The 144,179-nt window shown below is 37.0% G+C and overlaps 2 long non-coding RNA genes and 1 pseudogene across 2 annotated transcripts; 1 reads left to right on the top strand and 2 right to left on the bottom strand.

Moving 5' to 3' along the window:
- Positions 1-59,150: 59,150 nt before the first annotated feature.
- Positions 59,151-80,665, bottom strand: LOC147997973 (uncharacterized). Its single transcript, XR_015647426.1, has 2 exons — positions 80,610-80,665; positions 59,151-61,149 (listed from the first exon to the last, which is right to left on the bottom strand). It is a non-coding gene; the product is annotated as an uncharacterized LOC147997973 (long non-coding RNA).
- On the bottom strand, positions 72,809-72,943 carry LOC147997974 (U2 spliceosomal RNA; annotated as a pseudogene).
- Positions 80,666-87,401: 6,736 nt separating the features above from the next.
- Positions 87,402-99,088, top strand: LOC103694782 (uncharacterized). The gene is made up of 7 exons (XR_015647425.1): positions 87,402-87,612; positions 87,880-88,012; positions 89,473-89,562; positions 93,076-93,254; positions 94,014-94,259; positions 94,346-94,504; positions 98,672-99,088. It is a non-coding gene; the product is annotated as an uncharacterized LOC103694782 (long non-coding RNA).
- The last annotated feature ends 45,091 nt before the right edge of the window (positions 99,089-144,179 follow it).

Genomic DNA, 144,179 nt, shown 5'->3' with positions numbered 1-144,179 from the left:
CCATCCATAAACTTAGTAAAATCAGTATTCAAAAAAAGCAGTAGCCAACATCTAACTAAATGGAGAGAACCTTGAAGCAATACCACGAAAATCAGGGAATAGAAAAGATTTCCCAATCTCCACTTACTTCTTTAATATAGTTCTTGAATTCTTAGCCACAGAAATTAGACAACAAAGGAGACCAAAGGGAATTCAAGAAGTTAAAATATTTCGATGTGTAGATATGATAGTATATTTTAGTGACCCCAATAATTCCACTAGAGAACTCCTTCGACTAATAAACAACATCCGGAACGTTGCTGTATATAAAATTAACTCAAACAAATCAGTTCTCTTCCGTAGATCTACGCCTTCATCTACTTCAAGGATAAAAACCTTGTGAATAAATTAGGGAAATGACAGCTCTCTCATTAAAGACAAATAATAAAAAATTCGCCAGTGTGACTCTAACCAAGCAGGTAAAAGGTCTGTATGACAAGAACTTCATGTCTCTGAATAAAAAAATTGAAGAAGATCTCAGAAGATGGACAGATCTTTCATGCTCATGGATTGGTAGAGTTAATATGGCAGAAATGGCCATCTTGCCAAAACAATCGACATATACACGGTAATCGCCATCAAAATTCCAACTCAATTCTTCATAGAGTTAGAAAGAGCAATTTGAAAATTCATTTGGAATAACACAAACCCCATGATTGAGAAAACTATCCTCAGCAATAAAAGAATTTCTTTGTCAATCACTATCTCTTACCTCAAACTGTATAACAGAACAATAATGATAAAAATTGTATGGTAATGGTGCAGAGTCAGCGAGGTAGATAGAATTGAAGACCCAGAAATGAAGGCACACACCAGTGGCCAATTGTTATTTGACAAAGGAGCCAATACCATCCAATGAAAAAAGCAGAAACAGTGCTGTTTCGACTGGAGATTAGCATGTAGAAGAATGGAAATCAATCATTATTTTTGTTCATTTTTCAGAGCTGTGGACTGAACCCAGGGCCCTGCGTTTCCTAGGCAAGCTCTCTACCACTGAGTTAAATCCCCAATCACTGTACTTATCACCCTGTACAAAGCTCAAGTCAAAGTCGATCAAGGATCTTCACATAAAACCATATAACCTTAAACTAATAGAAGCAACAGTGGTAAAGAATCTCGAACACTTGGCCACTGGGGAAATTTCCTAAACAGAGTACCCATGGTTTATGGTCAAATATTAAGAATCTCCAAATGGGACTTCATTAAATTGTAAAGCTTTGGTAAGGAAAAGGGCACTGTCATTCAGAATAAGGGGCAACCAACAGATTAAGAAAAATATCTTTACTAATTCTTCATCTGATAGAAGGCTAAAATAAATCTGTACAAATACTTAAGAACTTAGAGTCCAGAGAATCAAATAGTCCTTTCAAAAATGGTGTATAAGGTAAACAAAGAATTCCAACTGAGGAATATCAACATCCTTAGTCATCAGGGAAATGAAAATCAAAAAAAAAAAAAAAATCCTAAGATTCCACAGGATGCTAGTCAGAATGGCTAAGATTAAAAAAAAATCAGACGAAACAGAAGTTTGCAAAGATTTGGAGAAATAGGAACACTCCTCCATTGTTGGTGAGATTGCAAGTTGGAAGAACCACTCTGGAAAACAGTCTGGAATTTCCTCAGAAAAGCGAATATGGTACTACCTGACAACACCTCAATACCACTTCTTGGTTATATACACAAAAGATGCCCCAACATATAACAAGGACACATGCTGCTTTATATTGATAGTAACATTTTTTAATAGCCAGAAGCTAACAAGAACCCAGTTGTCCCTTATTGGAAGTGGGTATCAGCCTAAAAGTGTGGAATACCTAAGAAAGGATTCTCAGGTCATATGAAGCCTAAGCAGAAGAAAGACCAAAATGTGGAAAGGAGAACAAAATATTCATGGGAGGAAATACAAGGACAAAGAGTTAAACAGGGACTGAAGAAAGGGTCAACCAGAAACTGCCCAACGTGGGGATCCGTCCCATATGCAGCCACTCTAAGCAGTCACTATTGCTGATGCCAACATGCCCTTGCTGAGAGGAGTCAGATATGGATGTCTCCTGAGAGGCAGTGACAGAACCCTACTGACACTGATGAGGTGGGTTGCAGCTAACCATTTCATTGAACAAGGGGGGATCAATGGACTTTTTAGAGAGTATACTTAATGAAGTATACTCATTATACTCAAGGGGTTTACAAAACACCGAGAACAACAACAATATCAACCAAACAGACCTCATTAGAAATCAAAGGAATTAAAGCACCCATGTGTAGAGTAAACAATGAGGGACCCATGACATCAGCCACATATGTGGCGGAGGAATTCACTGTCTAACACCTTGGGAAGGAAAAGCCCTTAATCCCGTGAAGACTTGTTTCCCCAATGTAGGGTAATGCCAGGGCATTGAAGGTGAAGTGGGTTGGTGGGAATGGGAATATCCTCAGCGATGCCATATATTTGGTGGGGGTTATGGGAGAGGGAGGAAAAGAGATAACATTTGAAATATAAATACATAAATTGGAAAATTAATAAATAAAAATGACATTTTGTCTCATTAAATTAATCATACAGTAAAATATCATTTTCCATTACAGATATTGGCACAAATGTTAGAGTTTGGCATTAATTTCCTTTGGTCTCTTTTGCTGTCTATAGCCAACATGTTCCTTTTTCTTATGACTTATATAAACAAAAATCTATCTTGCAATTTAAAGGAATATAGATTGAAAAAAATATTGATATCATTTGAGAATCAATGATACTAACAATTTTACTATACTTCCCTCTATTAAAAGTTCAACAACTCCTTGAAGAAACTTCAATGGATAATATCAAAATATGTTTAATATAATGGTACATCAAATACATTTTGTTAATAGCCACAAACAAGAAATGTTTCTGATATTTATGCATGATGGTATTTGATTATGGAAGAAACTGAATGATCTTAGGTTTTGAAATAATGTATATAAATCATTTATTTTTAATTTTTCTTGACAGAAAGAAATTGTCAATGAATACATATATACAATGTGGCACACACTGATAATATAAATAGAGCAAATTAAATATATAATTAATGAACCAAAGGTGAGCAATCATGTATAAAAGCAAGATATATCATTGAGTCTACCTACAGTTGGAGTTAAGAGATGATTCATGAATCCATGTATTTCTTCCTAGACACCTAATAAGATAAATTTATTGTTGGAGAATCCTAAAATTGTAATTAGTAGGTTTGATCGAATATACACATTTAAACATTGCATTTGAAGAAATATACATAATGTATTTTCAAGTTTATATGTACAGCATGTACAAAAATTCACTAAGTCCATAAATTATCAATATGAGTCAAGCAATTTTTCTGCTCATATTAAAGTTGAATTATCAAGCATACAAATACATGTAGGTATGTATGTATGTATGTATGTATGTATGTATGTATGTATACACACACAGGCACACACATAAAATACTCCTAAAAATTTCCAACAAATTAGCAAATAATAAATTCAGAGTAAACCCATGAAAAGGGATAAACTAAATTTCCAGAATAATGCTCTCCCAAAAGAATACTTTCTAGCATATAAAACATTGCCTCAGGATTTTTAAGAAAAGGACGTATGTGGCCAATATATGTAATCAGATCCCAATTGAACTTATCACGCAGAATTGAAGTAGAAATTGAAGTGGAGTGGGAAAAATATTAAATAACAGGTTTAACTATACTTTTTCAATTATAAAAAAGAAAAATTTGCGAAATGGTGAAAGGACAAAACAGGTAAGGTTGCTTTCTATTAAGCATTGATATCTAAGTTTAGTGTTTATAGTCTATATAATAGACAGAGAAAAGTAAATCTTACAACTGTAACAAATTTTTCTTGGTTTGTGAATATACCCAGAACCATCAAGACAATAAAAAGGGATAGATGCAGTGGTACAAGTAGTAAAAGACCATTTGTTTATTTATTAGTTATAAATGTATTTTTGTAGCATTTCTTCCCAGGTTTCTGTTGGATATTTTATAAACCCAGACTTTGGTGTGGTCTGTGGTTAAATTTAACTGAACATGGCTGAATATGACAATATAATAGAAATGGATCCTTGGGGCAGAGAATACCTTTGGGATCGACCTGGTTATACTGAAATGGTGGCCGGAGCATGCACAACCAATCAGAAGGTAAGAAACTGTGGATTTGGGTACTGGTCTCTTTATGAGATTTCCCTTTGCAATGTTGGCACAATTGTTCCATGATATCATGAGATTGTGCAGTGAGCTGGTCTTTTCTTTACTCCTGCAACGAATGCAAATATTTGTTATTTTCAGTTCCTTCAGAGATCTTGCTAGGTGACTAGATCAATCAGCAACTCGGGATGAGGGACTTTAGATGTGCAAAATATGTTGTTGGTATTGGATTACTTCTAGGTACTTCTAGGAAAGTAACTTCTTAAGATACGGAATATAATCAGACAAGAGCTTGTTAAAGATGTAGAAAAGCACTGGGTGTGGTTGCACAGGCCTTTACTCTTAGCACTGGGGAGGCAGAAGCAGGTAGAAGAACTCTAAGGTCAAGACCAGCTTGGTCTACAGAGAAAGGGAGAGAGAGGGTTCTGGTACTGCCAGGGATATAAAAGAAACACTGTCTCGAAAAAAGTTCAATTATAAGTTGTGTATTATACAAAGATAAAATCTCCTTTTATTTTAGTAAGATGTTAATAATTTTATCTTGAGTCTAATGCAATATTTTAGTGATAAAATAATGTGAAGGCACTGAAAATGTATGAAAAGATGTTTTCCATAACTATTCTCCTTAAACTACAAGCTGAATTTGTATTAAATAAACCTATGTAAATACACTTTGAAGGCTCTTCTGTGACTAACTAAATGCCTTTACACTGTTAATTAAGAATGGTGGATTTCAGGCCAAGCTTCATAGGTCATCACTAAGGTGTAGATGTATATTAAGCATCAAAATCTAAATTTAAATGTTGCACAATAAAGAATGAGAACCTTTAATTGGTTTTTCTCTAAAGTATACAGCTTCTTTTTGTTGAAGTGAATATCAGATGATTTGAACAAATTTTGTGAGAAATAAGATAAGAAACAGAAGATAAGAAACAGAGAAAGATAAGAAAAAATGTGTGCTAAGGGACAATGAACTGGGAGAGAGAATTCTATGGAACATATAGGACAATAAATTTGACCCCTCTGGTATTGGTTAGCTGGGGACTTCATTATGCATATCTATGTACCTAGAAAAGTTTATTTTTCATCTTAAGATTTTATGGTTGCTCTGAAACATCTGGCTTTTGTATTAAGGACCTACCATATTTACATGATAGTTTTGAAATATTCGTGTTATTATCAAAAGCCGTACTTTGTACATACTTGTTAAGCAACAAAATAGATACGTAACTGCTTGGATTTATGAAAAAAGTTACAATGTTAAATATGAATTTATGTTTCTCACATATACATTCTCTTCATGTACCATGCTTGTTGATGAAACCTTAGCAGATAGGAATGCATAGTAACCATTTTGGTAGGATTTTATTGTATCTTGTTTAACATGTGCATTTCTATTAAAATGCTAACTCATTTCTAAGTCCCTTGATTTAACTGGAAACGTTTTCAATAACACCTAGCCTGTTGTTTAATCATATAAAACGTCTTTGGTTTTTTATTGAATTTTATGCCAGTAACTTCTTAATGTGCTTTATTTTGAAGGTAAATTAAATATATATATATATATATATTTAATTTACATATATATAAATGTGTGTGTGTATGTGTGTGTGTGTATGTGTGTATGTGTGTATATATATATTATATATGTATATATATATATCAAAAGATTTTATAAAAAATTAAATTTTTAGTGGAAATATCACTTGTGATGGACAATTTTACAAACATTCTGTAAATTATTGAATATTCTCCATTTTTAATTAGTATAAAATATAAATATTATGAATACAACAACCTTTATTAACATACACATCTCTAGTTAATATAGCCACAAATATGTTATTATTTTATCTTTGAAAATTTTTTTCTTAGTTTGTCAGTAATAGATATTAACTTCTGTATCTGAGCATTCTCATCGTTATTCATTAAGAAATCTATTGCTGTTTTATTGAGAATAGTGAGGAATGTTCTTTGATAGGTAGATAGGCAAGATTAACACAATATACACAATGGTATTTCATTCACATCTAGGGAAAATAAACTATGATGGTTTCAGGAAAATAGATGTAACTAGAAAGTATACTGAGTAAGGTAACAAAGACTCAGAAAGACAAATTCCATGTGTTCTTTCTCATGTAGATAATAGAATCTCATTTTCATATACTTGTATTTATGTGAAGTTGGGAGTGGTCTGAGTTCATTACACTGGAATGGGTCTCATGAGATTAGAAAGTAGGGTTTTTAACAGTATGGTTTGGAAGTTATTGAACATGTGGGATATGAATGTAGAAGTAAGAATAAAACAGACAGAATAATATAAGTGTTAGGGACATAGTGGGGGTGGGGAAATAGAACTGAGGAAGGGAGGATGAAGTTGAATGTCTACAAATATGACATAAGGCAACCTGTTAATTTATAGTTTAGTTTAAAATAAAATTAAAATTTAAAACTGATACCTTAATTTTTTTATTTTCTTTTTTTTCAGAGTTGGAATAATAACTTAAAGTTTATTGCAATATACATCATGTTTGAGGACAAATGCCAGCAAGTGATATCAAAACAATATATTTATTTTATTTGATCTTAGTCATACTATCCATAATTATTTGTTAAAAGTATCACTTACCTGCCAATTTGGTATCATTTAAAAAATCGCATGAGAGGTAATAATTAATTCTGGTAGTAGATTATTATTATTATAAGAATATCACCTGGTAAAATCTGTGACTTGATGTATGTTTTAAGTTGCTTTTTGCTTAATTTTTGCCCATCCTGACAGTCAGTCATACTGAAGTATAAATTTCAATGTTTAATACTGTTACAGACACAGACAGATAGACCAATGGAACAGAACTGAAGACCCAGAAATGAAACCACACACCTACGGTCACTTGATTTTTGACAAAGGAGCCAAAACCATCAAATGGAAAAAGGATAGCATTTTCAGCAAATGGTGCTGGTTCAACTGGAGGTCAACTTGTGAAAGAAGGCAGATCGATTAATGCTTATCACCCTGTACAAAGCTTAAGTCCAAGTGGATAATGGACCTTCACATCAAACCAGATACAATCAAACTAATAGAAGAAATACTAGGGAAGCATCTGGAACACATGGGCTCTGGAAAAAAATTTCCGGAACAAAAAAACAATGGCTTATGCTCTAAGATCAAGAATCGACAAATGGGATCTCATAAAACTGCAAAGCTTCTGTAAGGCAAAGGACACTGTGGTTAGGACAAAACGGCAACCAACAGATTGGGAAAAGATCGTTACCAATCCTACAACAGATAGAGGGCTTATATTCAAAATATACAAAGAACTCAAGAAGTTCGACTGCAGAGACAAATAACCCTATTAAATAACGGGGTTCAGAGCTAAACAAAGAATTCACAGCTGAGGAATGCAGAATGGCTGAGAAATACCTAAGGAAATGTTCAACATCTTTAGTCATAAGGGAAATGCAAATCAAAACAACCCTGAGATTTCACCTCACACCAGTGAGAATGGCTAAGATCAAAAACTTAGGTGACAGCAAATGCTGGTGAGGATGTGGAGAAAGAGGAACACTCCTCCATTGTTGGTGGGATTGCAGACTGGTATAACCATTCTGGAAATCAGTCTGGAGGTTCCTCAGAAAATTGGACATCGAACTGCCTGAGGATCCAGCAATACCTCTCTTGGGCATATACCCAAAAGACGCACCAACATATAAAAAAGACAGGTGCTCCACTATGTTCATGGCAGCCTTATTTATAATAGCTAGAAGCTGGAAAGAACCCAGATGCCCTTGAACAGAGGAATGGATACAGAAAATGTGGTACATCTACCCAATGGAATATTATTCAGCTATCAAAAACAATGACTTTATGAAATTCATAGGGAAATGGTTGGAACTGGAAAATATCATCCTGAGTGAGGTAACCCAATCACAGAAAAACACACATGGTATGCACTCATTGGTAAGTGGCTATTAGCCCAAATGCTTGTATTACCCTAGATGCCTAGAACAAATAAACTCAAGACAGATGATCAAAATGTGAATGCTTCATCCTTCTTTAAAAGGGGAACAAGAATACCCTTGGCAGGGAAGGGAGAGGCAAAGATTAAAACAGAGACAGAGGGAACACCGATTCAGAGCCTGCCCCACATATGGCCCATACATATACAGTCACCCAATTAGACAAGATGGTTCAGTGTTTTGCTGTTTGTAATTTCCTCTGTATTTGACATATTCTGGCTGTGTCGCTCAGGAGGGATCAATATCAAGTCATTGTCAGCCTGCACTTCTTAGCTTCATCCATCTTATCTAGTTTTGGTGTCTGTATGTGTATAGGCTACATGTGAGCCAGGCTCTGAATGGCAGGTCCTTCAATCGCTGTTATAAACTTTGTCTCCTTATTCCCTCCCATGGGTATTTTGGTTCCCCTTTTAAAGAAAGATTGAAACATCTGCATTTTGGTCATCCTTCTTGAGCTTCATGTGGTCTGTGTATGGCATGATGGGTAATTCAAGCTTTTTGGCTAATATCTGCTTATCAATTAATCCATATCAAGTGTGTTTTTATGTAATTGAGTAACCCAACTCAAGGTGATATATTCTAGTTCCTTCTATATGGCTTGAATTTCATGAAGTCATTGTTTTTAAAGCTGAGTAATATTCCATTTTGTAGATGTACCACATTTCTGTATCCATTCCTCTGTTGAAGGGCATCTGGGTTCATTCCAGTTTCTGACTATTTTAAATAAGGCTGCTGTGAACACAGGCAAATATACTTCTCGGTTGTATGTTGGACCATATTTTGGGTATATGCTCAAGAGAGGTATAGCTGGGTCCTCATTCATGGAATGTCCAATTTTCTGAGGAAACTTCAGTCTGATTTTCTGAAGGGTTGTACAAGTCTGAAATCCCACCAACAATGGAGGAGTGTTCCTCTTTCTCCACATCCTCACCAGCATCTTCTATCTCCTGAGATTTATATCTTAGCCATTCTGACTGGTGTGAGGTGGAATCTCAGATTTGTTTTGATTTGAATTTCCCCAATGACTAAGGGTGGTGAACATTTATTTATGTGTTTTTTGGCCATTTGATAACCTTCATCTGAGAATGTTTGTAACTCACCGTACCCCATTTTTAATTGTGTTTTTTTTCTCTAGAGTCTAACTTCTTAAGTTCTTTGTATATTTTGGATATTACCCACTATCAGATATAGGATTGGTAAAAATGTTTTCCCAATGTTGGTTGCCGTTTTGTCCTAATGGCAAAGTCTTTTGCCTTACAGAACTTTGCTGTTTTATGAGGTCATATTTGTCAATTCTTGATCTTAGAGCATAAGTCATGGGTGTTTTTTTTTTTTCAGGAAATTTTCTCCAGTGCCCATGTGCTGAAGACTCTTCCCCAACATTTCTTCTATTAGTGTAGCACCCACCTTTATCAGCAAGGAAGACGCAACACCGTTGGATTCTTGTCAACAACCTTTATTGCAGGAAAACCTCATTCTTGATAAGGGGGATCCCCGGGATAAAAGGCACTTGCCTTAAATACAAGAAAGGCTGTGGTTGTAAATTTGTCCTCGGGGGATTGTTGGAGTATGAAATACCTTATTAGTGTGAATATCACTCCAGTCTGATAACTGCCGGAGAAATGTAAATACATGCTCATGGTAGGTGTTTATCACTAACCACCACCAGATATCAGATCCATCTTTAGCCACTCCCTACATCTCCCTCTTTTTTGTTTTCTAAAAATGACTCTTCTAGATCTGGGTGTCACATCAATATATGTCATTGTTCCTGTCTTAGGTTGTTCTTCTCCAAGACTCGGCCTTACCCATCCTTGCGTAACCCTATCGCCTCCGGGCCCCTGTCTAAGTTTGGTCTGAGCCTGAGGAAAGCTGTCCATCTCTGGATACAATGACTCACATGACAGTGACAAAATATGATCTCGGGCGAACTCTTAATGTTTTAAAGAGGCCAGCCATATGTTGAGAGACGCACCACTTTCAATGGCAACCATAGCCTGGTAAACAATCCCTTTGAGTCTGGAGTGTTCTAGTTGTAAACCGCAAAAGAGCCATAGACATACTCCACATCCCAAGAGGACAATGGCTCCCCAGGCAAATATGCCAGCCCATTCTTTAAAAAGGAAGAAAGCATTGTTAATCCATGAGGTGAAATCTCTAAATGTGATGGGTTCCATTCTACTGTTGTTAAGGACAGGAATCTGTATCAGCAATTGTCTCGATAATTGCTCTGCTTTCATGGACCAGTTTCCTTTTAGATAATTTAAGAGTTCTTTGTTCTGTTGAGAATTCTGAGAAAATTTAGCTTGTAAAGAGTATTACATGGAAAAATACAATTATGTATCCTAATCAAAGTTGTAATGTTCAGCTTAGCAGAATTATTGCTTGATGTGTCTCCTCTGCCTGAAGAAGCTTCTTGGGTAATTTGACTCAAAGCAGCCAGGATGGTTCCAGTGCCCACAGCACTATTGTTCACAGGATCTAACCAATTTGCCAATGTGGTCCTTCGCAACCATATAAAAGGCTGAGAGGAATTTTTTAAGAGTGAAACATAATGTATGTAACAAAGAAATATTAGTGGCAGTATACTGTTGGGAGAATTCTCCACTTGGCACTATACAAGGAACATCATGCAAACAGGATGTGGAGAAAAAGTTGGCAAAACAGTAGAATTGCTGTGAACTGGGACAAGTACTGGCCAGGATCTGGCAATGGCCCACAGAGTGAGTGAATCAACCAGGATTAACATTTCCACTAGTAATGGTAGGGTTCGTAGTCTCATCTTCACAAATAGCAGGAGGCAGTTTGTGAGTCAAACGTTCAGGCACCCAGATTGGATTGTCTTGATTCTGCGGAAAAATACAAACAGCTCCCCTATATCTCGAAATTATGAGTCTGGGCCACACCATTCACCAGTTAAGACATCCTTCCACTTTACATCTGCATTAGTCATAGGTTTAGTAGCAGCATGGCAATCCGCAGCAGAGCGGCCATGCACATCTAAAATTAATAAATTTAGTGTAAAAAGAGATAAAGACAACTGTTCTCTTGGTGTTCTGCCATAGGCAATTCCCACTTTTTGTTTTTAAAAGACCTCTTAAGGTACAATGTGTTCTTTTCACAATTCTTTTACCTTGGGGATTGTATGGCAATCTAGTAGTATGACTGACCTGCAATGTCTGTCAAAATGTCTGAAAGGACTTTGTAGTATAGGCAGTCCTGTTGTCTGTATTGAGACTATCAGGCTTTCCCCAGGCTGCCCATGCTTCTAAGCAATGACTAATGGCATTATGCGCCTTTTTAACAAGTCATCAGAGTGGCATGTATAATACTGGAACTGGTATCAACAGAAACATGAGCACATTTTAAATTTCCAAATTGAGATATGTGTGTGACATCCATCTGCCAAAGTCTTAACGAGATCAGATCACGAGGGTTAATCCCCACCTGAAGAGGGTGGTGAAACTGAACACAATTCTGGCAACTTAATATCACATCACAAGCTGTAACTCAAGAGATTTTAAATTTTTGTTGAAGAGTGAAAGCAGGAACATGAAACTTTTGATGATATTCTCTAGCAAGATCAAACGGAGCTGTATGAAAAATAAATTCTCTACGAGTACTAGCATCCACCAGGGCGTTATTACTGGCCATGGGACAAGGCAAATTAGTATGAGCTTGAATATGTTGTATGAAAAATTTATTTTTTTCTGACCCAAATCAATTTTTTTTTAATTCTAAAAGAATTTGACATACATTACTAGTCGACATAATTGGCCCTGTAATTTCAAGTGATCACACAGCGTTAACTACATAAGCATAATCAGAAATTATATTAAAAGAATCATGAAATCTTTTAAAAACTTCTAATACAATTTTATATTCTGTAATTTGGGCAGTGTATGGACTGTACTGAATTAATATTGGTTCTTGAGAATCAACCATATAGGCACCTACACCTGTTTTGGAGCCATCTGTATAAATATCTAATGCTCCAGATAAAGGCTCTGTGGCAGTGACCTTAGGAAAAATCACTCGATGTTCAGTAAAAAATTGTAACAAAGTATCACTAGTATAATGATTGTCAAACTTTCCATCAAAACTACAGTGTAATATGGCCCAATCATCTATTTAAGATTTAACACCTAACATAGCAAGCTGTGTAACAGCAGAATCAGAATATCCATGGGACTTATAAGGAGAAATATGACAATAAATCCAAAGATGTGGTCCTTGTTGTCATAGCACTTCTTTAGGCTGACAGAATGTTCTCAGTATACACAAAAAAGATCCTCCTTTTCCTTGTATCTTCTTAGCATTGTCTTTTCTAGTCTTTTTCTATTTTCCTTAAGAATAATCGTGCTTCCTTGGTTAAAGCACAGGCTGAAATAATCTGAGAATGCCATTTTAGGATCCCATAGAGTGGTTGTAAATCTACATTGGGCATTTTAATATGTGGTCGAATCCAATTTATGCTTCCTAGTAATTTTTGAAAGTCATTTAATGTTTATAATTGATCTTTTCGTCAAGTGGCTGTCAAAACAATTGTAACCAGTTCACCTGGGCCTTTTAGGACCTCAGTAGCAGCCCTTTATCAAAACGTCTCAGTGGGCTAAAGGACCATGGAAAAGATAAACATTAATCTTGACCTTGGTCACAGCCTCTAATTGGAGTAAGGTGAAGAGCCAATGTCAAGACTTTCTCCTCTTATCATCTTATATTAAAATCTGTTCTGTCTGGCAAAACAAAGTTACTCACAGTCTGTTGTTGACTTTTTTAAAAACTATTTTAGGGGCTTCTCTGTCCCCCAACCTCGGGCATTTTGACCATAGGGGCAGAAACTGGTTGTTGAGGGAATAGGATCAAAGGCACTCTCCATGTTAATGATGACTAAGGAGAAAAGTAACTTATTGTTGGAGACTGACTCCTCTCTTAGAATAAGGACAGCAGATAAGGCAGGTTCCCTTAAAGAACTTCTCTTAATGAGCACTCTCTTTCTGTGAGCAAATGTTGAAGGTCAGGCCACTAAAGGCAGAAATTTCTTTCTTGTTCTTGTTTTTTTTAGAGTCCTCCCCCACCTCACTCTCAGCCTTTTTGATCATTCCTCTTGTAGCATTTCTTATGTAGCTTGTTTCTTTAATGGTCTTTTCTCCCAAGCAAAATTTAAAGCTTTCCCCACTTTATCTCAGCTGTCCACCATGAGATTCCCAGAGAGCGAGCAACAGTACAATGGCTTAAAACTCACTTAGAAATCTCTCTATAGTGCTTCTTTTTATTCTAAGCCTTGTTCTTTCAAACAGCTCTTGAAGAGCCAGAAAAATTTGTTGTGACTGAGAACCCTCCATGTTCACTGTAGCAGTTCCACAGCTAGTTTCACTCCCCCCTACTGTGTGGCCTGGGAACACAAGCAAAGATAAAACACTATGTTTCAAAAATTAACTTTGGCTATCAACCAACACACCGCTACTAGAGCGGGGTCCATAAAATTAAATTTCCTTTTACTACTCTTATTCCATAGCTGGAGGCCTTATCTGGAGAAATTTTATTTAAGAGCAATTTCTTCCTCAAGGTTCTTTGTCTCTTTTCCTTTTGATTTTAAGCTTATGATGACCAAGAATCTCCTGAAGAGCTGACAGGTGCGGGGTGGAGTGTGAGTTTCCCATGCTCTACAACCTTATGTATGATTGATTACGAGCAGGGCGAGCTGGCATGTTTATTTACACACGATCTTGTGGGTCATCATTAGTGGGCTCTTCCCAGCAAATGCATTGATGCCCTGGACAGTGGCAATTCAAACAGTAGCAACGCCACAACAAAAAAAGTGTAAAAGGCAAAAGTATTAGTCCAACTCACAGAGGATCAATTGGGGAAAACAACATTGCCATGTTTCACAAACCTTTTTGCCTCTAAACCAAGGTTTTCATCATCTCTCCTTACTCCAGAGAACCTTATTGTCACATTCGGTTAATTTTATAGTCCCTATTCCACTGGAACTTGATTGTCCAGTATCCGGGAGCCTTATAGTCCCTTATCCAAGAGCTTTATCGTCCCATCCAGGAACTTACTGATGTCGCAGTCCTGAGGTTGAAAATTTCTGAATCCACACGAGAAAAGATAATTTTCTCCGGTCCCTGTATGGGCCACAAGTTGTAGTGCCAACCTCGAAGACCAGGGAAGACGCAACACCGTTGGATTCTTCACAGAAGCCTTTTTTGAAGGAACACCTCATCCTTGATACGGGGGACCCCGGGAAACAAAGGCACTCGCCTTAAGTACAAGACAGACAGTGGCTGTAAACTTCTCATCTAGGGATTGGTGGAGTATGAGATACCTTATTAACATGCTTATCACCCGGGCCTTGTAAATGCCAGAGGAATGTCAGAGACAGGGCTATAATGGTTGTATACCACAAACGGTCACTAGATGATAGTACCATCTTTAGCCGCTCCCAACACTCCTAAGCTCCTTTCTCATCGGGTTGCCAGTTTCCCTTCTTTCTGCTGGCCCTCCAGTTTCAGTCCTGTTATTCCACCTAATAGAAAATCATGTCCCCTCTCCCCAAACCTTTATCCTTTATTCCTCCTCAGTCTCAACCCCATCTCCGCTTCTGGATTCTTTCTTCTCCCTCCAAATTGGATTGAAATGTTTCCACTTGCACCCTATTTCTTGATGAACTTTGAGTTCTGTAGCCTACGTCTTGAGTATTCTTTACTATTATTGTCTAATTTCTACATATTATTGAGAATATACAATGATTGTTCTTTGGGTGTGAATACCTCACAGAAAGTGATTTTTTTAAACACAAAATGGATAATTCCATCCATTTGCCTACAAAGGTAAGGAAGACACTTCAAAAAACATTAGGTAATTTTCTTACTTACATTTCAAATTTAATTCCCATTCCCAGATTCATGTCCAAAATCCCACATCCGCTCACCTCCCACTCCCCCATATGGTTATAGCCCCACATATTCTTCTTACCACCCCCCATATTTTCCTGCACTGTGTTCAAACTTTGGCAGGACCAAGGGCTTCCCCTTCCACTGGTGCCCCAATAAGACTACTCTTTGAAATATAAACAGTTGGAGCCCAGGGTCAGTCTATATATATTCTCTCAGTAATGAGTTAGTCCCTGGAATCTGCTTGGTTGTCATTTTTGTTCTTCTGGAGGTGCAAGGTACTTCAACTCCTTCCATGCTTTCTCTAATTTTCCCAGTAGGTCCATTTCTAAGTTCAGTTGTTTGATGCTAGCATTGACCTCTTTATTGGACATGCTCTTGATGTTTCTCTCAGTAGAGATTTATATCTGGTCCCTTTCACTACCCGTTTTTAGCTTAACCAATCCTATCTAGTTTTGGTGATATGCATAAATATAGATTATAGATATAGATAGATATACATGCAGATATGGATATATGGATATATATATATATACATACATAAACACACACAGACACACACACACACACACACACACACATATATATATATATATATATATATATATATATATATATATATATATATATATATCCATGTGTGCCATGTGTGCCATGTGTGCCATGTGTGCCAGGCTCTGAGTGGCCATTCCTTGAGTTGCTGCTCTAACATTAGCTTCCATAATCACTCCTATTATATTTTTTCCCTTTTTAAGAAGGAGTGGGAACATCTGCAGTTTGGTGATTCTTCTCAGCATTTTGTGGTCTATTGATTGCACCTTGAGTAATCGAGCTGTTTGGCTAATATATATTTATCAATGAGTACATACCAACTTTGTTTTTCTGTGATTGAGTTTCCTCACTCAGGATGATATTTCTAGTTCATTTCATTTTCCTGTGAATTTCATTAAGTCGTTTTTTACAGCTGAGTAGTATTCCATTGTGTAGATGTACCACATTTTTTAATCCATTCCTCTCTTGAAGGGGATCTTGGTTCTTTCCAGAATCTAGCTATTACAAATATGGCTGCTATCAACACAATGGATCATGTGTCTTTTTTATATGTTGGACCATCTTTGGTTATATGACCAGTAGTAGTATAGCTGGGTCCATAGGTAGTGTAATTTCCAAATTTCTGAGGAACCTGCACACTGATTTCCTGAGTGGTTGTACCAAGATGCAATCCCACCAAAAACAGAGGAGTGTTCCTCTTCACATACACACCAACATCTATTGTCACCTGAGTTTTTTTTTTTAACTTGACCATTCTTACTGGTGTGAGGTGTAATCTCAGTGTAATTTTGATTTGCATTTCCCTGATGACTAAGGATGTCGAACATTACTTTTGGTGCATTTTGACCATTTGATAATCCTCAGCTGAGAATGTTTAGCTTTGTACCCTATTTTTAATAGGGTTATTTGAATCTTTTGTGTATACCTTCTTGAGTTCTTTGTATATTTTGGATATTATCCATCTCTCAGATGTAGGTTTGATACTGACCTTTTCCAATCTGTTGGTTGCTTCTGGTTCTAATGTCAGTGTCTATTGGCAGGAAGGCATTTTCTTAAGTAGTCCTGGATGTTGGGAGGGATTATGGATGGTATCATCCTTGGGCTCATGGTCCTGGATCCATGGTTCAGAAAGCAGGCTGAATAAGCCATGTAACTCACACTAGTAAGCAGCATCCCATCTCTTCTCCCTGCACCAGTTTTTACTGTAGGATCCTGCCCTGCTTAAACTCCCGTCCTGCTGAAACTCCTGTCCTGACTCCCTTTGGTGATAACCAATGATGTGGAAGAATACATCAGATAAACCCTTTCCTCTACAAAAAAGAGATGTTTTTGTGTAGAAGTTTTCATGTATAAAGTGTTAAAGTTGCTTTTAGTGTTCAAAGCAGCACAATTTTGAGTATAGAACAAGGAATTTTTTTTTAATTTTCAATTTTCTTAAACAGTCAAGTGTTTGCCCCCCTCCTTGGCAACCATCCCACAGGTCCTCACTTCACTCCTCTCCATCTCCAGATTTTTCTAAGCTCAGGAAATAAGAACAATGGCACCCTCATTCCTACCAATAAGCATGCCTTTCTTGCAAAAGCTGGCCTAGTATTCAGGTGAGATTAGTTTCTTGTAAACCTTTTCCAATCAGTTTAATGATATGATTTGATAAACAAATAATGAATAGATGAGCACAGTGAGAATTCAATGAATAAATGGCTAATTATTATATATAAACATTTAGTTTTATAATTCTTTTAAGATTTTCGTAAGTTTGCTTTTTTGAGACAAACAATAAAGTAATTGATCCTTTCTTTGTAACTGCAAATTGCATACTGCCAGTAAGAGAAACTGGCTTACAAAATTACCATTGTTGCTTATACCTTGTTAATCTATAACAAGTTTCTTAGTTAGAAATGTCTGTGGGTTCTTCGCAACAATTCATCGTTTTAAATCCAAAATTTATAAACAGTTGATCATGGTGAGATATTGGGGAGATGCATTTTATTACATGTACTCATAATTACACTAGAAGAAAATATAATTAATTACATTTTCATTTTTATACTACTTCATTTTGTAGGAAATTTAAGAAATGCTTGAAATAATAAAGTTTAGAATTATTCCATTCAACAAATAATAGCATGTATGCAAAGTGGTTCAAGTTTTACTTTCTCCACCCTATTTGTCCATGTGTATGCATTTATTAAAAATTGTTACATCCTTTAAAGTTTGTTTCTTCCACCAAGTCTGTAAATGAATCTGTACCTGCTTTACATGCTACCAAACCAAAATCTCCTCCTTGAATCACTGAACCCATTGTCTTACCTAATCTTAGACAAACAGGCATTTATACAAATGATTATTGATGTGGCTTGAACATGCATGAGATCTCAAACACCATGCCTACTCCAATAAGGCTACACCTCCTTATACTGGCTAAGGTCCTATGGGGACCAATTACATTCCAAGCACAGCACATACCTAGCTACATGCATACATATATTCATAGATGACAAGTAAAGGAAGAAGGGAAAAAAAGAGAGAGTGATATTTAGATGATAGTTATTTGGAAACACAACTACATAAGTTCATTCGTACATATTTACATACATACATACATTTATAAATACATACTTATATACAGAGATGATTGATAGATAGACACATAGAAGTGATCATAATCTAGAAATTATTCCCTTTACTTCACATACAAACACACACACACACACACACATACACACACACACACACACACACACACACACACTGAACATAGTTTATTATCCCCAATTAAAACATAAAGGTGGGCATTCAAATTTCAAAGTCTCCTACAAACATCTTCACAAAACACAGAATGTTTATGGATATAGATTTGATAAGTAAACTAGGGTTTCCTTTGTTTCTGTCTGTTTCTAGGTATTGTACCCTAAAAACTTTTTCCCATACTTGTTCATTGCTTCAGTTTTGCTGTGTGTTAAATGATACCTATAATCCAATGTACAGCAATGCTTCAGAAGCTGTTCTTGGTGCTGGAGATATTCAGTCATATACTTTCAGCTCCAAACCACATCTTTTAAAGACACATCAGTAAGAAATGGTCTTCCAAATGACTTCAAATGAAGCTATCACCCAGTGAAAAACGACACATAACTTGAAATAGATTTGGATTTAAAATATGTACTCAAGTGAATATTGGTTAATATGATTTGGTTAATATGATTACATTTGTAAATGACATTTACATAGTGCTACGTGTTTGGAACACTAGGGGAAAAGTTAAGTATACATTGGGATTTCCAAACAGAATAGAAAAATGTGAAATATTTCAGCATCAAGTTGTTGATTTTTAATGCCAGTAGATGACTACCTCAACCCCCAAATTACAAGATATCATCCTCTAAAATTACAAGAAAACAACATCACCAAGAAGACAACAACAATCAAAGTAACCATGTCATCTGTGAAGTCTTCAAAAGAGGTGCAGCAATCTGAACATGGTTCCAAGATGTGGGTTAGTATGTAGTGCTTTGTCAGCCTGGCAAGTTTGTATTCAACCATCCATGTATGGACATGATGTTTGGGACCATTCCAATAATGATGAATAATCTTAAGATGATGAGTACTATTCAAGCATCTTGTTTACCTGAAGACCTCTAACCTGAATGAGGGGATGTTATATTGATGAACAGGACAATGGCCAGAGCCTCTTTGTGCACATTGTGTAAATGGGATGCCTATTTGAGCTAAGTGGGAGTCCTGTGTGGACAAATGGGAAAACTGGAGTCTGTTGAAAAAAGATGCGTGTATAGAGATCCCATGTAATGAGAAAGTAATGTCAGAAGTGCCCTTGTCCAGATATGGAGTTTTAAGATTCCATTAGAGAATGTGGTCACTGTTGATGTCTTTTTATACAGACTGAAAATGTCCCTAACACTAGTCAGAGAATGACTACTGGGGAGAGACGAAAGGGCAAGGAGCAATGGGAAGAAATGAGGCCTGAAGAACCATTAAAGTTACACAAGAATCAGAGTGTCAGAGGGGAAATATGTGAGGGTCTCTTGGGTTGATATTGGAAATCTAAAGACCTTTGTAGAGGGAACCAGCATATTAGGTTGGGTAGAGTTTAAATTTGCATACTCTTTCCTTGACAAGAGTTCAAAGACCCAGCCTACCCTATGCAGTGGAGCACATTCCAACGACTGTCCTTTCAGTCACTAGATCATCATCAGAGACTAGAGCATCTTCCCAATCTAGTGAAAGTGCTACAGTCAGGATGTAGTCTGAGCATTCATAAAAAGTCTGGCTGACAGTCACATTTTGGTTCACCTCCTCAAACATATCTTCCCCTGCTAGGTCTAGGTATGAATGGTGGAGAACTTATCATCTTGTTTTCTTCCTTGATACAGTGAGTTTCTTTTCTGGGATGTACTTGCTAATACTGGGTGATCTAGAGGCTCCTTCTGGAGGATCGAATTATTATAGGTCCTAAAATTTAGAAATCTAGAGGTATGTGTGTTTGTGTGTGTGTCTGTGTGTGTGTGTGTGTGTGTGTGTGTGTGTGTGTGTGTGTAAAAATTATTGTATCAGAGGAGGAAAATACGACTTCCTCCTTGGTCACAAAGGCATATTTGAAGACTGATTAGGAAAAATGAAATCTGAGGGCCATTGAAAATATTCAGAGGTAAAAATAGAAATTACTTTGGTCACAACAGAAGGCCCAATTAAATTGACTATGTAAGATCACTCCTACAAGATAATGTATAGAAGGTCTGAAACCCTTTTGGATTCTGGAGGTCAGTAGAATTTTATTCGAATAGGCAGGGTTGGGATCCTTTGATGAGAAGACAAATATTTGGGGTATAATTATATAGGAAACAGTCAAAAGCCATTTCTGTCAAAAAGGACACTGAGGCTACATAGCAGCAGTCCATAGCAGGAACTTTCTGATTTCTTCCAGTGCCTAGAACTGAACAAAACCAATACCACAGCTCCCTATACCCAATTCCCATGGGGCAGATAGCTGGATCTTCAGAAACACAGAAACTCCTGAGAATACAGAGGAGACAAATACTTTCTGCCTACCTTCTTGAACAAAGAGGAAATCACCTAGTTGCATCTGTACAGCTTGGCACAGGGACCTATGAGAACTCAGCTGAAGGACATTATTGTTGTCTGGCTGTGCTGAGAGTTGAAAACCAGTTGGTATGAGTGCCTGCGCACTTGAAAACAGAGGTAAGATCAACTTTTCTGCGACAAGTAACCTGCCATTTGGACTCAAAGACTAAATGAGAAGATTGAATGTAAGAATAAATAAGTATAAAGGAGAGTGAAAACTCCCAACTTAAAGGGCCAGTAAATATCTTTAAAAAATATTGAAGGAATCTTCCCCAACCTAAAGACAGAGATGCCCAAAATCATACAAGAATCCTATAGAACTCTAAATAGATTTTACCAGAAAAGAAATTCCTCAAATCACATAATATTCAAAACACCAAATGCACAAAATAAAGAAGTTTAAGGGCAGTAATGGAAAAAGGTCAAGTAACATATAAAGTCAGACCTATGAAAATTTCACAAGGTTTCTCACCAGATACTTTGAAAGTCAGAAAATCCTGGAAGATATTCTCTAGACCATAAGAGAACACAAATGCCACTCCTGTCTACTATAGCCAGGAAAATTCTCAATTAACACATATGGAATAATGAAGATATTCCATGACAGAACCAAATTTATAAAATATCTTTCTACAAATCCAGCCCAATGAAGGATAATAGGTAGAAAACTAAAACACAAGGATTGAAACTACACCCTAGAAAAAGGAACAAACTAATCTTGCAATGAAACCAAAAGAAAAGAGACACACAAACATGATTCTACCTCTAACAACAAAAATGAAAGAAGCAACAATCAATATTCCTTAATATCTTTTAACAACAATGGAGTCAATAACCCAATAGAAAGACATAGAATAACTGAATGGATACATAAAGAGGATCCAGCATTTTGTTGTACGTAAAAAATACAACTCACATACAAAGACAGATACTATCTGAAAACAAATTTTGAAGCAAATGGTCTGATAGAAGGAAGCCGGAGTTGCCATTCTACTATGGAATATAATCGACTATCAACCAAAAGTTTTCCAAACTGGTAAGGAAGGAAATTGCATATTTATCAGAAGAAAAACCCACCAATAGGAACTCTCAATCCTAAATATGTATGCTCCAAATACATGGGCACCTGCATTCATAAAAGATACCTTACTAAAGCTCAAAGCACCCACTGCTCCTCACAATAAAATAGTGGGAGATTTCAACACCACATTCTCATCAATGGACAGATCATGGAAACAGAAATTAAAGAGAGACCTAGACAAACTAACAGAAGTCATGAACGAAATGGACTTACAGATTTTTATAGAATATTTCACCCTAAAACAAAAGAATATACCTTCTTCCCAGTACCTCATAGTATTTTCTCCAAAATTGATCATATTACCAGTCACAAAACAGGTCTCAACAAATCCAAGAAGACTGAAATAAGTCCATGCATCCTATGAAACCATGATGGACTAAGGTTGGTCTTCAATATGCACAAAAACATTAGCAAGCCCACACATACCTGGAAGTTGAACAGTGCTCTACTCAAAGATAACTTGTCAAGCAAGAAATAAAGAAAGATTAAAGAATTTTTAGAATTTAATAAAAGTGATGACACAACATACATATGCTGTACTCAACAATAAAATAACTTCTGGGGGAATCACCATTCCTTACTTCCAGCAGTATTACAAGGCAATAGTGATTAAAACAACAACAACAACAACAACAAAAGTATTATTTGTACAGAGCCAGGAATGTTGATAAGTGGAATAGAATTGATGACCCCAAAACAAACACATACATCAATAGTCACTTGATATTTGAAAAAGAAGCTAAAACCATCCAGTGGGAAAAAAAGATAGGATTTTCAACAACTGGAGGGCAGTATGTAGAAGTATGCAAATTGATTCATTTTTATTGCCCTGGAAAAAGCTTAAGTCCAAGTGGATCAAAGACCTCTACATCAAACCGATAAACTGAATCTAATAGAAGAAAAAGTAGAGAAGAGTCTTATTCACATGGGCACTGGGAAAAATTTCCTGAACCAAACACCAGTCAGTGTCTTATACTGTAAGATCAAGTATCAGAAACGGAACTTCATAAAACTGCAAAGGTTCTGTAAGTCAAAGGACAATGTTATTAGGACAAAACAGCAACCAAATTATTGGGAAAAGATCTTTATCAATCATACACCTGATACAGAGCTAATATCCAAATTATACTAAGAACTCAGGAAGTTAGACACAAGAGAGTCAAATAATCCTATGAAAAATGGGGTAAGAGCTAAACAGAGAATTCTCAACTGAGGAATATCAAATAGCTGAGAAGTGTGTCAAGAAATACTCAATATCCTTAGTCATCAAGGAAATAAAAATAAAAACAGTCCTGAGTTTCCACCTCACAACAGTCAGAATGGCTAAGATCAAAAACTCAAGTGACAACATATGGTGGTGAGGCTATAGAGAAAGAGGAACACTCTTCCATTGTTGGAGGGATTGCAAACATGTATGATCACTCTGGAATTCATTCTGAAGTTTCCTGAGAAAATTGGATAGTGCCCTAACTGAAAATTGGATAGGACCCAGCTGTACATGTTCTCTGCATACACCCAAAAGATGGTGCAACATACAACAAAGACACATGCTCCACTATGCATATAGCAGCCTTATTTATAATAGCCCTGAACTGGAAAGAATCCAGATGCTCTTCAGCTGATGAAAGGATACATAAAATGTGATACACCTGTACAATGTACTAGTGCTCCGCTTTAAAAACAGTGAATTCATGAAACTTATAGGCAAATGGATTGACCTAGAAAGTTTCACACTGAATGAGATAACCCAATCACAGGAAAAGACACATAGTATGCACTCTCTGATAAGTGGATTTTAGCCCAAAAGTTCGAATTCTGCAAGACACAATCCACAGACCACATGAAGTTCAAGAAGAATGATCAAAGTGTGGAAGCTTCACTCCTTCTTAAAAGGGGAAACAAAAACATTCACAGAAGGGTATGTGGAGGCAAAGATAGAAGAAGAGCCTGAAGGAACAGCAATTCATGCACCACCTGTGGCCCCTATACATATATACAGTCACCAAAAGTATATAAGATTGATGAAGCTAAGAAGTGCATGCTGACTGGAACTGGATATAGATGTCTCCTGAGAGACACAGCCAGAACAGGTCAAATTCATAGTTGAATGCTAGCAGCGAAACATTAATCTGACAATGGAACACCTGGTGGAGGAATTACAGAAGCGATTGAAAGACCTGAAGGGGCTTGCAACCTCATAGGACAACAATTCCCAACAATGAAAGGTCCCAGGGAGTAAACCCAAAGTATATACAGGGATTGACTCATGGCTGTAGAGGCATATGTAGCAGAGGATGGTCTTTTTGAGCACCAAGGGAAGGAAAAGCACTTACTCCTGCCAAATGTTGACTCCCAGTGTAAGGAAGGCCAGAACGACTAGATGGGTGGATGATGTGGATGGGAACACCATTATCGAAGAAGGGGAGGGAGAGCAGGTAGGTTTCTAATGAACAGGAAACCAGGAAAGGGTATAATTGAAATTTAAATTAAAAAATCCAATAAATGAAAAGAGGATACTCAGATTCCTTTGAATAGGTGGAGGCATATCTAATTTCACTGCGTGCAGAAGAGGAATTGTTGCTGTCCCTCCAGGAACAGGTGATATATCTGTGATGTTCTAAAGTAGAAGGGTAAAATAGGATCTCTCCTGGATTGTATGGAATGTACAGTTTCTCTTCCTCTTATGTCTGGAGCTCTATTGAGCAGAAGTTGAAGGTTCATTGATACCTTGAAAATTATAGAACATTCCAGCCACACACTACTTAATCAACTCCAAACTGGAATCACAATAAAGAATACACATCTGAATGTCTGTGGTAAGCATGTCAACAGAATTAGAATTCTTAGAATTCTTGTACGAGGGTCTAATGCAGTAGTCTTAGGTTCAGTGTCTTATTTAAATATATGTCTATCTACACATTTCTCTGCATGTGAAAGGACATCTCTGTGTAAGGGAACAAAATGAAGACAGTAGTCTGATTTATGCTTGCTTTTAGACTCTATTGAGACCTCAGTCCAGATTTCTCTGAGATCTCTTAGGTCAGAACAGTGTTTCCCAGGACAATAAACTTAGAAGTTTTAGAGAGGAAATGCATTTGGCATATGGGGAATCTGTGGTAATCCCTTGGCCTCCTGGAGTCCTCTTAATTGTGAAAGTCTAAATCTTACTGTGTAAGATGGTGTAGGTAGGGAACTTTCACAGAAGTAGGAATGTTGTGTCAGTCATCAAAAAGGTAATATGCCAGACATCATGGGAAAAAGTTGCTATTGCACCATGGACATCAACCGGATTTCTGAGAAAAAGTGAAAAGGAGATATTCTATAACTGTTTGTTAGAGGGGTAAAATCTCTGGCTATTTTTAAAATAATAAGAAAGACCATTTCATGCTGGAGAAAATGTAAGTACCTTGTGAAGCAGAGGAAGATTCAGTATTGCTTGATCAGCTTCCAATTCTTTTTCAGTATTTAGAATGTCCATATATTTTTGTGGCATTTGAAAGCCCACGCAGCAATTTTTCCATTATTCCTACAGGTTGCATTTTATTCAAACAGTTGTCTTTGGGCTTTGAAGACTTTTGTCCGACAAGAAAAGATCAACGCCCCTTTCTTCCATGGAGGAATGTGTCAGAATACATGTAGCGGGAAAAAGATTGGATGCAATCCTAGACAGTTGGGATATAGCAGGCTCACAAAATCAAGAGAAGAGGTGCTATTGACGGCCACAAGAGAGTGCAGGTATGAGTACCCCTTGGGCAAAAGTAGATATTTCATGCCATTGTGGGCTTTTGGTGAAAGTGTCCTTTCCTATTATACAGAGAAAAAAGGTGAAATACTTGTGGGTAGATGTGGAGTGTTGATACTCCCATAGGGAAAAGGAGAGACACTGAAGGTCTCCTATGAAAGGATGACATTTACAGACCTCTTGGACAGAAGATGTGAATTTTAGAACAACTGGAGCAAAAGGTGTCTTTCTGATGTCCCTCCTAGAGGAAGTTTTGAATGTGAGACACAATTAAGTGTAATTTTTGTGCCATCTTTCATCAAAAATAGCATGTTCAAAATCATTCTCTGTCAAATAGGGTAGCTACTGAGGACCTTCTTGACTGGAGGGGGAGTTTGAGACCCGGGTACCAGAGATGATCTCAGGAATTGTCAGTCTTATACGACAGATATCAGACCCTCTTATATACAGAATGTACATTTGACATATAGTGGACATAAATTGGTGATCTAAAGTAATGATGTTTAAGAGTAGAATATTAAAGAAGACTTAGAATCTGCTCGAAGTCACAAACCTATTTAAGGATAAGGGAATTTTCAAGCCTACCTTGAGCAGGAAAGCTAGGGCTACTTCACATATTCACATCTTCAGTTACACCATGGTAGGCCTGTCAGCAATCCAAGCATTGGTATTATTCATCAGCCATGATTTTCATTCTCTAAGTCCTCTTGAAGCTAATCATCAATGACATAGGTATAAGCATGAAGGATTGTATATAGGACAAATAATGAAAGTTTCACGATATACTAACATAGATCATAATTAGATGAAGTAACTTTGGTTACACCTGTATTTTCTTAGTGGTCATAATGAGATGGACATGATCTACAGCTCCCTATTAGAGGGTTATATTTGAAGCCCGTATGAAAGTTGAGTATGTTCTAAGGACTCTTTAATCTTGGTCCCATTGTGCAAAAAGATAATTCTTAGATCTCAATAGTAAACTCCAGTCATTCTTATAACTGATTTTGGACATAAGGGGATGGTGTAAGGTGTTATTTGTCAAAGAATAAAGGCCTGAAGGCCATTAATCAAAGTGAAGTGCTGATTCAAATTCATCTAAAGGGAATGGGGTTGAGATGGCTAGGAAATAGGTGCAGTTTGAGTAACCTGTGTTCATAACTGCAACTTATGGGGTCATCCTGAACTGCTTTGCTTAACAAGAAAGTGCCTGGCCATTTTTAACCAATTACCAAGATCCAGTCACCTAACTGTGCAGAAGGGAAAATTCTAGCTCACCTTTGTTTGTGGGAAAACAGTATGGTATTCCATAATGTTCTTCCGAATATTCTTCACAGCTTCCATTATCCATATAATTTAGACACTGTTGGGAAGAGTACATGAAGCAGTCAGCATGCTCTTCCATCAGGGTAAGTGATTTTCTGAACTCTGATACTCCTTTGATATATATGATGTATATATATGATGTGTATACATATATATATATATATATATATGATGTATATATGTATACTTGTACATGTGTACATATGGATATATATATATATATATATATATATATATATATATATATATATCCATAAATGAGAGATGGGGACCTTGCATTTCTGACTACCATCTGTAGAGAGATTGCATATATGTTAATTTTAGCTTTCTATACTGTGCCCTCTGATCTACACCAAGAATCTTATGATGTCCCACTGGGAGATTACAATTATGACTGCCTGGCAAACTTGGTCAAGATTGGCACTTAAGTAAAATGAGTTTAAATGAGGTGTAAGATGTCCTTGTAATTAAGTGTTGCTCTTGGGCCTTCCAGAGCTAGAGGCTACAACTGAAACTTCTCACAAGTATAGATGTAATCAATGAGACTTGCCCATAGATGACAAACCTGAGATACCTTTGTGAGCATCATTCCATAGCATATACACCCTTGGCCAGGAATTGGCTGCCTATAGTTTTTGTGGTTGAAGTTCCAATTTTGTACTACATTGAACTGCATGTTAATGAATCTGCTTCTGGCTTCTACAGATGTGTGCCATGAGACCATGGGGCCTCTTTAATGAGAAGTGAAGTGACTTGAGCCAACTTTCAAAAAATCAAAGTTTGGTGGTCTATCCTTTATATGAGTACATGAGAGGACATAGGCAAACAGGGAATGTGTAGAGTAGGATCAGTTGTAGGAGGGAGGTCTGACATTCTGTTCAATGTCTTAGGTAACTGAGGGAAAAAGGAAGCTCTTGACCCCTTTAAGAAAGAGAAAACTTTGAGATCTGATTGTGCAATGGTATGTGTTAGAAAACCTTTGGAGTTCGAGTTGGTATCATGCAACATCCTGTGAAACATGGATGTCATTGTTACCTGATTTGGTGAAGGAAGTTCAGAACAATGCCCTTCAATTTCTACACTTCTTTAGTTGTTAGAAATTTTACATCTTATGTTTAGTTTGGGGACGTTCAGGTAACATCCCAAGCCTTTTTTCAACAGCCTGCATGACTGTCTTTGGCTCTGTAGCTCCTTCAGTTTGTCTTAATATGCCCATATATGGGCAGCAAAAAAGGGTGCACTTGATTTCTAGTGTTTGGATTGAAGAACATAACATGGGAATCAATTAATGATTCTATATATAGGACCTGGGACGTTAAACCGAGTGGATGAACATATTTCCATATCCACCATGATAAAAGGAAAAGCCTTCTATCTCTATTATTTAGAGTATATCCATGTGAGGCAATTCAAATTCTTGAGGGAATTCTTTTGAATAAAAGGTATGGCATACTATTATTTGAAAAAGCATGTCTCATGGCACCTTTTGAATAAAGGAATTTGTGAGTTTCATTTGGTCAAAGACAGTGTGAAGATCCAAGGCCACACGTTTCCGAAGGAGACACATCATCATTCAGGGTAGTTCTCAGGTCCTCTTCAAAGAGGAACGAGTCTAGGAGGTATCTCAGAACAGGAGAGTTCTGAGAAGAGATTATAGAATGGGAAGTTCTGAGAAATACTTTAGCAAAAGAGAAATCCTTAACAATGTGGGGGTCCCTAGTCATATTTTGAACAAAAGAAGTATCCATTTCTCCCATGGTCAGGAGGGGAAAGTTATCGGCTAAATTGAGTCATGGAGGAATGTTCTGAGTCCCTCTCAGTAACTTCTAAGTATGTTCCCTATATGTATACCCTATATATCTTTTAGTCCAGGCAATGGTCACAACAACAGTAAAAGTGGTTAAGGAAGTGGTGATGTTTCTTCAAGGATGTGTTCAGGTACACAGATATGTGAATAAATGATAGGAATGGTGCATATTTTGATGACCTACTTTTAGGCACATGGTATAAGAGTCAATTTAGCTTTGTTTATTCTGTACTAGAATTTAGAAGCAGAGAAATATAAGATACCTTTTGTTGCATATGTGTTGTATGAATACCTTGAATAAAGAGGTTAGTCTTAAGAAAACCTAGTTAATAGGGGTGTTGTGAGTCATAGGCTGAAGGGCAGCTCTATTGATTCTTTAGTTCTACAGCTACTCAAAAATTCCCATAGTGCACAGGGTGTAGGTCTGAAACAATTGATGTGCACTGGGAATAATTTATAGAGCCCTTTCAATAGAATTTGATTTCCCAGGCCCCCATTTGCAGAAGCTGAAGTTCTAAAATCGACTTAGTGGATTGAAGTAGACAATTGGCCCACAATCCTACTGGAAAGACAGGGAATGTTAGATGTTCTTTCATGAAGAATGAGTGGTATAGGGCTCCCTTGGTTTGGCAGCCCTTTAAGGAGAAAAGACAACACCACTTGTTGGGAATAGGAATATAAAAAGGGCCATGTAAGGCTTCAAATAGTTTTAGGTCCCTTTAGCAAAAAGGGTCTAGGGCAATGGTATACTTAGGTGAGTACTGACATGCTCTACAATATAATGAGAAGGAGTAAGTTAACACTAGGTAAAGTGAACCCCATGTAAGAGAGGAAAACTCTAAAGCCCTATTGAAAATTAAGAGGAACTTCCTCAAGCATAGGGTATACAGGTGCCACAGGAAAGGTCCCTGGTACCTTATACAGTGGATAAAGTTACCAGCAGTAATCATAAGTTACAAATTCTCATTCAGAGCTTTATATATTCATATTTTCTGTTAATGCAGGAGAGAAAAGACAGGAACATATTTCTTCTGCCAATGGCTTTGGATAATTGTTGCTAGCTAGGTTAATTCTTCTGGTTTGTTCAGCTGTGCAGATCTAAGCAGAAATGTTGAAATTATTGCCTTTCTATTGATTTGCCTGATGGCAGTTGGCAAGGGTTATATACTCTGATTCTAAACTTCAACTCTGGGACTTCAAACTGGAGTGGAGTAGAGTCCCTGGTTTATAGAAGAAGTAACTTTAGAAAAAATGTCTGATGAGTTAGGTATATGACTACTTTGTTGGAAAGTCAAGGTCCCATTATTCAGAGAGAGCATTTAAGGAGGATAGGGAAGAGCGAGAAGGTCACAGAATCAGTCAGGCAAAAGGTTAAATTGGGAACTGGAAGAAGGCAATCAAGTGCAACTGTTTTCTCAGTCCAGAATAAACATGTGTCTGGGGACTCTGAGGCATGCTTGCCAGAAATTCGTGAATTTGCTCTTACAAATTGGGTGGTAATCTCTGGATTTATGTTTTCCACAAGCTCTTCAGCTGCAGGATAATCATGGACAAAAAAGATGAAACTGCTCCATTTTCAGCGACAAATCTTAAAGGCAGAAATTAGGTTAGAGCTCAGATTTACACTGATATGTCTGAGGACAACATGTCCATGAGGTCTGCCATCCCTTCAAATATTTATGTATGCCTGGCCACCCAGATCAGAAAGGAAACATTAAGAGCTCTTAGAAGAATAGAACTGAGATTCTAGGGATAGAAGTGGATTCTCTGAAGAAACCATTGTCATGGGATATTAATTTAAAGTTTCCTTAAGAAAAATAAACATCTGTATGAGATTTATTTCATTTGCTTCTCTGTATGTTCTTTATCAGAAGAATTTGCATTAAATAACGTTCAACTTTAAGGGTATGTCTAGATTTTCTTATTCAAAGAAAGTGGGATATATTCACATTACTTTATAGAATATGTTTGTCAGGGGCTCTTCATTGCATCACAACTGAACCTCCAGTTTACCTTAAATGGAAGGAGAAACCTGGGAAATATTAGGAAATATATCTTTGGCACAGTCCATAATATCAGGAAGTAGTGTGGGTTTCCTCACCCTAAATTAATATATAAACCTCCTTTGGGCAAACTAGAATGATCTGAAGTAACCTTTCCTTCAGGGATAACATATGATCCCTCCTTAATCAAAGAAAGAATGGATGAGTACTCCTGAGAAAAGAAGAGTTGCTGATGTCCCTGGGACAGGAGAATTGATTACAGTATGCAAATTCTCCTAGTATTGGAGAAAAAATTAAATTACTTTCAATAGTTCAGGAGGTCCTAGCATAGCATCATCTTCTAACTGTACTTCACAGTCTACCATATCCACATCTTTACCTGAATCTGCAAGAGACTGAATATAGATTCCATGATTCATGAATAGGTGAGGGTCTCCTAATCATGATTGCCTCCTAAAAACTATATTCAACCAAAAAGAATTGAGCACCAGGCTGATGATTTCACAACATATCATGTGACTTTACTCAAGGAAGTAGCATAAGATTCCAGGATTTGCTCCCTCCTTTTGGATTTCAGTGTACCTTGCCAAAGGGAGCAATGCTCCTTGGTCCGAGGTAACATATCCCATGGGCCCTCAAGCAGAAGGGATTGTTCTGAGAGACCATTTGGTCAAAAGTGTAACTCTAAGGCGTAGTCATCCTTAGCAGAAAAAAATACCGATGTTTTTGAAAGGAGAAAGGTCTTAACCCTTTTTGAAAGTAGGGGACTATCCCTGTTTACCTTCTATAGAAGACAATGGTCCCAGCACTGCAGGCCCCCACATTTTCAGAGAACTCAAGAAAATTCTTAACTCCGAGGCCTCCACTACAGACTTGACAGCAATCTGAGGTTTCTTCTGAAATATTGTGTCAAGTTACTGGATCTAATACCCATTTCAGTTTACTATAAGTCACACGGGTATGGGTGTGAGGGATATTGACCTTTCTGGTGAGAATCTTAGAAAAGTGGCCTTGGATCCAGGCTGGGATTTTTATTTACTGGCCATGGGACCTCAATCCATTGTTCTTGGAGATTTTTTGTTGGTCAAATTGTGTTGGCTATGGAATAAGGTTTGAGGAACAGATTCTGGTCTTTCTTATTTGAATGGTATACCTGAGTCAGCCATGAACAAAGTGAGAATCTCCTATGGATTCTTTTTCACAAGGATTCAGTCTCAGGTGCACTACAGGAGAGGCTGAATGTTTGATACACACTCCTCAGTCACTAGGTCAATTCTAGAGCTTGTTTCATCAAATGGCCATGTCTCTGACCCCTCCATTGCAGACAGAGGAAGAATAAAGTGTTTTTATTCCAGGACAGTTGACTTCCAGTGTATGTTGTTTTATGGGTATTTTAGTCCTTTGATGTTTAATGATATCAGAAAAAATGATTGGTTTTGTCTATTATTTTTCTTATTTGATGTCAAATTATGTTTCTGTGGCTACCTTCTTTACCTTCTTTTGTGTTTTTCAAAGTAGATTATGTTCTTTCTTTTTCTGGGTGTAGTTTCTGCCTTGTGCTGGAATTTTCCATCTATCATCTTTTGTAAGAATGGAATTGTGTAAAGATTATGTGTAAATTTGCTATTTTCATGGCATATCTTAGAATCTCCATCTATGGTAGTTGAGAGATTTTATAGTATCCTGGGCTGACATTTTTGTCCATTTAGGATCTGTGTGATATATGCCCAGGATCTGCTAGCTTTCATAGTCTATTTTAAGAAGAGTGGAATTCTGATTTGTCTCCCTTTTCATGTTACTCGACCTCTTTCAATTACTGCTTTTAATATTTTTTCTTTGATTTGTGCACTTTATATTTTGACTATTATGTGATGGGAGAAATTTCTTTTCTGGTCCAATTTTTTGGAGTACTTTATTCTTTTCTTATGGTTAAGTTTGACTCTTTCTGTAGGATAGGGAAGATTTCTACTATAATTTTGTTGATATTTAGTCACCCTTCAAAGTGGGAATCTTCAATCTCTTCTGTACCTATTATCCTTACGTTTTATCTTCTCATTTTGTCTGGGATTTTACGGATGTTTTGGGTTATGAGTTTTTTGTTTTGCATTTTTTGACAGTTGTTTCATTGTTTTCTATGGTATCTTCTGCCCCTGAGATTTCTTTTCTGTATTTTAAATTCTGTTGGTTGATGCTTGCGTTTATGACTCCGAATCTCTTTCCCAGGTTTTCTATATCCAGAGTGTCTCTCTTTGTGTGGTTTGTGGTTGTTGTTGTTGTTGTTGTTGTTGTTGTTGTTGTTGTTTCTGTTTCCATTTTTACTTCCTGATGGTTTGTTCAATTCCTTCAGATGCTTGGTTATGATGTCCTTTAATTCTTTAAGGGAGTTTTCTGTTTCCTCTATAAGGGCTTCTACCTCTTCACATCTGGTGTCCTGTATTTCTTTGATGGAATTATTCATGTCCTTCTCAAAATCCTTTAACATCATCATGTTAAGTGATTTGAAGTAGAAACATTTCTTTTTATTTTCTGTTGTGTTGAGGGTATCCTAGCCTTGCGTTGGTGTGAGAACTGTGTTCTGATGATGTCATCTAGCCTTGGTTTATGTTGCTTAGGCTGTTATACTTTCCTCTCGCCATCTTATTATCTCTGGGGTTAGCTGGTTTACTGTGTCTGATAATGGATTGATCCTCCTGTAAGACTGTGTGTCAGCATTCCAGGGAGACTAAATCTCTCCTGAAGCATCTTGTGTACCAAGAGCTGTGGATCAGGATCAGGTACAAGGAATAGATAGAAACCAAATGTATGCTGTAACAGACTGCCCCTCTGTTCCTGGGTTCTGAGGGCTCCAGGACTTTCCCTCTGAGAAATAGTAGTCTCTCTTATACTCTTGAGTGTGTCAGAACTCCTGGAAGTCCAGCCATTTCCTCGTGGGATCTGGGGACAGAGAGCTGAGGTACAGGTTCTGCTCTGGAAACACAGCTTTGGGTCTTCTTGATTTTTAGTATTTCACTGAAAGAGCTCACAAATGAAATTTGACTCTGTGACCAGTAAGTCCCTAGGAGAGATCATCTCTTTGTATCTTCAGATATGGGACCACAAATGAATGGCACCTGCCATTTTTACATGGGTCGTATGAATTAAAATTAGGTATCTCATTCTTCCATATCAAATGTATTCCTACTTGAGATAATTGCTCAGTGAACAAAGCATTGCTGTTGAATCTGAAATAGACTATCGCTGACAAATAAAAAGCCAATGTTTATCTATCGCTGACAAATGTTTAGCCAATGTCATCTATGTCATTGCATTGTAATATATTTATGAACTCACATAATTCATGATGATTTAACCAATGCATTGAATGCATATTCACTAAAGCGAAGAATAGTATAAAGTTTATTTTTTATAACTTACTGAATCGTGCAATAAATAATAAGTCTCCATTATTGTACAAGGTCTATAATAGTGGTATAGATTAGGAATGAATAAAAAGTATTATGAACTTTCTTTTATAAAAATTGCATTATAGTATATGAAAAAAGAAAGAAATGAATGCATAAATCAGTGTTTTGGAGTTGATAGTATGCAAGTAATTGAAGAATCTATTTTAGAAATAAGGTCATGGAGATTGTACTAAGGAAGTGACATTTAAGTTAAATTAGATGACAAATAATTGAACTATATTTTGGGCAAAATCACAGTAAATATAAGATCGATAAAAGGACGAAGACCTTGACATATCCAAAAAGTAAATATGAGAGTAGTTTGTGTTGTTTAAGAGATACAAGAGTGGTCCAAATAAAGCTGAAGCTTAGGCAATGTCACATATGGGAATATAGAAACAATATTAGAGATATAATGTTTATTTACTGAAAATGTCTTAGAAATCATTGAATAGTTTTAAATAACTTAGTTTAACTCACAATGAATATAGGAATGGACTCTGGTTACTTATGTATCATGAGATGATACAGAGAATTATTTGAAGGATGTTTTTGAAGTCTATCTGGAATTAGTGTCAGTGATAATGAAAAAGAGTCATATCAGAGAGCTATGTTGGAAATTGTTGTGGTTGATAGTAGAATGAGGGTGTGGTGGGCAGGAAGAAAAGAAAGCCAATGTCTTTTTTTGAGCAAATGAAAAGATGTTGGTGTTATTTACTCTGATGTGGAATATTTCATGATAAGTGGGTTTAGTGGAATTATTAAGGAATTTATTTTAGATCCATTTACTTGAAGATGCTTGAAAGAACCTCTAACTCACTAGACATTCCTACTTACTGTTCTTTGTTTGGTTTTAAGCCATTACTCAGACCATTATTAGCTGTTGTATAACAAAAAACTTACTTTAATATCTGTATTTTTTTCAAGTTATATCTGGGAGTTCTAATTTAATTAAGAGCAAACCTATGATTATACTACATGCTTATTTAGTATATTCAGACAAATTATTTGCCCATTTACTTACTACAAACATTTTGGAATGCAATTAGAATTTAATCCAAGTTTATGGGTACTGACTCGGCTGTTGATTAGAATTTAATAGGTATGAATGTGAATTTCACAGAAAGAAGTAATTTGCTCAGATTTTGCAAATTTACAAACCCTAGAAGAGTAAAAATATGTAATAAATTCTAGCTCTTCTACTTTTTATCTTTAGTATTTTAGTATTATGATATACATGCAAAAATTCCTAATGCAGATGATTTTAACTATAATATCAACTACTATTAAACATATCAACAGTATTTTACAACTATGAATAATATATGCTTTCAGAAAATTTTCATCAAATGAGCCAGAAATTCTTCATGATTTCAATACAACATGGCCATTGGTAACAGAATAAACCACAAATAAGTAAAGGCAGAAAATGATTTACACATGCACTGTTCTTGGCTTGAAATTTAACAATCATGCGACTTATAAGATAGAGCGTTGAAAGTAGAGTCAATGAGAGGATGAAAAATACTGAGGAAGAGTAGTTAAATTGAATTCTTGCTACATGAAAGGAAACACTGGATCTGCAGGTAAGGTACATTTATAAAATGACCCTCGTCTTCTGCCACTATTTGTTCAATGCTTTGGTATTTGATCCTATATTATGTTCCAAAAAATATCAATGATTCTGCTTATTCTTAATTAAATGAACATGCAGTTCTGCTGATTTAATATTTCATCTTATCTTAATGTTCTTCTGTATCTTTGGATATTAAAATTATAGAGAATTATTTTGACTAGAGTAAAATTTTATTGTTTGTTTATCATATGAGAAAAGAAATTATTAACAAAATATGAATACCTGAAATTTCTAAAAAATGTCAATAGAGGTTTAAACCGTATATTTAAGCTCAACCATTTATACCTTCTCCAAATGAAACTCATTGAAATGTCACTAAACATATAGTACGTAAAGGGAGTGATAAATAGAAATAAATACATCACCTATGCATCCAGAATCATCTATTTTCCCCATGATGAAAGCCAATATTAGGATGAGAAAATGGTGCAGCCACTTTGCAGGATAAATCAGCTTCATTCAAAATGATGATTCAGTTGGAAAGTGATTTGAACTAAGTATAGTTAAGAATAATGTAAATGCCAAAAATTACAATCCCACTAGATGGTTTGTCCTTGTTGGAGGAGGAATGTTGTTAGGGGTAGGCTTTGAAGTTTCAAAGGACAGAAGCTATTTTAATCTAGTTTTCTCCACCTTCCGCTTGTGGTCTGAGAAGTACCTTTTCAGCAACCTCTGCCTGTGTATCTTTGCTCTGATACCATCCATCATTGACTCTGATATTATGGAATATAAGCCCAAAAATTATTTCTTTTATAAAGGAAAGAATAATATAAATGAGTTTAATGTTATGAGAAGCAGACCTCATTTACCTGATATAGTTGCCTTTTACCTTTCTAGCTTGGGCCGTCACACTTCTGCTATGTTGAATGAGACGTCTCCACCTTCTCTATCCTTACGTATTGCAGTTTGTCACTTGGTCCTCAGGACCTCCTTATACCTGTGGTTGTATTTTTGTTCTTGGAAGTTAGAAGGTTTGGAATTTCCTGAATTTGGAGAAGGGTTAAAAGTAAATTGGATGTGAGTGACATACATATAATAACTCTTCTGTGTTAGTCCCTAAATGGGGGTTATTGGAGGATGGGATTACTGAAAGGAAAGCAGAAAGGAAAGGTTCTGCTTTATTTGAAATGTTTTCTTACCTCATTCTGTGCCCCTGTAAAGGACCAGCCTTATCTCTCAGGTTAGCAATGTTCCTGTCACTGTTCCCCTGCCTATCTCTTGCAGCTTATAATTTTAGTTCCTGCTTGCGACTCTAGGTTTCATCTTGACCAGATTTAGCTAACTTTCCAGTGCCCCTGCTCTGAAACATACTCAAGTTCTTTTTCTTTTGTTTTAATTTCAAACTTTTAATGTTTATGTTGGTTTTTGTTTTACCTCTTTTATGGAAGCCTTAGAGGAGAATCATTCAGGAACGTCTGTTTTGATTGGAATGAGAAAATAATGAAAAAAATCTCTTTTTACAATTACAGGAAATTTTCATGTCTACTTTTTTCTCTTACATACACCTGCCATGCTAGTTTATCTCCCTGCCTTGTCCTTAGTTCTTTCCTCCCATTGCTACTTGGATACTGCCTCTTAGGACTTACTGCAGAACTGTAAACACTGGCATACACGATGAAGGTGTTGATTCTTCACGACTTTTCTAAACCTTTTTTCTCCCTTCTCTCCTGAGCTGTTTGAATTAATTTGGATAACTGTACTCAATAGTACAATGCTATAATGCTTGGGCCTTGAAAATATCTGTTATTATTGCCTTGTCATAGTTTTACAGCTCAGGGCTGGGCCTAGTTACACTTTGGAATCTTGGTCCAAGAAGTTTGAAAACTTTAATAAAACCTTGTCAGGAGCTAAAAATACTTTTAAATAATTTCTTAATGCATGAGGCCTATAAAACCCTTTAATAAATCATGGAAAAAGCAGCCTGAGATTCTTTTTTCTGTAAAGTACCTGAAAAACATGAAAGGGAGAAAGGCCACGGCTCGCTCACTCTTGTCATCAGAGTGGATGCTGAAATATGACTTTAGTTTTCCTGCGATTTCTGGTTAGAACATAAAGATGTCTGTGGTAGTTTGCATTAATGGATTGCTTATATTAATTCCCCCTTTTTATATTGTTTTGGTTTTCTGTCTTCATTGTTTCCATTAGGACGATAGTGCCCCACTGTGTGTAGATAAAATGTGGGTTCAGTTGAGCTGTTATTGTTCTGGCACACAAACCAATTTTTGGGAACAAATGTTCACCATTGTATAGTTGATAGTGATTTGAAATTCTTCATTTGTCCTCTCTTTCTTGTAACAACATACCTCATTACGTCTTCTTCAATTAATTGTATTGACCACCCTGTAATACTATTTTGTATCTGTGTGAATGGGAGAAAATATTTCTTTAAAATTTCTGTGGTTTGTGGGTTTATTCTTCCATAAATTATTTCCCAACAGCACATGACCTCAGGCCATTACTGGACATTATTGTATGCTGGGATCATTGGGGGAGGATAGTGTGAAATTCATCACTTTCCTTGGTTTCAGAGATTTTTATTTTTAGTAAGTAATCCATACTATACAAATAGCTAACTAACTCTTGTGTTCCTCTTCTTGTATGGTGGCTGGAGTAAATAAATTTCATGTTTTCATTGATAAACATTAATAAAATCACATTAGGACACAAACATACTTAATGGCAGAAAGTATTCACAAATAAAAATCCATTAAATGGAGATAAAATGTAAACAAAATGAGATAAAAAGATCTATTCAGTAACCACGATATTAAAAATGTCATTATCAAACTACAAATTTCTAAGGTGAGATAATAGTAATATATAGTTCAGTAAAGAGGAAAAACACTAAATACACCGAGTGCCCAAAGAGTTCACTCAAAATGTAGTATATAAATCAAGAATGGAATGGAACTCTCACTCTTGCTACTATATAGGCAAAAGGGGAGGATTACTTCTAGGCTAAACCCAACCTGGATTGCATATTAACAAACTATCAAGAAAGATGATGTTTCAAAAATACCACATAAAGAAAATATCGATAATAAAAAAGATAAAAAAAAGTAAATATTGAACACCAGCCCTAGTCCATGGTAATCTGATAGGATGCATAGTATTATTTCAATATTCTGGTATCTATTGAGACCTGTTTAGAGTCTGAATATATCGGCAAGTTTGGAGAAGTTTCTATGTGGTGCAGAGTAAAAGGTACATTTTTTGTTTTAGGATGAAATGTTCTTTACATATATGTTAAATCCATTTGGATAATAATTTCTGTTATTTTTACCTATCAGTTTAGTTTCAGTTTCCAAAGATGATCCATTGATGAGAGTGGGGTATTGAAGTCTCCCACTATTATTGTGTGGTGGGGCGATATAAGCTTTGAGCTTTATTGATGTTTCTTTATGAATTTAGGTATCCTTCCATTTGAAACATAGTTGTTCAGAATTGATAGTTCGTTTTAGTATTATTTTTGTCTTTGACAAGTATGGTGTCCTTCCTTATCATTTTTGATAACTTTTTGTTGAAAGTCAATTTTATTCGATGTTAGAAAGGCTATTCTGTTTTGTTTCTTGGGACCATTTTCATGGAATTTCTCTCCAGCCTTTTACATTGAGACAGTGACTGTCTATATAAGTAAGGTGAGTTTCCTGTATGAAGCAAAATGTTCGGTCCTCTTTATGTATCCAATCCCTTAGTTTATATCTTTTTATTGGAGAATTAAATCCATTGATGATAAGAGATAGTAAATAAAATGTATTGTTGTTTCCTTTTTTTATTGTAAGAAATGAAATTACATTTTTGTGCCTATCATCTTTTGGGTTTGTTGAACGATTAATTCCATAATATTTCCTAGGGTGTAGTTTCCATCCTTGTGTTGGAAGTTTCCATCTACTATCCTATGTAGGGTTGGATTTGTCGAAAGATGTTTTGTAAATTTGGCTTTGTCATGGAATGTCTTGGTTTCTCCATTCATGGTAATTGAAAGTTTAACCGGATATCCTAGCCTGGAGATCCAGAAATGAATCCAAACACCTATGGTCACTTTATCTTTGACAAAGTTGCTAAAACCATTTAATGGAAAAAAGCCAAAATTTTCAAGAAATGGTGATGGTTCAACCGGAGGTCAGCATTTAGAAAAATCAATTATTTAAATAAACTCACAGGGTGGGAGAACAAATGATCATCTTGTTAAATGCTGACAAAAAATCAAAAGAATCAACACCTCTTCATGTTAAAAGATTTGGTACATATCATAAATTCAAGGTTCATACATAAACATAGTAAAAGCAATATTAAAAAAAACCAGTAGCCAACCTCCAGCTAAATTGAGAGAATGTTGAAGCAATTCAACAAAAATCAGGGAATAAAAAAGGTTGCCCAATCTCCACTTACTTCTTTAATATATTATTGGAAATCTTATTCACATAAATTGGACATAAAAGCAGATCAAAGCGAATTCAAGAGGTCTAAATTTCACAATTTGTACATGATATGATAGTATATTTTAGTGACCCCAAAAATTCAAACAGAGAACTCCATCAGCCAATAAACAACTTCAGTAAAGTGGCTGGATATAAAATTAACTCAAATACATCAGTACCCTTCCTCTACTTCAAGGATAAACAGGTTGTGAAGAAATTAGGGATATGACAACCTTTACATTAATCACAAATAATAAAAAATACCACAGTGTGACTCTAACAAAACAAGTAAAAGGTCTAAATGACAAGAACTTCAAGGCTGTGAAGAAAAAAATAGAAGAAAATCTCAGATTGAAAGATTTTCCATGCTCATGGATTGGTAGAGTTAATATTGCAAAAATGACCAACTTGCCAAAAGTAATCAACATATTGAAAGCAATCACCATCAAAATTCCAACTCAATTCTTCATAGAGTTAGAAAGAGTAATTTGAAAACTCATTTGGAATAACAAAAACCCGATGATAGGGAAAACTATCCTCAAAAATAAAAGAACTTCTTTGGGGATCACCATCCCTTACCTCAAACTTTATAACAGAAAAATAATGGAGTTGGGCATTTGGCTCAGTGGTAGAGCGCTTGCCTTCCAAGCGGAAGGCCCTGGGTTCGGTCCCCAACTCTGAAAAAAAGAAAAAAAAGAGAAAAAAAGAAAAAAGAAAAATAATGATAAAAATTCAATGTTTATGGTACAGAGACAGATACCCAGATCAATGGAAAGATTTGAAGACCCAGAAATGAGGCCACACTCCAGGCACTTGATATTTGACAAAAGAGCCAAACCATCCAATGGAAAAAAGATAGCATTTCCACAAACAGTGCTGTTTTGACTGGAGATTAGCATGTAGAAGAAGGGAAATCAATCAATTCTTAAAACGTGTGCAAATCTCAAGTCAAAGTGGATCAAGAATCTCCACATAAAACCATATCACCTAACACTAATAGAAGAAAAATGCGAAAGAGTCTCAAAAACTTGGTCACTGGTGAAATTTCCTGAATATACAACCAATGGCTTATAGTCTAAGATCAAGATTTGACAATGTTAACTTCATAAAATTGTAAAGCTTTTGTAAGGCAAAGGGCACTGTCATTAGGAAAAAGGAGCAAGCAACCGATTAAGAAAAGATCTTTACCTATCCTACATATGATAGAATGCTAAATTCAATCTATACAAAGACTCAAGGAATTATGTTACAGGGAATCAAATAGTCCTTTCAAAATGGTGTATAGAGCTAAACAATGAATTCTTAACTGTGGAATATCAACATCCTTACCCATCAGGTAAATGGAAAAAAAAAATCCTGAGATTCCACAGCACATCAATCAGTATGGCTAAGATAAAAACAAATTCAGTTGACAAATGATACATAAAAGGATGTGGAGAAAGAGGAAATAAAGTTGGTGGGATTGCAAGCTGGTATAACCACTCTGGAAATCAGTCTGGAATTTTCTAACAAATTTGGTACTACATGAGGATCCTGCAATACCACTTCTTGGGTATATACCCAAAAGATGCTCCAATATATAACAAGGACACATGATGCTATGTGGATAGCAACAATTGATATATATGCCAGAAGCTGAAAAGAATCCAGATGTCCCTCAACAGAGTAATGGATGAAGGAAATGTGGTACATTTACACACCTGAACTTCTAAGTTTTCAAAAACAATGTCTGCATAAGTTTCTTAGGATGGAACTAGAAATTATCATTCTGTGTGAGACAAGAACACAAATATTATAAACTATTTGGAAGTGTGTATCAACCCAAAAGTGTGGAATGCATAAGAAATAATCCACATGTCATAGGAAGCCCAAGTAGAACAAAGTCCAAAATGTGGATGCTACATTCTTTCTAAGAAGGGAGAATAAAATATTCATGGGAGGAAATACAATGATAAAGAGTTAAGCAGGGACTGAAGAAAGGGTCAACCAGAGACTGCCCCACGTGGGGATCCATCCATCATGCAGCCAACCAATCCAGACTTTATTGCTGATGCCAACAAACACTTGCTGATAGAAGTCAGATATGGATGTCTCCTGAGTGGCTCTGACAGATCCCTCCTGATATAGATGAGGATAGTTGCAGCTAACCTCTAGATTAAACAAAAGGGGATTCAATGGAGATTTTAGAGAAAATACTTAATGAGCTTAAGGGAATTGCAAAACCCCAGGAAGGAAAACAATATCAACCAACAAGATCCCACCAGAAATACAGGGGTTTAAACAACCCACTAGTGATTACTGATTGAGGAACCCACGATACCAGCCACATGTGTGGCAGAGAAATGCACTGTCCAGCATGATTGGACGGAAAACCTCTTAATCCTGTGAAGACTTGCTTCCCCAGTGTAGGGTAATGCCAGGGAATTGAGGTTGAAATGGGTGGGTGGGAATGGGAACATCATCAAAGAAGCTGGAGGGGGGTTTATGGGAGAGGGAGGAAGTTCCTGGTTAGACATTTGAACTGAAAATACAGAAAATATTCAGGAAAAATTATTAAATAAAAATGACATTTTGTCTCATTAAATTAATAGTAAAATATCATTTCCCTTTTCTGATATTGGCACAAATATTAAGAGTTTGGCATTAATTCCCTTTGGTTTCTTTTGCTGTCTATAGCCAATATGTCCCTTTTTGTTATGACTTATTTAAACAAAAGTGTATTTTACAATTTAAAGCAATATAAAATGAAAAAATACTGATATCATTAGTGATTCAAAGATACTAACAACTTTATTATATTTCCCTTTACTTAAAGTTAGACAACTCCTTGAAGAAACTCTAATGGAAAATATCAAAATATGTTTATAGGAATGGTACATCAAATACTTTTTGTTAATAGCCTCAAACAGGAAATGGTTCTGATGTTCTTAGATTTTGTAATAATGTATATAAATCATTAATTCTTAATGTTTGTTGACAGAAGGAAGTTATCAACGAATACATATATACAATGTGGCACACATTCCTAATATAAATAGAGCAAATTAAATATATAATTTATGAACTAAAGGTGAGCGATTATGTACAAAAGTAAGATATATCATTGATTCTACCTACAGTTGGAATTAAGATATGATTCATGCATCCATGTATTTCTTTCTAGACATCTAATGAGATAAAATTAGTGTGGACTAAGCTAAAACTGCAATTAGCAGGTTTGATCTAATATACATATTTAAAAATTCCTTCTGAAAAAATAAACAGAAAATATTTTAAATGTTATATATGCAGCATATACAAAAATTCACTTTGTCCATATACTATCAATATCACTCCAGCAACTTTCTCTGGTCTTATTAGATTTGAATTATCAAATATAGATATGTATGTATGTATGTATGTATGTATGTATGTATGTATGTATATATGTATGTATGTATGTATACACACACAGGCACACGCACACACACACACAAACAAACACACACAATACTTCTAAAATTTTAAAACAAATTAGTAAATAATAGTCATTCAGAGAAAACTAATGAAAAAGGATGAACTAAATTTCCAGTATAATATCCTCCCAAAAGTATACTTTCTAGCATATAAAACTTTGCCTTATAATTTTTACAAAAATATGTATGGGACCAATATATGAAATCAGACCCCATTTAGACTTATCACTCAGAATTGAAGGAGAAATTGAAATGGAGTGGGAAAATATTAAGGAACAAGATTTAGCTATACAGTTTCACTTATAAAAAAAATCTGAGAAACAGTGAAATAACACAACTTGTAAATTTGCTTTCTATTAAGCATTGATATCTAAGTTTAGTCTTCAGAGTCTATATAATAGATAGAACTAAATCTCACATGTTATTTCCTGGCTTAATTACAATTTTCCTGGCTTGTGAATATACACAGAACCAATGAATACAATGAAAATGGAGAGATGTTGTGTTAAAAAAGTAAAAGACATTTTGTTTATTTACTTGGTATAAATTTATTTTTGTAGCATTTCTTCCCAAGTTTCTGTTGGGTATTTTATAAATCCTCACTTTGGTGTGGTCTGTGATTAAATTTAACTGAACATGACTGAATATGTCAATATAGTAGAAATGGATCCTTGGGGCAGAGATTACCTTTGTGTTAAACCTGGTTAAAATGAAATGGTGGTCACAGTGTGCACAACCATATAGAAGGTAAGAAACTGTGGCTTTGGGTACAGAGTCATTATAAGATTTCACTTTGTAGTGTTGGAAGAATTGCTCCGTGATATCATGATATTGTGCAGTGAACAGGCTTTTTCTTTATTCCTGTAATGAAAGCAAAAATAGTTGTTTTCAGTTCCTTCCGAGAGCTTGCTAGGTGACTAGTTCATTCAGGATCTCGGGAAGAGGGACTTAGATGTGCAAAATATATTTTTGGTATTGGATTTCTTCTAGGTACTTTAGGGAACTAACTTCATAAGATTTGGAATATAATCAGACAAGAGCTTGTTAAAGATATAGAAAAGCAAGGGGTGTGGTGCCACAGGCCTTTAATCTTATCACTGGGGAACAGAAGCAGCCAGAACTCTAAGTTCGAGGAACGTTTGGTCTACAAAGAGAGAAAGAGAGATATACAGAAACAGAGAGAGAGAGAGAGAGAGAGAGAGAGAGAGAGAGAGAGAGAGAGAGAGAGAGAGAGTGTGTGTGTGTGAGTTCTGGTACTGCCAGGGATATAAAAGAAACACTGTCTCAAAAATGTTCAATAATAAGATCTGTTTTATACAAAGAAAAAAATTCTCATTTTATTTTAGTAAGATGATAATAATATTATGTTATCTTGTTTCTAATGAAATGTCTTAGCTATAAAATAAATGTGAAGGCACCGAAAATGTATTAAAAGATGTTTTCCATCACTATTCCCCTTAAACTATAAGCTGAATTTGTATTAAATAAACCTATGTAAATACACTTTGAATACTTTTCTGTGATAATTAAAGACTTTTACATTGTGAATTAAGAATTGTGTATTTCAGGGTAATCTTGAAAGGTCATCACTAAGGTGTAGATGTATATTAAGCATACAAAATCTAATCTAAAATGTTGGACAAAAAATAATGAGAACCTTTAATTGGTTTTCCTCTAAAGTATACAGCTTCTTTTTGTTGGAGTGAATAACAGATGATTTGAACAAATTTGTGAGAAATACAACCTGCTCTGAGAAGATAAGAAACAGAGAAAGATAAGGAAAAAGTGTGCTAAGGAACAATGAATTGGGACAGAGAATTCTATGGAATATATAGGACAATAAATTTTACCCCTCTGGTATTGGTTAGCTGGGGACTTCATTATGCATATCTATGTACCTAGAAAAATTTTCTTTTTCATCTTAAGATTTTATAGTTGAAACCTCTGGCTTTTGTACTAAAGTCTTAGCATGTTTACATGATAGATTTGAAATATTACTGTTATTATCAAAAGCCATATTTTGTACATACTTTTTAAGCAATAAAATAGATACGTGTCTGCTTGGGTTAATGAAGAAAGTTACAATGTTAAATATGAATTTATATTTCCATGTATACATTCTCTTCATTTACCATGCTTGTTGAAGAAACCTTAGCAGATAGGAATGCATTGTAACCATCTTGCTAGAGTTTCAGGATTTTATTGTATCTTGTTTGACATGTGCATTTCTATTAAAATGCTAACTCCTTTCTAAGTCTTTTAATTTAACTGGAGAGGTTTTCAATAACTCCTAGTCTGCTGTTTATTCATATAACATGTCTTTGGTTTTGTTATTGAATTTTATGCCAGTAATTTCTTAATGTTCTTTATTTTGAAGGTAAATTAAATATATATATATATATATATACATATATCAAAATATTTTATAAAAAATTAAATTTTAGTGGAAATAATCACTTAATGATGGAAATTTTACAAACATTTTATAAATTATTATATATTCTCCATTTTTAATTAGTATAAAATATTATGAATACAATAACCTTTTTCCACATACACATCTGTAGTTAATATAAACACAAATATGTTATTATTTTTATATTTAAATTTTTTTCTTAGTTTGTCAGTAATAAATCTTGACTTCTGTATCTGAGCTTTCTCATTGTTATTCATAAAGAAATCTATTGCTTTTTTATTGAGAATAGTAAGAAATATTCATTGACAGGTAGATAGGCAAGATTAACACAATATACACAATGGTATTTCATTCACCACTAGGAAAACTAAAATATGATGGTTTCAGGAAAAAAGATGAAACTAGAAAATATATCGAGTAAGGTAACAAAGACTCAGAAAGGCAAATACCATGTGTTCTTTCTCATTTTCATAGACTATATTTTTGTGAAGCTGTTAGTGGTTTGAGTTCATTAAACTGGAATGGGTCTCATGAAATTAGAAAGTAGGGCTTTAATCATTATGGGTTGGACGATTTTGAACATGAGGGATATGAACGTAAAGTAAGAATAACACAAACAGAATAGTGCAAGTGTTAGGGACATAGAGGAGGTGGGGGAAAAGTACTGAGGAAGGAAGTATGAAGTTGAATGTCTACAGACATGACATAAGGCAACCTGTTATTTTATAGCCTAGGTTAAAATAAATATTAAAATGTAAAACTGATAACTTAATTTTTTCTTTTCATTTTTTTCGGAGCTTGGATAATACCTTAATGTTTATTGCAATATACATCAGGTTTGAGGAAAAATGCCAGCAAGTGATATCAAAAAAATATATTTATCTTATTTGGTCTTAGTCATACCATCCATAATTATTTGTTAAAAACATCGTTTACCTGCCAAATTTGATATCATTTAAAAAATCACCTGTGAGGTAATAATTACATATGGCAGTAGACTATTATTGTTATAAAAATATCAACTGGTAAAATTTGTGATTTGATCTATGTTTAAGTTGCTTTTTGCTTAATTTTTGCCCGTCATGACATTCACTCATACTGAAGTATAATTTTCAATGTTGATGTACTACTATAAAAATGTGATTCTGCAGGGTTGTTGAAATTGCTCAATTATAAGTTCATAATATCCATAAATTACAGGGTACCCTCCATAAAGCTCATAGATCTAAAGAAGATAAACAAGAAGAAAGGCTCAAGTGCAGATGCTTGACTCTCATTTAGAATTTGGAATAAAAGAGTCTTGGAGGTAGATTGAGGGAAGGAACTGGGTGAGAGAAGGAATGGTGAAGAGAATGGATTATGTGTGGGAAGGGACAGGAGATATGGCCAGATAGTCATGAGAAGGAAATGAAATCTTGAACTTATGGAGATGAGGAGGTAGGGGGAATCTCCAGGATGAGAAAGAGTCCTGGGATGATGGAGGTACCCACGAATCAATGGGCGTGACCTAAGCTGTGACTTATATTGGTGATATGGAATATACCTCTATATTCCCATGATACCTTCATTAAACGAGTTTACCTTTTCACTGTTCACAATATTCATGTTACAAAATTCGATAAATAACATATATAGACACTAGACCTTTATGTAACCATAAAAGAGCACAATTATATCATTGGCACGGATATTGATCAAGCTAAATATTATTGTCCCAATTAAAAAAAAAACTGTGAGGACGAATTCCATAATTTTATGAAAGTAGGCAACTACTGTTTGTTTGACTTTGAAGCCTATACTGTAGAAAGAAAGTCAGATATCATGTTATAAACAAAGTTTTCCCATGTCTCAGATGGCTGTATAGAGGATCCTCCTACTCCTGTTTTACTAAATAGCCATGTTGCCAAACTGTTTTCCAATTCTTAGTTTTTGTTCATAGATTAGAGCTTTAATGAGCTGTGGTCAGAGAAATGTATATGTATACTGTGCAGAAATTAGTGCAGATTTGTGTAACTGGTATAAGTGCTAAGACCGTGAGAAGAAGAATGCTGAGCATAAGGCACAGGAAACATTTCAAAAAAGGAGAAGGCAGAACGTGAGGAGTGGGAGGATGCAATAGTGACTTCTGTACATGACACAATTATTGGACCTATGATCTCATTTCAGCTACACTCTTATGCACAAGTCCTGCACACAATTAAGACAACAAGATTATGGAACATCCCAGTAGGCAGTACTCAGTGAACAAATGGATTACAAAGAAAAGAAAAAAAGCAAAATACAAAGAAGATGAAACTGGAAAGGAAATGTATCTGGAGAGAGTAGAACCATGTTAAGTATTGCTGTGATCATGGTACATTTTACATACATGTATGAAGAATAAAAATTCTAAAATAAGAAAAAAATTCTGAAAATCTATTAAGGGTTTTTATATCCTATGGAAGTCAATTTTCCCCTAAAAGTAGTGTAGAGTATCCTAACTTTTGGTAAGTTGCAGGAAAGTCAGTGAAGAAACGTAGTTACATTAGTTCAGAGCGTGCTGTCTAATTCATACAATTAAATTGATTTATTTCTATGGTTATGGTAAGAGTTTCATGTGAATATATATATACATATATATATATATATATATATATATATATATACATATATATATATATATATATATATATATATATATATTTCTCATTTCAAAGTTTGCTTTCTCTTCTTTTGGTTTGTGGGCTATGGATGAGCTTAAACCTCTTCCTTCCCAACATAGATTATTTTTCACAGTCGATACTATACCCACTAAAGATAGGAAAAACACTGAAAAAAGTATGGTCTTTGTTTTATATCAAAAAAAGTTCTTTTTTGACTTCTTCATCATCATCTTCATAATTATCACCACCACCACAACCACCACCACCATCTTCAACACCATCATCACCATCATCATCTAATTTACATGAAATTGAATTTGGAAATTTGTTACACCAAAGAATAAAATGAAAAGTATTCTGCTTGAAGCAGAGATATTGATGAACACTAGGTCCTGGGCAGTCATTTTAGTGTTATAAAGGCATTGCCAACGTTGTTTCAGATGATAGATTGAAATGCTAGTGCCCTGTACAACAAGGTTTGAGAGTCCTTTAGTGAGAGAATTGTCTTTTACAGCAAGGCCTTCATTAAAAAATTTTGATTTCAACCATCTACCAACAAAGTGAAATTGTCCCAGAAATAAAATATTGCCTCTCCAGAAACAGCTTTTATCCAATAATACACATCTACTTCTCTTTCTTAATTGTCATGTTGATATGGGCTTAGGATACAATGTATTCTGATTTGTTAATTGTATTTTCATATTATTTGGAATAATTGTTAAAATTTCAAAGGAACATACCTATCCATGATTGTATCCCATAAAACTTTTACTTTGATCTTGAAGTGTTTCATGAAAACTGAAGTATCAAAAATATATATCTTCCCATTCAAAACTTGTAACATACATCATATGAAACTCCCACTGAACCTCAATGGATTGATGTCTTTGAAAGCATAAAGACCCTCCTACTGCATTATTGCAACTCTGAAGAAGCTTCATTCCCATAGTCGCAGTTCCAGGATGGCTGTAACAAATCACTTTCTATTCGTTGGACTGTGTTTAAAATATTTTCATTAACTTTTGATATGAAACTAGTTAGGATTTTGAGAAAAGGAAGCAGAAAGGCCCTATAAAGTATGTTTTTAAAATTATTTTCTTAAAATTAGACTTTTTCATGAAATATATTTGGATTATTGTGTCATTTCCCTCTATTTCTCCCCTTCTTCTATACCACTCCTGCCACCTGTATCTACTCCTTCTGACTCTCACTAGAAAACAGTCATCTAAGTGATAAAAATAACATAAATGCTAATGAACTGTAGTAGAACAAAACAAGCAGAGAGAAAAGACTCAATAAAAAGCACAAGAATCAGATACAGACACAGAGACCCAGACTTCCATTCACACACTCAGGAATTCCACAGAAACATTAAACCAGGAATAAATATATACACAAAACATCCAGAGTAACAATTAATAGATAAATAAACAAATAACAAAAGGAAGAAGAAATTATGAAGAAAAAGTCCTGACCCATTAGGAGACAAGGATCCTCCAAATATAATGTTGAGTTCCCTTGATGCTTTATGCGCAGTCTACTCTTAAAATTAGTTTGTGTACCCAGTGAGATTCTCTTGGAGAAAATTAAGTTTCATTTTCAAATGATTACCCATTGGAGATAGCTTCTGGTTTAGAGATAAGATGATGTGCAGGGCTTGGCTTCTTTCAAGGGCTAATAAATATGTAAGGAGATCTGTGAGGAGCTTTCTTCTGAGCATCATTCAGGTGTGACACTCAAGAAGTCACAATCTATCAGAACAGACCCTAAATAATATTGACTCTGCCTATTCAAAGTAATTAAGGACAGTGCTGGAGAACAGAAAATGATGTAGCCATGGGTGTCTTACCAGTTGTTAAGCTTCATGTCCATGTTCACAGAAGAGGCTCAGGTTAAATCCAGGGGGTCATGAAGCAAAAAGATAAAATATGTGCATGTGCTATAGGGATTTGGTCTAAAGAGTGTATGTTGGATGGGGCAGATAGGAGATTGGGAGTATAGAGGGCTTCCATACATGTGTTGTGCATGTATGGAATTGTCAAAGAATAACTTGCTTTCTTAAAACTTCCAAATGTAACCACTAAGAACAGTTTGACAGACATTCTTTCAAATCTGATCTAATCGTTTTTAAAATTGGGTCACATTGTGTAGCTCAAATTGATCTAGAACTCCCAGTGTTCTGTCTCCTGTCTCCCCTCTTGTTGTAGCAGGTTTACTCTAATTAACAAAATTATAAAATATGTGTAAATCATCTGTTTATGAAGTTTAATTACATAATGAAATATTCTGTCATTTGTTTTTCATTTAACAATAAATCTTGAATACATGTGCATGGGGAATTTCTTCATGGAACATCATAACTTTAATAAATGTTAGTATGCTCATTTGTTTAAATAATAACATAATTGTGGCATTCAGATTATTTTTATTTTCATTAACTAAAGTTTGCTACAGAAAATCAGCATGCACTCTGACTCAGGTACTGTCCTCAGTGGTGATTATTTACATTATATTTTGTATAAATTACAAAACACTTTGTTGGAATGATATCAAGTCTGTTAAGCAATGTAATACTTGTATAAATACTGCCAAATTTCCATCTCAGAAGACTATAATAAACACATATTGCTATCAATTTTATGTGAAAGAACCCATAATATATCATTCAAAATTAAATGATATATATATATATATTAAAACGGTATCAGTCTCTGATTCCTGTCAGTTCAGTTGTTGGATTAGGGGAAGGATTGACAAAGTTGAAGCAGAGGGCAAACTCTATAGGAAGTCCAGCAGTCTCAATTAATCCGGACCACTGAGATCTCCCAGACATTGAGCCACCAACCAGGCAGCATACACAAGGTGCTCTGAAGCCCTGACACATGTATAGCAGAGGACTGCCTGGTTTGGCCTAATCCTTGATAGACTTGAGGCCGGAGGTGGTATGGTGTTTGGCAGGGTCTGGGGAGCATCCTCTTCGAGTCAGGAGAGGAAGAGGTGGAATGGGATGAGGAACTGTGGGAGGGAATATGGCACAATGCCAGGAATGTAAATAAATAAAATAATGTTTAAAATAGTTTCACTCATGGATTCAAATGCTAGTTTCTTTTTAACATCTACATTGCAATTCAGTCGTTAAGTTTAGCGTTTTTGCTTACTGAACTGTGTAAGCATTAATCCTTAATTTACTCCTCATACTATTTGCAATTTTCTCCATTCTTATTACTTTGTACCAATAGTGTTTCCATACGTAGAATGCTTAGTATTCATAATATGTGCAGAAAATTCATTCATGAATATTTTATATTTTAATGATCTCTTATGTGTGAATGTCTATGTATAGATTTGTGCACATTAACCCAGGCAATTGGGGAGACCAGGAGATGTCAGATACCCTGGAGTTACTTTTCAGCTGGTTGCAAGTGGCTTCATGGGTGTTCTAAACTGAACGTGTTTGCTCTAAAGAGTAGTAAGTGCTCTTAAACACTAAGCTAATACTCCAGTACTTATTCCATAATAAAATCAACCTATTTATCATTTTCTCATGTATTTCAGGGTATCTTTGAATTTGAGACATTCTAGGTGCTGAGACCACATTCAGGCATTATTTTTTCCAGTTTTCTTTCCTTTATCATCATAAGATATGTTGGATTAAATATGTTAATATTATGCAGTAAATCTTTCAAATTTTTACTTATAGAACCTTGGGTAATTATCTGTTTCTTTCCTCTGCAATGACTATACTAATGTTACAGTATGCAGGTCTCTTTTTCTTTACACAGTGTATCTCATGTGTTTTTGCTTTCATATAGAAAGAAGTAAAGGCCTTTTAGTTTTCTTTTGAATAGTTAATGTACTAAGAAAATGTGTTGAATCTTCCTGGTTGCTGCCACCACAGAGAGCTCATAGGCAGCACCCCATGAGCAAACTTGAGCCTCTGGACCACAGGTAAGACCAACTTTTCTGCTGCAAGCAACCTGCCTGTTAAACTCAGGACACACAGAGGCAAAATTCCTCTAGGACCAGGCACTTCTGGTACTTAGCGGGGGAAGTCCCAAACCTGCGGATCTGTGCCCGCAGCAGCTCTCAGTTCCAAAACCCCGTGGGAGAGAGACTTCACCGCCTGGTCAGGTGGGCACTCCTGAGGCTGCAGAGCAGAAGAGACCACCAACACTGCCCACCCATGCTCACATCCCTGGCCAAAGAGGAAACTGTATATGGCCTCTGAGTTCTTGTAGAGGAGGGCCCAGGAGCATCAGGTCCACTGCATCTGAGACACCACCATAACCTGAAGGGATCGATCAGATTAAACAGTTCTCTGCACACAAATCCCGTGGGATGGAGAGCAAAACCTTCAGAGAGGCAGATATGCCTGGGAAACCAGAAGAGACTGCACTCTGCACACATCTCTGTCACACGAGGAAAACACCAAACTCCATCTGGAACCCGGGTGCATGGAAGGTCCTGGAAAGGGTGTCACAGATCATCCTGGTTGTTGCGGCCACGAAGAGCTCATGAGCAACAGCCCAGGAGCAAACTTGAGCCTCAGAACCACAGGTAAGACCAACTTTTCTGCTGCAAGTGACCTGCCTGGTGAACTCAAGACACAGGCCCTCAGGAACGGCTGAAGATCTATAGATAGGAAAAACTGCACGCCCAAAATCAGAACACTCTGTCCCCATAACTGGATGAAAGAAAACAGGAAAACAGGTCTACAGCACTCCTGACACACAGGCTTACAGGACAGTCTAGCCACTGTCAGAAATAGCAGAAAAAAGTAACGCTAGAAATAATATGATGGCAAGAGGCAAGAGCAGGAACCCAAGCAACAGAAACCAAGACTATATGGTATCATCGGAGCCAAATTCCCCCACAAAAGCAAACACAGAATATCCAAACACACCAGAAAAGTAAGACCTAGTATCAAAATCATATCTGATCAATTTTGGAGGACTTCAAGAAAGACGTGAAGAACTCCCTTAGAAAACATGTAGAAAATCATAGAGAGGAATCGCAAAATCCCTGAAAGAATTCCAGGAAATCATAAATAAACAAGTAGAAGCCCATAGAGAGGAGTCACAAAAATCCCTGAAAGAATTCCAGAAAAACACAATCAAACAGTTGAAGGAATTAAAAATGGATATAGAAGCAATCAAGAAAGAACACATGGAAACAACCCTGGATATAGAAAAACCAAAAGAAGAGACAAGGAGCTGTAGATATGTGCTTCACGAACAGAATACAAGAAATGGAAGAAAGAATCTCAGGAGCAGAAGATTCCATAGAAATCATCGACTCAACTGTCAAAGATAATATAAAACGGAAAAAGCTACTGGTCCAAAACATACAGGAAATCCAGAAGGTCAAACCTAAGGATAGTATATATAGGAGAGAGTGAAGACTCCCAGCTCAAAGGACCAGTAAATATCTTCAACAAAATCATAGAAGAAAAATTCCCTAACCTAAAAAAAGAGATACCCAAAATCATACAAGAATCCTACAGAATTCCAAGTAGATTGGACCAGAAAAGAAACACCTCCTGTCACATAATAGTCAAAACCCCAAATGCACAAAATAAAGAAAGAATATTAAACACAGTAAGGGAAAAAGCTCAATTATCATATAAAGATAGACCTATCAGAATCACACCAGACTTTTTGCCAAAAAATATGAAAGGCTGAAGATCCTGGACAGATGTCATACAAAACATAAGAGAAGGCAAAAGCCAGCCCAGGTTACAGTATCCTGCAAAACTCTCAATTAACATAGATGGAGAAATCAAGGTATTCCATGACAAAAACAAATTTACACAATATCCTTCTACAAATACAGCACTAAAAAGGATAATAAATGGTAAAGGCCAACATAAGGAGGGAAGCTATACCCTAGTAGAAGCAAGAAACTAATCATCTTGGCAATAAAACAAAGAGAAGAAAAGCACACAAACATAATCTCATATCCAAATATGAATGTAACAGGAAGCAATAATCACTATTCCTTAATATCTCTCAACATCAATGGCCTCAACTCCACAAAAAAAACATAGACTAACAAACTGGATACACAACGAGGACCCTGCATTCTGCTGCCTACAGGAAACACACCTCAGAGACAAAGACAGACACTACCTCAGAGTGAAAGGCTGGAAAACAACTTTCCAAGCAAATGGTCGGAAGACACAAGCTGGAGTAGCCATTCTAATATCAAATAAAATCAGGTTTCAACTAAAAGTCATCAAAAAAGATAAGGAAGGACACTTCATATTCATCAAAGGAAAAATCCACAAGATGAACTCTCAATCCTAAATATCTATGCCCCAAATACAAGGGCACCTACATACGTAAAAGAAACCTTACTAAAGCTCAAAACACACATTGCACCTCACACAATAATAGTGGGAGATTTCAACACCCCACTCTCATCAATGGACAGATCATGGAAACAGAAATTAAACAATGATGTCGACAGACTAAGAGAAGTCATGAGCCAAGTGGACTTAACATTCTATCCTAAAGCAAAAGGATATACGTTCTTCTCAGCTCTTCATGGTATTTTCTCCAAAATTGACCATATATTTGGTAAAAAAACGGGCCTCAACACGTACAGAAAGATAGAATTAATCCCATGCGTGCTATGAGACCACCATGGCCTAAAATTTGTCTTCAATAAGAATAAGGGAAGAATGACCACATATATGTGGAAATTGAACAAGGTTCTACTCAATGATAACCTATTCAAGGAAGAAATAAAAAAATAAATTAAAGACTTTTTAGAATTTAATGAAAATGAAGTACAACATACCCAAACTTATGGGACACAATGAAAGCTGTGCTAAGAGGAACACTTATAGCTCTGAGTGCCTGCAGAAAGAAACAGGAAAGAGCAAATGTCAGCAGCTTGACAGTACACATAAAAGCTCTAGAAGAAAAGGAAGCAAATACACCCAGGAGGAATAGAAGGCTGGAAATAATCAAACTCAGAGCTGAAATCAACCAAGTAGAAACAAAAAGGACCATAGAAAGAATCAACAGAACCAAAAGTTGTTTCTTTGAGAAAATCAACAAGATAGATAATCCCTTATCCAGACTAACGAGAGGATACAGAGAGTGTGTCCAAATTAACAAAATCAGATATGAAAAGGGAGACATAACTACAGATTCAGAGGATATTCAAATAATCATCAGATCTTAGTATAAAAGCCTATATTCAACAAAACTTGAAAATCTGCAGGAAATGGACAATTTCCTAGAAAGATACTAGGTACCGAAGTTTAATCAGCAACAGATAACCCAGTTAAACAACCCCATAACTCCTAAGGAAATAGAAGCAGTCATTAAAGGTCTCCCAACCAAAAAGAGCCCAGGTCCAGACGGGTTTAGTGAAGAATTCTTTCAGACCTTCATAGAAGACCTCATACCAATATTATCCAAATTATTCCACAAAATTGAAACAGATGGAGCACTACCGAATTCCTTCTATGAAGCCACAATTACTCTTATACCTAAACCACACAAAGACCCAACAAAGAAAGTGCACTTCAGACCAATTTCCCTTATGAATATCAACGCAAAAATACTCAATAAAATTCTGGCAAACCGAATCCAAGAGCACATCAAAACAATCATCCACCATGATCAAGTAGGCTTCATCCCAGGCATGCAGGGATGGTTTAATATACAGAAAAACATCAACGTGAACCATTATATAAACAAACTGAAAGAAAAAAAAACACATGGTCATTTCATTAGATGCTGAGAAAGCATTTGACAAAATTCAACACCCCTTCATGATAAAAATCCTCGAAAGATTAGGAATTAAAGGCCCATACCTAAACATAGTAAAAGCCATATACAGCAAACCAGTTGCTAACATTAAACTAAATGGAGAGAAATTTGAAGCAATCCCATTAAAATCAGGGACTAGACAAGGTTGTCCACTCTCTCCCTACTTATTCCATATAGTTCTTGAAGTTCTAGCCAGAGCAATCAGACAACAAAAGGAGGTCAAGGGGATAAAGATCGGAAAAGAAGAAGTCAAAATATCACTATTTGCAGATGATATGATAGTATATTTAAGTGATCTGTACAATAAGAACTTCAAGACACGGAAGAAAGAAATTGAAGAAGACCTCAGAAGACGGAAAGATCTCCCATGCTCATGGATTGTCAGGATTAATATAGTAAAAGCGATCTAAAGATACAATGCAATCCCAATCAAAATACCAATCCAATTCTTCTAAGAGTTAGACAGAACAATATGCAAATTCATCTGGAATAACAAAAAACCCAGTATAGCTAAAACTATCCTCAACAATAAAACGAGTTCAGGGTGAATCATTATCCCTGAACTCAAGCAGTATTACAGTGCAATTGTGATAAAAATTGCATGGTATTGGTACAGAGACAGACGGATAAACCAATGGAACAGAAATGAAGACCCAGAAATGAACCCACACACCTACGGTAACTTGATTTTTGATAAAGGAGCCAAAACCGTCCAATGGAAACAAGATAGCATTTTCAGAAAATGGTGCTGGATCAACTGGAGGTCAACATGTAGAAGAATGCAGATCGATCCATGCTTATCACCCTGTACAAAGCTTAAGTCCAAGTGGATCAAGGACCTCGACATCAAACCAGACACACTCAAACTAAAAGAAGCAAAACTAGGGAACCATCTGTAACACATGGACACTGGAAAAAATTTCCTGAATAAAACACCATTGGCTTATGCTCTAGGATCAAGAATCGACAAATGGGATCTCATAAAACTGAAAAGCTTCTGTAAGGCAAAGGACACTGTGGTTAGGACAAAACAGCAACAAACAGATTGGGAAAGATCTTTACCAAACCTACAACAGATAGAGGGCTTATATCCAAAATATACCAAGAACTCAAGAAGTTAGACTGCAGGGAGACAAATAATCCTATTAAGAAATGGGGTTCAGTGCTAAATAAAGAATTCACAGCTGAGGAATGCAGAATGGCTGAGAAACACCTAAAAAATATTCAACATCTTTAGTCATAAGGGAATTGCATATCAAAACAACCATGAGAATTCACCTCACAACAGTGAGAATGGCTAAGATCAAAAACTCAGATGGCAGCAGATGCTGGCGAGGATGTGGAGAAAGAGGAACACTCCTCCATTGTTGGTGGGATTGCAGACTGGTACGATCATTCTGGAAATCAGTCTGGAGGTTCATCAGAAAATTGGACATTGAACTGCCTGAGGATCCAGCTATACTTCTCTTGGGCATATACCCAAAAGATGCCCCAATATATAAAAAAGACAAGTGCTCCACTATGTTCATCGCAGCCTTATTTATAATAGCCAGAAGCTGTAAGTACCCAGATGCCCTTCAACAGAGGAATGGATACAGAAAATATGGTACATCTACACAATTCAATATTACTCAGCTATCAAAAACAATGACTTTATGAAATTCGTAGGCAAGTGGATGGAACTGGAAAATATCATCCTGAGTGAGGTAACCCAATCCCAGAGAAACACACATGGTATGCACTCATTGTTAAGAGGCTATTAGCCCAAATGCTTGAATTGCCCTAGATGTCTAGAACAAATGAAACTCAAGACGAATGATCAAAATGTGAATGCTTCACTCGTTTTAAAGGGGAACAAGAATACCCTTGGCAGGGAATAGAGAAGAAAAATTAAAACAGACACAGAAGGAACACCCATTAAGAGCCTGCCCCACATGTGGCTCATACATATGCAGCCACTCAATTAGACAAGATGGATGAAGCAAAGAAGTGCAGACCGACAGGAGCCGGATGCCGATCGCTCCTGAGAGATACAGCCAGAATACAGCAAATACAGAGGAGAATGCCAGCAGCAAACCACTGACTGAGAATAGGACCCCCGTTGAAGGAATCAGAGAAAGAACTGGAAGAGCTTGCAGGGCCTAGAGTCCCCATATGTACAACAATGCCAAGCAACCAGAGCTTCCAGGGACTAATCCACTACCTAAAGATTATACATGGACTTTCCCTGGACGCTGACCTCATATGTAGCAATGAATATCCTAGTAAGAGCACCAGTGGAATGGGAAGCAATGGATCCTGCTAAGACTGAACGCCCAGTGAACTAGATTGTTGGGGGAAGGGAGACAATGTGGGGAGGATGAGGTGGGGAACACCCATAAGGATGGGGGGGAGGGGGATGTTTGCCTGGAAACCGGGAAAGGGAATAACACTCGAAATGTATATAAGAAATACAATAGTTAATAAAAAAAAGATAAACATCGATATTCAAAATAATAATAGTAATAATAATAATAATAATAATAATAATAATAATTAATAATAATAATAATGGAATAATCCCCTCAAGGGATATCAGACTAAGGAAAGCAAATGTTGAGACATGTTTTTCAAGGTTTATTGTATCCATTTAAGCAATTTTCACTAGGACAGGCTCCTCATACATGAAAATCACTCAACCTGTCTTGGTTTCACAGACAGAATTGAGAACCAGTGTGGTCTTTTCTTAGGACAAGAGAAAGATTCGCCAACCTTTTAAAAAGAAAAGCAATCCAGACAGTCTGTATGTGAGGACAGTTAGCTTGTGCATGACTAACACACACACAAACACACACACACACACACACACACACAAACAAACAAAAACACAGAGATTCACATATACACAAAGAAACACACAGAGAGACACAGACAGATAGACAACAGACAGACACACACACAGAGACATACACACATACACACAGAGAGACACACACAGACAAAAACACATACAAACATTCACATACATAAAAATACACACACAGAGAAACACACAGACACACACATACATACACATAAACACATATACACACCCACATACACACAGAGAGACACACAGACACACACACACATACAAACACTCACACACAAAGAAATACACACACAGACACACAGACAGACAGACAGACAGACACACACACACACACACACACACACACACACACACACACACATCTCTGATGTATGCTTTCTAGAGTGACCAGGTGCAAAAGGATGAAGTAGCCCCAGGAACCAGTTGGTCAACGGAATATTGGTCTCCCTGCAAGTGAGTTGGGCGTTTCTCCAAGGTATTCAGTGTCACAACTCTGTTACAAGGTATTCAGGGACCTGCTGTGTGCATATATTTAACTCAGGTTGAACAAACGCTACACAAACCTTGGCGGGCGGGAAGGAGTTTTCGGGTGCATTTTTATCCACGTATCCACGGAGGCTTAAGGTACGAGGAAGACCTCATTTGGTTGAGCTTTTATAATCTCTGTACCAGCATCGGTCTGCTGTTCAGGGATCTCCATTTGACCTCCTCAGAAACCGACTCCACTGAATGTGCCCCATCCCCAACCCTGAGGTCCCACTTGGTTGATTTCAAAAGATTGAAGGTTCGGACTCTGCGTTGTCTACCAGATTAAATCCTCGGGAGGATGCCCTCTAGATGCCATGAATAACCAGTGCATCCATCGAGTTTATGCATTAACCCGTATGTCCCCTAATTCTGGCCGGTTCTCTTTGCTCCGCGCTATCCCTCCGTCTTCCCTGCTGACCCTCTGCTCCTGTCCTCAGTCGTCCGCACTCACCCACAGAATCTGTTCCAGTTTTCCTTTCAGAGAGGTTGATGCTTTTCCCCTCACAAGCCTTCTCCTTTCCTTTGTCCTCTCTCCATTTGTGGATTGTAGATAGAATATGATTTATCTCACAGCCGATACCATGCATAGGTAAACGCCTGCCATTTTTGTGTTTCTAGGTCTCAGTTCACTCTTGGGCTGATTTTGTTTTTCTAGTTTCATCTATTTTCTCTTAAGCTTCATGATGTCATACCCTCATCCCTATGATATCATTCCCCCACCCCCATGATGTCATGCCCTACCCGCACGATGTCATGCCCCACTCCATGATGTCATTCCACAGTCCCCGTGATGTCATGCCTGCCCCCCTTGCTAGAATGGTTGTACCAATTCACCAGGTAACATTCTGAATGCTGCCCTGATACCACACTCCTCCAGGCTCCCACCATTTACATTCCCTCCTTCTATCTTCTCCCCTTTTTCTCTGAGAGAGAGGGGGTCCCCTCTCGGTGCAACCCCTCCCGGCACATGAAGTCTCTGCAGCACTAGATTCATCGTCTCCCACCAGGTCCTGAAAACGCATCCCGGGTAGGATCCACAGACAGGCGATAGGTTTAGTGTACCAACGGGAAGACCATTGAGCTCCTCTGCCTCTCTCAGTCCTTCCCTCAGCTCTTCAGTGGGACTCACTGAGCTCCATCCGATATTTGGCCCTGCGCTTCTGCTTCTGTGTCAGTCGGCTCCTGATGGAGTCTTGCAGAGGACAATAATGCTACTCTCCTGTCTGCAAACATAAGAAAGGACCATTAATAGTGTCAGGGTTCGCCTTTTGCCCATAGGATAAGTCTCACATCCGGCCACTCATCCTTTGGACATTCCCTCATTTCCTCTTCCATGTCTGTCCCTGTGTCGGCTATAGAAATGACAATTTCTAGGTCTAAATGTTTGGGGTGGGTTTGTGGCCTTATCCTTCAACCTTAGGCCTCCGTGGCTTCGGAAAGTGAACATTTCAGTATCCGTATCCCCACTGCTACGAGTCTCAGCTAAAGTCACCTTCAGTGGATGCCGGTGAAACTTAATCCATCACAGATTGCAGGAAATCATAGAGATAGCACCCACCCTGGACAGTCACTGATTTCAGTTTATTCTCTTGGCCCTCTGTAACTCTTGCCCGTCTCTCCCAAGAAATAATTCTCAAGCCCCATTTCCTGTGCCATCCTCTCAGCCACACAATCCTTTCCTTCCATCTGCCTCCTCTCATTATTTTATTCATCCTTCTGAGTGAAATTCAAGCATTTTCTTAGGCCTCTCATCTTGTTTAGCCTCTTTGGTTCCATAGATTGCAGTGTGTGAATTCTGTACATTATGGGTAATACCCTCTATTAAGAGAATATGTACAAGTTATTTTGTATCTCAGTTATCCCATTCAGGACAATACTCTCTCATTCAATCTACTTGATTGAAGCTTCACAATGTCCTTATTTTTCATACCTGCATTCTGTTTCATTGTGTAAATGAACAAACCATTTCTTGGTTGAGGAGCATCTGGGTTATTTCTAATTTCTGCTCATTAAGAAGAACGAAGCTAGGAACCTGATGGAGCACATGTCCTAGTGGTATGGCAGAAATCTTTTCTGATATGAGGCCAGAAGTAGTGTATCTGAGTCTTTAGGAAGAATATTCCGCATTTTATCTGAATCCACTGGAGATATATTTAATGTCATTATACGGATTTGACCTTCCCCCAGCAAATATTATTTGTATTCTGATATTTATCTGTTCCTCAAAGGGGGTTGCCCTGACTAGACCTCTATCAAGGACTCTGGTGATTGCATATGAACTTTCTTCCCATTTTTTTTATTAACTTGAGTGTTTCTTATTTACATTTCGAGTGTTATTCCCTTTCCTGGTTTCTGGGCAAACATCCCCCTAATCCCTCCCGCTCCAATACTTTATGGCTGTTCCCCTCCCCATCCTCCCCACCATTGCCACCCTACCCACAACAATCTAGTATACTGTGGATTCAGTCTTAGCAGGACAAATGGCTTCCACTTCCACTGGTGATATTACTAGAATATTCATTGCTACCTATGACAGCACAGTCCAAGGTCAGTCCATGTATAGTCCTTAGGTAGTGACTTAGTCCCTGGAAGCTCTTGTTGCTTGGCATTGTTGTGGATAAGGGGTCTTGAGCTCCTTCAACCTCTTCGAGTTCTTTTTCCGATTCCTTCAACGGGGGTCCCGTTCTCAATTCAGTGGTTTGCTGCTGGCATTCGCCACTGTATTTGCTGTATTCTGGCTGTGTCTCTCAGGAGCCATCTAATCTGGCTCCTGTTGCCCTGCACTTCTTTGCTTCATCCATCTTGTCTAAATGGGTGGCTGTATATGTATGGGCCACATGTGGGGCAGGCTCTGAATGGGTGTTCCTTCTATGTCTGTTTTAATCTTTGCCTCTCTATTCCCTGCCAAGGGTATTCTTGTTCCCCTTATAAAGAAAGAGTGAAGCATTCACATTTTGATCATCCATCTTGAGTTTCATTTGTTCTAGGCATTTAGGGCAATTCAAACATTTGGGCTAATAACCACATATCAATGCTTGCATACCATGTGTGTTTTTCTGTGATTGGGTTACCTCAATATGGAAGATATTTTCCAGGTCCAACCATTTGTCTATGAATTTCATAAAGGCATTGCTTTTGATAGGTGAGTAATATTCCATTGTGTAGATGTACCACATTCTCTGTACCCATTCCTCTGTTGAAGGGCATCTGGGTTCTTTCGGCTTCTGGCCTGGCTATTATAAATAAGGTTGCCATGAACACAGTGGAGCACATGTCTTTGTTATATGTAGGGACATCTTTTGGGTATATGCCCAAGAGAGGTATAGCTGGATCCTCAGGCAGTTCAATATCCAATTTTCTGAGGAACCTCCAGACTGATTTCCATAATGGTTTTACCAGTATGCAATCCCACCACAAATGGAGGAGTGTTCCTCTTTCTCCCCATCCTTGCCAGCATCTGCTGTCACCTGAGTTTTTGATCTTAGCCATTCTCACTGGTGTGAGGTGAAATCTCAGGGTTGTTTTGATTTGCATTTCCCTTATGACTAAAGATGTTGAACATTTCCTTAGGTGTTTCTCAGCCATTCTGCATTCCTCAGCTGTGAATTCTTTGTTTAGCTCTGAACCCCATTTTTTAATAGGGTTATTTGTCTCCCTGCGGTCTAACTTCTTGAGTTCTTTGTATATTTTGGATATAAGCCCTCTATCTCTTATAGGATTGGTAAAGATCTTTTCCCAATCTGTTGGTTGCCGTTTTGTCCTAACCACAGTGTCCTTTGCCTTAGAGAAACTTTGCAGTTTTATGAGATCCCATTTGTCGATTCTTGATCTTAGAGCATAAGCCATTAGTGTTTTGTTCAGGAAATTTCATCCACTGCCCATGTGTTCCAGACGCTTCCCTAGTTTTTCTTCTATTAGTTTGAGTGTATGTGGTTTGATGTGGAGGTCCTTTATCCAGTTGGACGTATGCTTTGTACAGGGTGATAAGAATAGATCGATTTGCAATCTTCTACATGCTGTCAATAAATGCTGGAGCCTATTACTGAGCGCCAGCAGGGAAAGTTCGTCCTGGAGGGTTGAGGGTGGCATTAGATAGAGAGTCAGAAGAGGGTAAGAGAGTGGTTGGGGATTTAGCTCAGTGGTAGAGCACTTGCCAAGCAAGAGGAAGGCCCTGGGTTCGGTCCTCAGTTCCGAAAAAAAAATCGATTGTAAGAGAGATATAGTATTGTTACTATATAATAATTTAATATACTAACATAATATATTAATATTAATTACATTTTATAATGATTTAAATATATAATTTGCTATATTAAATAATATATTTTAATTATATATTATCATAATGTTGATATATCACAATTTAATATGTTAATATAATATATTAATATTAATTAGATTATTATGTTAGTTTATGACAATTTAATAGATTAATTTATTATAAGAATGTAATATTTTATAAATGTATATATACACACAGATATATATATATATACTTATATATGTATACACACACACATATATATATATACATACATATATACACACATATATATACACATACATATATATATACACACACACATATATACACACATATGTATAATATATATAACATATATATATACATATATTTTATATATAATGCATTATATGCAACTTCAACAAAGTTAATACCAAGTGGAGCTCACAAATTAATTTGAAATGCTGAGGGTAGAATATATTTTTACAGTTCAGTTTGCTTATATGGTGGATCACTTTGTTCGATTTTCATAGACTGAACCATTCCTGCAGCCTCAGGAGGAAGCCTACTATATGGCACTGGATGGAGGATTCATATGTCCTTAATTTTTGTTTTCTATGATTTTACCTAGTATTTTTTCCACCAATGTTGTTAAGGGATATTCGTCTGAAATTCTTTCTTTTTGAGTCGCTTTGTGATTTAGGTGTCAGGGCAACTGTGGTGTCATGGAATAAGTTTGGCGATTTTCCTCCTGTTTCTGTTTTTTGGAGTAGGTTGCGAATTCTTTGAAAATCTGGTAGGAGTCTGCACTCAAACAATCTTGCCTTGGGGCTCGTTCATTGTGAAACTTTTAATTATTATTTGTGTCTCTTTAGGTGTTGTAGAGTTATTTACATAGTTTATCTTACCTCAGTTTACCTGTGGTGAGTCTTATCCATCTACACAATCATCCATTTCGTTCAGAGCTTCTAAGTGTGTAAAGAGCAGGTTTTCGTAGTGAGACCTAAGGATTGTGTGACTTTCATCTGTGCTCTGTGCTGCATTTGCACATTCCTCTTAGCACTGCTTTCCTTATGTTCCTTAAGTTTGGAGACTATATGCCATCATTTCCATTGAATTCTAGGAACAGTTTTTTTTTTCAAGTTTTCTCTGAACTAGTGGTTCTTCAGTTGGAAGCTATTGAATTTCCATGAGTGTATAGGCTTTCTGTTATTGTTGAAGTCCAGTTTAAATCCATGGCATTCTGAGAAGATCCAATTGTTAGCACAGTATTTTTGTATCTGCTGTGGCTTTTTTCCATGAGGGAGAACATGATCAGTTTAGGATAAGTCTCCATGAGGTACTGAAAAGAAAGTGTGTAATTTTGTGTTCATGTGAAATATTCTGTAGATATCAGTGAGGTCAGGTTAATTGAAGCCAGTGTCAGTTACATCTTCTCTTTTTATTGTTTTCTTTTTAGTTTCTGTCTCAATGACCTGCCCTTGGTGAGAGTGGGACATTGATGTCACCCACTATTAATGTGTGAGTTTCTATATATTTAAGCTTCAGCAATATTTTTTTCACTGTTGTTGCTACTTTTGTCTTTGGGATATAGACATCCATAATTGAGATGCCATTTTGGTGGATTTTTCCTCTGATGGATATGAAGTGTCCTTCCCCTTCTCTTTTGATTACGCTTCGAAGAAAGTCTGATTTGCTGGATGTTAGAATGGCTACACCATCTTGTTTCTTGCGTCCATTTGCTTGGAAAACATTTTCAAACCCTTTAGTCTGAGGTTGTGTCTATCTCAGATGCTGGATTATGTTTCTTGAGTGCAACAGAAGGATGGATCCTGTTTTTAAATCCATTGTGTTAGCCTGGTTCCTTTTACTGTTGTGTAGAGACCATTAATGCTTAAAGGTTTTAATGAGAAGTCATCTATAGTTCATGCTATTTTGATGTTGCAGGAGCAGGGTTTTATTGCTTGCATGTTTTTTGGTTTTTGTTTTTTCGATTGGGATGTTTCAGTGTGTATGTGAGTATTATATCTGTTCTGTAGGGTGCATTTTTTTTGTTTGCATGTTTTTGTTTTTTGGGGGAGCTGTTAGAGTATGCATGTGAATATGAGATCCCTTCTGTAGGTTATGCTGTGCAATTATTAATTTCTAGTGGGAGGCAGGGATGGTTCAATTTGGGAAATTCATCAATATAATCCACTATATAATGAAACTAAAAGAAAAAAAATCACATAATCTCATTAGATGCTGAAAAATCTTGCAAAAATATTCCAACCCCCCTTCATGTTAAAAGATGAGAGCGATCAGGGATACCAATCCTAAGCAGAAACATAATAGAAGCAGTGGACAGCAAGCCGGTACCCAACATCAACCTAAATGGAAAGAAACGTAAAGCAATTCAATTAAAGTCAAAGACAATGTAAGGCTGCCCACTCTCCCTACTCAATCTAGTATTTGAAATTCTATCCAGAGTAAAAGAATGGTTCAAATTTGGTTCTGACATGTAATATTTCCAAGGCCTGTGAAGGAGGAATTGCACAGAGCTTTAGAACTCTGAGGGTATGGCCCAGTCTTCAGCACAGCCTTGTTGGACCTTGGTGAATCATGAAGCCAACGAGTATTTCATGCAGAGTTTCACTCAGTTATTGCACTCATATCTCTCTTAATCTAAGAAGTGCATGAAATCTTCATGTAGCTTCCCACCACTGAGAGGGCAGCGCCATTAGCATTTGCAATAACAGTGGTTTGGTATTTTTGGGATTGCCTCTGGGGCAGACAAGTGCTTCCATCATTGCCAGAGGAAATGTAGAATGACCAGCGACGACAACCACCCTTATTGCAGCCTTATTTATAATAGCCAGAAACTGGAAAGAACCCAGATGCCCTTCAACAGAGGAATGGATACAGAAAATGTGGTACATCTACACAATGGAATATTACTCAGCTATCAAAAACAACGACTTTATGAAATTCGTAGGCAAATGGCTGGAACTGGAAAATATCATCCTGAGTGAGCTAAACCAAACACAGAAAGACATACATGGTATGCACTCATTGATAAGTGGCTATTAGCCCAAATCCTTGAATTACCCTAAATGCCTAGAACAAATGAAACTCAAAACAGATGATCAAAATGTGAATGGTTCACTCCTTCTTTAAAAGGGGAACAAGAATACCCTTGGCAGGGAAGAGAGAGGCAAAGATTAAAACAGATACTGAAGGAACACCCATTCAGAGCCTGCCCCACATGTGGCCCATACATATACAGCCACCCAATTAGACAAGATGGATGAAGCAAAGAAGTGCAGGCCAACAGGAATTGGATGTAGATCTCTCCTGAGAGACACAGCCAGAATACAGCAAACACAGAGGCGAATGCCAGCAGCAAACCACTGAACTGAGAATAGGACCCCCATTGAAGGAATCAGAGAAAGGACTGGAAGAGCTTGAAGGGGCTCGAGACCCCATATGAACAACAATGCCAAGCAACCAGAGCTTCCAGGGACTAAGCCACTACCTAAAGACTATACATGGACTGACCCTGGACTCTGACCTCATAGGTAGCAATGAATATCCTAGTAAGAGCACCAGTGGAAGGGGAAGCCCTGGGTCCTGCTAAGACTGAACCCCCAGTGAACTAGACTGTTTGGGGGAGGGGGACAATGGGGGGAGGGTGGGGAGGGGAACACCGATAAGAAAGGGGAGGGGAGAGGGGGATGTTTGCCCGGAAACTGGGAAAGGGAATAACACTCGAAATGTATATAAGAAATACTCAAGTTAATAAAAGAAAAAAAAAAGCGTTTGGAAAAATAAAATTGTTCGTGAAGCTGGCTAAGATGTTTTCTTTACTGACTCTGATGTAAAAAAAAAGAAAAAAAAAACAAAAAACAAAAAACAAAAAAAAAACAGCTTATGGAACAATTTGAAGGTCGGACAGGCTGGGACCTTTTAAGGTCAGTGATCAAGAACAATGGCAACACAGGCTAATGGTGTGATTGTCACAAAGACTGGACTGTTGATGACTGATTTCTGACCAATTTTACCCTCAGCTTCCTGATAGGATTTAAAAAGGATTGCCAATCACAGATGTGCATTCTGATCATTTAAAGCAGATATGACATTTTTATACAGATGTTTAGATTTTTTTTAAAGATTCTTTTTTTTTTCTTTTCTTTTTCTTTTTTTTTTCGGAGCTGGGGACCGAACCCAGGGCCTTACGCTTGCTAGACAAGCGCTCTACCACTGAGCTAAATCTCCAACCCCGTTTTTTAAAGATTCTTATAAAAGTACTTTTAAAGATAAATAATACAATACTTAATCATTTCTCTGTAAATTCAAATTGCTTAATTGTGAAGTTACATTGGCCTTGCAAGTAATTTGTTTTCTTTAGGTGCCCTATGTAATATTTATTCTAATACAGTACTGGGTATCACATTTTTCAGCACTAAGTAAGTGAAAAAAAACTAGAACATGATCAGATTTGTGTAATACAATATTCAATAAATTAATGGTCTATAGGGAAAATACTGCCTGTTGGGAAAAAAAGAAAACCTAGAAAATTGAACTGTATGTCACAGGAATGAACCTGGGAATAAAAATATATAGAAGAATCTCCTATACTTTATGTTCCTTAATCATTTCTACCCATGCGAAGCCCCTGACTAACTGTCTCCATTCAGAGCATGCAATCATTAATGAAGACAAGAGAAGTCTCTAGATTTAGAGAGATGTAGTACGTAAAGGTTTCCACTATGTCACAAGAGACTCTTCTGTAAAAGGCATTCTTGAATCTGGTCAATGTAAGGAAAGCTGTCCAGCAGGTAGGCCATGGCAGTTCTCAGTGACATCATCATTAGGCCCTCCCTGAAAAATCTCTTGTAACCTGGAGAGCCCTAGCTCCTTCTGTGAGGTCACAAGTGTTGTTGTGACAGCACCTGCCTCTCAGCCATTCCTTCAGTACCTCTAGGGTTTACAAATTGGCCTTTAATTCAGAGTAATCAACCATTTTTGAGGGAAATCAAAGATGATGAAGAGATCAGAGATGGAGAGAAGGAAGATGCCCTTCTGTCTTGGAATAAAAAAGGAAGAAATATGTGGTCCATTGAAGAGCTCAGTTGGTCCTGGGTAGGGGTTTAGTGGGGTCCCTGAAGAGACAGCCTTGATCTGAGCCTTCCACATATGGGAATCAGGAGATGGGAGCCTCACAGAAGCATCTGGACTGGTCTGTTCATATGGTTCCTGGAAGTCAGAGAGTTTATATCACTCATTTCTTTTTCCAAAAGCCAAGTGTTGGGAAGGCACAGTTGTTTCCTGAGAGCCCATGGCCTTTATTCTTTTTGTCAAGAAGAAAACCTTTTAAGGAAGAAGGGATGGAGAAGTATTTTGTCCTCAGCTTAGAGTAAACTCCTCCAGGCTTTGGATCCCTATAGTGCAGTTTGAGTCTGACACTGATATCTGGGAGAGAGAAGTGCTTCTAGTTGAGATTTCATCATCTCAGTCTTTCACTAGTATTACTTTGACTACCATTCCCTGGCAGTGACCCTTTAGATTTCTTAGTCAATAGGTGAGATTAGTTAGCAGTTTCTTTTCTTTTATTTCTTCCATTTTTTCATTTTTAGCAAATTTTATTGCTTATTTAATTAGATATTTCTATATTTACAGTTCAAATGTTATTTTCTTTCTAAGTTTCCTGTCAATAAGAGCCCTAACTAATTCCCTTCCCCTTCTTTTATAACCTCCCTTACTGCACCTTGACATTCCCTTGAACTGGGAGTCAAGCCTGGGAAGGAGCGCGGGCTTCTCCTTCCATTAGTGCCCAACAGGGTCATCCTCTGTTACATATGCAGTTGGAGCCTTACGTCTGTCCATGCACAGAATGTTGGCTTAGTACCAGAAATCTCTGGTTCTTTGGCATTGTTTTTCTTATGGAGTTGAAAGCCCCTCAGTTCTGTTTGGAGTGATGCCCTTGACGCCCTCCATTTTGATGTTATTATTATGCTTATAATTTAATATGACTATTTTCATGGATACTACACAGCCAGCTGCAATATACTAATACACATATGGTGGTCAAGAAAAATAACATTTTAAAGGTGTCCTGCTGATTAATAATATGACAAACCTGTGACATTTCTGTTATTATGTCAACACCAGATGATTCCCTGACCACACCAATATTGTATCTTTGGCCTGAGTAAATATTTATTACTTCTCCCCTCCCTCTGTTACCCTTTTTATTTTATAAATTCAGCCTTGGAAGAAAGTAAAATTGTAGACTTGATCAGACTCTTATCTTAACGTCCTTCTTTGAGACCCTTCCAATTCTATTCCAGGCAACCTCAGACCTCTAACTTACAAATGGCACCCAAGGTGTGGTTCTTTGAATGTGTCCTGGAGGAGAAAGCCATTCCCTGTGAATAGGCTGGTCTGTTTTCTTTGTTTGTGGAAGCCTTTGTTCCCCCTTTGAGATTTTCTCCCACCCCTACCCACTCCCAGTTCTTTTGCTGAGTGATGGGGCAAGCATTGTATAGTCATCTTTTGTGACAGGACTCAGGGAGTCACTCAGAACACAAAGAATACGGTTAAAATTTTAAAAAAAAACTTAGATTTTGTAAAAATATTTGTCCATAGTTCACCCAGGAGGAAACAATTGATTCAAAAGATAGTACAGGGTCAGTGATTGTTTAATGGATGGGCTAAGCCTTTTTCTGAAGTCTACCTTCTGTAATGAATAAAAGTTGTGTGCTTTTTGGGTACAAGGTTGACTCTCCTTGTGTGGATGAGCAACCACACTTATGTGGATTAAAAACCTTATACACTCACGCTACTGCAGCGGTCACTTTGTCAATCTGTGCTCCATGGTTGCGCTCCAGAAGTGGTCCACTATGTGGTCTTACAACATTTTGGTGCATCACAGGGAACTGTTCTTCCTCCAAACCACAATTGACGAAGAGATCTGAGGTAAGCAAGAGCAAATCTGTGTTTTGTGTTCTGTGTTATTTTCTGTTTTGTCTCTGTATCATGTTTTGTCTTTATTTCATGTTGACTTGTGTTCTCCGCCTCTGCTCTGATGGGTTTGAGTCCACACTGGATAAGGTTTAGAGTCCACTTGGTGGTCACTATTGCTCCTGTAAGGGGCTTATGGCTGTGACAGGTCGACTTGCTAGTTGTCACAGGCCATAGGCCCTGGAGGATACTCTAGGAGGAGAAAGGAATCTAGAGGACACTCTAGAATCCCATTGGGAGGTGTGATCAATTGGTTTGCCTCATTCCAGAAGCAGCTAAGGTTAAGATGCATTTTCAGCCAGGTACTGAAGGTCACAGGCATCTGTGGAATTCGCTTATAGAATGTGTTTTCTTGTTCTTGTTTGTCTAGTTTGTTTTCCTTGGTATTGTTGAGTGTCTTTTTTGAGTTTTGTTTCATTTTTGGACTTGGACTGATGATAGTGTTTGAAATCATGGAACTGTTTGCTTTGTTTCTCAAGAAGTTTTACTTGGTCCTCTTGGTGCTTAACTTGGAAATAATTTGCTTGAGAGAATTTTTTTTCTGCCAGGGATCCTGACTTATCTGCTGGCCCTATTGCAAGTGAGGAGTTGGAATTAGCATTAATTCACCTTCCTTGTTAGTCCTCATTGACATAGACAGTGCCTATGATCCTATCCCCGCAGCAGTCAGTTCTTCCCCCTATGGTCAAAATGCTCCAGGTTGGGGGTCAGGGTAGTCCTTAAAATAGTTTCAGAAAGTGTCTGCAGCAGACTGCAAAGAACTTTGTTGTGCCAGACAAAACAGGCTTTTCTCTAGGATGACAAGAGGAGAAACTCTTAGCACTGGCTCTTCAGCTTACTCCAACTTGAGGCTGTGGTCAAGGGCAGGATCAATGTTTTCTTTTCAGTGGCCCTCTAATTCAGTGAGGCTGCTTGGTGAAGGGCTACTACTGCAGTCCTGGGAGGTCTATTCTTCTATTAAAGATCACCACTCTAGTGTTAGTAATCTATTTATTGGTTGTAAGAGGCAGGAAACCCAATGCAATTGTGACCCCTGCGTTAGGATTGGCAGCAGAAAGAGTCCTTAAAACCAATTGCCTCTAACTATAGCATACTCTCTGATACATGAGGCTTCAGTCGCATAACACCCCTCAGGGCTAGCCCCCCTTCAATACTCAAATGCTATTTTCTCCTGGTCTTTTGTCGCAAGGTCATCAGGCATGTCTAACAGCCTGGAAGTAACTTTCTCTCTAAAGCAGATGAACCATGCAATTATTTTATCACCCATTTGTCATATAGCACTCAGGTCCTAACCATCTCTCCGTCCTTTTGCTATTAATTCTTACTGGAAGCCTAGTGTCCTTCAGAGGCTGGGTCTCTTGAGAGGCAGAGCCACTGAGCTAACTCTAAGGAGCTGAGCTGAGCAGATAATAATCTAAGTCCAGAGAGAAAGCCGGTAACAAACCAGTTGCCCCTCTGCTCTCCTTTTTGTTTCACATGCACAAAGCTTGCTCTCGATTACGTGCTGACCTTTACACCCAAGAAAGCTGGCTCATTTAGCTGAGCGACTGAATGCTATTTGTCACCTGATCTGGTTGTTCCACTTGCTCTCAACAGCCCACCCTCTAGCATTCTTGCCTGGCCTGTACCGCTGTTCTTAAGAATTATAAAACCTAAGACACTGTGTTCTTTGACTTAAAATATATCCTATCCTCCTAATATGCATGTCCTAGATTCACGTTCTGAAGGTCCTAATTCTACACTTGATCTTAGCCAAAAGGCTGAGAAGCGATTGAAGGTCCTAATTCTAAAACAAGGGAATGGTGTATCCCCCTAAATATTAATTTTACCTCCACTGTCTGAACCAGGATTGGACAGATGGATATACTTGGGGTCTTCGGATGTTTTAATCAGGTCCGGATATGGAGATTATATTTACTATAAAAGTGTTAAAAGAGACAGTGTATTCCTACAGCCCCTGAATGTGTGAGTACACATTCAGGAATATATATATATATATATATATATATATATATATATATATATATATATATATATATTATGTACCCTCTCAAGGAATGTTGAAAAAAATTTAATACAATATTCATTCAATTGAAGGTCTGTAGGGAAAATATTTGCCTTTGAGAAAAAGAGAAAACTTGGGAAATTGAAGTGTATCGCACAGGAATGTACTGGGAATAAAATTATTATCCATAGGAATCTCCTCAACTCCATGTTCCTAGATCTTTTCTACCCATGCCAAGCCCCTGACTAACTTTCTCCATTCAGAACATATAACCACTAATGAAACCAATAGAAATGCTTAACTTAAGAGAGATGTAGTACGTAAAGGTTTCCACTCTGTCTCAGGAGACACTCATGGAAAGGGCACCCTTGAATTTGGTCAATGTAAGGAAAGCTGTTCAGCCAGTAGGCCATGCCAGTTCTCAGTGGCATCATCATTAGGACCTGACTGACAATTCTTGTTTCCTGGAGAGCCCTAGCTTCGTCTGGGATGTAACTAGTGTTTTCCTGACAACAACAGCCTCTCGGATATTCCTTCATTACCTGTAGGGTTTACTAATTGGCCTCTAATTCTGAGTAAATAGCCATTTGGGAGAGAGAAGAAAGAGCGTAAAGAGAACAGAGATGGGGAGAAGGAAGCTGGCCATGTGTATTTGTATAAAAAAGAGAAAAATACTTTGTTGATTGGAAAGCTCAGTGAGTCCTGGTTAGGGGTTCACTGTGTTTGCTGAAGAGATAGCCTTTATCTGAGCCTTCAACATATGGGGATTAGAAGCTGAGAGTCTCCCAGAAGCATCTGGACATCCCTGCTTGTTATAGTTCCTGGAAGTCAGAGAGTTTATATCATTAATGCGTTATTCCAAAGCCAGGTGTTGGAAAGGGCCCAGTTGTCTTCCTGAGAGCTCATGGCTTAGATTCTTTTTTCTCAGAAGAGAAAGGTGCTAAGGAAGAAGTGAAAGACAAGTATTCTTTACTAATCCTACAACTGATAGAGAGCCTATATCCAAAATATATATGAACACATGAAGTTAGACTGCAGGAGACAAATAACCCTATTGAAAAATGGGGTTCAGAGCAAAACAGAGAATTCACAGCTGAAGAATTTAGAATGGCAGAGAAACACTTAAAAAATGTTCATCATCTATAGTCGAAAGGGAAATGCAAATCAAAACAATCCTGAGATTTCACTTCACACCAGTGAGAATGGCTAAGATCAAAAACTCAGGTGATAGGTGATGCTGGCTAGGATGTGGAGAAAGAGGAAAAATCCTCCATTGTTGATGGGATTGCAGACTGGTACAACCATTCTGGAAATCAGTCTAGAGGTTCCTCAGAAAACTGGACTTTGAGTCATCTGAAGTTCCAGGTAAACTTCTCTTGGGCATATACCAAAAAGATGCCCCAACATATAAAAAGGCACATGCTCCACTATGTTTATAGCAGCCTTATTTATAATAGCCAGAAGCTGGAAAGAGCCCAGATGATCTTCAACAGAGCAATGGATACAAAAAATATGCTACATCTACACAATGGAGTGTCATTAAGAGATACCAAGTTAATAACAATGGAGAAAAGAAAACTTTACTGGCTCTTTATCTGACGTATGCATCATATGTGTAAGACACAAAATACATTATTCTTCAGAAAGAAAGTAATGCAATTATATATGCTATATATTTGAATTAATGCTTAAAATAATGGCACAGTATTTATCAAAAATTACATGAAAAATATAAAACCCACAAATCAGTGGTGAAGTACAAATAGAAATGACAGTGTTTGTATAGTGTTGCTGAAATAAAGAACCCTGGTATATGTTTGTTGGGTCTAAAATTTAATATAGCTACTAAAGAAATTAATATAAAACTGAAAACTGAAATTATTTGTGATTCAATAGTACCACTGATGGAATATGTACCTGAAGGAATCTGTCTAATCCAGTTAAAACACCATGTATTTCTTTACCTTCTCCCTGTTCACAATATCCATGTTAAAAATTGGAAAAATAAATTATACAAGCACTACACCTTTATTTAACCCTCAAAAGAGCAAAATTATATCACTGGCATGGACATTGATGAAACTAGATATAATTGTGCCAGTTCAAAATTCAGAAGTATGAAGACAATTATCTAAATCTTATGAAAGTGGCCAACTGCTGTTTGATTGACTTTGAAGCCTCTTCTATAGAATGAAAGTCAGATATCATAATATAAACATGTTCACATTTTTCCCATGGCTCACTTGACCATAGAGAGGATTTTCCTATTCCTGTTTTGCTAAATGGCCATGTTGTCAAACTGCCTTCCAATTCTGATTGTTTTTGTCCATACATTACTGCTTTTAGGAGTTGTGGTCTGAGAAATGTATAGGTGTACTCTGCAGTAATTACTATAGTTCTGTGTAACTGGTATAAGTGCTGAGACCATGAGAAGAAGAAAGCTGAGCATAAGGTTGGGGAAACATTGCAGAAAAGGAGAAGGCAGAACTTGAGGAGCGAGAGTATGCAATCGTGACATCTAGACATGACACAGTTATTGGAACTCTGGACTCACTGCATCTACAGTTGTATGGACAAGTCCTGTAAACAATTAACACAATGAATTAGGAAAGATCCCAGCAGGCAGTACTCAGTGAACCAATGGATTATAAAAAAATAAAACAGGAAAATATAAAGAACATGAAGCTGGAAAGGGAATGTATCCAGATAGAGTAGAACCAAGGTAAGGATCAGTGTGATCAAGGTACATGGTATACGTGTGTGAAGAATAAATATAAATTCTAAAATAAGAAAAAAAGTTCTGAAAATATATTAAGGATTTTTATATCCTATGGAAGTCATTTTTTCCCAAAAAGTAGAATAGAGTATCCTAACTTTTTGTAAGTTGCAGAAAATTCAGTGAAAAAAAATGTAGTTACATTGGTTCAGTGGATGCTGTCTGCATTATGGAAATATCAAACTGAGGCTCATTAATCTGTACAGTTAACTTATATCACCTGGTCAAATAAAATAAAATTATACATTGTGTAATGATCCACCAAAACCAAACTGCACACTGTGGATATGTATGCAAATCGTAAAATGTCCTGTTCTTAACCTCAACCATTTTACTTTTTGAAACTCTGAATACTTATGAATATAAAAGTTCTAACCTGATACTCAGCATATATTATGGTGTCTTTGTGACTTTTATGGTAAGACTTTTAGGGTTGCACATTGCCATCAATTATGTCATTCATTTTTAAAATCCTAGGACAACAAGATCTAAAATCCTTTGGCTTTGGTCCTGACAGCCAGGGATTACACTCTGTACATGATCACTTTATATTAATTAGCTAAACTCTAGAAGGCAATTAGTTGCCTCACAAAATTAAATTGATTCATTGCTATGGTTATGATAAGTGTTTTCTTGTCAGAATAGATATAAATTTCTCATGAAAAAATTTGCATTCTCTTCTGGTGTTTTGTGAGGTATTGATGAGCTTAAACCTCTTCCTTCCCAACCTAGAACTTACAATAGATTATTAATCACTGTTGAACCTAGACACACTAAAGATAGGAAAAACACTGAAAATAGTATGGGCTTTGTTCACTGTTCCAAAATATCGTTTTTGACTTCTTCATCATCTTCACCACCACCACCACCACTACCACCACCACCACTACCACCAACACTACCACCACCACCACCACCACCACCACTATCAACATCATCATCACCATCATCATCTAATTTACATGAAATTGAATTTGGAATTTTTTTACAACAAAGAATTAAATGAGAAGTATTCTGCCAGAAGAAGAGATATTGATGAACACTAAGTCCTGTACAGTCATTTTAATGTTATAAAGATATTGCCAAAGTTGCTTCAGATGATTGATTGAAATGCTAGTGCTCTATACAACAGGGTTTGAGAGTCCGTTCGTGATAGATTGGTCTTTTACAGTAAGACCTTCATTATCAGCCTTTGATTTAACCCATCTACCAATGAAGTGAAATTGTCCCAGAAATAAAATAGTGCCTCTCCAGAAACAGCTTTTATCCACTGATACACATCTACTTCTATATCTTAATTGCCGTGTTGATATGGGCTTAGGATATAATATATTCTGATTTATTAATGGTATTTTAGTATTATTTGGGTTAATTGTGAAATTTTCAAAGTAACATACCTATTCCATGATTGCATCCCATAAAACTTTTAATTTGATCTTGAAGAGTTTCATGAAAAATGAAGTATCAAAAATGTATATCTTCCCATTGAAAATTTGTAACATCCATCATGTGAAACTTCCACTGAACCTCAGTAGATTGATGTCTCTGAAAGCACTTAAAATTTCTCCTACTGCATTATTGTAACTCTAAAGAAGCTTCACACTCATAGTGGCAGTTCCAGATTGGCTGTAAACAAATCATTTTCTGTGCCTTGGAAAGGGTTTAAAATGTTTTATTAACTTTTGATATGAAACTAGTTAGGACTTTGATAAAAGTGGGCAGACAGGCCCTAGAAAGTATGTTTTTAAAATTCTTTTCTTTAAATTAGACTTTTTCATGCAATATATTTGAATTATGATTTCCCTTTCCTCTATTCCCCTCTTGTTCTATCCCTCTCCTGTCATCTGTATCTACATTATTCTGACTCTCAGTAGAACACAAACAGTCATCTAAGGAATAAAAATAAAATGAAAGTTAATGAACTGTAGTAGAATAAAACAAGCAGATGTAAAAGAGCCAATACAAGGTTCAAGAATCACATATAATTATATTCACACACTCAGGAATTCAATGAGAACATAAAACCAGAAAAAAATATATACACAAAACGTATGGAGTAAAAATTAATAGATAAATAAACAAATAACAATAGGAAAAAGACATTCTGAAGAAAAATTACTGACCCATTATGAGACAAGGATCCTTCAAAGATGATGTTCAGTTCCCTTAGTGTTTTATATGCAGTCTCCTCTTATTTTTTAAGATATATATATATATATATATATATATATATATAGTAATTTATATATATATATATGTATATATATTTATACATATCATAATATGTATATATTATTATCGAGTATTTCTTATTTACATTTCGAGTGTTATTCCCTTTCCCGGTTTATGGGCCAAAATCCACCTAACCAATCCCCCTCCCCTTCTTTATGGGTGTTCCTTCAACGTGGGTCCTATTCTCACTTGAGTGGTTCACTGCTGGCATACGCCTCTGTGTTTGCTGTATTCTGGCTGTGTCATTCAGGAGAGATCTACATCCGGCTCCTGTCGGTCTGCACTTCTTTGCTTCATCCATCTTGTCTAATTGGGTGGCTGTATATGTATGGGCCTCATGTGGGACAGGCTCTGAATGGGTGTTCCTTCTATGTCTGTTTTAATCTTTGCCTCTCTATTACTTGCCAAGGTTATTCTTGGTCCACTTTTAAAGGAGTGAAGCATTCATATTTTGATCATCCGTCCTGAGTTTCAATTCTTCTAGGCATATGGGGTAATTCAAGCATTTGGGCTCATAGCCACTTATGAATGAGTGCATACTATGTGTGTTTTTCTGTGATTGGGTTAGCTCACTCAGGATGATATTTTCCACTTCCATCCATTTGCCTATGAATTTCATAAAATCATTGTTTTTGATAGCTGAGTAATATTCCATTGTGTAGATGTACCACATTTTCTGTATCCATCCCTCTGTTGAAGGGCATCTGGGTCCTTTCCTGCTTCTGGCTATTACAAATAAGGCTGATATGAACATAGTGGAGCACGTGTCTTTTTTATATGTTGGGGCATCTTTTGTGTATATGCCCAAGAGAGGTACAGCTGGGTCCTCAAGTAATTCAATCTTCAATTTTCTGAGGAACCTCCAGACTGATTTCCAGAATGATTTTACCAGTCTGCAATCCCACCGAAAATGGAGGAGTGTTCCTCTTTCTCCACATCCTAGCCAGCATTTACTGTCACCTGAGATTATCTTAGCCATTCTCACTGGGGTGAAGTGAAATCTCAAGGTTGTTTTGATTTGCATTTCCCTTATGACTAAACATGTTGAATATTCCATTAGGTGTTTCTCAGCCATTCGGCATTCTTCGACTGTAAATTGTTTGGCTCTGAACCCAATTTTTAAATAGGGCTATTTGTCTCCCTGTGGTCGAAATTCTTGAGTTCTTTGTATATTTTGGATATAAGCCATCCATCTGTTGAAGGATTGGTACAGATCTTTTCCCAATCAGTTGGTTGCTTTTTTTCCTAACCACAGTGTCCTTTGCCTTGCAGAACTTTTGCAGTTTCATGAGATCCCATTTGTTGATTCTTGATCTTAAAGCATAAGCCATTGGTGTTTCAGGAAATTTTCTGCAGTGCCCATGTGTACCAGATAGCATGTATTTCTTAGCATTATCAATCTTATCTATTTTTGGTGTCTGAGATATATATATATTGTAGGGGTTGGGGGTTTAGCTCAGTGGTAGAGCGCTTGCCTAATAAGCACCAGGCCCTGGGTTCTGACCCCAGCTCTGTAAAAGAAAAAGAAAAGAAAAGAAAAAAAAGGAAAATGTACACACACACACACACACACACACACACACACACACACATACTTTTGGTGTCTCCTACAGTTATGATGTTAGGTGGAATTTTGACATGATTTATGGGATTCTAGGTCAAGAATGTTGAGTCCACAAATGACAATGCCAAATAGGCTCCCTCCTGTTCTTATGAAACTCTTGAAGGTGAGGATTCTCTGGACATCAAGCGATTTCTCTCCCTGCACATCCTCCTGAATCTTATGTTTGGCCTGAAGAAAGAATCAGGGTAATATGTTTAAAACCCTCAAGTCTGTCCCTGGGAACTCAGGAATTTAGATATTAGAGTACTGATACCTAATGGGACTACAGAACCACAATCTGTAGTTCATGTTGTCCTTTGCTCTACTGATGTCTCGTAATTTTGGGATAAAATAAGCATTTGGGAGTTTATCATTTGAAGTAGGTACACAATATTTAAAGTGTTATACTCACTCTACAGCTGGGCCCTCTTTGTTGCCAAAATCAGTGCAAAAAATGAATTGGAAAATACAATTTTGAGTGCACAAACAGGAATATATACAAAGTCCCCTATAAAAGAATGTACGATAAGAAAATATAATACAATATTCTGTCAAATGAAGTTCTATAGGGCAAATTGTGTCCTTTAGGAAACAGAGAAAAATTGCACTGTATGTCACAGGATTTGAACTGGGAATAATATCCAGAAGTATCTCCTCTACTCTATGTGTCTAGATCATTTCTACCCCTGCCAAGCCCCTGACTAACTTTCTCCGTTCAGAGTATGTAACCACTAATGAAGCAAAGAGATGTCTCTAGGTTCAGAGAGATGTAGTATGTTAAGGATTCCACTTTGTCACAGGGGAAACTCCTGTAAATCTCACCTTGAATCTGGTCAATGTAAGGAAAACTGTTCAGCAGGTAGGCCACGGCATTTCTCAGTGACATCATCAGTTGGCCCTCCCTGCAAAATCTCTTGTATACTGGAGAGCCCTAGCTTCTTCTGTGATGTCACAAGTGTTGTCCTGACTGCAGTTGCCTCTCAGATATTACTTTAGTACCTCTAGGGGTTGCTAATGGGACCCTAATTCAGAGTAAACAGCCATTTGAGGTACAACATAGAGGAAAAAGAAATCAGAAATGGGGAGAAAGAAGATGGTCTTCTGTCTTGGCTTAAGAAAAAAGGATAAATACATGGTCGTTGGGAAAACTCATTGAGTCCTTGGTTAGGGTTGAGTTGGATATCTGAAGAGATAGCCTTGATTTGAGCCTTCTACATATGGGAATCAGGAGCTGGGAGCCTCTCAGAAGCATCCGGACTTCCCTGTTTTTATCGCTCTTGGAAGTCAGAGAGTTTATATCATTAATTTCTTTATCCCAAAACCAAGCGTTGGAAAGGGCACAGTTGTTTTCCTGAGAGCTCATGGCCTTTATTGTTTTTGTACAAAAGAAAAAGGTCCTAAGGAAGATAGGATGGACAATATCCTGTCTTTAGCTCAGTGTAAATGCTTTGGATACCTATAGTGGAGTTTGTGTCTGACACTGATATCTGGGAGAGAGAAGTGCTTTTCGTTGAGATTTCATCATCTCTGTCTTTCCACTAGTATTACTCTGAACACCACTTTAGATTTCCAAGTCAATAGGTGTGATTAGTAGTCAGCTTTATTTTCTTTTATATCTTTCTTTTTTATTTTATTTTAGCAAATTTTAGTGCTTTTTTAAACTGGATGTTTCTATATTTACATTTAAATATCATTTCTTTTTTTGTTTCCCGCCCAGAAGATCCTACTTATTCACTATCCCTTCTTCTCTAACCACACTTTCTGCCCCTTGACATTCCCTTGAACATGCTCTTCTTAGCTTCATCAATCTTATCTAGTTTGGCGGCTCATATACGTATATACATATATGCATTTTGGGTTATTTGAGCATTTGGGCCAATATCCACTTTTGGTGATTGCAAACCATGTGTGTTTTTTCTCTTATTGGGTTGCCTCACTCAGGATGACATTTTCTAGTTCATTCCATTTGTCTATGAATTACTTGAAATAATTGTTTTTGATAGCTTGAGTAGTAAACAATTCTATAGATGTGCCACATTTTATGTATCCATTGCACATATATGTCATCTGGCTTCTATCCAGCTAATGGGTATTATAAATAAGGCTGCTAAGAACATAATTGAGAATGTGTCCTTGTTGTATGTTGAAGCATCTTTTCCGTATATGCTCAGGAATAGGTATGCCTGAGTCCTCTGTTACTGCAATGTCCAATTTTCTGAGGAACCTGCAGATTGAATTCCAGAGTGGTTTTACCAGTTTGTAATCCCACCAAAAAAGAAGGAGTGTTCCTCTTTCTCCACATCCTTATCAGCATTTGCTGTCTCCTCAGTTTTTTATTTGAGCCAATCTGACTTGTGTGAGGTGGCATCACAAGGATGTTTTCATTTACATTTCCTTGATGACTAAGTATGTTGAACATTCAGTTAGGTGCTTCTCAGATATTTGATTTTCCTCATTGAGAAATCTTTGTTTAGTGCTGTACCACAATTTTAATAGGGTTATTTGTGTCTCTGAAGTCGAATTCTTGAGTTCTTTGTATGGATTGAATTATAGCACTGTATGAGGTGTAGGGTTGGTATAGACCTTTGCCCAAACTGTTGGTTGCTGTTTTGTCCCAATGACAGGGTTCTTTGGCAGGCAGTTTTCTACTACAGTGAAGAACTCGCAGTTAGTGAACTAGAATTGGGACTGGCTCTTCCTGACTTCCCTACTCATCCTGAACAGTAATTGGGGAAACTAAAAAACCATGTTCTACTCCTACAAGTCATGTCTACCTACAGTCATGTGTCTAGAGAGATCTATCATTGATTCTGGGCATCAGCCCAGTAAATGTATGCTGATGGAGTTTGAATTTTTCATCCTTGGTTCTGTAACTACAGGCTGTCGTGTTCTGAAGCCAAGATACACACTGTGCAGCTGTGAATAGGCCTGAGGAGGCTGACTCCTTGGATTTCTGAAGCATTGTTAATGATCCAGAGGAAATTAGCACCCCCTGCTCAACAGAGCTCTGGAAATGCTCACATTCTTGCTTCATCTCTATAGGAAGCTAGGTCAAAAGTTCACCTATCAGGTATGTTCTTAATCTCCTTCAGTGTGCCAGCATTGGAGTGAAATGAAATATTATGCAGGAGAAGTGTGGGAAATACCTGAACTCCTCCATTAGATCTCAGAGAGATGAGCTATTTGCATTCAATTGACTGTGTATGTTCCTGGTCTTTGCCTTTGACCATGCAGATTTATTGTGTCATACTTCATTGTTCATGTGGCCAAGTTGTGGGGAAAAGCCTACTCACAATTTTTTCCCACCATCCTTCATAGGGTAATAGATTTCAGTGCAACACTTCGTTCTAGATTAACTGACCTAATTTTTCTTCAATAAGTACATCTCTATTATACCAAACCGTGTGTATGTGGGGTGTGTGTGTGTGTGTGTGTGTGTGTGTGCGTGTGTTTCTGTTTGTGTGCTTAAATGGTTAGTTTGCATGCAAGATTACATAAACCTTGTCACGGAAAAGAGTCTTTGTAAGAAATCTGCAAATAGTGGATGGGACAGAATCCAAATGTTCTTCCACAACAACGTGGCATTCTAGGAAGTGTAGCATAATCTGCTATACGAGAATACACTTGACAGTAAAACTTGTAGGAAATGCCATGGCATGTCTACATTATCACTGTTAACTGTGACACTGGTTCTCTTGGCTTTTTGTCCAGAAATGAGGGCTCTGAAGACAAGTTGCATTCTATGGCGCTGTGTATTGGCTTGAGGAGGCTGTCAACTCGGTCACATGACACATGTGAAAGGAATGAGAAGACAGTAGCAGGCCATTGTGACACTGCCCTCCCAATCGAAACATGGAAGTGTTGACAATCACAGAGTGGGAGTCTTATGTCTGAACTTTGACACCCAGCTAAGCAAAGTCTAACCTGTCTGTTCACTTACAGAGTACTATCCACAAAGAAGGGTAAGCTAAGATGAAGCACTTATGAAAACAGTTACTGTCCCTTGTGTGCTGGTGAACCTTGTGTACAGGATATGTGGAAGACCATTCAACCTCTTGAGAAATGGGAGATCAGAGTAATGAGAGTCAGACAGAGCGGACAATTCTGTGTTTGATTTACTGGGCCAACATAACTACATTTTCCATGTAAGGATTTGCTCATAGAAATCTAATGTCTCATACAGGTAAAGACAAAGCTGTATGAAGCCTCAATAATATAACTGGCTCCAGGCTTCTTTCTTTTCTTTTTTTTTTTTTTTCTTTTTTTTTTTTTTTAGCTGGGGACCGAACACAGGGCCTTGCGCTCTACCACTGAGCTAAATCCCCAAGCCCTTAGGCTTCTTTCTTAGTTACTAGGATTTACAGGCAGTCCTTCATACCTTGCTTCTAGGTTCAAAAATTATTTTTAGCTTCATATAAACAAGGCATAGTATTCTCTCTGTATGTGTGTTTCTCTGTCTCTCTGTTTCATCTCTCTTTCTCTGCCTGTCTGCCTCTCTGTCCTATTTTTCCTATTTCCTAAAACAGTCTTTACTAATGGTAACATATTTCATGCCAGTTTATGCACTTTCTTATCTCATAAACCCCAGTGGGATGTAAACTTGTTGTTCTCTGGAGAACCACGATTAGAAATAGAGTTGACATTCAAATCTACTAGACTAAAACTTTAAGAACTGAGAAGATGTAAAATATTCAACAATTCCCAACAAACCTAGGGCCCAATAAGCGTATATGGAAAGTAAATTTTCAAAGATACAAGAAAAGCATGGCAGGCTGACCATGGCCTGGCTTCTCTTTGCTGGGACTGCCAGCATCAGGATAAAGGTAACATGGGGATTTAATAAACATATATAGTTTAAGAATACTTAGTCTCTACCCTTAATTTACCATTCCCTGTCTGTATGTTTCTAATGGATGTTGTCCAGAAATGTAGTATTGACACCCTTTCAAGAGTATATAAGTTGCCACTTTTTGACTTTTTATCCCTGGTTGAAGCTCCTTACCAAAGATCTACAACATCTTTTTTTCCTGTGAATGCTGCTTTGTTTTGTGTGTGTGTGTGTGTGTGTGTGTGTGTGTGAGTGTGTTTGTGTCTCTGTCTGTCTGCCTGTCTGCCTGTCTTTCTCTCTTTATCTCTGTCTGTTTCCTCCACATGATTCCTCTCTATACTTCAGCTTGACTTCCTAATTGCTCATTCCAAGGTTGGCCCATCATGCTTTCTGTGAGTGTTTGGTTTTGATGACTCAAATTCTACCCATAGACAGAACTGTGAACATCTGATCACATCACTAACACCCTCATGGATAAAATAAGTTATTTTTGAGGCTCTGAGGGAAGTTTTTATCAGAATTTATGTAAGTTTTCTTTATGTTTTACTCCCCCATACAAACTGCACTACAATGTGGATCTTACCCAAGTCTTAGCCTAATTGTATTTATTCATGCACCTGGCCTACTGGGAAGGCAGCATTCCAACTCTACAATATTAATTATCAGGACCAATAGATGAGGAAATTGAAGAAATTAGACATTTAGCTATAGAAGATGTCCCCTGAGATGGATTAACTGGGTGGATCATTGCTTCACTGACAATCATCCTGACCTAAGTTGTCAGCTTTTGTCATTTTGTTTGTGCTACATAAGGTGGGGAGGAACCACTTCTGGGCTGTGTTTGAAAATTGAGTCTTCAGTATTCATGCATGAAGGTGGGAAAATTTTCAATAAATCAGTGATATGTCTGGGTTAGAACAGTGAGTGATGGAAAGTCTTCCCTTGTGTCTCAGGAAAAGCTACTGGAAAGGGCAAATTTGCTTGTTGATTTGGAGAAGATCTAGTTAATGTGTAGTTATATGCTGTTGAAGGGGAAACTCTTATGGATATTCTAATGTATGCTGGAATTTCCATGGTATTCTCTGTGATGTCACTAATGTTATGGAAACAGAAACTGCCCTTGTGGCATTTAGTTAGTGCTTAGGTTTAACAACAGACATTGTTTCAGAGTGATTAAGCTATTAACCTAGAAAACAGAGAGCATGGAGAGAACAGAGAGAGGAAGAAGAAATTGGGATTTCTTTCTTGTTATAAAAGTGCAAAAAATGATCTGGTGGAAAGCAGAGAGAGTAAGCCCTGGGCTTATACTGGGGAGGTTCCTGGAGGAGGTGGTCTAGGCTCCTGCCTTCTAGGAGTGGGATTTTTGATCTGAAGCCTCTGGATTCCTAAAGAACAAATCCAGAGACAAGAATATCTAATGAATGTGTGCAGAGACAAGAATACCTAATGAATGTTTGGCAGAGAGCAGTTGGACTAGTATGAGCTCCTTAATTTCATTCTGAGTGAGAAAGAATAATAATAATAACATTAACTTTCATCTTCAGAGGATTCCTGTACATGTCATTGAAATTTTTTGACAAAAACTGAGAGGGCTATTCCCATGGACATGTATCAAGGTCTCTGAATATTTGTCTTGAAATTACATGATTAAGGCTTTTGGTCCGGACCACTATGGACTCCAGGACTTATCTGCATCACATCAGATACGAACTGAAAATTTCCTCCATTTCTTCATGTCTTGGTTTAGCCTGTTTAGGGCCAGGGGGACTACAGAAGTGAGTGAGGCATATGTCTACCAATCATCGTTAGTAGCAAAAAGTAGCTAGTAGATCCCACTTGAAGAGAGTTTTCCTCCTATTTCAGTGCTTCCAAGTGTCTGTAGATTTTCCCTTTCATCCTGCTTCATTGGGGGACTCAGCATATTCTCTCCTGTACCTGGGCCATTACTATGCATGTTCTCTTGTGTTTATCAAGAGGATCTGCTGGGAAGGCACAATCCCAACCTTCGACCATCAGTGAGCAAGTTCAACAGATTAAGAAGATGGAGAAACTGATTATTGAGCTCCAGAAGATGACCTGTTAGTTCGGTAAACTCTCAGGTATACTGAGCCATTGTACCAACAGGATTTGAACAAAAGATATCCATTATGCCCAGTTTTTTGTTGAAGGTCTTGACCTCCCTTTGTTAACCCTAGTTTTCTCACATCACAAGAAACAGCATCTCCAATGTCCCCATGCATAATTTAATTTTATCATGTGCCTCTCAGTGGTAGAATATGAAGACAGGATAGGAGTGTGGTGGGAAGCTTTTTCATTACTCAGAATAGCAGAAGCTGTGGTTTGAATAGCAGTCTTGAGATATGGCAAGTAGTTTGTGAGCTCTTGTCATGGATTTAAATAGACATGGAATGCATTTCCTGTCCTAAGAGGAACAAAGAAAGCTGGTCAGCAACAGTAGCACAGTAACTTAGACTTAGGTAGGTAAAGTTTTATTTATTAATTTTTATTTATTTATTTATTTTAAAGATTTATTTTATTTGCTTAATATGAGAATATTATAGTTGTCAAACACACCAAAAGAGGACATCAGATTCCATTATAGACGGTTGTATGCCACAATGTGTTTACTGAGAACTGCACTCAGGACCTCTGGAAAAACAGTCAGTGCTCTTAAATGCTGAATCAGCTTACCAGCCTAAAGTACTTTTGATAATAATAATAATAATAATAATAATAATAATAATAATAATAATAATAATAATGCTCTTCCCCCTCCTCTGTCTCAAGAAGTACTAACAATAAAGAAGACAACATCATAGCTGCCCTTCCCTCAGCACTAAAAGAGAGAAAAGTTTTACTTTGTCTTGGTTATGAAGATTTTTCTTGTTGACTGGGCTCATAGCTCAGTCCTGAAGCCAGGTGCCATTTCCCTGAAAATGGGAACCCCTTTTGGAGGAATCTGCTTACCTTGGAGGAAATAGGAAACAGTGAGCAAGGGTAAGATGTGGGTCCACCACTTTATCCCTTGTTGAGAACAAAGTCTCCTCTTCACAGCCTGGGCACCAGGTAAGCAGGGTAAGCAGGCATTGCTAACAAGTCAATCCAGGTGGGTAAACGTTTGTCTATTAGGTATACGGGGGGGGGCATTTCATTGACTAAGCTGAATGTATATCCTGTCCACTATGTTCTAAACCCATTCAGGAAAGTTTTGTGGATTTTGTCTACCCTGTGACCAAATTAGTGTGTTTTACATTCGGTGTGCAGTTTCTTCACTGATATGAACCTTGAGAGAATGGAGGGAGCCAAGCAAAGCCACAGACAACATCATTCTACATTCTAGAAGATCAAGGCCTTCTCATAAAAAAAAAATCCTTGTAGATGTGAATTCAGCAGTGAGGTAAATTGTAACCAACCTCTGGTCATGCAGCTGATATCTGGTACACAGGCCTGTTGACTAACTATTCTGTTGGGGAAAGAAAGCATCAAAAATTAGCATGAGATAAAAAAAAACTTAAAAATGAGTCAGATCTCTGTCACCTAGCAGTAAGTGGTCCCGGTGAGGGTCACAAATAACATGAAGGGTATTGTGTTGAGCAAGAGTTACTCTGCTGGAGTCCTCAGATGTACTTGAAAATCTGTCATGTAGTCTTGGTTTCTGTTGTTTTGGTTCCTGCGCTTGCCTCTCGCCATCAGATTATCTCTAGTGTTACTTTGTTCTGCTATTTCTGACAGTGGCTAGAGTGTCCTATAAGCCTGTGTGTCAGGGGTCCTGTAGACCTGTTTTCCTGTTTTCTTTCAGTCAGTTATCGGGACAGAGTGTTCTGCTTTCGGGGGTGTAGCTTTTACTATCTATAGGTCTTCAGCTGTTCCTGTGGGCCTGTGTCTTGAGTTCACCAGGCAGGTTGCTTGGAGCTGTAAGGTTTGTCTTACCTGAGGTCCCAAGGCTCATGTTTGCTCGTGGGGTGTTGCTTATGAGCTCTTCGCAGCGGCAGCAATCAGGAAGATCTGTGCCACCCTTTCTGGCAGCTTTCGTGCACCAGGGTTCCAGATGGAGTTTGGTGTTTTCCTCTGAAGTCAGAGATGTGGGCCGTGTGTAGACTCTTCTGGTTTCCCAGGCGTGTATGCCTCTCTGAAGGTTTTGCTCTCCCTCACATGGAATTTGGGTGCAGAAAACTGTTAATCCAGTCAGTCTCTTCATGGTCCGGCAGTGTCTCAGATGCAGCGGATTACCTGCTCCTGTGCCCTTATCCAAGGGAACCCATAGAATGTATTCAGTATCCGCTTGGTCCAGGGATGTGGGCAGGGGTGGAGAGTGTTGGTGGTCCTTTCTGCTCTGCAGTCTCAGGAGTGCACACCAGTTTCAGTGGTGAGCTTTCTCTCACAGAGGGTTTGGGAGCAGTGAGTTGGAGGCAGGGAGCATGAGATTGGGACTCCCGCTCTCATTCCCCATTTCTGATATTAGCATAAATATTAGAGTTTGGCATTAATTTCTTTGGTCTCTTTTGCTGTCTATAGCCAATATGTCCCATTTTTATGACTTATTTAAACAAAACTGTATTTTACAATTTAAAGGAATATAGAATGAAAAAATACTGACATTATTTGTGATTCAAAGATACTAACAATTTTACTATATTTCCCTTTACTAAAAGTTAGACAACTTCTTGAAGAAACTCTGAGAGATAATATCAAAATAGGTTTATAGGAACGGTATATCAAATACTTTTAATTAATAGCGTCAATCAGGAAATGGTTTTAATATTTATGCATTATGGTAGTTGATAATGGAGGTAACTGAATGTTCTTAGATTTTGTAATAATGTATATAAATCATTAATTCTTAATGTTTGTTGACAGGAGGAAGTTATCAAAGAATACATATATACAATTTGGCACACGTTTCTAATATAAATAGAGCAAATTAAATATATAATTTATGACCTAAAGGTGAGCAAAAGAAAAATATATCATTGATTCTACCTACAGTCGGAGTTAAGATATGATTCATGAATCCATTTATTTATTTCTAGACATCTAATAAGATAATATTAGTGTGAAAAAAGCTGAAACTGCAATTAGCAGGTTTGATCTAGTATACATATTTAAAAGTTGATTTTGAAAAAATACACAGAAAATGTTTTCAAGGTTATATATACAGCATATACAAAAATTAACTGCATCCATAAATTATCAATATCATTCAAGCAACTTTCTCTGGTCTTATTAGATTTGAATTATTAAATATACATATATATATGCATGTATGTATACACACACAGGCACACTCACACACACACACATACAAACAAACACACACAATACTTCTAAAAATTTAAAACAAATTAATAAATAATAGTCATTCAGAGATAACTAATGAAAAAGGATGAACTAAATTTACAGTATAATGTACTCCCTATAGTGTACTTTCTAGCATATAAAACTTTGCCTTATAATTTTTAGAAAAATTCGTATGGGCCCAATATATGTAATCATATCCCACTGTGACTTATTACTCAGAATTAAAGTAGAAATTGAAATGGAATGGAAAAAATATTAAATAACAAGATTTAGCTATACTTTTTCAATTATACAAAAATATCTGAGAAACAGTGAAATGACACAACATGTAAAATTGCTTTCTATTAAGCATTGATATCTAAGTTTAGTCTTCATAGTCTATATAATAGAGAGAACTAAATCTCATAAGTTGTTTCCTGATTTAAATACAATTTTCTTGGGTTGTGAATATACACAGAACCAATCAAAACAATGAAAATGGATAGACGCTGTGTTAAAACAAATATAAAACATTTTGTTTATTTGTTAGGCATGAATTTATTTTTGTAGCATTTCTTCCCAGGTTTCTGTAGGGTATTTTATAAATCCTAACTTTGGGGTGGTCGGTGGTTAAATTTAACTGAACATGGCTGAATATGACAATATAATAGAAATGGATCCTTGAAGCAGAGAATACCTTTGGGATCAACCTGGTTATAATGAAATGGTGGTCACAGTGTGCAAAACCAAACACAAGGTAAGAAACAGTGGCTTCAGGTACAGAGCTCTTTCTGAGATTTCACTTGGAAATTTCACATGGAAAAATTGTTCCATGATATCATGTGATTGTGCAGTGAGAAGGCCTTTTATGTATTCCTGTAAAGAAAGCAAATATTTGTTGTTTTCAGTTCCTTCAGAGAGCTTGGTAGGTGACTAGATCAATCAGCAACTCGGGATGAGGGACTTAGATGTACAATATATATTTTTGGTATTGGATTTCTTCTAGGTACTTCTAGGAAAGTGACTTCATAAGATATGGAATATAATCAGACAAGAGCTTGTTAAAGATGTAGAAAGCACTGGTTGTGGTGGCACAGGTCTTTACTCTTAGCACTGGGGAGGCAGAAGCAGGCAGATCTCTAAGTTCAAGGCCAGCTTGGTCTACAGAAAAAGGGAGAGAGAGGGTTCTGGTACTGCCAGGGATATAAAAGAAACACTGTCTCAAAAAAGTTCAAATATAAGTTTTATATTATACAAAGAAAAAAATCTCATTTTAGTTTAGTAAGATGTTAATAATTTTATCTTGACTGTAATGCAATATTTTAGCTATAAAATAATGTGAAGGCACTGAAAATGTATGAAAAGATGTTTTCCAACACTATTGTCCTTAAACTACAAGCTGAATTTTTATTAAATACACCCATGTAAATATATTTGAAGGTTTTTCTGTGATTAGATAAAGGGCTTTTACATTGCAAATTAAGAATCGTGGATTTCAGGCAAATCTTGAAAGGTTATAACTAAGGTGTAGATGAATATTAAGCATGACAAATCTAATCTAAAATGTTGCACTATAAAGAGTGAGAAGCTTTATTTGGCTTTCCTCTAAAGTATACAGATTCTTTTTGTTGGAGTGAAGATCAGATGATTTGAACAAATTTTGTGAGAAATACCACCTCTTCTGAGAAGATAAGAAACAGAAAGATAAGGAAGAAAGTGTGCTAAGGGACAATGAACTAGGAGAGAGTATTCTATGGAATATATAAAACAGTAAATTTGACCCCTCTGGTATTGGTTAGCTGTTGACTTCATTATGTATATTTGTGTACCTAGAAAATTTTTCTTTTTCATCTTAAGATTTTATGGTTGCTCTGAAACCTCTGGATTTTGTATTAAGGTCTTAGCATATTTACATGATAGTTTTGAAATATTAGTGTTATTATCAAAAGCCGTACTTTGTACATACGTTTTAAGCAACACAATAGATACGTGTCTTCTTGGGTTTATGAAGAAAGTTACAATGTTAAATAGAATTTATATTTCTCATGTATACATTCTCTTCATGTACCATGCTTGTTGATGAAACCTTAGCAGTTAGGAATGCATTGTAACCATCTTGCTAGAGTTTCAGTATTTTATTGTATCTTGTTTGACATGTGCATTTTTATTAAAATGTTAACTCTTTTCTAAGTCTCTTAATTTAACTGGAGAGGATTTCAATAACTCCTAGTCTGTTGTTTATTCATATAACAAGTCTTTGGTTTTGTTATTGAATTTTATTCCAGTAACTTCTTAATGTGCTTTATTTTGAAGGTAAATTATATATATATATGTATATATATATACATACACATATATATATATCAAAATATTTTATAAAACGATTAAATTTTTAGTGGAACTATCACTTACTGATGGACAATTTTACAAACATTCTCTAAATTATTGAATATTCTCAATTTAATTAGTATTAAAATATTATAAATAAAACAACCTTTATTAACATACACATCTCTAGTTAATATAGCCACAAATATGTTATTATTTTTATCTTTGAAACTTTTTTCTTAGTTTGACAGTAATAAATCTTGAATTCAGTATCTGAGCTTTCTAATCATTATTCTTAAAGAAATCTATTGCTGTTTTATTGAGAATAGTAAAGAATGTTCATTAATATGTAAAAGGCAAGATTAACACAATATACACAATGGTGTTTCATTCACCCCTAGGAAAACTAAACTATGATGGTTTCAGGAAAATAGATGTAACAAGAAAATATATCAAGTAAGGTAACAAAGACTGAAAAAGGCAAATACCATGTGTTTTTTTCTCATGTAGATAATAGAATCTCATTTTCATATACTATATTTATGTGAAGCTGTTAGTGGTTTGAGTTCATTAAACTGGAATGGGTCTCATGAAATTAGAATGTAGGGTTTTAAACAGTATGGTTTGGAAGTTATTGAACATGTGGGATATGAATGTAGAAGTAAGAATGACACAGACAGAATAGTGCAAGTGTTAGGGACAGAGTGGGGGTGGGGAAAAGTACTGAGGAAGGGAGGATGAAGTTGAATGTCTACAAACATGACATAAGGCAACCTGTTACTTTATAGGTTAGGTTAAAATGAATATTAAATTTTAAAACTGATACCTAATTTTTTTTCTTTTCTTTTTGCTCAGAGCTGGGATAATACCTTAATGTTTAATGCAATATACATCATGTTTGAGGAAAAATGCCAGCAAGTTATATAAAAACAATATATTTATCTTATTTGCTCTGAGTCATACTATCCATAATTATTTGGTCAAAACATCACTTATCTGCCAAAGTTGGTATCATTTAAAAAATCGCCTGTGAGGTAAATTACTTATGGTAGTAGAATATTATTATTATAAAAATATCAACTGGTAAAATCTATGATTTGATCTACGTTTTAAAATGATTTTTGCTTAATTTTTGCCCCTCCTGACATTCACTCACACTAAACTATAATTTTCAATGTTGATAGACTACTAAAAAATATGATTCTGCAGGGTTATTGAAATTGCTCAATTATAAGTTCATATTATCCATAAACTACAGGATACCCTCTGCAAAGCTCAGAGATCCAAAGAAAATAAACTAGAAGTAAGGCCCAAGTGTAGACTCTCACTTATAATGGGGAATAAATTCGTCTTGGAGGGAGATTGAGGGAAGGAACTGGATGGGAGAAGGAAGGGAGAAGAGAATGGTTTATGTGTGGGAAGACCCAGAAGATATGGCAAGATAGTCATGAGAAGGAAAGGAAATCTTAAACTTACTGAGATGAGGACGTAGGGGAAATTTCCAGGATGAGAAAGAGTCCTGGGTTAGGGTAGGTACCAACGAATCAATGGGGGTGACCTAAGTTGTGACTCACTTTGGTGATATGGAACATGAAGAGGTCAACTCCTGTAGACAGGAAGGACCACCACTGGAGGATTAAAGACACAAGTACACCCACAAAGCATTCTATGCAAAATTTGTCAAGTATAAAAGAAAATCAGGGACTGAGTGAATTGCCAGTGCAAATTGAGATCCATTCCATGGGTAAGCACTAATTCATGACATTATTAATGTTGTTCTGTTTCACTTGCAGATAGGACCATGTTGTACTGAGAGACCCCACCCAACAGCTGAGTCAGGCTGATAGAGACACCTACAGCCAAGCAGTGAATGGAGCTTGAGGAAAGTTTTTTGGCACAAAAGGCAATAGGAACTGCACAGGAAGGCCAACAGTGTCAACTAACCTAAAACCCGGGGAACTCTTAGAGCCTGAGGCCCCAACCGAAGATCATGCACAGGGTGGTCCTAGATCCCTAGTGGATATGGGGCAGACATGTAGGTAAATCTTCATGTGGCTTCCTGAAAAACTGGAGTGGGGGATGTCCTGAAAATTGTAGCCTGACTGAGGAATTTGTTCCCAAACAGGGTTACGTTGTCTGGCTGCAATTCGAGAGGGTGTGCCTAATTCCGAAGAGACTCGATGTTTCAGAGTTGGGGCCATAACTAGGCATGTCATCATCTTAGGAGAGAAGAGGATTGGGACAGAGACTCTGTGAGGAAGTGACAAGCGAGGGGCAGCGTTTGGTATGGAAATTTAAAAAAAAAAAATTAATTACTAAATTTGCTATATCTTTAACAGTAATCTCCTAGATTATAGTCTCACTGTAGATAAATAATGTGCTCTAAATCCAATCTATTTGTGGACTTCTACTTGGATAGCTGTTTAGCTTCTCTCTCCTTACTACAAGAGGTCGTAAATAGGGGTCTGGGAATGCAATTTTCTTCAGAAGACAGGCATAGATGTACCATAAATAAGGACAGTAATCAAATAAAATATAACTGAGTATTGAGGATTGAGCTAGAGTAGTAAACATAAAAGTCATTTCCCATTTAATAACATGCTTTTTATCATGAACAAATACAGGAACAGAGGATTACATTTTCCTCTCCTTCAACTTACCATAGATATTTTTTTTTGGTTCTTTTTTTCGGAGCTGGGGACCGAACCCAGGGCCTTGCGCTTCCTAGGTAAGCGCTCTACCACTGAGCTAAATCCCCAGCCCCACCATAGATATTTTTAGATTATATATATATATAATATATATATATATATATATATATATATATATATATATATATATTCTTGGACAGCACTTGAAACTCAGTAGAAGAAACAGTGCAATGATGATGGAATTTACCTTATCATAAAAGAAGGTGTTTTCCAACTCTTTATCTGACATAGGGATCATATCCATAGCATAAGACCAAATATACCTTATTCTTCAGAAATATGTTACATACTTGAAAAATGCTTAAAATAATTGCACAATAATTATCAAAATGTACGTGAAAAATACTAAACCCACCAATCATTGGTGAAGTATACATACAATTGACAATGTTTATACTGTGTTGCTGGAAAAATATACTCTGGTATTCAGTTGCTCGGAGTGAATTTTAAAATAGCTACTATAGAAGTCGATATAGAAAATAAAAACTGAAATCACTTGTGATTCAATTGTACCACTGAAGGAATATGTACCTGAAGGAATCTACTTATATAGTACTGTGATACCTTCATTAATTGAGTTTATCTTTTCACTGTTCACAATATCCATGTTACAAAATTGGATAAATAACATATATAGACACTAGACCTGTATGTAGCCATAACAAAAGCAAAACTACATCACTGGCACAGATATTGATGAAGTTAGATATCATTGTCCCAATTGATAAAAACAAAACTGTGAGGAAAAATGACTTAATCTTATGAAAGTAGGCAACTACTGTTTGTTTGACTTTGAAGCCTCTTCTATAGAAGGAAAGTCAGATGTCATGTTATAAACATGGTCAAAGTATTCCCATGTCTCAGAAGGTTGTAGTGAGTTTCATATGGCTCCTGTTTTGCTAAATGGCCATGTTGTCAAACTGTCTTCCAATTTTTATTGTTTTTGTCCATAGATTACAGGATTCATGAGCTGTGGAGAGAAATGTATAGGTGTACTGTGCAGCAATTAATGGAGTTATGTGTAACTGGTATAAGTGCTAAGACTGATAGAAGAAGAAAGCTGAGCATAAGGCTGGGGAAACATTGTAGAAAAGGAGAAGGCAGAATGTGAGGAGTGGGAAGATGCAATCGTGACTTCTAGACATGACACAGTTATTGGACCTATAGCCTCAAATCAGCTACAATCTTATGAACACGTCCTGCACATGATTAAGACAACAAGATTAGGGAATATCCCAGTAGGCAGTACTCAGTAAACAAATGGATTACAAAGAAAGAAAAAAGGAAAGTACGAAGACGATGAAACTGGAAAGAAATGTATCTGGAGAGAGTAGAACCATGTTAAGGATAGGTGTGATCATGATGCATTGTAGATACATGTATGAAGAATACATAAAAATTCTGAAATATGAAAAATATCTGAAAATCAAGTAAGGATTTTTATATCCTATGGAAGTCATTTTTCCCCTAATAGTAGTATAGAGTATCCTAACTTTTGGTAAGTTGCAGAAAAGTCAGTGAAAAAACGTAGTTACATTGGTTCATTGCATGCTGTCTGCATTATGGAAATATCAAACTGAGGCTTATTAATCTGTACAGTTAACTTATATCACCTGTTCAAATAAAATCAAATGAAACACTGTGTAATGATCCACCAATTGTTTCATAGGTAATAGGTTGCCTCGTAGGTTTGGGACAAAACTACATGAGACCCAATTCTAAACACCCACAAGGAGTTGATAAATTCTTGGTCATCTTCCATACCACAGTGACATCCATGCTGAACCCCATCATCTATAGGTTAATGAACCCAGAATGAAAGCAGCACTGAAAAGAACTCTGGGTCTGAAGAAAGATCTGATAAAAAATAGGTAATTAAGGATCCCAAAGTGCTCTTTCTAAAAGGTACAAAGTCTATGAAAGAAAGAAACCAAAACCACTGTGCTCTTTCTTGCTGTCTTCAAACAAACTTTAAGAAACATAACTTTGTTTTAGAGTGTTCTCTTTATTCACCACCATGCTTAATCGTAAACAATTGTAAAGTATGCTTGCTTCTAAATTACTTTAGTAGATTAGTCCAGTACTTATACGTTTTCATCTGGGCAGAGTTTCAACCACACACTAATGTCTCAGGGGCCTTGAAAATTCCCTGTATCAATTCTTAGATATTTGGAAATATTCCAGAAATTGTTTGTAAATGTTCTAAGCTCGTTATGCTACAATTCCATATTCCTCAGTACATGTAAATTCATTGCATTGAACTGGAACTGCTAAGTAGTCATCAGGACAGTGAATTGTTAGCCTTTGCTTTGTGTACCATTTGGTCAGTCCTTACTTCAGTTCTGGGCACCCAGGTTCTATGATTTTGGAAAAGGAGTAGTCTTTCCTCCACTTTTTGATTTCTAGTTTTTTTTTTTTTTTCGGAGCTGGGGACCGAACCCAGGGCCTTGCGCTTCCTAGGCAAGCACTCTACCACTGAGCTAAATCCCCAACCCCCACTTTTTGATTTCTAATAGGGCGGTGGAAAAGAATTTCAGCCAGGTGATTCTCAACATTAATATCATAGTTTCAGATAAACACACACACACACACACACACACACACACATACACACGCACGCACGCACGCACACACACAAGCATGCATACACACATTATACAGGAATTGATGTTGGTTTACAAGTGACAGAATACAAATATAAAAGTCATCTAGTGTCAGATAATTAGATTCAGGTTGCTATTCAACAAGAAAATAAATAATGTAAAATTAGAATCTTGAGTCTTTATGAGTATAATGAAACAAAAATAAATATCCATTTAAGTGTGCTGAAAATATGGAAGACATTAAAAAATTACCATGACACTAAAACTACAGAATTGTTTTACGCATGAGTCACCAAAACAGAAGGACAATTATTATATTCTCCTCGGATTCATTGTTCTGAGTCTACTTACATGCAGTAAGGACAACTCAGATCAAAATGTTTTTATAAAAAATGACCGAGATGCTGAAAAAAATGCCTAAAGTATTGAAGAGACACAGAGTCTTTCCATAGGCATTAAGTAATTCTCCTATAACTTCTATTACTTTAAAAGGAAATACAAAAAAAATACATTAAAATATTTTAACTATGAAAGGAAAATAATTTAAAATAATTTCATTGCTCCGCAATTGCGTGTTGTTAACATGACATGCATCCTCCTAATGTTTAACTGCATTAAGCAAAGCAAGAAACACGTTTTGGTATCTGTGTCAAGTACATGTAATCTCAATCTAAAAGAGAAAAACCAATGGCCAAATCCAAATTCAGAGACATTCTAGCAGAGTAATTATTTATCTTCAAAGGTGTGGTCACAGAAGATAAAAATAGTAATGAATTATCACAGAAAAGAATGACGTAAGATATGAAATAACTAAATATCAACTGGATTTCTGGATTGGATACAGGCATAGAAAGTGTACAGTTCTAGAAACTTTGTTGTTATGATTTGGACAACCTACAGTGGTACTTTTAACAGTTTTTTTTTTTTTTAATTTTCTGATTTTTAAGAATTAGTAATTAGATTGATTAAAGTATCTAAAATTCAGGAATTAGGTTACGATATAAAATCATACTGTTTCCTATCAAATAAATCTGATTTTCCTGTATAGTTTGAATTCTGCTTTATTTTTTGTATTTATATATTTTATTAATTTATTTATGTCTCAAATGCTGTTGTCCTTCTTGTTTTCCCCCACAGAGTCCCTTACCCCAAATTCCATACCTTTCTGATTTCTTCTTTCAAAAAGTCAAAATAACAGTAGTTAAATGGCATGTATAGTCCCTGAATAGCTGTTCATTTGGTCACGCATTTCAAAAACCTACAACATTGAGAGTGCAGACATCGGGAAATAGCTTCAAAAATGATCTTCAAAAATTAAATATTCTCCAGCTATCAGCTACCAGCTATCAGCTTGACAAAACTGGAAGAATGCCAGAACAAGAATATACTTGTTCATATATACATAGAGAAAAATGATCAGACAAGACGGAAAACAGATCACAACTTACCTGGATTCAAAAGAAGAGATCCTCAGTTCCTGTAATGTATTCTGCATGAGTTTACAGAGTTTATGGGTTAATGACTGAAAATAAACACCTACAAAATCCAACAATAAACTATCCACTAACTGCAATATTTATAAGAGCTAAACAAATAGGTCGAAAGTATATTTTTTCAGCTATATATGAGTATACTAATGTTTATTAATTTGGATATTAATAAAATTTAAATTTTATCACTGCATTTTTTTCTTGCAAATTTATAAATAAATAGATTTTAAGTGACTCAGGTGATTGTTAACTTTTTCTGGCTTTGATTGTATTATGGATCAATACAATGTTTATTTGACTGTGATTATCACTTTGAATATTCACATAAATCAAATTATGTCAACCAGGAACTGCTTTGTACTTTTTGTTGTACATATGTAAGTGTTTTACGTGCTTGTCTACGTGTGCAACACATGCATGCCTAGTGCCCAGGAGGTTGAAGGGGGTGTGAGATTCTGTGATGCTGAAATTACAGCCACCTGTGAGCTGTCACATGGGAGCTGGCGATTGTCCCCGGGTTCTCTGGAAGAAGGGATAATGCTATAAATCACCAAATCATTTCTTCATCTTCAGAAAACGCCATTTTTTGGAAATATAGTGCCTACGCAGACGTGTCTTCTTCATAGACCACTGTTTTCCAAAATGTGATAATTTAATATTAACACACACAACTGCTTCTTACCTTCATATACATATACTCACACAGACAACACATACACACACACACACACACACACACACACACACACAACTGCTTTTTTCATTCAAGTAGACTTAGTTATTTTCATAGTTATTTGTTTATTTATTCACTTTACATGCTGCACACTACCCTGCTCCAGTTCACACTTCTCACAATCTTTCTCCCAGCCCTTTCACTTCTGAGGAGTTTCTGATCCCACAGGGTTATCCACTCATGATACATATCCCGTCTCTGTGATGCTAATCGCATCCTCTGCTACTGAGTCCAGACAATGCAGCCAATATGGATAGGGGTGGGGAGGTAGAGGTCATATCCAGAAAGAGGCATAGAGCTGGGGTAAGAGAGATTCCCAAGAATCATTGGGTGTTTCCTTAGCTGAGACTCACAGCCTCAGTGATATGAACCTGAAGAGCCCTCCTCCTGTAGCCAGAGAGCAACCAAAATGGAGTGATAGAGACACCAACTTTTGACCCAAAATTTATTCTGACCACAGGAAATGCAGGGTCCATGTATAGAGCAGAGAGTGAGGAATGGTGAACCAATGGTTAGTACAGATTAAGATGTCCCCCATTGATCAGCACCGATCCCTGACACTATTAATGACACTCTGTTTTGCTTGCAGACAGGAGTCTACCCTGGCTTCCCCCTGAGAGACTCCACTAAGACGCTCACTCAGACAGACACAGAAACCCAGTAGTCCAACAAGGGGTGGAGCTTGGGGAATCTGATTGAAGAACAGAATGAAAATGATTATGGCCTCTAAGGATATAGCACTCCACAGGCTTTGTCTTCATGCGGATATCGTAAAATTAGAATTGGGCTTTCCCAAAACCTGTTATCTGTAGATGGGATATGTGTTTCTTTATAATTCATTTATTTATTTACTCACTTTATATCCCAAAATCGGTGCTGCAACTTCATGGGATTCCAACACCTTTAAACACCGGGGGCACCTTTAAAAAGACAAAGCTACACATTTGCTACCTATGTCCTGGGGGCTCAGGTTCAGTCCACGTTCACTCTCTGATAGGTGGTTCAGTCTTTGGCAAACTCCAAGAGTCGTTGTGAATTGTCTCTATTGGTCTTCCTGTGGAGTCCCTCATATCATCTGGGCCTTGATTCTTCACCTTTTTTTTTTTCAGAAGACTTCCCAAGCTCCATTTAAAGTTTGGTGGTGAATATTTACACTTGTTTCTCTCAGCTGTTGGGTGGAATCACTCAGAGAACAGTTATGCTAGGAATATGTCTGCAAGCACAATAGAGTATCTTTACTAGTGTTAGAGATTGGTGCTTGCCCATGGGGTAGGTCTCAATATGCGCTAACCATTAGTTGGACATTCCTCCCATGTCTGCTCTATCTATCTTTGTCTCTGAAGGTCTTGTAGGCTGTGTTCATTTTAGATTGAAGGTTTTATGGGTGGGTTTTTGTCCTTGTCACATCACTGTGAGTCATGCCTGGGTACATAAGTGGCCAATTAAGGATGCTTCTCAGATATTTGATATACCTCAGTTGAGAAATCTTTGTTTAGTTCTGTACCACAATTTTAATAGGGTTATTTGTCTCTCTTAAGCGTAATTTCTTGAGTTCTTTGTACGTATTAGGTAATAGCCCTCTGTCAGATGTAGGACTGGTATATACTTTTTCCCAATCTGTTTCCTGCGGTTTTGTCCTAATGACAGTGTCTTTGGCAGGCAACTTTCTACTATATTGAAGAAATATCAATTACTGAAATCGACAATTAACTGGCTCCTTCCTGACTTCTGTATATGTCTTGAACAGTAATTGGTGGAACCAAACAACCATGTTCTATTCCTACAAGGCATGTCTATCTACACTCATAGGTCTAGAGAGACTTAGCAGTGATCCTGGTCATTTGCATATCAACTGTATGCTCCTGGAGTTTGTAGTTTTCACCCTGGGTTCTGTAACTACAGGCTAAGATGTTCTGAAGCCAAATTACTCACTCTGCAGCTGTGAATATGCGTGAGGAGGCTGATGGCTTGGTTTTCTGAAGCATAGCTGAGGGAGCCAGAGGAAATCAGAAGTCCCTGCTCAACTGATCTCTGGGAATGCTGACATTCTGGCTTCATCTCTTCATATGTTCTTGAATATCCTTTGGTATTCTAGCTTTGGACTGGAATGAAATACTATGCAGGAGAAGTGTGGGAAACACCTGAACTCTTCCATTAGAGAGCAGCGAGATGAGCTCTATTTGCATTCAATTGACTGTGTATGTTTCTGGTCTTTGTTTGACCATTCAGTTCTGATGTCTCATACTTCATTGTTCATGTGTCTAAATTGTGGGGAAAGCACACCTCACAATTTTTTCCAATCCTCCATCCTAATGTTTTAGATATTAGTGCAACCCTTCAGATTATATATTCTAGATCCACTTTCCTAATTTTTTTCAACATGAACATCTCTATTATCCCTGCACACTGTGTGTGTGTATGTCTGTGTATCTGTGTTTATCTGTGTATCTGTTGTGCATATGTGTGTGTGTGTGTGTGATTTTGTGTCCTTAAATGGTTAGTTTGTATTCAAGTTTACAGAAACCTTGTCACTGAAAGATGTCTATGTAAGTAATCTATAAAATGTGGATGGGGCATAATCCAAATGTTCGCCCACAACATGTCCTTCTAGAAAGAGTAGCATAATCTGCAATAAAATAATATGCTTAACAAAGAAGTGAAGGCTGACAGGACCTGGATGTAGATCTCTCCTGAGAGACACAGCCAGAATATATCAAATACATAGGCGAATGCCAGCAGCAAAACACTGAACTGAGAACGGGACCCCAGTTGAAAGAGTCAGAGACAGGACTGGAAGAGCTTTAAGGGGCTTGAGACCCCATATGAACAACAATGCCAAGAAAGCAGAGCTTCCAGGGACTAAGCCACTACCCAAAGATTATACGTGGACTGACCCTGGGCTCCAACCTCATAGGGAGCAATGAATATCCTAGTAAGAGCAGCAGAGAAAGGGGATGCCCTTTTCCTGCTAACACTGAACCCCCAGTGAACCTGATTGTAGGGGGCAAAGGTGGTCCTGGGGGAGGAGGATGGGGATGGGAACACCCATATACAATGGGGTTAGGGGTTAGAGGGCTGGTTTAGGGGGATGTTTTCCAGGAAACCGGGTAAGGGAATAACGATTGAAATGAAAGTAAGAAATATTCAAGTTAATAAAGGAAAAAAAAGAATACACTTCAAAACAAAACTTGGAGGAAAGACCCTGACATGTCTACATTATAACTGTGAAGTGTGACATTTTTTTTTGTCTTCTGTGGTCAGACATGTTGCCTTTGAAGCCAAGCTGCATCCTGTGGATCTGTAAATAAGATGAGAGAGACTTTCAACTCGGTCACATGAAGCATGTGAAATGAGTGACAAGACAGTTGCAGCCATAGTGACACTGCCATCCCTATGGATATATGGAAGTGTTGACAATCACAGAGTGGGATTCTCATGTCAGAACTTTGACACCCAGCTAGGTAAGTATAAACTGTCAGTTCACTTCCTGAGTACCATCCACAAGCCAAGGGTAGGCTCAGATGAAGTACTGTTGAGGATAGGTACTGTTCCTTGTGAGCTGCATCTGAGGGTATGTGGAAGACCATTCAGCCTCTTGTGACATGGGAGATCAGAGTAATGAGAAACAGACAGCGAGGACAATTCTGTGTTATTGTTTATTTTTCTTAAGGGGCACCATAACTACGTTTTCCAGGCTAAGGATTTGCTCATTGAAATCGATGTCTCACATTGGTAAAGGCCAAGCTGTATGAACCCTCAATATCAAAACTGGCTCCAAGGTTCTTTCTTACTTACTGGGATTTACAGGCAGTCCTTCATACCTTGTCTTCTAGATTCACAAATTCTTTTCTGGCTTCATTTACATAAGGCATATTCTTTTATTCTCTCTCTGTTTGTGTCTCTCTGCCTTTCTGTCATATATTTTTCCTCTATCCTAAACAGTCTTTACTAATGATAACATATTTCATGCCAGTTTATGCACTTCCTTACATCATAAACCCCTGTGTGATCTGAACTTGGTGTCCTCTGGAGAACCACAATTAGAAATAGAGTTGACATACAACTCTACTAGACTAGAACTTAAACAACTGTGAAGATGCAGAATATTCAACAACTGCCAACAAGCCTAGGGCCCAATAAGAATGCATGGAAAATAAAATTTCAGAGATCCAAGAAATGCATGGCAGGCTGACTATGGGCTGGCTTCTCTTTGCTGGGACTGCCAGCAACAGGAGAAAGGTAACATGGGGCTTTAATAAAAATGTATAGTTTAATAATACCTAGACTCTACCCTTACTTTACCATTTGCTGTCTGTATGTTTCTAGTGGATGTTTTCCAGAGGTATAGTAGTGATACCCTTCCAAGAGTATAGATGTAGTCTCATGTGGCACCCAACAGAAGAATTTGACTTTTCTTCCCTGGTTGTAGCTTCTTTTTAGGTGATCTACAACATCTTTGTGCCCATGACTGATGATTTGTTTTGCTGTGTGTGTGTGTGTGTGTGTGTGTGTGTGTGTGTGTGTGTGTGTCCGTCCATCTGTCTGTCCGTCTTTGTCTCTGTCTGTCTGTTTCCTCCACCTGATACCTCTCCATAGAACAGCATGACTTCATAATTGCTCATTCCAAGGTTGACCCATCATGCTTTCGCTTACTGTTTTTGAGGTCTCATATTGCACTTATGTTAACCTGTAGCCTGACCCGTGAACTGCTGCTCACATCATAAACAGACCCATGGACAAAACGTTTTTTTTTTTGAGGCTCTGAGCAATTTGAGGCTCTGAGGCTCCGAATTTATGCAATTATTCCTTATTTTTTACTCCCCCACCCAAACTCTACTTCTCTGTGGATATTTCCCAAGTCTTTGCTTACTTGTACTTATCTATGTACCTGCTCTAAAAAGAAGGCATAATCCCAACCCTCCACAATTATTTATTAGGAACAACAGATGAGGAAATTTGAGAAAAATGATCATTTAACTCCAGAAGATGTCCTCTTAGAGGGATTAACTCTGTAGAATCGTTGCATCAACGACATTCATCCTGACCTAAGTACTCAACTTTCTTTCTTCCTTATCATTTTCTGACTGTAACATAAGAACAATTTCTTGGCTTTTTTGAAAATTTCGTCTTCAATATTTGTACATGAAGGTGGAAAGGATTTCAAGAAATCAGTCATATCTCCATTTTTGAATGGAGAGTGATTGAAAGTCTTCCCTTGTGTCTCAGGCAAAGGTACTGGAAAGGGCAACTTGGCTTATTGATTAGGAGTAGAGCTAGTGAATGTGAGGTTATGTGCTGTTGAAGGGGACACTCCTCTGGATACACTACTGTGTGCCTGAAATTCCATGGTATTCTCTGACATGTCACTAGTGTTATGGAAACAGAAGCTGCCCATTTGGTATTTAGTTAGTGCTTATTGGTTTACACACAGACATGTTTTTTTCAGGATTATCAAGTTATTTACAGGGAAAACAGAGTGCATGAAATATGAGAGAAAGAGAGAGACGGAACTGTAATTATGACATCTTTCTTGTTATAAAAGTGCAAAGGAAATAATCTGATGTAAAGCAGACAGAGTAAGCCCGGAGTCATTGCTGGGGAGCTTCCTGGAGAAGCTGTGCTTGGGTCAGACCTTCTAGGAGAAGGACTTAAGGCCTGATACCTCTGGATAATTTAAGAAGGGACAAAGAGTCAAGAATATCTGATGAATGTTTGGCAGACTGTAGGAATTGACATGCATGCTGTTGGTTTGCTATGAGTTCCTTAATTTAACTCTGAATGAGGAAGATATCCAATAGGAGCCACATAGGTAAAGTTTCGACTCTCAGAGTAGAGTGTAGGATTCATCTTCAGAGGATTCTTGGCCATGTCATTGACCTGCTGTAACATGTAGGGATACTCCCCTGGACATGTATCAAGATCTCAGACTCATTTTTCTTGAACATAAATGATTATGGCTTGGTGGTCCTAAGCACTATGGACTACAGAACTTACCTGCATATGTCTAGCAATCATGGTTGGAGACAGGAGAGTATCTAATAGTTCCAACATGAAAAGACCTTTCTTACTCTTTCAATGCTTCAAAGTGTCTATAGATTTCCCCTTTCTTAATGCTTTGTTGGGGGACTCAGCATGGTCTCTCCTGTGACTGGGCCGTTAATATGCATGTTCCCCTGTGTTTATCCACAGGGTGAGCTGGGAAGGCATAATGCCAACCTCTACCACCAATGAGCAAGTACAGCAGCTTAAGTTGGAGAAACTTACTATTCAGCTCGAGAAGAAAACCTGTTAGTTGGGTAAACTTCCAGGAATACTGACCCATTGCATCATCAGAATTTCAACAAAGATAGTCATTATACCCAGTCATTCATTGACAGTCTTGATGTCTCTGTGTTAACCACAGTATTCTCACATCAGAAAAAAACTGCAACTCCAAGGTCTTCAATGCAAAGACTAATTTTTCTGATGTGCCTCTAAAAGCAGAACTTGAAGGTAAGATAGGAGTGTAATGGGCAGCTATTTCATTTCTCAGGAAAGCAGAAGCTGTGTTTGAATAACAGTTAAGATATGGCAAGCATTTTGAGAGCTCTCATCCTGCATTTTAATAGATAGAGAATGCATTTTCTGTTCTCAGAGGAACACAGAAAGCTGGTCAGCTACAGAAGCACAGTAACTTAGACTTAGATAAGTAAACTTTTGTTTTTTATTTATTTAAAGATTTATTTTATTTGATTTTTATGAGTATACTGTACCTGTCAGACACAGGGAGAGGACATCAGATAACACTATAGATAGTTGGATGCCACGATGTGTATACTTGGAATTGAACTCATGACCTTCGGAAAGACAGGCAGTGCTCTTAAATGCTGAATAATCTTCCCAACCTAATTTTCTTGTTCTTGTTCTTGTTCTTGTTCTTGTTCTTGTTCTTGTTCTTGTTCTTCTTCTTGTTCTTGTTCTTCTTCTTCTTCTTCTTCTTCTTCTTCTTCTTCTTCTTCTTCTTCTTCTTCTTCTTCTTCTTCTTCTTCCTCTTCTTCCTCTTCTTCCTCTTCTTCCTCTTCTTCCTCTTCTTCTCCCTCTTCTTCTCCCTCTTCTTCTTCTTCTTCTTCTTCTTCTTCTTCTTCTTCTTCTTCTTCTTCTTCTTCTTCTTCTTCTTCTTCTTCTTCTTCTCCTTCTCCTTCTTCTTCTTCTTCTCCTTCCTCCTCCTCCTCCTCTTATTATTATTATTATTATTATTATTATTATTATTATTATTATTATTATTAAGCAACCCTAAATAGATCAAAACTAACCCTCCTCCAATGCTCTTCCTCCTTCCCAGTCTCAAGAAGAACTTACAATAAAGAAAGTCACCATAATATCTGCCCCTCAACCTCAGCACTAAATAAAGAAAAATTTTAATTTTTCTTAGCTATGGAGATTTTCTTGTTGACTGGTCTCATAGCTTCAGAGTGGAAGTCAGGGATACTATGGACAGTGGAGATCCTTTTGGATGAAGCTGCTTACCTTGGAGGAACTGGGAAACAGTGAGCAAGCATAAGATGTTGATCCACCACCTGATACCTTGCTGAGAACAAAGTCCCCTCTTCATAGCCTGGGAACTGGGTAATCTGGGTAAGCAGGCATAGCTAAAAAGTCAATCCAGTTGTGTAAACGTTTGTCCATATACAAGGTATAAAGGGAGAGCATTTAATTGACTAAGTTGAATATAAACCCTGTACACTATGTTCTTATCACATGCAAGGAAACTTTGGTGGATTTTGTCTATCCTGGGGTCCACAAAGACCGCTTCTCAATCTCATTGCCATTTCATCCCTGATATGTCCCTTAAGAGAACCTAGGGAGGCAGAAAGCCACAGTCAACAAAATTCTACATTGTAGAGATCAAGGGCTTCTCATAAGAAACACTTCCTTGTAGCTGTGAATTCAGCAGAGAGGCAAATTCCAACCAATGCTTGATAATGCAGCTGATATCTGGTATAAAGGCTCATTGATTAACTATTCTATTTGAGAATGAAATCAAAAAGAGACTTAAATCTCAGTCAGAACTCTGATACATAGCAATAAGTGTTCCTAGTTAGGGTCACAAATAACATGAAGGGTATTTGTTTGAGCTAGAGTTACTCTGCTGGAGTCCTCAGATTTCATATTTACTTGAAATTCTGTCACAGCAAACTATATTGATATCATACACTAGTCCAGAGAGACCATACGCGAAAGTATATAATTCCTTCTGAAATACAGTGTTGAAAATACTGTACATGACACATTTGTATGTGAGGCTAAAATTCTAAAATTAATGTTCTACATAGATAAAAGCATTCACTCAATCCTTATCTTAGTAACTTGTTTTTTTGTTTGTTTGTTTGTTTGTTTTTTGTTTGTTTGTTTTTTCGTTTGAAAATTGCTGAGTATTCTTCAGGTCCACACCTGAACTGAACTGACTCTTCCTCAGACTGTATACATAGTGGACATGTGAGTAGTAATTGACATTTTTAGCCAGGTGGGTCTCACCATGGATCTTTTTGTGCATGAATAAGCATGCATAGACATATTTTAGCTAAGGGATTCTTGTAGTAGCCTAAATATTACAAGTTCCCTCTGCTGTAAATAATTTTCTTTTACACAGTGAAGGAAGGTGTATCAATGTCTGTGTATCAAATGTTGTAGATATTACACCATCTGTAGATGATAGTATATCAAGAAGAATCCCTTAGGATTACACAGATTGATCTAGAAACTCCCACACGATTCTAATCCAGGACAAGTAATCACTTGGCTTGGAAATTTACAATATTATAGTGCTTTGGAGCTATGTGGAGTGTTGATATATAATGAGAAACCACTTAAAAAGCAAATGCATATGTACAAGATGCTATTCAAAAATTGTCCAGAGGCAGTTTGGCAACCTATATTCAGTACAAAGAGATTGATTCTTCACTTCATAGATTCTGATCAGATCAATTGAGTATTGAGAAAACTATATGAGAACTCACTTGTATATCACGTGACTGTACAACTAGGTAGTCACAACAAACATAACATTCTGAAGCATAGCCAGAAGTTGAAAACAATGGACAGAGTGCATTTAGCTGACGAGGTCTGACCGTGAAACTCAAATTTCTAAAATACCACTTAGGTTTGAATTATATAACAGTAAATACTTAATGAGTTTTGGGGCAAAATTGTAATCTAAAGACTCCAAAAATTATTTATCAATCAGCTCTTAATCCCTATGGAGAGATTAATGGTAGATATAATTAATTAAATCTGTATCCCAGTGGTATAAATAATTTCTGCAATTTGAAGTGATTTGTTATGTTAAAGAGACATGCAAAACAAAGGAGGTCATGTTATCTTTGACCACATTTGTTCTCTATCATGTAGCACGAGTTACTGTGGAATGACCTAGACACACACATGGACATATGCTACAATTAATTGACTTGATCTGTGGTGTGTTTGGTATGCTTCATTTATCCAAGGAATAAAGTATATATTGCACAAGTAATTTAAACCCAATATCAATGAAAAGAATTCAGAATTCCTCTTGTGAATTCCATCAAAAACGGGTTAATCAAAAAAGGAAAAATGAGTTACATATTCACGTTAATCGGAATGTTAGTTCTCTAAACTGTGTATCTGTATCATCAGTTTAGTGTAAGCATCTGGTGAACCAGACTGTCCATATTTTGACAAGCGCAAGTGTACTTATGTATTGCTGAAGGATTCAGTCAGGAACAGGAATATCAAATGTGAAGAGACAGGGAAGAGAACGACAATGAAGGGAAGGTAGTATATACGGCTAAAATTGAAAGACATTTGAGGCATTGAAATGAAACCTAATGGAGTAGAAGACAAAATATTTCTTTATAATTTTTATCAAGTAACTAAATATTTGCTATAGTTACAAGGGCAGAAGATAAAATATTGAATGGGTTTATCTAAGTGAAATTCAAACAATAAGGAAGTCACAACAATTATGGATTTCAACTTTAAGTAAACCCACTTTACAAATAATGACTGTATAGTCATTAAGGAGAGAGATGTGAGCATCTCTGTTGGAAAAATACATATCTTATCTTATAAACATTAGAAGTGTAAAATGATCTTTGTATTTGTTTACATTTCAAAGTCATTTCCCAAACTGGTCTTTTTTTCTTGAATCCCCCAAGTCTTTCTGATGCTCTTTGTTTCTATCATGGTGCTCCTCCCTCTACATGCCCACTTCCACTTTAGCCATCTAACATCCCCCTTCTCTGGGATATGATGTTTCCATTAGACCAATTGCCTTCCTTTCCAGAGATGGCAGATGAGGCAGTTGTCTCCTCCATATGCTTTGCTATCTGTATAGCAGTATCCATGTACTGGCCAAGTATACTCTTGTTGGTAAATTCCCTGAGACTCTGAAAGGTAAACTTAATTGATACTGTTGTTTTTTCATATTTGTTTCCAATACCCTTAAGATCCTTTAGGCATTCGATTAGCTCATCTTATGTGGCTGTCAGTTTCTGTCAAATGTTTAGCTGTATCAGCATCTGTCTCAGTCAGGTGATGGCAGAACCCCTCAGAGAACAGACATATTAGGGTCTTCTCTGCAAGCACATCTTGACATCAGGAATAGTGCGAGGACTTAAGGTCTGTGGATGAAATGATTCTTATGGTGGTATAGTCTCTGAAGGGCCTTTCTTCATTCTCTGCTCTTTTTTTTTACATTTTTTAGGTCTTAGATATTTATAGGTTAAAAATTGTGAGCTGCATGGGCAGCCCCATCCCTTCACTAGGGTCATGTCTAGCTACAAAAGGCAGACTCTAGTGTTTCTATCGCTTTGCTGCTTGGTATTTAAACTACTATCATCCAAGTAGCTGTATTGGAGCCCTTTGCATTCCTGAAATCTGGGATTTTCCTGGAGAAACACAAGTTCAGCACCCACCATTGATGATTACCCACCAATAATCCACTTTTTCTCTGGATTTCTCTCTTGTCTCTTTTCATTGTTTCTACTCCCACCTTTTCCATCCTTCTCTACCTATAGCTAGGTCCCTCCTTCCCTCTGACTTCTAAGTTTGTTGCAAGCATCCACAATTGGATTCCTTTCATTTTACACTCCATTATGATAAAGGATTTGAATAGTGTGTATTCTGAACTTTGTTGCTAACATCCAATTGTCCCTCAGTACATCCCATGATATGACCTTTTCGATCTCTGTTACTTCACTTTTCCAGTTACATAACTGTGCAGACAGTGGTCTTGGTGTCCTCATTTTTAATATCTGAGTAGTGTTCCTTTGTTTTATTATAGCATTCTTTATTTATTACTCAGTGGAGATGGCATGTATCACGATTGGTTCCATCATTTGACTAATATGAGTAAGACTGCTTTGATCATGTTCAAACACAGGCCCTTGTTGTATGTGGATCAAGTTTGTGTATATGTGTTGAAGTGAGTGGTAAAGCTGGGTCTTCAGGTAAAGCTATTTGCAGTTTTCTCTGAACCTCCACATTGTTATCCAAAGTGGATATACAGATACCAATCCCACCAGCAATGGAGAAGTGTTCCACTTTGCCTACATCATAGCCCACTCTGCTAATGCACTACTTGTTTTATCTTAGTCATTTTGATTGGTGTAATATAGAATCTCTGGTTCATTTTGATTTGCTTTTATCTCATATCTATGGATGGTGAACAATTCTTGATATGTTCCTCAGTTATTGAGATACTTCAGCTGAGAATTCTTGGTTTAGCTCTCTAGCCCGTTTTAAAAGTTTGGATATTTGGTTGTCTGTGGCAGTAAGGAAGGGGGTGTCAATGTGGATGGGACATCCAGTATAAAACGGGAGTTGGAGAAGTTAGGGGTGATGGAGAGAAACCTAGGAAAGATAAAAACATTTGAAATGCAAATGAGAAATACCGTATTTAATGAAAATGGAAAAAAAGAATAAACATAGACTTCTAAAATCTTACTGTTGAATAAATATAGCTTTTGAGATTTTAAAACATTTATTTCCTATGGAAATTAAAATTGTATGGGCACATGGAATACAAGTGCTCAGCACTATATTAGGTAGTTATGGAGCCTGAGAATTAAACTCATGTGTTCTATAACTATCTTTAGAATATTTTAGGAACCTATTTTAATTATTTCTACAACTTATCAGAGCCTGGCACTTTTTTATTTTATATGTCCAATTGTTTTTACAAAGATACATAAAACTTACTTAATCTTTTCACAAATGTTGTCACATATATTTCAGCACTGACTCAATATGAATTAGGGTGGATATTATAAGGTATTATTAACCTACTGTTTTCATATAAAAGTAAATTCGGTACCTATTTCTTTACTGAATCTTTTTACTTGTTTTACTCTAGGAAACATCAAAATATACATTTGTACCCCATTAACATTTACTTGAAAATATTATTTTCATTGATGGTAATATGGCCCAGATGCAGTGGAAAATGGGAGAAATGTGAGGACTTCTGAGAAGCAGAAGGTCTCTTCTTTGTTAAGCTTTGCATATACCAAAATCAGAGAAGGTGAGTGACTGATACTGATATGTAAAAATGAAGTAATTCCAAATGGTGTATGTATTGTGAAAATGATAAGCATGATTCATATTTAAGATTTTTTAATATTTAAAGGAAAAAAGTTATTTCAGATTCCTTTTAATGGATGTACTTCTGAGGAGATTATTGGATCTTAGTAACCAATGCCCGCAAATATCATACCCTGCTCTGCTTATTATTTTAAATTAATAATAACTGGTGTAGCTAAATGCTGAAAGAAGATTCATCCTGTCTGCTTAAAGATTGGATATGCAAAAGATGAAAAGGGTTATCTTTGTTTCCTTATAGATTTTTATTTAGTTAAATGAATGTTTTCAAAAACAGATATTAAAGAATATAGTCAAACCTGAATAGATTTTTGTCACAGGTTTTTGTTAGTGTTCTCACTCTGTGTAATTTCACTATAGGGTCAAGCAATATTGTTAGTATATATGAGTCATTCATCACATTAAATCATCCACTAACCTTCAGCATGTTCAAATTGCCAACATCCACTTTGAAACCTGTACCAACCTTTAACTTTATTTCCTTTTCTGCTCTATTACAACTTGATGCCATTTTTTTCTAGTATTTAATATGGATTTATAAATAAACCTGCTTATGTAGCCCGCTCAGAATCACTTGTAAATATTCTTCAACAACTTTCACTCAATATGAAAGTTCAGGTCATTTACACTTTTTGTTTACAATTGCATGAAGCACTTCCCTGCACGAGGTCTTCTGCTACATCTCTGCTTTCTCTTCCAGAAGTGTTCTTCCAATGATTCTTGTCACATAGCCAGGTTTCTGTTTTAGGTCTGAGTAGAACTAGCACTTTTTAACAAGTTTGTTTTCTTGTCTAAAGTTTCAATGGAGCAAACTCATGGTAGATAATTTTTAGGGGAAAAATAGAACATTTTATTTTCTCCAATAAAGAGCAACTATAAAATGGTTGATGTAGAAAATGGTACTGAAAACTGAGAAGGGGATAGTGATCACATTTGTGACAGAAAATTAATAGTTATTATTATGAGAACAATGTTAGTAAAGATAAAAATGATTCATCGTGATTAATTTTCATGAGAGCACATGAGGATTTGTTAGAGACTTATATGTAGTGATAGGATTTGAGGTAGAATGCAGAGCAGGGTGGAAAGTGACTGAAGATTTTAACTTGGAAACAAACTATGATGTTTTGCATTTAAGTAAGAAAGAAAAAATGATGGGAGCATTTGACAAATTAATGTAAAGGAAGTTAAGTATTTAATGTCTATTAATTACTGGAGACGAATTTTCAAATAGACATTTTATTTTAAATATTATGGCTGATAAATCTCCCTTCAGGTATTAAAATATGAACATAATTCACATTTAAAATTTTGCTTCATATAAGAAGATATTTTCACATTTTAATAAATACTAGTTATTTCATGATGGATGATTCTGTGTATGTGATATTTGTCTACTTTTCACCTGTGATCTTTCATCTTTGTAACTATGTATGTATGTATGTATGTATGTATGTATGTATGTATCTAGTTATCTATCTATATATCTATCTATTGCTCTGATATATCACATATAGCAATATATTTGTTATATTTTCTACCTTACATAGGTCTAGTATCCTGAAATTATATCACATGCTGGAAAAAATATTAGATAGTCACATGCAAAAACATATAAAGTGATATTACTAAATTAAATCTTTGTGTGCTTATGAAATAGATGAGGAAATTTAATAGTTTAATAATTAACCACCTACATTGAATCTATTTTCTGAACTGTGATTTTAAAATGAATCAAATGTATAAAGCAGGTTTTAAAATTCTTCAGTACTAATGTATTTAGAAATAAAGTTTCATAAAATTAGAAAATAGAGTGCATTTGTATGTTACATATTTATATGTATATACATGTACATATACACATACAAACAAATATATATTTACATATACATATATATATATGTTTAATTGTGTCCACATACACATATAAATGCATATACACATACACACATATATAAAGATATATACATATATTCATATGTACACATACACATATAAACATACATATATATATATACATATATATATATATATATATATATATATACATACATACATACATGCTTTTTCAAAGTAAAAACTATGCTTTTAAAATAATTAGCCTAGGCATGACGTATATGGTTTAGCTAAAGAAGAGAAAAATTATGTTACTGCTAAATGACTGTCTGCGTACTCAATTTTGCCTGTTTAACATGATGATTGTTTTAGCGATCTGACTTCCATAAACTTGGGGATTGATAGGATGTCCTTTGCTTCTCTAATTCACACATACACTTTCTACAAAAATAAGTGATTCCTTATTATGTTTCCAGTACATATCTAGAGAATAGATTTATAAAAATAAATTTGTAGTTTCTGCTTCCTTTCAAGGGCTTTACCATCTAATGAGGATATAATCAAATATCATTATTTATTAAGTATATAATCTGCACAAATTTTTTTCTTCCTATTATATCATTTTTCTCCTCCAAAAATTCATTTAGTTATGAGTACACTTCTTTTTTTAAATACCAGAAACAACAGTGTGAATAAGTCCTTTTTAAAATAAGATAGTAATGGAGTTAAAATTCAAGTTCACATAATACATTGCTCCAAGTCATTTTAAAAAATGTATTATACTTGCTGCCTTGAGTCACCAAGTTCAATAAATTATAATTATTTTGTTAGTAAATTTTTTAACAAAATAAAATCTAAGGGAAATATATTAATAAGATACAATTAGAAATTGTTTTTCCACTCACATATTCCCTTCTATATCTCTACATTTAACATAGAACTAGAGGATTGCGGATTTAGCTCAGTGGTAGAATGCTTGCCTAGCAATCACAAGGCCCTGGGTATGGTTCTCAGTTCCGGAAAAAAAATAACCATATAACTAGAAAAAAATTAAAACCTCTACCACTACTTCCCACCACCCAGGGGTCATTGGAATGGAATTTTATAGATGAAAATTGAAAAAAAATGAAGGTATGTGACCCTGCTAGTAGATGCTTGAAAAAACATGTATACTTAGGTTGAGGTTCTACAATATAAACCTGACTTATCCCTACAACTAGATGGCGTGTTTTTTTGGCCAAACAGAAGAGGAAAATTAACAGATGAGCTCCAGGTCTTACACACATTATTTTGTATATTTGCTTACCCTCGTAGTTTTGGTAATTATCATCTTAACCAAAGACAGCATCAGGCTTACATATTCAAAAGCACCTTGTGTAACCTTTTGTTAATTAACTGTATTCTATTTCATACAAGAGTAAAAATAAGTAACTGCTCTTAAGGTGGTTTTAAGAGTTTGCAGTACCATTACAGCTCATAGCTTGTAAGTGTTTTTAAACTTTTTATATAAGAAACATGGTCAAGGGATCTACACTGTCTTAATTTTTCTCATCTGATCACATATTGGATTACCCATTTCAACATTAGCTGCAATAGCTATAAATGATTGGAATAGTCTCTATCCCTCTGAGGAGAAAATCATGTACAGCAATACTCAGCTACAGTAATATATTTGTAGCAGTAGCAAAAGTTTCCAACATCTTATATTTTTCCAAGGGAAAGTTGACTATACAGACTATGGCAAACAAATATAGCAGCAGCTGGAATGTTATTGTATCTTGAGTCTCTGCTGATCTTCAATTCCCTGAGACCGGCACAGCATTGAACTTCTGTCTGTCCAGGCTACTGACAGAAGCCTGGCTGTTCTACTAGGTTGTGCAACTGCTGCTATTTCCTGTTCGTCATGACAACTCTACAAAACTGGACTACTAGTGTATTCGTGAAATATTTGCTAATGGAACGAGCTGCCTCTGCCAACCTGTGAACTGAAATTCTGCTTTCCAGACAACACAGATGGGAGCTGCTCCAATGAACCTTGCTAAACAGGGCCACCACCCCCACCTCACAATGCCCCCCATCCTTTCTTTTACCTCAGGTGGGATGAGGGCTACAAAGAACTTGAAAGCTTTTAAGAGTCATCATCAAACATAGATATTTGGAAAAAATAAAATTTTAGTTTAAATTTAAATTGCTGCCTATGGTGAAGGGGAACCGACTGAGAAAACTACTTTGCTTACTGTTTGTTACTCTATAACAAATTGCTTAATTATGAAGTTATGTTGACCATGAGAGAAATTTGTTTTCTTTATGTGTACTATGTAATATTTTTTTCTCATACAGTATTGGGTATCACTTTTTTCAGCATGAAGCACGAGAAGAAACTAGAACATGATCACATTTGCAATTTTACATGGCTTGAAAGATTTCACTAGGATATAAAAGCTACTTGCTGGTTTGCGGTGGTTTGCCCTGAAGATATCTGTATTTTGATGCTAATTCCACTGTCCCAAGGACAGCTGCCTAGTCATGAACTCAGAACTCAGGTGACTTCCCCAGAACCACCTTCCCATTGAATTTGTAAAGTACAGGTGAGGGGCAGGTACAGGATAGAAGGAGGCTTGTCATTGGAGGAAGGATGGGCAGAGAGATGTTTGAAGGGAGATGAGGAGACTAGAGGATAAAAGAGAGACAGGAAGAGGAGAGGGTGAGAAGCCATGGAAGGTGAAGTCAAGATTCTGCTCTGGGTATTTACAGGTTGTTATTAATGTTCTTAAGGGATGGATTGTAAAGTGCTTTGTATGTTTACGTGGGCAACTATATCTTATTAATTGGGTCAAAATTATTGTGTTGTGTGTACTTTTATGTCAGGGTTAGAGGATAGGAAAGTGTGTGGCGGCAAGAGACACTGGGCTGCCAAGGAATGGGGATGTGTTTTCGCAAAGATATCTACCAGATATCATGGGAAAATATGGGGCCAGTGCTAGTTGGGTAAAAGACAACTTTTACTTCTTTTCCTTTCTGTTTTTACAACAACAGATGGTGAACCAAGGTGATGATCAAGAATCCACTAGCAATCCTTAGAGTTGATCGAAAGTTTTATTTTCTAAGTAAGTGGACACATGGCCATGTTAAGTCATGTGGTAACTAAAGGGCAGGAAATCAAACAAAGAAATGGAGAAGCAGCCTGTGCTGACAGGCTGTGTGATAAGTAAGGGTAGCTCAGAGAGTTAAGAGATTAAAGCTGCTTTTTAAAGAAAGACGTTTAGGAAGTCTTTCAGGATACTCATATTCTTTTTAACGTGGGCTCCAAGTGATATTTGGGTTGAAATCCTAGCTACACAAGTACTTCTTTATGAGATGTATTATTAAAAAGTGATAAAAGTTGGTTTTAGAAAGAAGAGTGTAGAGACATTTCCTGAATCAGGAGGGGATTTTCATCCATAGTTTGAAACTTAGATAAGGAAAAAATTAATCACTACCTCTAAGTTGAGAGTTGTGATAAATGTTTGTAACACGAGGCAGAATGATTGCAGGAATATATTGTAAAAGTTATTAAGGTTAAAAATTTCTGTGACCCCGGGTAGAGAGCTTAACTGATGGATATATTTTGGACTAAAGCCCTGAGTTTTAAGTGGCATATTAATTTTAGAATTGATAGAAGGTGTTTAAATTTGTCTTAAGGAGAGTAAAAAGACTACCTGAATCACGTGGTGATTTTCTTCTATTATTTGAAACCTAGGGAAAAATTGGTCAATAGCTTCAAGTAGCGAGTTGTGATAAATGTCTGTAACACCGGGGAGAGTGAATGGAGACATATATTGTAGAAGTTATTAAGGGTAAAGAAAAATATGTGGCTCCGGATAGAATGCTTACAAAGAGTGAGATATTTTGTGCAAAAGTCCTGATTTGATGTGTTGCTTATTGATATTAGGATTGATAGAAGGTATTTAGGTTGTTTTATGAATTACCCCACTAAAGGCCATATGGCTCATTGATGCCAGCTAGCTAGGGTTTGTGGTTACTTTTGATATATACAACAATAGGAAGCTCATATTCTCTTAACGTTGGCTCCACGTGAACTTTGGGTTAGTTTCCTGATATCACAGAGTACAAAAGATGATCTGGCTCATTGTTTACCTTACTTACTTTTTTAAAGATTATTTAATCTTCATGATGGGTGTGACTTTGAGTTTTTTGGTTACATTATTACTATAGGAGAGAGTGCAAGATACAAGCTTTTCTGGTTTCAGACTAAGTAACACAGTATTTTGGGAGAAAGATTTTGTCTTTGTATTTTTAAAAAAGTGTGATTAGGCTCTGGAAACCTCACAGAGTCACAGTGATTTAATAGAGGTAGACCGACTGAAAAATTTATTCTGGATAATCAATCAAAAAGATATCTCAATTCTAAACCTTTGTCTTGAGAGTTGTATTTTGCAAAGTCTACCTACTTGGAATCCTGGTCTCAAGGACTTTTAACTGGGTCCAGTAAGGACACATCAGATACATAATTTGCTTCATTCTCCATACCCCCTACCCCCAAGGATATATCAATGCCCATGTCCAGCTTGAAGAACTTATGGAGTCATCGCCCCAATTCCTTGGATTTTGGGAGGGCTAAAAGTGGTTATTCTAAAGTTGTTTTCATGAGGGATTTAAAAATGGTTATAATTTAACAGGGAGGAATTAGCTAGATTGAATAGTGCAGTCATAATCTCCTTTGGTAACTAAGCTTAAATCATTGTTTTGGTATAGAACTTATTTGTCAAAAACGTTTAAGAGTACACGGTTTAGAGCCAGTCCTTCTATTGTTGTCATTACAAACTTCTCAGTTGATTACAACTGTGAGTTAAGGTTCAAATAAAGTCATGGCTCTGAGTTTGTAAGTGTATTTTCAAGATAAAATTTAGGAAATGGAGACAAAACTACAGATTGTCTTATATAAATAGATGGTTTTCAAAAATGTCAGAAATCCACAAAATTTGAGATTTACACTTTTAAATCTTTTGTTGAGACATATATGCTCCTAACAGTTCCCCTTGGTGGATTTAATTAAGAAGTAGAACATCTCTACCTCCAGATGAGGCAATGGTTTGTGGCTTGACAGCCACTGGACAAAACTGCCTGATTCATCTGCAGACTAAGACTGTCCAGGAAAGGACAAATTGAGCAGAATAGTTGACTGATAAATGCTGCCAAGACAGGGTGATCAGCCCTGCAAAATCTGCATTTCCAGAGTCTCTCAGTTGATTTTGGGCCAGAAGGCTGAAGACTTGTGTTCACATGTTGCAAACAGGGGACTGTGCTAGTGGAGATTTGTCTCTACAACCTGTCAGTTCAAGATGCTCTGTTAGGCTTCCTATGTGTATAGATATATTTTCGTTCTGAGATTTCTGATGAGGTAGAAGACTTATTATAGTCTCAAAGCTTATCAGGCTGTATAACTCTGAATATACATATTTTATTTGATAGTTATCAGATGGTATAAAAGCTAGCCAAGATATAATGTAGATTTTAAGCCTTTCTTAAGCTGGAATGTAGAACTAAATGTTTTGTCTAACTGATATGTTGATTGACTGGGTTTTGAGTATATCATATGCTTTATAAATTGGAGAATAGTAATAATTGCACTCAATTTATGTATAAGTGAAATGGCTTTTTAGCTGGACAAAAAGTGGGACATGTTGTTGTGGTTTGCCCTGAAGTTATCTGTATTTTGGTGCTAATTCCACTGCCCCAAGGACAGCTTCCTAGTCATGTACTCAGAACTCAGGTGACTTCACCAGAACAAACTACTCATTGAATTTGTAAAGTACAGGTGAGGGTAAAATACAGGATAGAAGGAAACCTGTCATTTGAGGAGAAGGAAGGATGGGCAGGAGAGAAGTTTGAAGGAAGAGGAGGAGTTAGATGAAAAAGGAGAGACAAGAAGAGGAGAGGGTGAGAAGCCATGGCAGGTGACCTTGAGATTTTGCTCTGTCCATTTACAGGTTGTTATTAATTTTCCTAAGGAATGGATGATACTGGGCTTTGTATGTTTAAGTGGGCAAATATATCTTATCAACTGGTTCAAAGATTAATGTGTTGTGTGTTCTATTATGAGGGGGTTTGAATGTAGGAATGTGTGTGAAAGAAAGAGAAAATGGGTCGCTGAGGAGTGGGGATGGATTTCCGCCAAGATATCTAGCATATATCATGAGACACTATGGTGTCAGAGCTAGCAGCTGAAAAGCAACTTTACTTTATTTTTTTATATTTTTACAACAACACATTCACTTCTATATTTGACATGCTCTAGCTGTGTCTCTCAAGAAAGATCCATGTCCTGTTCCTGGATACATGCACTTCCTGGCTTCATCATTCTTATGTCATTTTGGAGACTGAGATATATCTATATCTATATCTATATCTATACCTATATCTATCTATATCTATATCTATATCTATATCTATATCTATATCTATATCTATATCTATATCTATATCTATATCTATATCTATATCTATATCTATATTTATATCTATATCTATTTCTATATCTATTTCTATTTCTATATCACCTATATATCTATATCTATATCTATATCTATATCTATATCTATATCTATATCTATATCTATATCTATCTATATCATCTATATCTTTATCTATATCTTTATCTATATCATTATCTTTATCTCTATCTATACCTATACCTATACCTATACCTATCTCTCTCTCTCTCTATATATATATATATATATATATACATATATATATATATATGTATATATATATATATATATATATATATATATATATATATCCTTTTGGTGTCTCCTACAGTTATGAGGTTATGTGGAATTTTATCATGGATTCTGCGCAACTAGGTCAAGATTGTAGAATCCACAAATGATGAGGCCAAATGGACTTCCTCCTGTTTTAACAAAACTATTGAAGTTGAGGTTTCCCTGGACCTCAAGCCATTCCTCTCAATGCACATCCTCTTGAATCTTATGTTTTCTTGAAGAATTACTGAAATACATCCAAAGCCCACAACTCTCGACCTGGGAACACAGGAATGTAGATATTAGAGGTCTGATATATTATGCGACTGTAGAACCACGTTCTATATTCCATGTTGTCATTTGCTTTACTGATGTCTGGTAATATTTCGATTAAATGAGGGTTTGGGGTTTATCATATGAAGTACATACACAATATTTCCACTGTTATACTCACTCTATAGCTTGGCCCACTTTGTTGCCAATATTATTGAAAAAAATTGAATTGGAAAACAGATTTTTGAGTACACATTCAGGAATATATATAAACTCCTCTATTAAAGAATGTACATTAAGAAAATATAATAAAATATTCACTCAATAAAGGTCTGTACAGAGAATGCTACGGGTCTTTGGGAAACAGAGAACAGCTAGGAAATTGGACTGGATGTCACAGGAATGGTCCAGGGAATAAAAATATTAAGCAGAAGTATTTCCTCAACTCCTCAACTTTCCTCAACTTACTAGATCTTTTCTACCCATGCCAAGCCTCTAACTTTTTCCATTCAGAGAATGAAACCACTACTGAAGCAAAGAGAAGCTGTAGAGAGATCTAGTATGTAAAGGTTTCCACTGTGTCACAGGTGACTTTCCTGGAAAGAGGACCCTTGAATCTGGTCAATGTAAGGAAAGCTGTTCAGCAGCTAGGCCATGGCAGATCTCAGTAACATCAGCATTAGGACCTCTCTGAAAAATCTCTTGTAACCTGGAGAGCCCAAGCTTCTTCTGTGATGTCACAAGTGTTGTGCTGACAACATCTGAATCTTGGATATTCCTTCAGTACCTCTAGGGTTTCCTAATTGGCCTTCAATTCAGAATAAAGAGACATTATGGAGGGAGAAAAAAGAGGATAAAGAGATCAGAGATGGAAAGAAGGAAACTGGCCTTCTGTCTTGATATATATATATATATATATATATATATATATATATGTAATACTTGGTCCCAGGGAAAGCTCCATGTTTCCTGGGTAGTCGTTGGGGGGGGTTCATTGAAGAAATAGCCTTGATCTGAGCCTTACACATATGGGAATCAAGAGCTGGGAGCCCCTCAGAAGCATCTGGATTCCTGCATGTTATCGTTCCTAGAAGTCAGAGAGTTTATATCATTAATTTCTTCATCCCGAAAGCCATATTTTGGGAAGGACACAGTTGTTTTCCTGAGAGCTCATGGCTTTTATTCTTTTTTTCCAGACAAAAAAAAAGGTCTCAAGAGAGAAGGGTAAACCAAGTAATGTTTCAGAGTAGACTACTCCATGCTTTGGATTCTTGTATTGCAGTTTGTGTCTGACAGTGATATCTGGGAGATAGAATTGCTTCTAGTTGAGACTTCATCATCTCAGTCTTTTCACTAGTAGTAATCTGAGTAACATTCCCTGTGAGTGACCCTTTAAATTTCTGAGTTCAATAGGTGTGAATAGGTGGCAGATTTCTTTTCTTTAATTTTTTCATTTTTTAAATTTTTTTAGCAATTTTTTTCCTTTTTTTCAATTTGATATTTCTCTATTTACAAATCAAATGTTATTTCTTTTCCCAATTTTCTGCACATAAGGTCCCTAATCTGTCCCTCTCCCCAATTCTACAACATCCCTTACTGCTCCTTGACATTCCCTTGTACTGGGATTCAAACCCAGGGAGGATGAAGGGATTCTCCTTCCCTTGATGCACAACAAGGCTATCCTTTGCTACATATGCAGTTGGAGCCATGGGTCTGTTCATTTACAGTCTTGGAATATTGGTTTAGACCCAGAAAGCTCTGGTTCATAGGCATTGTTGTTCTTATGGGGTTGAAAACCACTTCAGCTCTTGTAATCTTTTCTCAAAATATACCAACAAGAGGTCTGCTTTCAGTTCACTGGTTTTCCACTACCATTCACTTCTCTACTTGACAGATTCTTCCTTGGTCTCTCAGGGAAGATCTATATCAGCTTCCTTGCAGAATCCACTGCTTAGCTTTATCAATCTTAACTAGTTTTGGTGGCTGTTAAATATACATTTGCTGGCTCTTACAGCTGGTTAGGTGCAATTTTAACATGAATTCTGTGCAACTAGGTCAAGATTGTAGAATCTACAAATGAATATGCCCAATAGACTCCCTCCTGTTCACATGAACCTATTGGTTTTGAGGTTTTACTGGACCTGAAGCCATTCCTCTCACTGCCCACCCTCCTGAATCTTATGTTTGGCCTGAAGAAAGAATTATGGTAAAACATCTAAAACTCTCAAGTCAGGGACTGGGAACACAGCAAGGTAGATATTTGAGAACTGATATCTAATGGGACTACAGAACCACATTCTATACTCCATGATGTCCTTTGCATTACTGATGTCTGGTAATTTTTGGATAGAATAAGGATTAGAGAGTTTATCCTTTGAAGTAGGTACATAATATTTAAACTATTATAATCTAAAGCTGAGCCCCCTTTGTTACAAAAATCATTTCAACAATTGGAGTTGGAAAACAGAAGTTTTGAGTACACATTCAGGAATATATTTATAAATTACCCTATCAAGGAATGTAAAATAAGAAAATGTAATACAAAATTCATTTAATTAAATGTCTGTAGGGAAAATACTGCCCTGTGCAAAACAGAGAAAACCTAGGAAATTGAACAGTATGTGAGAGGAATGGAATTGTGAAAAAAAATGATTATCCAGAAGAATGTCCTTCACCCCATGTTCCTAGATCTTTTCTCTGTGCGCCCAGTGCCTGACTTTCTACATTTATAGCATGTATACACTAAGGAAGCAAGAAGTAGTTTCTACCTTTAGGGAGATGTAGTATGTAAAGGTGTCCATTGTGTTACTAATTCTACATGGGTGATCCCCTTCCCATCCTGTCCCGCGCTGTCCCTCGCCAGCAAGAATACACAGGGACACACGAATCCTTGCTGCAGCTAAACGTTTATTGAATCTTAAGGAGAGACCCCGCGTGCCAGCATGGCGCTGCTTATATATACCCTAGCGTGGCGCATCCACCCCTGATTGGTTGCTTACCCATGATCTCATTAGGCATGCCCCAGAGTGGGCAAAGACCTGGCACAAAAGGCACTCTTGTACATGCGCACACAGTTAACTTCCTGAAAGGAAGTCAGCTTGTGCGGCTGAGGCCAGCGCCATCTTGTAATGGCGAGCTATTCTGGCCTTCCACGTGGTGCGCAGTGGAAGCCAGCATGATCTTGTGGTGGCGAATGTTATTGTGGCCCTCTACATCTCCCTCTTATTATTTTATAAATTAATAACAATAAATTATTGTCTAGGCTGGTCTAGGTCCCTGCAGTTACGTCCATCTGCTATGGCTCCTGTCTTAGGTCGTTCCTCTATGTCACAGCCTTATCGAAGGGTAACCCTATCGCCACCGGGCCCTGTGTACTGTGCATGAGAAAAGTTGCCCGTCTCTGGATACAACAGTGCTGTATGACAGTAATTGTCAATGACCTAGGGCAAATTCTAAAAAGAGGCAGCCAGAAGATGAGTTAGTGGGGGAATCATGATCACCCTATCACATGCAATGAGGAAACCTCAGCGATGTGGAAGGGCTGATCAAAGAATCATTGAGTCTCTCTCATCCCAGTGCAATGGATCCACAGATCCGTGGGGTGCAAATGCAGAGAACTCAGATACAGTCTAATTTCTGAAGATAGATAACCAAATTTCAGGGGAGGCCCCTTGTTCAATAGCCACAAGTGCTTGAGTGATAACGGCCTTGTCACGTTTCTGTTGAGATCTGAGTTTGCAAACCACCCATAGCATGAACACTAATCCACAGCATAGGGCTGCACCAAACAGAGCCACTCCCAATAAGTAGTGGGCACTTCATTTGGTTCACCTCAGCTGTTACCACCAAGGGCCGTAGTCAAGCCTCTCCTATAATAAAATTTTAGAATTCCCAATTGTTAGTAACTACTACAGAAAGTTCACCCACTGTGCTTGTCTAACAATAGATTGGGGAAGGATAATTCAAAACATGCAGACACATTGTCTGCAGCAGTAATGGCTGCTACAATAGCAGTGAAAGTGTCAAGATCTTTTCCAGGACAGTTCAGGATCTGTGGAACAACCAGCAGGCAATGGAACCATGTCTGAGATCTGTATAACCAGGACAGATTTCCCCAGTCCACAGCAGCTTCATGAAGGTGGCATTCCTGTGAAGCTATAGTCTGCAAAATGACAATACCAGTTAAGGCAGCAAGAGTCACCAGGGAAATGAGGGGGGGCAGCAACAGCTGTAGTCCAGTCTTCTTCAGCAAGCAGCAGTGCACAGAGGGTCAGAGAACAGGCCACATTGGGACGGGACACACATGGCGTTAACACTAAGTGCAGCAATGGAAAAATCTCTATGATGACAAAAGATGAGGGGGAATCTTCCATCTTCCTCTTAAGGGCACAGGAATGACTTCAGGGACCCGAACCAGGAGAGCTGAATCTCCATGCTCCCAGAAGCAGCAAGTCTCACCAGCCACTCAGGCATCTGGCACACTCTTGTAGCATCCTATAGAAAAAAACACAAAGATTCCCTCTTCCCCATATAAAATGTCTGGACAGGATCATGCCAATATGTGGATCTTTTTGTATCACCTAGTCAGAATTATGCCTAGTTGTTGAGTGTCATAAACTTTGCCATCCAAATTTTAAAATTGAAATAAAAGGAGCATTATTTAGCATAAAGTGAAAACTCCCCCTTTTTATTTATTAAAATATAGTAAAGATATTATTTATTAAGGTAAGTCCTCGAGGATTAAATTGAGGACACGGAGCACTTGTATTTATAAATTGACTTGTATACCAAATTATTGTCTCGAGCATTATTGTTTGGGATATATAAAGAATGAGATTTTTTAACTAACTGTTCTTATGTAAGGCCTATAATCTGTCTTGTATCATTGTCCTCCCTTGCTAAAGGGTCCAGGCAATCCGGTTTGAGTTCTTAAATGTTCTGTAAAGGAGCAGTACTTAGTGTTCTTATCCACTAAGTCATCTCTCTAGCCCCTCACAAACTTTATTTACCTAAACATAAGCATTAATTAGAAATGTCAAATCTTGTAAATATTGTCCAATTTTACTCTTATTAGAAATCTCTGAGCTGGCAGGGCGAGGCTGAGAAGTTAAAGTAGGCAAATGGAGTCTTCCTCTTTTTATATCAACTCTATTACCATTTTCAAAGTTAGGAATGAGTCTAAGGTTTAATTCAGTTGTCTGAGCCAGAGCACTGAAAGGACAGTGAGTTGTCAGACATTCACACTGAAATCACTCATTGATTTTAAGTAGAAAACCTGTCTCTAATAAAACATTAAGTAATTGAAATCAATTGTAAAACACAAGCCACACATTGGCTATCAGTATGTGAATTCAAAGCTTGATTTAAAAACAGTGGCTAAACCATGGAAATTAATAATCTGTGTAGAAACAACAAAAACTCAAGAGAGTAAAGGAGTTATCCAATCATATATGTAGCCTTTTCATTCGATGAACAACCTATAAATACTGTAAGCCCATTTCCTATGGGTTGCATGTACAAATATACAGTAAATACAAAAGCATGTAAAGAGTACATTTATCAATTTTGTCTGAAAAAATTGTATATGTAATAGGCCAAATATCAGAATTTTGTAATCACCAATTCAATTGCTGTTTGGAATAATGTATGTTTTACCAGGTTTCTTTGTAAAATACTTCTATGACTCTAGCCTACAATTCTGTATTAACAGAACTGAAGCTTTATCTCTAATGTGGATAACAAAGACCTAAGTCCTCTGGCAAGGTGAGGTACTTAGCCAATTAACATATCCTTAGAAGCTTAAAATTAGTTTTAAATATTCTTTTCTGGAGTAGTGTGTCAGCTACTCCCCAAATATTAAAGCTCATTTTGAGAGCAGAATTTGTAGTAAAAATTTCTATATACACTGAAAGATTCAAAGTTCCAACTTCTTACATTGAAGAAGCAACAAAATTACATAATATAAAGCTGTTAGCCATTCTTAGTGATATCACTTTAAGGGCTCTCTAAAATTATAAGCAAGCTCACGAAATGAAAACTCACAATCACCAGTACGTAAATAAATTGCATAAAAACAATCCTCTAAATCTATCTTGAAATGGCAGTTGGAGAGAGCAAACAGGCTGTAATGCTCTCACAAGTTCTAAAACCTCATCAATCCTTTGTACATCCTGTAACAATCTCTACCTCTTTGATTTTTTCTTAATTACAAATAAGTTTGAGTTAGTCAATGTAACACTGGCAATCCTTAATCACAATCTTTAAGTTCTCCTTGTAACACCAGAACCCTAAATTCTTTTAGAAGCCTGGTTTCTAGAATAAGAATTCCATAAAAATATTATCTCAATTTTGACCTGTTTCCCTAGATTGGCTCATGACACATGTTGTTAAGAATGAGGCTATCCAAATTACCGTCTTTATGTCAACTTTCTGTTATCAATATTATACCTTTTAACCATAACCAATAACTTGAAAGCCAATAGTCCATAACCAAGACATGTAGAGCATATTTATACATTTAAAACCAATGAGAAACAAAATTGAAGTGGCTACACATATCTTTAATATTTAGACCAAGCACCATTTTTACCTTTTTAGCTATGATTTTAAGAGAAGCACCTTGTCACCTGTTGGGTCAAATAATAAGTCATGGATTTTTCTAAGAGAAACAGCTATCAGATTTGTACCAAAGAAGCTAAGGAGATGCTGGCGCCTTTAAGATCAGCTCGTGTAGACGCTTAGCTCCTGGGCAGCTTCTTCAGCTGACCTTAGCTCCTGGCTGCAGGTACAGGGCTCTAAAGGCCTGATTGAAACTGCTTTTTATTCATTTGTTCCTTTTTTGAAACGTGTTAAAAACAAATCAAGATGTGACCGACCAGCAGATAAAGTTTTTACCATTTTTTCTTTTGAACATGAAACATAAAACATTTAAGCAACAAGAAACAAAAACCACAGACATAAACTGACATTTAGGGACATCTTCGTGCACTGAGGACAGACAATAGACAAAGAGGGAAAAAACCAGATGGTGTCAGCAGAGAGGTAGTGTTTGCTCTTTTCCACCACTTTCACGGTGACGATCCACTCCAGTGGATTTGATATGGACTATGGATTGTCTCAATTCCTGGACTAGTCCATCAATGTGTTGAAACCCAATTCCTGTAAGATACTGAGATATATTACGGGGTATCTGAGCAGCACAACTGACATTCACAAATGTTATGGAACTGAAACACAGTCCAGAATAATTCCACTCACAACCCAATTACATTAACTCCATCAAGCTGTGCATGGGCATTGAGATGTCCTTTTGTTTGATTCTCCTGAATAAATTTTCAGGCGGTCTACCTCTATCAAATCTGATCAGTATGACTCTGTGAAGCTTCCAGAGCCTAATCACACCTTTTTGAAGCTCAAAGACAAAATTTTTCTCCCCAAATACTGTGTTCCTTTTATCTCCTCCCATTTTCTCCTCCGTGGTGTTTTATTCACAATCCCTCGCCTCCGCATTGGAGGGGACTGTCTGCTTGTTATCCTTTTTTCTTGAGCTCTTTAATTTTTTTATCCCATCCTGTTTCTGACATGCCGCCTTACCCCTCCCCCAGCATTCTCCACTTTGCTGTTACAGCTGGGCAGCTCCCATGTGAACTCTGACGCCATCTTGCAGTAGCTAGAAACTCAAAGGCCAATAGAGAAAGCCCGAGTGCTGACAAAATGATAATGAAAACTTCTGCCACATCTAGCAGGGGAGTGAAGTGGAGCAGGTCAAGGCTAAGCATTGTCTCTCAGGGTCTTACCTTTTAAACACTACAGTTCTGGATTACTTCCGCAGACGGAAGACCCCCTCTTGGCGCCTTGGTGATGGAGGTGACTTTTCTCCCGGGTTTCTGGCACCAGATGTCCCGCGTGACCTCTCGCCACCAAGAATACGCAGGAACACACGAATCCTTGCTGCAGCTAAACGTTTATTAAATCTTAAGGAGAGGCCCTGCACGCCAGCATGTCGCGGCTTATGTACACCCTAGTGTGGCGCATCACACCTGATTGATTGCTTACCCATGACCTCATTAGGCATGCCCCGGAGTGGGCAAAGACCTGGCACGAAGGCACTCTTGCACATGCGCACACAGTTAACTTCCTGAAAGGAAGTCGGCTGGTGCGGCGGAGGCCAGCGCCATCTTGAAATGGAGAAAGCTATCCTGGCCTTACACGTGGGGTGCAGTGGAAGCCATCGCCATCTTGTGGTGGCAAATGTTATTGTGGCCCTCTACACCATCCTCCTGCCCCCCCAACAATCATGTTCACTAGGGATTCAGTCTTAAAAGGACCAAAGGATTCCCCTTCCACTGGTGCTCTTATTAGTCTATTCATTGCTACCTATGTGGTTGTAGCCCAGGGTCAGTCCATCTATAGTCTTTGGGTAGTGGCTTAGTCCCTGAAAGCCTTGGTTGGTTGGCATTGATGTACATATGGGGTCTTGAGACCCATCAAACTCTTCCTTTCATTTTTCTGATTCTTAGAACGCAGGTCCCATTCTCAGAACAGTTGTTTCCTACTGGCATTCGCCTGTGTATTTGCTGTATTCTGACTGTGCCTCTCAGTAGAGATTTACATGTTTTAACTGTCAGCCTGCACTTCTTTGCTTCATCGATCCTTTCTAACTGGATGGCTGTATATGTATGGGCCCCATGTGGGGCAGGCTCTGAATGGATGTTCCTTCTGCTTCTCATTTCATCTTTGCCTCCCTATTCCCTGCCAAGGGTATTCTTGTTCCCCTTTTAAAGAAGGAGTGAAGCATTCACATTTGGATGATACTTCTTGACTTTCATGTGTTTCTGTGCTTCTAGGATAATTTGAGCATTTAGGCTAATAACCCACTTATCAATGAATGCATACCGTGTGTGTTTTTCTGTGATTGAGGTATATCACTCAGGATGATATTTTCTAGTTCGATCAATTTGCCTACGAATTTCATAAAGTCATTGTTTTTGATAGCTGTGTAATATGCCATTGTGTAGATGTACCACATTTTCTGTATCCATTCCTCTGTTGAAGGGCATGTGGGTTCTTTCTAGCTTCAGGCAAGTATAAATAAGGCTGCTATAAACAGGATGGATTAAGTGTCTTTTTTATATGTTTGGGCATTTTTTAGTAAATGCCCAAGAGAGGTATAGCTGGCTCCTCAGGTAGTTCAATGTCCAATTTTCTGAGGAACCTCCAGACTGATTTCCAGAATGGTTGTACCAGTCTGCAATCCCACCAACAATGGAGGAGTATTCCTCTTTCTACACATCCTTGTCAGGATTTGCTCTCACCTGAGATTTTGATCTTAGCCATTCTGACTGGTGTGAGGTGAAATCTCAGGGTCGTTTTGATTTATATTTCCCTTATGACTAAATATGTTGAACATTTCTCTAGGTGTTTCTCAGCCATTCAGCATTCCTCAGCTGTGAATTCATTGCTTGGCTCTTAACCCGACTTTATATTAAGGCTATTTGTCTCCCTGCGGTCTAACTGCTTGAGTCCTTTGTATATTTTGGATATAAGGCCTTTATTTGTTGTAGGATTGATAAATATCTTTTCCCAATCTGTTGGTTGCCGTTTTCTCCTAACCACAGTATCCTTTGCCTTACAGAAGCTTTTCAGTTTTACGAGATTCCATTTGTTGATTCTTGATATTAGAGCATAGGCCTTGGTGTTTCAGGAAATTTTCTCCAGTGCCCTTGTTTTCCAGACAGCATGCACTTCTTAGCATCATCAATCTTATCTAGCTTTGGTGTCTGAAAAATATATACAAAATGTATACACACACACACACACACACACACACACACACACACACACACACATTTTAGTGGCTCCTACAGCTTGGATGTTAGGTGGAATTTTAACATGGTTTCTGGGAAACTAGGTCAAGAATGTTGAATCCACAAATGACAATGCCAAATAGACTACCATCTGTTCTTATGAAACTATTGAAGTTGAGGTTTATCTTGACCTCAAGCGATTTCTCTCCCTGCCCATCGTCCTGAATCTTACGTTTGGCCTGAAGAAAGAATCAGGGTAATATATTTAAAACCCTCAAGTCTGTCCCTGGAAACTCAGCAATTTAGTTATTAGAGTACTGATATCTAATGGGTCTACAGGAAACATAATCTGTAGTTCATGTTGTCCTTTGCTTTACTGATGTCTGGTAATTTTGGGATAAAATACGGATTGGGGTGTTTATCATTTGAAGTAGGCACACGATATTTAAAGTCTTAGATTTACTCTATAGCTGGGCCCTCTTTATTGCCAACATCAGTGCAAAAAATGAATTGAAAAATACAATTTTTGAGTACAAAAATATATATACAAAGGAATATATACAAAGACCCTATAAAAGAAATTACAATAAGAAAATGTAAGACAACATTCAGTCAAAGTTGTGTAGGGCAAATTCTGTCCTTTAGGAAACAGAGAAAACCTAGGAAATTGCACTGTATGTAACAGGAATTGAACTGGGAATAAAATTATTATTCAGAAGTACCTCCTCTACTCTATGTGTCTAGATCATTTCTATCCTGTCAAGCCACTGACTTTCTCATTCAGAGCATGTAACCATTAATGAAGCAAAGAGGAGTCTCTAGCTTTAGAAAGAGGTAGTAAGTGAAGGAATCCACTCTGTCACAGGGGAAGCTCCTGTAAATCGCACCTTGTATTTGGTCAATGTAAGGAAAGCTGTTCAGAAGGTAGGCCATGGAAGTTCTCAGTGACATCATCATTAGGCCCTCCATGAAAAATCTCTTGTATCCTGGAGAGCCCTAGCTTCTTCTGTGATGTCACAAGTGTTGTCCTGACTGCAACTGCCTCTCGGATATTCGTTCAGTACCTCTCAGTGTTTCTAATTGGACCCTAATTCAGAGTAAACAGCCATTTGAGGTAGAACAAAGAAGATGAAGAGATAAGAGATGGGGAGAAAGAAGCTGGCCTTCTGTCTTGGAATGAAAAAAAGGACAAATACATGGTCCGTGGGAAATCTCAGTGAGTCCTTGGTAGGTTTTGAGTGGGATCTCTTAAGAGATAGCCTTGATCTGTGCCTTCCGTATATGGATATCAGGAGTAGGGAGCCTCTCAGAAGCATCTGGACTTCCCTGCTTGTTATGGTTCCTGGACGTGAGAGACCTTATATCATTAATTTCTTACAAAACCCAAGAGTTAGGAAGGCATTGTTGTTTACCTGAGAGCTCATGACTCTTATTCTTTTTGTCACAGAAGAAGAAGGTTCTGAGGATGAAGGGAAAGACAGGTATTGTGTCCTAATCTCAGAGTAAACTCCTCCATGATTTGGATTCATTTAGTGCAGTTTGTGTCTGACCCTGTTATCTGGGATAGAGAAGTGATCCTATTAGACAGTTCATTGTCCCCATCTTTTCACTAGTATTACTCTGACTACCATTCCCTGTCAATGATTTTTTTAGATTTCTGAGTCAATAAGTGTTATTAGTTGGCTGTGCTATTTTCTGTAATTTCTTTCATTTTTTTAAAATTTTTTACCATATTTTATTCCTTATTAATAATTGGATATTTATATATTTATATTCAAATGTTATTTCCTTTCCCAATTTCCTGCCCATAAGATCACTAACCATGCTCCTGTTCTTGCTCTATTTTGCCCCTTACTGCCCCTTTACGTTCCATTGAACTGTGAATCTAACCCAGGGAGAACAAATGGGTTGTCTGTCCATTGATGCTTAAGAATGACATACTCTGCCACATATGCAGTTCCAGCCATAGTTCTGTCCGTGTACCTACTTTGAATATTGGTTTAGTACCTGTTTCATTTGCATTGTTGTTCACATGCGGTTAAAGATTCTTCACCTCTTGTAATACTTTCTCATAATCTACCAAGAAGAGGTCCATTTTAAGTTCACTGGTTTGCCACTAGCACTCACTTCTGTATTAATGTGTGTGTCTCTAAGGAAAGATCTATATCTGGTTCATGACAGAATGCACTTCTTAGTTTCATCAATCTTATCTAGTTTTGGTGGTATGCGTATATATATATATATATATATATATATATATATATATATATATGATGTGTATATATATATTCATCATGTATATGTGGCATATATATATATACACACAAACACACACACACACAGATACACACACACACACACACACACACACACACACACACACATTGATGGCTCCTGCAGTGATAAAGTAAGGTGGAATTTTAACATGGATTCTGCACAACTTGGTCAAGAATTTAAAATCCACAAATGAAAATGCCGAAAAAAATGCCCTCCTGTTCTTATGAACCAACTGAAGTTCAGGGTTTCCTGAACCTCAGTCTTTCCTCTCCCTGCCCATCCTCCTGAATCTTTGGTTTGGCCTGAAGAAAGAATCATGGTAAAGCATCCAAAACCCTCAAATCTGTCTCTGCGACAGTGGAAGTTTGATACTGTATTACTGGTAACAAAAAGGTCTAGAGAAACAAATTCGATACTCCATGTGGTCCTTTGCTTTACTGCTGTCTGAATTTTTTTTAAAAAATAAGGATTTGGGAGTTTATTATTTGAAGTAGGTAGACAATATTTACACTGTTATACTCACTCTGTACCTGGGCCCCTTTTTTGCCATAATCATTGCAAAAAATTGAATTGGAAAAAAAATTGAGTACACATTCAGGAATATATATAATGTCCCCTGTCAAGGAATGTAGAAAAATATTTTCCAATTTCACTTTTGCAATGATGTTGGCAACAAAGGGGGCCCAGGTAAGCAGTGAATACATCAGTGTAAATATTGTGTACCCACTTCAAATGACAAACTCCAAATCTTTATTTTATCCAAAAATTAACGTACATCAGTAAATCAAAGACAGCATAGACTATAGAATTCGGTTCTCTAGTTCCATTTCATGTCAATTCTGCAATATCTTCCCTCCTGTGTTCTCATGGCCAGACTTGAGGGTTTTAGATGTTTTACAATGATTCTTTCTTCAGGCAAACAAGAATATTCAGGAAGATGCTCAAGAATGTGAATGGCTTGAGGTTCAGGGAAACCTCAATATCAATAAGTTCATAAGTACAGGAGGGATTCTATATTGTAATCCCATTTGTGGATTCTACATTCTTTACCTACTTGCACTGAATCTATGTTAATATTCCTCCTAGCCTTTTAGCTGTAGGTGCGACTAAAAGCATATATGTATATCAGCCACCCAAACTTGATAAGATTGTTGAAACTAAGAAGTGCATGCTGCCATGAACTGGATGTACAACTTTACTGAGAAACACAACTAGAGCATGTCAATACAGAAGTAAATGCTAGTGGCAAACCAGTGACCTGAAAACATATCTCTTGTTGGTAGATTTTGAGAAAGGATTACAAGAGCCAAATACAAGGGCACCTACGTACATAAAAGAAACCTTACTAAAGCTCAAAGAACATATGGCACCGCAAATAATAATAGAAGGGGATTTCACCTCCCTACTCTCATCAAAAACAGATCATGGGAACAGAAATTAAACAGGGACATAGACATACTATCAGAAGTTATAAACCAAATGGACTTAACAGATATTTTAGAAAAATCTATCATAAAACTAAAGGATATAACTTCTTCTCACCACTTCATTGCACTTTCTCCAAATTTTATCATATAATTAGACAAAAAGCAGGCCTCAAAGGACACAGGAAGATAGAAATGATCCAATTCATTCTATCAGACCACCATGGGCTCAGGCTGTTCTTCAATAACAATGAGGAAAGAACACCCATATATACATGGAAGTTGAACAATGCTTTACTCATTGATAATTGGGTATAGAAAGAAAGGAAGAAATAAATTAAAGACTTCTTAGAATTTAATGAAAATGAATGTACAATATACCCAAAATTTTGGAACACAATGAAAGCTTTGCCAAATGGAAAATTCATAACTCTGAGTGCCGGTAGAAAGAAACTTTAGAGAGCATATAACAGCAGCTTGACAACACACCTAAAACCTCTAGAACAAAAAGAAGCAAATATATGCAGGAGTAGTAGAAGGCAGGAAATAATCAAACCCAGAGCTGAAATCAACCAAGTAGAAAAAAGGGACCATACAAAGAATGAACAGAACCAAAAGCTGGTTCTTTGAGAAAATAAACGGATTACATTAAGCCATAGCCAGACTAACCAGAGGGCACACAGAGTGTGAAAAAATTAATAAAATCAAAAATGAAAAGGGAGACAAAACAGCAGAATTAGAACAAATTAAAAAAGTCATCAGATCATCCTACAAAAGACTATATTCAACCAAACTTGATAATCTGGAGAAAAAGGAAAATTTTCTTGATGAATGCCAGGTACCAAAGCTAAACCAGTAACAGAAAAACCGTTTAAATAACCAGTGACTTCTAAAGAAATAGAAGCAATCAATAAAAGACTCCCAACAAAAAAAAGAGTCCAGGATCAGATGGGTATAGTGCACAAATCTATCCAAAACTCATAGAAAAGTTCATACCAATACTCTGCAAACTACTCCACAAAAATGAAACAGATAGAGCACTACCTAATTCCTTTATGAAGCCCCAATTACTATTATACCTAAACCACACAAAGAACCACCAAAGAAAGAGAACTTCAGACCAGTTTCCCTTAAGAATATCGATGCAAGAATACTCGATAAATGTCTTGCAAACCGAGTCCAAGAACACATAAAAACAATCATCTGTCATGATCAAGTTGGTTTTATACCAGGCATGCAGTGATGGTTTTGTATATGGAAACCACCAACGTAATCCATTATACAATCACACTCAAAGATAAAAACGCAGTGATCATTTCATTAGATGCTGAGAAGGCATTTGTCAAAATTCAGCACCCCTTCATGATAAAAGTCCTGGAAATTACAGGAATTTAAGGCCCATTCCTAAACATATACAGGAAATCCATAGCTAACATTAAACTTAGTGGAGAGAAACTTAAAGCAATCACACTGAATTCAGGGAGTAGACAGGCTGCCCATTCTCTCACAACTTATTCAATATGGTTCTAGACATCTTAGCCAGAGCAAGCAGACACTGAAGGAGGTCAAAGGGATTAGATTGGAAAGGAAGAATTCAAAAGAGCACTGTTTGTAGATGATATGAAAGTATACTTAGAGACCTCAAAAGTACCACCAGAGAATTAATAAGCCTGATAAACTATTTCAGCAAAGTGGCTGGATATAAAAATAACTCTGCACAAAAGCTAAATAAGTGGAGAAAGAAACCAGGGATATGACACCCTTCACAATAGCCCCAAATAATAAAAAAATATCTCGGGGTGATTTATCCAAACAAGTAAAAGATATGAGCATATGATCAGAACTTCAAGTCTCTGAAGAAACTGAAGGAGATTTCAGAAGATGGAAAGATCTCACATGCTCATGGACTCGCAGGATTAATACAGTAATAATAGCCATTATACCAAAAGCAACCTACAGATTCATTCCTATCCCCATCAAAATTCCAATCCAAATCTTCATAGAGTTAGACAGAACAATTCAAAAATTCATCTGGAATAACAAAAAACACAGAATAGCTAAAATTCCTCAACAATAAAAGGACTTCCTTGGGCATCACTATCCCTGAACTCAAGCAGTATTACAGAGCAACAGTCATAAAAACTGTGTGGCATTGAGATAGAGGCAGGCAAATAAACCAGTGGAATAAAACTGAAGACCCAGAAATGATCCCACACACCCATGGTCACTTAATTTTAGAGAAAGGAGCCAAAACCATCCAATGGAAAAAAAAAGAGCACTTTCAGCAAATGGTGCTAGTTCAACTCGAGGTCAGCATGTAGAAGATGGCAAATTGATCCACTCTTACTGCCCTGTAGAAAGCTTAACTCCAACTGGATCAAGTAACTCCACATCAAACCAGATATACTCAAACTAATAGAAGAAAAGTAGGGAAGCATCTCGAACACATGGGCACTGGAGAAAATTTCCTGAAGAAAACACCAATGGCTCATGTTCCAAGATAAAGATTCAACAAATGCAATCTCATAAAACCACTAAGCTTACTTAAGACAGAGGATCCTGTTGTTAGGCAACCAACAGATTAGAAAAAGATCTTTACAAATCCTACAACTGATAGAGGGCTAATATCCAAAACAAACAAAGAATACATGAAGTTAGACTACAGGGAGACAAATAACCCTATTGAAAAAAAAGAGTTCAGAGCAAAACAGTGAATTCACAGTTGAAGATTATCGAATGGCAGAAATATACTTAAAGAAATATTCAACATCTATAGTCATAAGGGAAATGCAAATCAAAACAACCCTGAGATTTCACCTCACACCAGTAAGAATGGCTAAGCTCAAAATCTCAGGTGACAACAAAAGCTGGCGAGGATGTGGAGAAAGAGGAACACTCCTCCATTGTTGGTGGGATTGAGACTGGTACCACCAATCTGGAAATCAGTCTGGAGTCTCCTCAGAAAATTGGACATTGAACTACCTGAGGATCCAGTTATACCTCTCTTGGGCATATACCCAAAAGATGTCCCTACATATAACAAAGACATGTGCTCCACTATGTTCATCGCAGCCTCATTTATAATAGCCAAGCCAGAAGCCGGAAAGAACCCAGATGCCCTTCAACAGAGGAATGGATACAGAAAATGTGGTACATCTACACAATGGAATATTACTCACCTATCAAAAGCAATGCCTTTATGAAATTCATAGACAAATGGTTGGACCTGGAAAATATCTTCCATAGTGAGGTAACCCAATCACAGAAAAACACACATGGTATGAACTCATTAATAAATGGCTATTAGCCCAAATGCTTGAATTACCCTAGATGCATAGAACACATGAAACTCAAGACAGATGATCAAAGTGTGAATGCTTCACTCCTTCTTTAAAAGGGGGAACAAGAATACCCTTGGCAGGGAATAGAGAGGCAAAGATTAAAACAGAGACAGAAGGAACACCCATTCAGAGCCTGCCCCACATGTGGCTCATACATATACAGCCACCCAATTTGACAAGATTGATGAAGAAAAGAAGTGCAGGCTGACAGGAGCCGAATGTAGATCTCTCCTGAGAGACACAGACAGAATACAGCAAATACAGAGGCAAATGCTAGCACCAAACCGCTGAACTGAGAACAGGATCCCCATTTAACGAATCAGAGAAAGAACTGGAAGAGCTTGAAGTGGCTCCAGATCCCTTATGAACAACAATGCCAAGCAACCAAACCTTCCAGGGAAGATACATGGTCCTTGGGAAAGCTCCCAGAGTCCTGGATAGATGTTGAGTTGTTTCATGAACAGATAGTTTGATCTGAGCCATCCACATATGGGAATCTGGAGCTGGGAGCCTCTCAGAAGCATCTGGACTTCCCTGTTCTTATCGTTCCTGGAAGTCAGAAAGTTTATATCATTAATTTCTTTATCCCAAAACCCAAGTGTTGGGAAGGTTCCAATTGTTTTCCTGACACCTCATGGCTTTTATTCTTTTTGCCCAGAAGAAAAAGGTCCTAAGGAAGAAGTGAAAGACAATTACTGAGTCCTCATCTGAGAATAATCTCCTCAACGCTTTGGATTCCTGTAATTCAGTTTGTTTCTGACACTGATATCTGGGAGAGAGAAGTGACTCTTTTTGATTCTTCGTCATATCAGTCTTTTCTCTAGTATTATCCCTGACAGCAAATCTTTATATTTCTAAATCAATAGGTTAGATTAGCTAACAGTTTCTTTTTTTCTTTCTTTCATTTTTTAATTTTTTAGCAAATTTTATTGCTTATTGAACTGGATATTTCTATATTTAGATATCAAATGTTACTATCTTTCCAAATTTCTTCTCCATAAGTGTCCTAGCCTGTCCCACTCCCCTTCTTTTACAACCCTCTTTACTGCACCTTGACATTCACTTGAACTGGGAACCAAATCTGAGAAGGACCAAGGGCTTCTCCTTCTATTGGTGCCCAAGAAATCCATTCTCTGCCACATATGCTGTTGGAGCCATAGGTCTGTCCATGGACAGCCTGTGAATATTGGTTTAGTAACAGAAATCTGTGGTTTGTTGATATTGTTGTTCTTATAGGGTTGAAAGTCCCTTCAGCTCTTGTAATCCTATCTAAATATCTACCAAGAAGAGACCCGTTTTCAGTTCACTGATTTGGTACTAGCATTAACTTCTGTAATTAACATGCTCTAACTGTGCATCTCTGGAAAGATCTTTCTCCAGCTCTTGGCAACATTCACCTCTTTGATTCATCAATCTTATGTAGTTTTGGTGTTTCCTACACCTATGGGGTTAGATGGAATTTTACGGATTATGCACAACTAGTTCAAGAATGTAGAATCCTCAAATGACAATGCCAAATAGATTCCATCCTGTACTTATGAAAGTATTGAAGTTAAGTTTTCCCTGGACCTAAAGACATTTCTCTCCCTTCCCATCCTCCTGACCCTTATTTTTGGCCTGAACAAAGAATCATCGTAAAACACCCTCAAACCTGAAGTCTGAACCTTGGAAATAATGAAAGTAGATATTAGAGAACTGAATATATTTTGGGACTACAGAACCACATTCTAGAGTAGACATTGTTCTTTGCTTCACTGATGTCTGTTAAATTTTGGATAAAATAAGGATTTTGGAATTTATCATTTGAATTAGGTACACAATATTTACACTGTTATATTCACTCTATAGCTGGGCCAACTTTGTTGCCAAAATCATTGCAAAAAAATGGAATTGTAAATCAGAAGTTTTGAGTACACATTCAGGAATCTGTATAAAGTCCCCTATCAACGAATGTACAATATGAAAGTGAAACACAATATTCAATTAAGGGTCTGTAGGGAGAATACTGGCCTTTGGGAAACACAGAAACACAGAAAACCTGCAAAAGTGTTCTATATGTCACAGGAATGCACCTGGGAAAAATTATTATATAGAAGAATCTCCTCCACTCCATCTTCCTAAATCTTCCTAAATCTTTTATACCCAATGTCAAACCCCGGGCTAACTTTCTCCATTCAAAACATGTAACTTCTAATGAAACAAAGAGAAGTCTCTAGCTTTAGAGAGATGGACTATGCAAAGGTTTCCACATTGTCACAGGAGACATAAATGGAAAGGACATTCCAAATCTGGTCAATGTCAGCAAATCTCTTTAGGAGGTAGAACATGGCAGTAAATAGTGTCATCATCATCATTAGGCACTCCCTCACGTATCTCTTGTAATCTGGACTCCCCTAGCTTCTTCTGTGATGTCACAAGTATTGTCGTGGCTGCAACTGCCTCTCACATATTCCTGCAGTACCTCTAGGGTTTACTAATTAAACTCTAATTCAGAGTAAACAGCCATATGGGAGGGAGAACAAAAAGGATAAAGATATAAGTAATAGGGAGAAAGAAGCTGGCCTTCTGTCTTTGTATACAAAAAAGGAAGAAATACATGATCCTTGGGATAGCTCAGAGAGACCTCAGTAGGGATTGAGTGGATTCTCTAGAGAGTTAGCTTTGATGTGAGCTTTCCACATATGGGAATTAAGAGCTTGGAGCCTCTCAGAAGCATCTGGACATCCCAGTTCTTATTGTACCTCAAAGTCAGAGAGTTTATATCATTATTTTTTTTTATTTCAAAAGCAAGTGATGGGCAAGGCATAATTGTTTTCCTGAGACCTCATAGCCTTTATTCTTTTTGTCAAGAAAATAAAGGTCCTAAGGAAGAAGGGAAAGACAAGTATTGTGTCCTCCACTTAGAGTAAACTCCTCCATGCTTTGGATTCCTATAGTGCAGTTTTTGTCTGACACTGACATCTGGGAGTGAGAAGTGTTTCTAGTTGAGTCTTCATCATCTCAGTCTTTCCACTAGTATTACTCTGACTATCTTTCCTTTACAATGACCTTTACATTTCTGAGTCAATAGCTGTGAATACCTGGCAGAGTTCTGTTCTTTAATTTCTTTCATTTGTTTTTTTTTTTATTTTTTGTAAATTTTATTCCTTTTTTAATTGGGTATTTCTATATTTACATTTCAAATGTTATTTCCTTTCCCTATCACCTGCCCATATGATCCCTAACCGGCCCCACTTTTCTTTTTCTATAACTCCCCTTACAATCCGTTTTCACTTCACTGATTTGCCACTATAATTCACTTCTGTATTTGATAATCTCTAGCTGTTTCTCATAGGGAAGATCTATATACAGTCCCTGGCAGCATGCACTTCTTAGCTCCATCAATCTTATCTAGTTTTGGTGACTGATTTGTATATATTTTTGCCACATGTACGGCATGCTCTTACTGAGATTCCCTCAGTCTAATCCATAGATATTATTGTTCCACCTTTTAAAAAGGAGTAAAGCGTGCACATTTTGTGTATCCTTTTCTTGAGCTTCCAGTTGTCTGTGGCCTGCATCTTGGGTAATTTGAGCTTTTGTGCCAATATCCACTTTTGGTGATTTCATACCATGTGGGATTTAATACCATTCTCTGATTGGGTAACCTCAATCAGTATGATATTTTTTAGATCATTCCGTTTGACTATTACTTTCTTGAGATAATTGGTATTGATAGCCGAGTAGTACACCATTGTGTAGATGTACCACATTTTCTGTATCCATTCCTCTGATGAATGCCATTAGGGTTTCTTCTAGCTCCTAGGTATTATAAATAAGGCAGCTATGAACCTAACAGAGGACCTGTCCTTTTTGTATGTTGGAGCATCTTTTGATTATATGCCCAGGAGAGGTATATCTGGATCCTCAAGTAGTGCAATTTCCAATTTTCTGAGGAATCACCAGACTGATTTCCAGAGTGGTTGAACCAGTTCATTATGCCACCAACAAAGAAGGAGCATTCCTCTCACTTGACATCCTTATCAACATCTGTTGTCTCCTGAGTTTTTATTTTAGCCATTCTTACATGTTTGTGGTGGAATCTCAAGGTTGTATTCATTTACATTTCCTTGATGACTAAGTATGATGAACATTTCTTTAGATGCTTCTCAGATATTTGATATTCCTCAGTTGAGAAATCTTTGTTTAGTTCTATACCACAATTTTAATAGGGTTATTTGTCTCTCTGAAGCGTAATTTCTTGAGTCCTTTGTATGTATTAGGTAATAGCCCTCTGTCAGATGGAGGATTGGTGTAGACCTTTTCCCAATCTGTTTCCTGCTGTTTTGTCCTAATTACAGTGTCTTTGGCAGGCTGTGTTCTACTACACTGAAGAACTATCAATTAGTGAAATAGAAGAGGGACTGGCTCCTTCCTGACTTCTGTATGTGTCCTGAAAAGTACTAAACAACCAGGGAACTAAACAACCAGGTTCTATTCCTACAAGGCATGTCTATCTACACTCGTAGATCTAGAGACTCTTAGCAGTTATCCTGGACATCTGCACATCAACTGTATGCAGATGGAATTTTTAGTTTTCATCCTGGCTTTTGTACCTACAGGCTAAGATGTTCTGAAGCCAAATTACACCCCGTGCAGATGTGAAAATGCCTGAAGAGGCTGTCTCCTTAGTTTTCTGAAGCGTAGCTAAGGGAGTCAGAGGAAATCAGAAGTCCCTGCTCTGCTGACACCTGGGATTGCTGACATTCTGGCTACATCTCTTTATATGTTCCTGAATATCCTTTGGTGTTCTAGCATTGGACTGCAATGATATACTATGCAGGAGAGGTGTGGGAAATACGTGAACTCTTCTATTAGACATCAGCAAGATGAGCTGTATTTGCATTCAATTGACTGTGTATGTTTCTGGTCTTTGTTTAACGTTGCAGCTCTGATGTTTCATACTTCATTGTTCATGTGTCCAAATTTTGGGAAAAGCACACCTCACAATTGTTTCCCATCCTCCATCCTGGGGTCTTAGATTTTATTGCAACCCTTCACATTTTATATTTTAGATGTCCTAAAATATAACTAACTTTTTTTCAACATGCACATCTCTATTATCCCTGCACACTGTGTGTGTGTGTGTGTGTGTGTGTGTGTGTGTGTGTGTGTGTGTATGTATGTATGTATGTATCTGGGTATCTATTATGTGCATGTGTGTATGTTTGTGTCCTTAAATGTTTAGTTTGTATGCAAGTTTACAGAAAGCTTGTCACTGAAAGAAGTCTATGTAAGAAATTTATAAAGTGTGGATGGGGCATAATCCAAATGCTCTCCCACACTGTGGCCTTCTAGAAAGAGTAGCATAATCTGCAATGAAAGAATACACTTGACAAAGAAGTTCATGCAGAAAGGAACTGGATGGAGATCTCTCCTGAGATACACAGCCAGATTACAGCAAATACATAGGCGAATGCCAGCAGAAAACCACTGAACTGAGAATGGGACCCCAGTTGAAGGAATCAGAGAAAGGACTGGAAAGGCTTGAAGGGGCTTGAGACCCCATATGAACAACAATGCCAAGGAACCAGAGCTTGCAGGGACTAAGCCACTACCTAAAGATCATACATGGACTGATCCTGGGCTCCCACCTCATAGGGAAAAATGAATAGCCTAGTAGGAACCAGTGGAAGGGCAAGCCCTTGGTCCTGCCAGCACTGAACCCCCAGTGAACGTGATTGATGGAGGGAGGGCGGCCATGGGGGGAGGATGGGGTTGGGAACACCCATATACAATGGAGTTAGGAGTTAGCGCGGTTTAGGGGGATGTCGTCCAGGAAGCCGGGAAAGGTAATAACGATTGAAATGTAAGTAAGAAATATTCCAGTTAATAAAAAAAAAGAATATGCTTCAAAACAAAACTTGGAGGAAATACCCTGACATGTCTACAAAATAACTGTGAACTGGAACATTGTTTCTTTGGCTTCTGTGGTCAGACATGTGGCCTTTGAAGCCTAGCTGCATCCTGTGAATCTGTAAATAAGCTGAGAGAGACTTTCAACTCAGTCACATGAAGCATGTGAAAGGCATGACAAGACA

This window comes from Rattus norvegicus, chromosome Y (assembly GCF_021556685.1).
Source record: "Rattus norvegicus strain SHRSP/BbbUtx chromosome Y, alternate assembly SHRSP_T2T, whole genome shotgun sequence".
Classification (NCBI taxonomy): Eukaryota; Metazoa; Chordata; class Mammalia; order Rodentia; family Muridae; genus Rattus; species Rattus norvegicus.
Note: the sequence above shows the minus strand (reverse complement) of the source record. Positions and strands in the feature narration are given on the sequence as shown.